The sequence below is a fragment of the Symphalangus syndactylus genome, chromosome 13, assembly GCF_028878055.3.
Source record: "Symphalangus syndactylus isolate Jambi chromosome 13, NHGRI_mSymSyn1-v2.1_pri, whole genome shotgun sequence".
Taxonomy (NCBI): Eukaryota; Metazoa; Chordata; class Mammalia; order Primates; family Hylobatidae; genus Symphalangus; species Symphalangus syndactylus.
The window spans coordinates 116,253,320-116,394,121 of NC_072435.2; the positions used below are offsets into that span (position 1 = coordinate 116,253,320).

The window sequence follows — 140,802 nt, forward strand, 5'->3', positions numbered from 1 at the left end:
CCCGCCACCACACCCGGCTAATTTTTTATATATTTTTTTTAGTAGAGATGGGGTTTCACCATGGTCTCTATCTCCTGACCTCGTGATCCACCCGCCTCGGCCTCCCAAAATGCTGGGATTACAAGTGTGAGCCACCGCGCCCAGCCAGAGTGCTAGGATTACAGGTGTGAACCACTGCACCTGACCCACATACATGATTGTCTTTTTTTTTTTTTTTTTTTTTTTTTTTGAGATGGAGTCTCCCTCTGTTGCCCAGGCTGGAATACAGTGGCGCAGTCTTGGCTCACTGCAACCTGTGCCTGCTGGGTTCAAGTGATTCTCCTGCCTCAGCCTCCTCAGTAGCTGGGATTACGGGCACGCACCACCACACCTGGCTAATGTTTTTGTATTTTTAGTAGAGACGGGGTTTCACTGTGTAGGTCAGGCTGGGCTCAAACTCCTGATCTGTTGATCCATCCAGCTCGGCCTCCCAAAGTGCTGGGGTTACAGGTGTGAGCCACTGTGCCCGGCCCCACATGCATGATTTTCTAAATCTCACTGTCTGTATCTGTAAAATGAGGAACTGCTTGTCTCATAGGTAAGAACATCACTTGTTAGCAATGTAATAATAGGCAAATTATCTGAACTTTTGGAGTCCATTTTCTCATCTTTAAATTTTATTTATTTAGGGACAGAGTCTTGTTGTGTTACCCAGGCTGGATTCATACTCTTGGGCTCAAGTGATCATCCCTCCTCAGCCTCCTGAGTAGCTGGGACTACAGGCCCACTTAGTCTAAAATTTAGTTATTGAGAAGATTAAATGTGACAATGTTAACTGCTGTTAAATACAATTTATAGGAGCCCATTGGTTTGCACTGAGCTTCAGCACAGTAGACCAAACCAAAACAGAGTTACTCAAGGTGAAGTTCTACCCAACCACGCCTAAACTAAGTTGTTTATCTGAACTTCTGAGAAATCATCAAATCCCCATACTGGTCAGTTTTACCCCACATAAGGAAGTCCATTCTGCTTAAACCTTTACAAGAAAAGTAATTTTGAAATGACTAATCTGCTTTTTGTTCTCTGTTTCTGCTTTTTAAAAAAAATTTTAGACAGGGTCTCCCTCTCTGTCACTCATACTGGAGTGCACTGGCATGATCGTATCTCACTGCAACCTCTAACTGCTGGGCTCAGGTGATCCTCCCACCTCAGTTTCCTGAGTAGCTACAACGACAGGTGTGCAGCCACAGCCACTGTGCTTGGCTAATTTTTCTTTCTTTCTTTCTTTTAAATTAAAGTTAGTTTTGGGCCGGGCGCGGTGGCTCACATCTGTAATCCCAGCACTTTGGGAGGCCGAGGCGGGCGGATCATGAGGTCAGGAGATTGAGACCATCCTGGCTAACACAGTGAAACCCCGTCTCTAATAAAAATACAAAAAAAATTAGCCGGGCATGGTGGCGGGCGCCTGTAGTCCCAGCTACTCAGGAGGCTGAGGCAGGAGAATGGCGTGAACCCGGGAGGCAGAGCTTGCAGTGAGCCGAGATCACGCTACTGCACTCCAGCCTGGGTGACAGGGCAAGACTCCGTCTCAAAAAAAAAAAAAAGTTAGTTTTATTCAAACTATTTTATTCAGAGCCCAGCTAATTTTTGTATTTTTAATAGGGTCGGGATTTTGCTATGTTGGCCAGGCTGGTCTTGAACTCCTGGCCTCAAGTGATCTGCCCCCCTCAGACTCCCAAAGGGCTGGAATTACAGGTGTGAGCCACCATGCCTGGCTGCCCAACTAATTTTTTAAAAAATATTTTTATTCTTTAGAGTCAGGGGTCTCGCTATATTCCCCAGGCTGGTCTGGAACTCCTGGCCTCCAAGGATCCTTCCACCTCTGCCTCCCAAAGTGTTGGGATTACACTTATGAACCACTGCCTGCGCCTGTTTCCACTTCAATCTCCTGAGTAATGGGGACCACAGGTGCGCACCGCCACGCCAGGCTAAAGAAATAAAGTGATGTACTGTATGAAGAAGTGCTGTAAAGTGATATTAAAAGTAAGGCATCGTCATTATTAACGCTATTATTATTATTATTCCTAATATGAGATAGAATAAGGGCCATAAATCAATTGGTATTAACGCTAGAATAAGAACCATAAATTGGCCGGGCGCGGTGGTTCACGCCTGTAATCCCAGCACTTTGGGAGGCCGAGGTGGGCGGACCACGAGGTCAGGAGATCGAGACCATCCTGGCTAACACGGTGAAACCGTGTCTCTACTAAAAATACAAAAAATTAGCCAGGCGTGGTGGCGGGCGCCTGTAGTCCCAGCTACTCAGGAGGCTGAGGCAGGAGAATGGCGTGAACCCGGGAGGCGGAGCTTGCAGTCAGCCGAGATCGCGCCACTGCACTCCAGCCTGGGCGACAGAGCGAGACTCCGTCTCAAAAAAGAAACATAAATCAAACGAGTCTATAAAGGAGTTCCACAGGTATTCCAACGTTTGGCTACATTATTATTAGTGTATGTTATCATCGTTACTGTATTTTTAGTGTACTAAATGAAAAACCTGGACTTGGAGCAACTGCAAGTCCCATTATTTTGAATGCCCTCACAGTGGGGTTGGGGCGGAGGTGGGGTAGGAAATAAAAAAAAAAAAATAAATAAAACCCACGAGACCCGGATGTAGGCAAAAACTACATTTCCCAGAATACCTCACCCCCTCTCCACTATATATATAGTCCATCCGGGTTTTTTGAGATGCTGTTTGGCGACTCGTCGCCATTCTCGGAGCAGGTCGGCCTCGGCCCAGGGGCGAGTATCCGTCGCTGTGTCGGAGACACTGGTCCCCGACACCAAGACAGCCAGCCCTCTCCCTTGCCTCGCGGCGGGAGAGCGTGTCCGGCTGGCCGGCCGGCGGGGCTCGCGCACCCTCCCTCGCCTCCCCTTCCCCCGCAGCCTCCGCCCCGCCAGGCCCGGCCCGGACTCCCAAGCCCCGGCCTCCTCGTCCTAGGTCGCCGCTGCTGCCGGGCTTAACAGCCCCGTCCGCCGCTTCTCTTCCTAGTTTGAGAAACCAAGGAAGGAAACAGGGAAAAATGTCGCCATGAAGGCCGAGAACCGCTGCCGCCGCCGACCCCCGCCGGCCCTGAACGCCATGAGCCTGGGTCCCCGCCGCGCCCGCTCCGCTCCGACCGCCGTCGCCGCCGAGGCCCCCGTTGATGCCGCTGAGCTCCCCCAACGCCGCCGCCACCGCCTCCGACATGGACAAGAACAGCGGCTCCAACAGCTCCTCCGCCTCTTCGGGCAGCAGCAAAGGGCAACAGCCGCCCCGCTCCGCGTCGGCGGGGCCGGCCGGCGAGTCTAAACCCAAGAGCGGTAAGGGCGGGCCTGCGGCAGTGGGCGGGGGCGACTGCCCCTGCTTCTTGGGAGAGTCGTTGCTCTCTTGTCGGCTGGGTTACTCGGGGACAGGCTCCACTTTCTTTTATAGCTTCTACCTGCCCTTTTCCATGGCTCTCATTATTTACAGTTATATTAATGAGCGCTGTGCTGCGTGGTTTACGTGGATCATTTACATTAATACGCAAAACTGCTCGATTAAGCAGGTGCTGTTCTTATCCGCATTTTACATGTGATGAGAAAGGGTAAGGTCACCCAGCTAGTATTTGGCTCATAGCAGGCCTTAAGACCTGGTTTGTGTGACTCATCAGTCCACACTCCTAAAACCAGTAAGTTGTTCTACCCTTTAATGTTGAATTAACATTGATTGGACAGTGTTCAAGTTTAGACGAGTGAGTGGGGCCCAAGGACGTTTCAAACTCATATCTCTTTATTTAGTAACCTGGTCCCAGATCCATTCCTCTGTTGAAGAGGAACTCATCCTTCAGTGGCTATTCATTGTGGGGTTAAGAGCGCAGAGTGTGAATTCAGTCTTTTTGGGTCTCAGTTTGCCAGACCTTGAGTGAATGCCCCGCGTTTACTTACTTGTAAAGGTAGGTGGAGGTAATATAATTAAATAAACTTAAAAAACAAATTAAAAACAAAACAAATGAACTAAAGTCTTAGGGTATCTGACGTCTGTTTTGCACCAAATACACATAATGTCTATTGTTGTGTGTTGGACTGTAGGATTGTCCTTTAGCAGGGAAGGTTTTATTTCTGTAATCGAGTCTCACAATATTATGACCATGATGATGATAATAGCTACCTTTAATTGAGGGCTTACCATGTGCCAAGTACTAGGTGAAGTTTTTACCTCTGTTTTCACTGTGCCAGTCACTGACTTGTCTACCAGAGTGAAATTGTTCATATTTAAAGAAGGAATAAAATGAGCAGGTAGGATGTTAGGAGTTGGCAGAGGCTAGAGTCCAGTGTTCTTCATTTTATTTCAAAGTTTGTACTAATCTCTGCTCTTTTGTATTTCAGTTACATTAGCAGTAATAGGAAGGTGTTTTCAGTGACAGTGGGGATGTTGTGGCAGAGAGGGAAATATTTGAAGTCCCTAAATGTGGAGGTCCAGTTTAAAACTTTTCAAGATTAAAAAAACTGTAAGAGTGAGACCGGGCGCGGTGGCTCATGCCTGTAATCCGAACACTTTGGGAGGCTGAGGTGGGAGGATAGCTTGAGCCCAGGAGTTTCACACCAGCTTGGGCAAGATAGTAAGACCCTTGTCTCCATAAGAAAAAAAAAATTAGCCGAGTGTGGTGGCACACACCTGTAACCCTACCTACTCGGAAGGGTAAGGGGGGAGGATCACTTAAGCTCAAGGAAGTTGAGGCTGCGGTGAGCTGTATCACGACACTGCATATCATCCAGCCTGAGTAACAGAGACCCCATCTCTAAAAAGTAAGAAAACTAAGGCTGACTTAAACCAAACAACAAAAAAAAATTGTGAGGTCTACTAACTCACTCAGAGTTCACCTGCTGGATATGGCAAACTTGTTTACCTGGTGTGAGACCATTAGGAATATGGGTTCTCGGGCCATGTCAGGAAATGGTATGTATGCAGACTGATTTTGCAGTTCTGCACATGCGTAGCTTTGCCATAGATCCCTCAAAAGATAGAAGGTAACCAGTCCTTTTGGTCAGTGTTGGAACTGGTTTAGAGTGGTCTGTTCAAAGCAATTGATAAATAAGTTTATTTTTGCATTCTATTCCCAGATGTGTGTTAAGGATTTGGTTCTCCAACTGTCTGAATTCTCAACTAATTTTTCTGGTGCTCCCCTTTAAGCCATTAACATACATTCATTAGTCAGTTGCAATAAATGCCTTATTTCTTAGCAGTAGGTGAAAGCTTGTGACAACTCAAAATAAAACAAACAGGTATTTAAGCAATTTTACTGCCATGTCCTTCACTTTGAATATATTGGTTAGTGGAATTAACCCTGATTACCCAACAAGATGATACAGAATTCTACAGTAGTTTGATCAAAGCAAATATTTGTCATTGTTAACATTTCAAATGGGCTGGGTGGCTATAATCCCAGCACTTCGGGAGGCTGAGGCAGGCCGATTGCTTGAGCCCAGGAGTTCGAGACCCTGTCCTACAAAAAAATAAATGAGCCGGGCGTGGTGGCACACACCTGTAGTCCCAGCTGTGAAGAGGCTGGGGCGGGGGAAGAGGAAGGGCACTTAAACCCAGAAGTTCAAGGTTGCAGTGAGCCATGATCACTCCACTGCATTCTAGCCTGGGTGGCAGAGCGAGACTCCGTCTCAAAACAAGAAAACTTCTGTAAAAACTCATGTAGGCTGGGTGCGGTGGCTCACGCCTGTAATCCCAGCACTTTGGGAGGCCGAGGCAGGTGGATCATCTGAGTTCAGGAGTTTGAGACCAGCCTGGCCAACATGGTGAAGCCCCGTCTCTACTAAAAATACAGAAAATTAGTACAGCGTGGTGGTGCGCACCTGTAATCCCAGCTACTCGGGGGGCTGGGGCAGGAGAATCCCTTGAAACCAGGAGGCGGAGGTTGCAGTGAGCCAAGATCACACCATTGCACTCCAGCCCGTCTAAAAAAACAAAACCTCATGTAAAGGACCTTTGTTAGATTTTACGAATACACATGTGTGCCTTGAGGCAGCGTTCGTTTTTTTTTAATGTGTGTGTTAGAAAGCTTGACCATGTTTGCTACTGCTGGTGTCTGCTTTTCTGGCTTCTGTTGTGCGTGTTCCCTTAGCAAGGAAGGATGGGCTTTGTAGCCAAATCCATGCTTCTTCACTAGCCATAATCCACTGCTTGTATTTAGGAATGAATTAAAAGGCAGAATATGTGGAGATTAAAAGATTAGGAAACTCTGGATATTGGCTGATTTTTAAAGTTGAAACTAAGCTGCCTTAGGAGCATAACAGCTAAGGCCAGTGCTACTACAACAGATACTCAGGAACTCTGATGCAGTAACTTCATGATGAGATGGTTGCTCTAACAAAAAGGTACACTCAAGCTCTGCATAATCCCATAAAAAGATTTCTGCAGTATCTCATAAGCTGAACACATCATATACTTGATTCTGCTGGGAATCATTGAAAGGACCTCTTGAATTACAGAGTACTGAGTTGAAGGGAAAGCAAGAAGCGTAAGGTGAAAAGATAGTTTGTCTATCTTTTGTCAAGGTGAAAAGAGCAAGAGTTTTCAGTATTCAAATATTTAAGTCACTTTTTTTCTCCCCCTTTTCTACCTCATGTGGAAGAAAGCCCTTTGGTTTCTACTCTGTAAACTGTCATTAATGGCCATTCGCTTCCTAGCTACATGATTAATTTTGAGATTTTGTTCCAGTGGCTGGCTTAAATTTGCCCTTCATTTGTGCACAGGAAATATGTAAATTTGGCTACCAGGATTTTCTTGATCTTTCCAGCTAGAGTCACATACCACAGTTTCTTTGCCTGGGCTAATTGCCCGAACATTTATGTAACATTCCTTTTCTTGATTATATTCCTACAGCTTCATTCCAGTAGTGTTAATAGGTATTTCTGAGAACATGCAGCAGTAAATATCCCTTGAATATAGCTCAGAGGAGAGAAGGTGGTTAGAAAGTGGGGAAAGTCATTTAGAGGGAGCAAAGAGAAGCAAGAGAGAAGGTAGGCCGTTTATGGGCAGATAGTGGACCCTGGCCAGGAACCAGGCTCTTGTCCCATCCCGCTGGGCGGACAGAACTGCCAGGGAGGTTAAGGGAAGGTCAGGTATTATGAGGCAGTTATTTTGAGGTTGGTGGTATGAAGCACTGCCCTGGCATTCTTCCTGTTATTCTGGTACCAGAAACCAGGTTACTAGTGGTAATCTGCCTTGAAGAATGCCTCTGACCTGTAAATGGACCTGGAGATTTTAATGGTTTTGAAAATAGAGGTGATTTGAAGCCTTCAGTAAAACCACTTAGAGAAATTAAAAGAATTTCAGGGCCCGTTGGCTGGATTCCTTGGTTTATATGGCTTCGTTGGAAGTCTAGTGGGTGCTCTTGACAGGAATGATTTGGATTTATTAATGATAGGCTTTCAAATCATAGTAAAACTATGTGTCAGCCACTATGGTAGGCATTTTACAGAAGTTTTCTTTCTTAATCCTCATGATGCTATGAGAAAGTATGGTAGAGTATTAGCCCTATTTCACAGATCAGAAAATAGAGGCTTAGTAGTGTTAAGAGTGATTCGTCCAAGTAAATTTTTATGAAGTCCTAGGCGGTATTTTTCCGTAAGCTTTGTATAATCACACTTAGCAAGCAGATAACTTACTGGCATGTGCATCATTCCTGATACCACCTCTCTCTTCCTTTCATTCAGAATTACTAATTTCAGCTGGATTCAGTTTGTTGTCAGTTGATTCTGTAGTAAGGCCATATGTTGCCCCTCTGGAGGTGCTTGTCAACTACTCTGGATGATGGGTAAGCAACTTGCTTGTGATTACAGCATGAATCAGCAGCAGAAACTTGCTGACTGGTATTCTGACCTCTAGGCTGAGCCACCAGTTAGAACTAGAGCTAGAAATGAGGATGCCAAGTAATTTAACTGTGAAAAACTTGTGGCCCTTAATTTGGTAATGGGGGGAGGCTGAGATATAACTACTGCTACTTGGTGGAGACCTTTCCATTAGGGAAATGTGGAACAACTGAGAAGCTGGGTTAAGTTTTTAAGTCATTTATTTGTTGACTCCGGATCCTGAGTTTAGTGGTCTTGTCCATTTTGGAATGTGTCTTGACAGTAGTTCTTGGCAGTTGTTCTCAGTGGTGGCTGTGCATCAGAATCTCCTCAGGAACTTTTTTTTTTTTTTTTCTCTCTCAAGACAGAGTCTTGCTCTGTCACCCAGGCTGGAGTTCAGTGGCGTGATCTCAGCTCACTTTAACCTCTGCCTTCTGGGTTTAAGCAATTCTTCTGCCTCAGCCTCCTGAGTAGCGGGATTACAGGTGTCCACCACCACACCGGCCTAATTTTTGTATTTTTAGTAGAGATGGGGTTTCACCATGTTGGCCAGGCTGGTCTCAAACTCCTGACCTCGTGAGAAACTTAAAAAAAAAAAAAACCAAAAACATTAGGGGTATGTGGGGCCCCTTCCTAGGAATTTTTTTTTTTTTTTTTTGGTAGAGATGGGGGTCTTACCATGTTGCCCAGGCTGGTCTCAAATTCCTGGCTTCAAGTGATCCTCCCACCTTAGCCTCCCAACGTGCTGGGGTTACAGGCATGAGCCACTGTGCATGGCCTTTTTCTGATTCTTTAAGCCTAGATTGGACCCGTGGGTCCTGGGCATTCATAATTTAAAAAGTCTGTGCAAGTGATTCTGGTGTGCAGCCAGGATTGAGAACCACCACTCTGAGATTTAAAACTTCACCCATAGTTCCTTCTCCCAGGAACTTGACATTTTTTCTGTTTTCCAAAATCTAAAGTGGATCATCTTATCACTCCTGTTCTACCCTCGAGTTTTTCCCATGTATATCCTGGCAAATTGTCCACAAAACATTTCAGAAATAATACTCTGAATTTTATCGCTGGGTCCCAGGCCTGATGGTACCTTCAACCTTTAGCTGCCTGTTGCCTGGGTCTAGAGATAAGAGCCAGTCTCTCACTTGACATGTCTGTCTTCATACCCTTAGGTAAGTGGAAGACAAGAGAAACGAGTTGATTTTGGCAACTAAAATCACTAATCATGATGTGGTCAGTTGTTATGTGTTTTGGAAATGAGCAGTTTACTGTCTATCAGAGAGCATTTCTGTAAGCATTATGAAACTGTTTCCTTGCCAGTGTGGTAATAAGTGAAGAAATGAAGACAGTCTTCTTGCTGAGTGCCAGTTTACTTTCTTTTTTTCTTTTTTTTTTTTTTTTTGAGACAGAGTTTTGCTCTTGTTGCCCGGGCTGGAGTGCAGTGGTGCAATCTCGGCCTCACCGCAACCTCCACCTCCCGGGTTTAAGCTATTCTCCTGCCTCAGTCCCCCAAGTAGCTGGGATTACAGGCATGTACCACCACACCCAGCTAATTTTTTGTATTTTTAGTAGAGACGGGGTTTCTCCATGTTGGTCAGGCTGGTCTTGAACTCCTGACCTCAGGTGATCCACCTGCCTCGGCCTCCCAAAGCATTGGGATTATAGGCATGAGCCACTGCGTCTGGCCAGTTTACTTTCTTAATAAGCCCTTGCCATGTAGAATCTGGCTTTACCGAAATCTGTGCAAACCATGAGGTGCATCTTGAAAGCAGCAGTTAGGGTCAAACAGGTAGGGTCCAGGATCATCTGAAACAGTCTTTGATAATGAGGTTGGGGGATATGTGTTTTCTTTATGTACCTATCCTCGTAGAATCTCCTTTGCTTGAGGTGATGAAATGGAGTTAAGGAAAGCAAAGCAAGAGAATGTGGCTAAGTTAGCTGGGGTTCTGCATGCCCTGAGTTTTCTTTCTTTTTTTTTTTTTTTTTGAGACAGAGTCTCACTCTGTTGCCCAGGCTGGAATGCAGTGGCGCGATCTCCGCTTACTGCAAGCCCCGCCTCCCGGGTTCACACCTTTCTCCTGCCTCAGCCTCCCGAGCAGCTGGGACTATAGGTGCCGCCACCATGCCCGGCGAATTTTTTGTATTTTTAGTAGAGACAGGGTTTCACCATGTTAGCCAGGATGGTCTCTATCTCCTGACTTCGTGATCCACCTGCTTTGGCCTCCCAAAGTGCTGAGATTACAGGCATGAGCCATCGTGCCTGGCTTTATTTTTTAATTTTTTAAATTTTTTTATTTTTATTTTATTTTTTATTTTTTTTATTTTTATTTATTTATTTATTTTTTTTGAGAAGGAGTCTCGCTCTTTCACCCAGGCTGGAGTGCAGTGGCGCGATCTCAGCTCACTGCAGGCTCCATCCCCCAGGGTTCACGCCATTCTCCTGCCTCAGCCTCCCGCGTAGCTGGGACTACAGGTGCCCGCCACCTCGCCCGGCTAATTTTTTTGTATTTTTTAGTAGAGACAGGGTTTCACCGTGTTAGCCAGGATGGTCTCGATCTCCTGACCTCGTGATCCGCCCGCCTCGGCCTCCCAAAGTGCTGGGATTACAGGCATGAGCCACCGCGCCCGGCCTTTATTTTTATTTATTTATTTTTTTTAGAGACAAGCTCTTGCTCTGTCACTTAGGCTGGCATGCAGTGGTGCAAACATAACTGACTGAAACCTTGAACTCCTTGGCTTAAGAGATCCTTGAACTCTTGAACCACTGTGCCTGGTTTATCTTTTTCTTTTTTTTTTTTTGAGACGGAGTCTCACTCTGTTGTCCAGGCTGGAGTGCAGTGGTGCAATCTTGGCTCACTGCAAGCTCCGCCTCCTGGGTTCACGCCATTCTCCTGCCTCAGCCTCCTGAGTAGCCGGGAATACAGGAGCCCACCACCACGCCTGGTTAATTTTTTGTATTTTTAGTAGAGACGGGGGTTTCACCATGTTAGCCAGGATGGTCTCGATCTCCTGACGTCGTGATCTACCCGCCTCAGCCTCCCAAAGTGCTGGGATTACAGGCGTGAGCCACCGTGCCTGGACTTTTTCTTTTTTTGAGACAGAGGCTCACTCTGTAGCCCAGGGTGGAGAGCAGTGGTGCCATCATAGCACACTACAGTCTCAACCTTGGCTTAAGCATTCCTCCCAACTCAGCCTCTCAGCTAGGACTGCAGGTGTGTGCCACCACATTGAGCTAATTTTTAAATTTTTTGTAGAGATGGGGTCTTACTATGTTGCCCAGGCTGGTCTCAAACTTGTGGACTCAGATGATCCTCTTGCTTTGGCTTCCCAAAGTGTTGAGATAACCGGCATGAGCCACCAAGTCCAGTGCCGAAACTTTGCTAATTGTTACTGTTAGTGCCATGTTTGACACTAACTGTTGCTAACTGAAGTAATAGATAAAAGTTTAGTTTTTAAGTTCTAACTCTGTTTTTTGAGACAGAGTCTCACTCTGCTGCCCAGGCTGGAGTGCAGTGGCATGATTTCAGCTCACTGCAACCTCTGCCTCCCGGGTTCAAATGATTCTCATGCCTTAGCCTCCCAAGTAGGTGGGATTACAGGTGTGTGGCACCACACCTGTCTAATTTTTGTATTTTTAGTAAAGATGGGGCTTCACCATGTTGGCCAGGCTGGTCTCGAACTTCTGGCCTCATGTGATCTGCCTGCCTTGGCCTCCCAAAGTGCTGGAATTACAGGCACGAGCCACCATGCCTGGCCTTAAATTGTAACTAAGGTAAGGGTCACTGTCCGTAAGCAGGATTTAAGGGTAACTGGTAGGAGTGAACCTAACCTGTTTCTGTGACTGTTCTGTTTACATTGCTGCCATTTCACATGGTTTAGATTGACTCCCAGGTTTTAGGGGTCAGGTTTGGAGAGAATGACATCTCATTTATTCAGTGCGGTTGACAGACTATGGGCGTGAAGTGGTTGCTTTCAAAATTTGGTCTCTGATTTATTACGTTTTCTTCTTTCTGAGGCATTGTTTAACCTTGAATTTATTTAGCCTGCTATAAAAAGCTGGTGATTATACTTATCAAGAAATATTTTTTTCTAAGTTTAAAAATTAGTCAGATAATATTACAGGTCTGCAGACAGGTACTTTTGTATACTTCTATCAGAATCTTAGAGGGTGAGGCCTGAGCATAGGAATTCCGTAGAAGCTCATCTGTGTGATTCCTATGAACTGGCACGATTGAGAATCATTGTAATAAGATAAAAGTGGGGCCAGACCCCATGGCTCATGCTTATAATCCCAGCACTTTGGGAGGCTGAAGTGGGAAGATCACCTGAGCCTGGAGGATCGCCTGAGCCCAGGAGCTTGAGACCAGCCTGGGCAACATAGTGAGACCCTGTCTGCACAAAAAAATTAACAAATTAGGCCAGGCTTGGTGGCTCACGCCTGTAATCCCAGCACCTTGGGAGGCTGAAGCTGGTGGATCACTTGAGCTCAGGAGTTTGAGACCAGTTTGGGCAACATGGCAAAACCCCATCTCTATCAAAAATATAAAAATAAGCCAAGAATGGTGTATATGCCTGGAGTCTCAGCTACTTGGGGGGCTGAGGCAGGAGGATTGCTTGAACCCAGGAGATTGAGGCTGCAGTAAGCCGAGATCATGCCACTGCACTCCAGCCTGGGTGACAAAAGTAAGACCCTGTCTCAAAATAAATTTAAAAATTAGCTGGGTGTGGTGGTGCACACCTGCAGTCCTAGCTGGGAGGCTGAGTTGGAAAGATGCTAAGCTGAGGTTGAGGCTGCAGTGTGCTATGATGGCACCACTGCTTTCTGCCCTGGGGGAAAAAACATGCTGGGTGTGGTGGCTCACACTTCTAATCCCAGTACTTTGGGAGGCCGAGGTGGGTGGATCACCTGAGGTCAGGAGGTCGAGACCAGCCTGGCCAATGTGGCGAAACCGTCTATTAAAAATACAGAATTAGCCAGGCGTGGTGGCTCATGCCTGTAATCCTAGCTTCTTGGGAGGCCAAGGCAGGAGAATTGCTGGAACCCGGGAGGTAGAGGTTGCAGTGAGCTGAGATTTCGCCACTGCACTCCAGCCTGAGCAATAGAGTGAGACTGTTTAAAACAAAAAAAAGATAAACCAGGCATGGTGGTTCATGCCTATAATCCTAACAGTTTGGAAGGCCGAGGCAGAATTGCTTGAGTCCAGGAGTTGGAAACCAATCAGGGTAACAAAGTGAGACCCCATCTCTACAAAAAAAAAAAAAAAAAAAAAAAATAGTCTGGGAGTGGTGGCTCATGCCTGTAATACCAGCACTTGGGAGGCCGAGGCAGGTGGATCACTTGAGTTCTGGAGTTTGAGACCAGCCTGGGCAACAAAGGCAAACCCCGTCTCTACAAAAAAACACAAAAATCAGCCAGACGTGGTGGTGAGTGCCTGTAGTCTCAGCTGCTCAGGAGGCAGAAGTGGGAGGGTGGCTTGAGCCTGGGAGGTGGAGGTTGTAGTGAGCCAAGATTGTGCCACTGCACTGTAGCCTGGGTAACAGAGCAAAACCTTGTCTCTAAATAAATAAATAAAGTGCATAAATAAGTATTATGTTGTTAGAGTATAAATAAATTGGTGTAATGGTTCTAGAAAGCAACCTAGGAATATATAAATGGCTTTAATGACCATATTTTATCTGTTAATTCCACTTTTTGAGAATTTGACATAATCACATAAGCCTTTGTATAAAGAGACTCCCAATGGTATTATATTAAACTAACAAAAAATTAGAAGCCACCTAAATATACAACAATGGGGGATTGGTTACATTATTCTGTAAGTATGTGATCAAGAAGGGTACAGCAATTAATCATGCTTTTGAAGACTAGGGATGCATAAAATGCTCACAGAGTAGTAAGCAGAAAACAATATATCTTCCGTGCTTGTCATTTTATGTAAGATTTGTGGCACGTATGTAAAATGGAGATTAAATGGAAAACAATGTTAATGGATTAGTGCTCTGTGGATACTGGCAACTTTAAATTATTCTACACTATTTTCAGAATTGAACATGTATTATAATTGAAGAGAAAAACAAGAAACGTTTTTATTTTTTATTTTTTGAGATGGAGTCTCGCTCTGTCGCCCAGGCTGGAGTGCAGTGGCGCGATCTCAGCTCACTGCAAGCTCCGCCTCCCGGGGTTCACGCCATTCTTCTTCCTCAGCCTCCTGAGTAGCTGGGACTACAGGCGCCCGCCACCACGCCCAGCTAATTTTTTTTTTTTTTTTTTTTTGTATTTTTAGTAGAGACGGGGTTTCACCGTGTTAGCCAGGATGGTCTCAATCTCCTGACCTCATGATCCGCCCACCTCAGCGTCCCAAAGTGCTGGGATTACAGGCATGAGCCACCGTGGCTGGCCATTTTTAAAAAGGATATAACTCAAGCTGATCCAATATGCTTTTATTTATTTAATAAATTTTTTTTTTTTTTTTTTTTTTTTTTTTTTTTTTGAGATAATCTTGCTCTTTGCCCAGGCTGGATGGAGTACAGTGGCACGATCTCGGCTCACTGCAACCTCTGCCTCCCGGGTTCAAGCAATTCTCCTGCCTCAGCCTCCCAAGTATCTGGGATTATAGGTGCCCGCCACCATGCCCCGCTAATTTTTTGTAGTTTTAATAGAGACAGGGTTTCACCATGTTGGCCGGGCTGGTCTCAAACTCCTGACCTCAGGTGATCCACCCGACTCGGCCTCCCAAAGTGCTGGGATTACAGGCGTGAGCCATTGCGCCCAGCCCCCAGTATGCTTTTAGAGCTCAACTTCTTTTGTTCTGTTAATTTAACAGCTTCTGAATTTGACCTCTAGAGTTTACGTAAACACGGTTTTGCTTTTATGCCTTTTGAATACATTTGCTAAGGCCTAGGACAACCCCTTGTAGTATAGAATCTGGTTATGTTATAGTAATTTAAAAAGGAATCTCTTCTGTCCTGCTACCAGGTAAAATACTTTTCCTTAATACAGAATGGCTGTTTCATTTCCTGTAACTTTATCTGACTGAACTTTTACAAGGGCAGTGGTTAAGTTGTGAAAAGTAGAGACATTATGGATTGAGAATCCATGTGGTTTGATCTACACTGTGTTTGTTTTGAGGGAGGGGACCTGTTAGGCTTTATTATTGCAAGAAAAAAACACTCTACTATGTGTTGTCTTACTCAAAGCACTCATGCTTTGGCCCAAACCCAGATTCCTGGAGGTGGTCAAAGGGCCTATTTACCTTTATTTAAACACAGTTTTGCTGGGAGGTGGAGGGCAGTTGGCTAAGTGTATCATTTCTTAAGTCGTTCTTTTGTGTTTCTTGCTTTCAGATGGAAAGAACTCCAGTGGATCCAAGCGTTATAATCGCAAACGTGAACTTTCCTACCCCAAAAATGAAAGTTTTAACAACCAGTCCCGTCGCTCCAGTTCACAGAAAAGCAAGACTTTTAACAAGATGCCTCCTCAAAGGGGCGGCGGCAGCAGCAAACTCTTTAGCTCTTCTTTTAATGGTGGAAGACGAGATGAGGTATGGAATTTGAGAATGTCCTTTCTAGAGCATAAGCATGAGATTTGATCCCATCGCCCGCCCCCCACTTTATCAGTAGTTGAGGAGGGGAACAAGAGGTAGAGGAATAGATAATCAAAGGAGTCTTGAGTAGTTGAGAGAGTTAACCAGGTTTGAAACCTTGCCTCCTTTTTTCCCCTGAAGGTTATGAAAATTTCTTTGGAGGAAGGAAAATTTCCTTTATGACAAATTTGGGGTTCCTTAATTTGTATGGTCTTTTTATTATCACTCTTGAATTAGAGGTACTTTTTGGAATATTTAGGTAATAAAATGACATTAATGACGTTTGCCTTTGTAATCCAGCAAAATGTAAAATGCATATATCTATAGTCTCAAATTCTTTTAGGAGTTTCTTAGCTATGCTTCTGTAAGTGCATAAAGACATTTATGTACAAGGGTATTCACTGCCTTGTTTGTAGTTGTGAAATTTGGGAAATAACCTAAATTACGTTTCATACTATGTAATTATGATATAATAAGACAGATCAAAAAAATGTAGACTGAGGGAAGTAAAGGGATAGAGAGTAACAAGGAAAACAGTTTTAGAATGTGCTTTAAGGACACCTTCTCTGAGGAGGTGGATTTTGAGAGAGACCTAAAAGAAGCAAGGGAGCACACTATATGGTTGTTTTGTTTTAAGATGGTCTTGCTCTGGAGTACATTGGCATGATCATGGCTCACTGCAGCCTTGACCTCCTGGGCTCAAGCGATCCTCCCACCTCAGCTTTGAGTAGCTGGAAATACAGGTGCATGCCACCATGCCTGGTTAATTTTTTCTTTTTCTTTTGTAGAGACTGGATCTCACTGTGTTGTCTAGGCTGTTCTTGAACTCCTGGCCTCAAGCGATCCTCTCATCTTGGCCTCCCAAAGTGCTGGGATTACAGGTGTGAGCCACCCACCACACCTGGTCATGTTATATGGTTTTGAGGAAGAGTGTCTTAGCCTGAAGGAATAGCACATGCAAGGGAGAGGAGGTGGTAGTGCTTTTATTGGTTTGAGGTAAAGCAAGTAGGCTACCATGAGTGGAGGAGGAGAAATAGGAAATGTACCCAAAGACTAGGAAAGGGATCAGATCATGTGGGGCTTTGAAAGACTTTGGCTTTTGTTCAGAGAGATGAGAAGCCATTGCAAGGTTTAAGGAGAAAAGTAAGGTAACCTGATTCGGAGTTTTAAAGGGGAAGAGTGTAGCCGGGCGCGGTGGCTCACGCTTGTAATCCCAGCACTTTGGGAGGCTGAGGCGGACGGATCACGAGGTCAGGAGATCGAGACCACGGTGAAACCCCGTCTCTACTAAAAATACAAAAAAATTAGCCGGGCGTGGTGGCAGCCTCCTGTAGTCCCAGCTACTCGGAGAGGCTGAGGCAGGAGAATGGCGTGAACCCGGGAGGTGGAGCTTGCAGTGAGCCGAGATCGCGCCGCTGCACTCCAGCCTGGGCAACAGAGCGAGACTCCGTCTCAAAAAAAAAAAAAAAAAAAAGGGGAAGAGTGGAAGCAGGAAGACTAAGAGACTACAAAGGTATTCTTGGTGAGAGTGACGGAAGCTTTGAAAGACGGTGAGTGATGGAGGTGGTGAGAGACGTTAAGATTTGAGGCATTATTTCCATATAGAGCCAAGACTTTTTGTTAGATGTGGGGTCTGAGCAGGGAAAAGGATGAGTAATGTTTTTGTCATAAGCCCAATTCAGGTACCTTTTGCTGGAATGGAGAACATTCAAGAAGAGCACAATGTTTTTTTGGGAGCGGGGAATAGGGTTGAGATAAAGAACTTCAGTTTGGAAATGTTATATGTACATTGAAATTCCTATTTGATAAATATAAGCAGAATATAAGTAGAGGTAGGTAGTTAACTGTGAATCAGCAGTCAAGGAAGAGACCCAGGTTAGAGAGCTGTCGGCATACAGTTGGTGCTTAAAGCTATGGAACTAAGTGAGATAGATTAAGGAGCGAGTGTTCCAAAAACGGATTAGGTTCAAGAACTGAACCTCTGAGTCTGGATAAGAAACCAGCAAAAGAGAGCACGGTCAGGGCAGGAGGAAGAGAGCTGAAAGGTGTTGCAGAAGGTGATCAGTTTTGTCAAGTGTTGCTGATAGGCTAAGAATAGGACTGAAAGTTGACCATTCGATTTGAAAATGGCATGTAGATTGGAGAGAATGGGAGGATGGGAAGAAGAAACAGCAGATTTACACAGTACTTTTCAGTGGCTTTGCTCTAAAGGGGATCAGAGATGTGAGGCGGTGCTTGAAGGGAATATGAGCTTGAGGGATTTTTTTTTTTCTTTTTTTTTTTTTTTTTGAGATGGAGTCTTGCTCTGTTCCCCAGGCTGGAGTGCAGTGGCACAATCTCGGCTCACTGCAACCTCCGCTGTTGGGTTCACGCCATTCTTCTGCCTCAGTCTCCCGAGTAGCTGGGACTACAGGCGCCCACCACCACGCCTGGCTAATTTTTTTTGTATTTTTAGTAGAGACAGGGTTTCACTGTGTTAGCCACGGCGGTCACTGACCTTGTGATCTGCCCGCCTCGGCCTCCCAAAGTGCTGGGATTACAGATGTGAGCCACCGCGCCTGGCTGAGGGATTTTAAGATTAGGGAAATGATAGCATGTCTGTGTTCATGGGATGGTTCTGGTGAGAGGCAAAGTGATGCAAGGAAAAGGAAGAGAATTGCTGAGCAATGTCCTTGAGTCCTTGAGATGTAGTGAGAAGTGGAGCAGTTGTCTTAGATACGAACTCTGCCAGTTCATCCCCAGTAAAAAAAGCAAGGCCTGGTGATGGAGGTGGGGTCGGAGGTAGTTGGAATTCTTTTCTGATTGTTCCAATTTATTTTCTCAGTGGAATACATAAGGTGAGCCAAGAGGAGGTTTGGAAGCCTGAGGAGTGAAGGAGTTGTCTGGGAAAGTGAGGGAATGAATGGACTGCAGAAGCGTACTAGGATTGCAGTACTTCCAGGCACATGAGGGTCTACTTCGGTGAGGCTAGTTGCTGTGGTTGTGTTTGTTAGCCCTGTCTGTCTGCTCCAGGGCTAATGTGGAATAGGAAAAGAGTTGAATTAATCAGGGGAAGGTTTTGCCAGGTGAATACAGCAGATATGTGAAGAAGTGGGTGATGGGGCCGGACGCAGTGGCTCACAGCTGTAATCCCAGCACTTTGGGAGGCCAAGGAGGGTGGATCTCCTGAGGCCAGGAGTTTGAGACCAGCCTGGCTAACATGGCAAAACTCCGTCTCTACTAAAATACAAAAATTAGCCGGGCGTGATGGCAGGCGCCTGTAATCCCAGTTACTTGGGAGGCTGAGGCAGGAGAATCGCTTGAACGCAGAAGGTGGAGGGTGCAGTGACCTGAGATCACACCACTGCACTCCAGTTTGGGCGACAGAGTGAGACTCCATCTCTAAATAAATAAATGAATAAATAAATAAAAATTTAAAAAAGGAAGTGGCCAGTGGACCACAGGATCTAAGCCAAATCTGAGGGGTTGGATCATTGATTTGGGGGTCCTAGTGGGGTTAAAGAATTGTTGGAGTCAGGACTAAACCTAGGGAAGGAGTGTATTCCTGTCTGGACAACAGAATGCTCAAAGTTAAGATAGTGGAAGAGGTTGTGGTTGTTGGTCTAGACTATAGAACACTCCTGTCTAATAGGAGATCAAGCCATGTGTGTAATCATACATTTTCTAGCTGCCTGCACTGGAGAAGTAAAAAGTCAATTTTAATACATTTAATATATTAAATTCAATATATCTAAAATCTAAAAGTTTGCCACGTGGTACAGCCACATTTCAAGTGCTTAGTAGCTACATCTAGCTACTGGCTGCTGTATTGGACATTACAGCTGTAGAAGGGAAACCTGTAGGTGTGGTTGGCTGAGATGGGAGGGGCAAGCTAATTGGAAGAGAGGAGGTCAAGGACCTGGAGTTCAGGGTATTGCGAGGATAATCAGGAAATATGAGTGGTGTCAGAGAAAGTGACAGTGGGCCAGCTGGGACAAGCTGAAGATGATAAAAGGTTAAGAATGTGGAGGATTTTGTTGACTGAGCACAAGCTCTTAGATCTAAGTTTGGGCATTAAGGGTGGAAGACTGTTTGATTAAAGAGATCAGAGCCGTGTGGAGATGAAAAATAAGGGATGACCTGGAAGTCTTGGGCTTCCTGTGTTGCACAAACAAACAGAATGTGGCGTTTTTTGTTTGTTTTTTGTTTGCTTTTTTTTTTTTTTTTTTTTTTGGGGACGAAGTCTCGCTCTGTCCAGGCTAGAGTGCAGTGGCGCGATCTTGCTTACTGCCAGCTCCGTCTCCCGGGTTCACGCCATTCTCCTGCCTCAGCCTCCCGAGTAGCTGGGACTACAGGTGCCCGCCACCATGCCTGGCTAATTTTTTGTATTTTTAGTAGAGATGGGGTTTCACCGTGTTAGCCAGGTTGGTCTCGATCTCCTGACCTTGTGATCTGCCCACCTCGGCCTCCCAAAGTGCTGGGATTACAGGCACCCGGCCCAGAATGTGGTGTTATCTTTAAGCTTGGCTGTTAATATAAAAAAGGAAGTTATCTGACTGGATGGTATACCACCAGTTGTATTTAATTATTTTTAATTTAATTATTTTTGAGACAGGGTCTTGCTGTGTCGCCCAGGCTGGAGTGCAGTGGCATGATCATGGCCCACTGCAGTCTTGACCTACTGGGCTCAAATCATCCTCCCACCTCAGCCTTCCAAGTAGGAGTCAGGACCACAGGCATGCATCACTAAGCCTGGCTAATTTTTAAATTTTTGTAGAGACATGGGATCCCTGTGTTGTCTAGGCTGGTCTCAAACTCCTGGCCTCAGATGATCCTCCCTCCTTGGCCTCCTAAAGCACTGGGATTATAGTTGTGAGCCACTGCGCCCATCCTAGTTTTTTTTTTTTGAAATGGAGTTTTGCTGTTGATGCCCAGGCTGGAGTGCAATGGTGTAATCTTGGCTCACTGCAGCCTCTGCCTCCCGGGTTCGAGTGATTATCCTGCCTCAGCCTCCCGAATAGCTGGTATTTCAGGCACCTGCCACTGCACCCGGCTAATTTTTTTTTATTTTCAGTAGAGGTGGGGGTTTCACCATATTGCCCAGGCTGGTCTCGAACTCCTGACCTCAGGTGATCCGCCTACCTCAGCCTCCCAAAGAGCTGGGATTACAGGCATGAGCCACTACTCCTGGTCACCCATACTCCTGGTCACCCATCCTGATTTTATTTTTAAATTTTAGATTTTATTTTTTAGACAAAGAGTCTCACCCTGTTGCCCAGGCTGGAGTGCAGTGGCTATTCACAGGTGTATCACAGTGCACTGCAACCTTGAATTCCTGGGCTAAAGTGCCCCTCTTTAGCCTCCTGAGAGGCTGAGAGTGCAGGTGTGCATTACCGTTGCCTAGCTTTGTGTTTATTTTTAAAGATTGTATTAGTCCATTGCTATTTTTTTTTTTTTTTTTTTTTTTTGAGACGGAGTCTCGCTCTGTCATCCAGGCTGGAGTGCAGTGGCGCAATCTCGGCTCACTGCAAGCTCCGCCTCCCGGGTTCACGCCATTCTCCTGCCTCAGCCTCTCCGAGTAGCTGGGACTACAGGCGCCCGCCACCACGCCCGGCTAATTTTTTTTTGTATTTTTAGTAGAGACGGGGTTTCACCATGGTCTCGATCTCCTGACCTCGTGATCCGCTCGCCTCGGCCTCCCAAAGTGCTGGGATTACAAGCGTGAGCCACTGCGCCCGGCCAGTCCATTGCTATTAAGAACTACCTGAGACTGGGTAATTTATGAAAAAGAGAGGCTTAATTGACTCACAGTTCTGCAGGCTGTACAGGAAACATGGCTGGGGAGGCCTCAGGAAACTTACGGCGGGAGAACAGGAAGTAGTCTTAGGAGGAAGACTGCATAAGAGGAAGTGCTACATACTTTTTTTTTTTTTTTTTTTTTTTTTGAGCCAAGATCGCGCCACTGCAATCCAGCCTGGGCAACAGAGCGAGACTGTCTCAAAAAAAAAAAAAAAAAAAAAAAATTCATTCCTCTTCCTGGCTGGGTGAGATGGCTCATGCCTGTAATCCCAGCACTTCAGGCGGCTGAGGTGAGTGGATCACCTGAGGTCAAGAGTTGGAGACCAGCCTGGTCAACATGGTGAAACCCCGTCTCTACTAAAAATACAAAAATTAGCTGGGTGTGGTTTAATCCCACACGCCTGTAATCCCAGCTACTCAGGAGGCTGAGGCAGGAGAGTCACTTGAACCTGGGAGGCAGAGGTTGCAGTGAGCCGAGATCGTGCCATTGCACTCCAGCCTGGATGACAGAGTAAGACTCCATCTCAAAGAAAAAAAAAAAAAAATTAAGCTGTGTAGAAGGAGGGTTTTTTTTGGGTTTCTGCAATAAATCAGTGTCATCCTAATCTGAAATACTGATTCATTCTCATTCTCTCTAGGTAGCAGAGGCTCAACGGGCAGAGTTTAGCCCTGCCCAGTTCTCTGGTCCTAAGAAGATCAACCTGAACCACTTGTTGAATTTCACTTTTGAACCCCGTGGCCAGACGGGTCACTTTGAAGGCAGTGGACATGGTAGCTGGGGAAAGAGGAACAAGTGGGGACATAAGCCTTTTAACAAGGAACTCTTTTTACAGGCCAAGTGAGTATTGCTACCCCTCAGAGGAAAGGGAAAGTAGGACTCTCCGGATAGCTGTCGTGCCGCTGTGAAGAGGCTTTTTTTAAGCTATTGTGGGAAAGAAGCAGAAAGGGAATTGGTCTCGTTCTTTTTCTGTTCACCACTGCCCCGCCCTTCCTTTCTTTTACCCACTTTCCAGGTAGATGTTTTCGGTACTTAATATAATCCTTAAATAACTGTGTTAGTATCATGATAAGGTAGAAAACATGTTTGGAATTAGACCTAGATTTGAATCTTGTTTCGGCCTTTGACCTTAAGTAACTTAACAGCTTTGAGATTCAGCCTTTCCTTTATAAAGAAGAGGAATTTTTTTTTTTTTTTTTTTTTTTTTTGAGATGTAGTCTTGCTCTGTCACCCAGGCTAGAGTGCAGTGGTGTGATCTTGGCTCACTGCAACCTCTGCCTCCCGGGTTTAAGCAGTTTTTTTGCCTCAGTCTCCCGAATAGCTGGGACTACAGGTGCGTACTACCACCCCCGTCTAATTTTTGTATTTTTTTTTTTTTTGATAGAGGCGGGGTTTCACCATATTGGCCAGGCTGGTCTTGAACTCCTGACCTCGTGATCCACCTGTCTCAGCCTCCCAAAGTGCTGGGATTACAAGCATGAGCCACCATGCCCGGCCAGGAAGAGGAATTTTTTTTTTTTTTTTTTTTTTTAAAGACAGAGTCTTGCTCTGTCTGTCTTGCTCTGTCGCCCAGGCTGGAGTGCAGTGGTGCAATCTCAGCTCACTGCAAGCTCCGCCTCCCAGAGCTTCACGCCATTCTCCTGCCTCAGCCTCCCAAGTAGCTGGGACTACAGGCGCTTGCCACCTGGCTAATTTTGTTTTTGTATTTTTAGTAGAGACGGTGTTGTACCATATTAGCCAGGATGGCGTTGATCTCCTGACCTCATGATCCACCCACCTTGGCCTCCCAAAGTGCTAGGATTACAGGCGTGAGCCACTCCACCCAACCAGGAAGAGAAAATTTCTTAAGGGAAAATTGAATGACAAGTTGAAGTGCTTGGCATACATTTGCTCAAATGTTATCCCCTTTTGTTTCTTTTTGTGTGGCCTTAGTCATAATTTAAGATTTGACCTTGGATCTAGACTGAAGTAACCATTTTGTACTTTATATGAACTGAGGAACTGGTTTCAAATAGTGATGACAGTCTTCTGTTTTTTTTTTTTTTTTGGTGACAGAGTCTCCCTCTGTCGCCCAGGCTGGAGTGTAGTGGTGTGATCTCGGCTCACTGCAGCCTCCGTCTCTCAGGTTCAAGTGATTCTCCTGCCTTAGCCTCCTAAGTAGCTGGGACTACAGGCGTGTGTTACCACGCCGAGCTAATTTTTTTTGTATTTTTAGTAGAGACGGGGTTTCACCATGTTAGCCAGGATGGTCTTGATCTCCTGACCTCGTGATTCGCCTGCCTCGGCCTCCCAGAGTGCTGGGATTACAGGCGTGAGCCACCATGCCTGGCCTAATTTTTCCATTTATAGTAGAGGTGGGGTTTCACCCTGTTGGCCAGGCTGGTCTCTAACTCCTGACCTCAAGTGATCCACCTGCCTTGGCCTCCCCAAGTGCTGGGTTTACAAGTGTGAGCCACTGTGCCTGGCCGAGAACAGTCTTTTCAACTGTCTTGAAGACTAGCCATTTTCTGGGGTTCTAAGGGGTGAGAGAGGAAATCTGGCTTATTGCTGTTTGATGGAGTCACAGTCTAGGTTAATTTTAGTTCAAGGGATGCCTTCAGGGAATTTGGCCGGACTTGGAAGCAGAAGAAAACAGTTCATGGATTTAGACTTCTGCCTGCTGAGTCTTTGGGTTCTTTCCAGAGCCGGAGCTCAGAACTGAGGCTGAGGTCCTAGTGCAGTGCCTCATGAACCAGGGCTGCTAATGGCCTGCATTTGATTTCTAAGTGAATAGATGACAGTTTCTGCTGAGGGTTTATTGGTAGATCCTGACAGTCTAGCTTTTTCCTGTCTTCTTTCCTATTTCTAGCTGCCAATTTGTGGTGTCTGAAGACCAAGACTACACAGCTCATTTTGCTGATCCTGATACATTAGTTAACTGGGACTTTGTGGAACAAGTGGTGAGTAGCTTAGCCAAGCCCATAAGCTATGAATGGGAGCACTAAATAAAGGCACTGTGGTGATGCAGCAGCTGTTGGCTGTGTTCACTGCTTGATACCCTTTTCTGCCTGGGCTTTCTATAGATGTTTCCCAGAGGTCAGTTCCTGGTTCTTCCTGGAGTCCATTTTGTGACTAATTGGCTCTGGCCTGTAGGGATGGTGTATGAAAGGCTGTGATCTGAAGATGTGTAAGCTAGGAAGTAGTAACCCCTTACCCTCCTGACCTGGGTTGGGCTCATTACAGGGCCACTGCTTCATTGGCAGCCATTCGTAGCAATCACTATCAAAGTAGGCCTCAGCCTTGTGGCAGGTAGGCACATGAATGAGCCACACAGTTGTACTTTTCTTTTTTGAGACAGAGTCTCACTCTTTTGCCCAGGCTGGAGTATAGTGGCGTGATCTTGGCTCACTGCAACCTCTGCCTGCAGGGTTCGAGCAATTCTCGTGCCTCAGCCTCCTAAGGAGCTGGGATTACAGGCGCCCGCCAGTATGCCCAGCTAATTTTTGTAGTTTTAGTAGAGACGGGGTTTCACCTTGTTGGCCAGGCTGGTTTTGAACTCCTGACTGCAAGTGATCCACCCATCTTGGCCTCCCAAAGTGTTGGGGTTACAGGCATGAGCCACTCCATCTGGCCCAGTTGTACTTTTTTTTTTTTTTTTTTGAGTTGGAGTTTCGCTCTTGTTGCCCAGGCTGGAGTACAGTGGTGCGATCTTGGCTCACTGCAACCTCTGCCTGCCAGGTTCAAGCGATTCTCCTGCCTCAGCCTCCCGAGTAACTGGGACTACAGGCATGTACCACCACTCCCAGCTAATCTTTTTTTTTTTTTTTTTTTTTTTAGTAGAGATGGGGTTTCTTCATGTTGGTCAGGCTGGTCTTGAATTCCTTACCTCAGGTGATCCTCCCGACTCGGCCTCCCAGAGCGGTGGGATTACAGGCATGAGCCATCGTGCCTGGCCTCTTTCTCTTTCTTTTTTTTTGAGACAGTCTTGCTCTAGCGCCGCAGCTGGAGTGCAGTGGCGCGATGTTGGCTCACTGTAACCTCCACCTCTTGGGTTCAAGCAATTCTCATGCCTCAGCCTCCTGAGTAGCTGGGATTACAGGCGTGCAACACTATGCCTGGCTCATTTTTGTATTTTCATTAGAGACGGGGTTCCACCGTGTTGTCCAGGCTTGTCTCAAACTCCCAGCTTCAAGTGATTGACCTGTCTTGGCCTCCCAAAGTATTGGGATTACAGGCGTGAGCCACCATGCCCAGCTTCAGTTGCACTTTCAAAGCCACTGATGTGTTTTGTATTGAAGTTATAAACTCTAGGTATCCCCTTGTTGGTCCTAGTAGGGTATCTGTTGAAGAAGAATAATTTCAAAATGTTGGGCACTTTTTCTTTATGAGCAGGGGCTTTTGACCTTAAAGCTTGAACTCCTGCCAGGGGTGGTGGCTCACGCCTGTAATCCCAGCACTTTGGGAGGCCGAGGTGGGCGGATCACGGGGTCAGGAGATCGAGACCATCCTGGCTAACATGGTGAAACCCCGTCTCTACTAAAAATAAAAAAATTAGCGGGGCACGGTGGCGGGCGCCTGTAGTCCCAGCTACTCGGGAGGCTGAGACAGGAGAATGGCGTGAACCCGGGAGATGGAGCTTGCAGTAAGCTGACATCGCGCCACTGCACTCCAGCCTAGGCGACAGAGTGAGACTCCGTCTCAAAAAAAAAAAAAAGCTTGAACTCTCACTACTGTGAAAATGTATAAAATCATCTGAGAATGACATTAGAAAAAAACTTAAGTTTTATTAAAAAAAAAATTAATCACTTAAAGTGAAGTCTTTAATGCGTTCTCTGTTGGAAATTACTGGTAGATTACTTATAGACCCTTTTTAGGCCTTTATGCATACATACCATACATACTAAGTTTTTTTTATAAATGGGAATATAGTGATTTGTCATTTTTTTCTATTTAATGTAGAACCCTCAAAATACCTGTTGTGTATTAGTTTTATTTAACAGTTATTATGGTTTCCTTAATGCTTTGCTTAAAGAGCTATCATACAAAGCTGGGCACGGTGGCTCATGCCTGTAATCCCAGCACTTTGGGAGGCCGAGGCGGGCAGATCACAAGGTCAGGAGATCGAGACCATCTTGGCTAACACGGTGAAACCCCGTCTCTACAAAAAATTAGAAAAAAATTAGCTGGGCATGGTGGCAGGCGCCTATAGTCCCAGCTACTGCAGAGGCTGAGGCAGGAGAATGGTGTGAACCAGGGAGATGGAGCGTCTCAAAAAAAAAGAAAAAACTATCATACATGTACCTACATTGTTAAACAATTTTAGGAAGATATGTTGAGTGTAAGGATGTACAGGGATAGAGATGAGAGAGATGGGGATGAGAGAGTAGAGAGGCCTATAACTTTAACAGTCCCTAATCAATTCTTCAAGCAGTGAACCTTCTGGTGGCATTTTGTTTCAGCGCATTTGTAGCCATGAAGTGCCATCTTGCCCAATATGCCTCTATCCACCTACTGCAGCCAAGATAACCCGTTGTGGACACATCTTCTGCTGGGCATGCATCCTGCACTATCTTTCACTGAGTGAGAAGACGTGGAGTAAATGTCCCATCTGTTACAGTTCTGTGCATAAGAAGGATCTCAAGAGGTGAGATTGAGACATTTACTCAGTTAGATCCCAGTCTGTTCACTCCTTGCCCTGCTACATATAAGTGTCCATGTTTCAGTGTTGTTGCCACAGAGTCACATCAGTATGTTGTTGGTGATACCATTACGATGCAGCTGATGAAGAGGGAGAAAGGGGTGTTGGTGGCTTTGCCCAAATCCAAATGGATGAATGTAGACCATCCCATTCATCTAGGAGGTGAGTTCTTTCAATTTTGGGGACAAATAATCCTGGGTACATCCTTTAGGGTGATTGAATATATCTAAGTATCAGAAAGTTAAGTCTTTGGGCAAGGCACATCTAGCATGTTCAGATTAGTCATAGCATTCCAGTAGGTTAGGGTGGAGTTTGTAGAGAGTAGATTAATTATTGGTTTCAAGTTTGTTTAATATATACATCCTAATTTTTCATTTTACAAAGTTTTATTGCATAGTGTCTTTCACTGTGCCCAGTTTTAGGGGTTCTGTAGTCAGCCAGTCTTGGTGCCTGTCATCAAGACACTCAGTAGTCCGATAGAAGAGACAGACTGGTAGACTGGCCATTAGGATAAAGAGTGTGATAAGTGCTCAACAATGAATGTCAGAGATGTGTTCCTTGTGTTTCATGCAGAAATGAACATTTGATTAAAATAGCATTTCAGTCTCTGGGGAAAAGATAGATTTCTCAATAAATGGTATTGAAACAATTGATTCTCCCTAAGGAAAAAATAAAATTAGATTCCTATTTCATACCATTCATGAAATTAATTCCAGATAGATTGAAGAAGTAAATGTAAAAAATCCAAAAGTTTTAACCCTTTTATTTAAAAGAAAATATAGGATAATTTCTTTATAAATCCTCAGATGTGCATCTATCTAAAGGATTGTGTGTTCTCATTTGGGTGGTAAATATGTGTGTGTAATATTTTTTCCTAGTGATTTTGACTGTTTAAATGTTTAACAACTTAAAACATTAAAAATGTGTATTAATTTAAAAAAATCCTCAGATATGGGTGGATTTTTGAACCAGGCTGAAATGATAGATGCTATAAAAGATTGATAAATTTTATTTTTTATATATATATATATATATATATATAATTTTTTTTTTTTTTTTTTTTTTTTTTTTTGAGGCAGAGTCTGGCTCTGTCACCCAGGCTGGAGTGCAGTGGCATGATCTTGGCTCACTGCAACCTCCGCCTCCCGGGTTCAAGTGATTCTCGTGCCTCAGCCTCCCGAGTAGCTGGGACTACAGGTGCCTGCCACCACGCCCGGCTGATTTTTTTTGTATTTTTAATAGAGATGGGGTTTCACCATGTTGGCAGGCTAGTCTCGAACTCCCGAGCTCAGGTGATCTGCCTGCCTTACCTCCCAAAGTGCTGGGATTACAGGCGTGAGCCGCTGTGCCCGACCAAGAAAACCACTTTTAGTGTTCACAGAATTTTCGTTAATGAACATACCATCATGTCATTAACCCTTTTTTTGAGATGGAGTCTCACTTTGTCGCCCGGGCTGGAGTGCAGTGGCAATAATTACTTTTAATTAATTTAATTCATTAAAATAATTAAAATTAATTACTTTAAATTAATTTAAATTTTAATTTAAAATTATATTTTTTAATTTAAAAAAATTAACTGGGCATGGTGGTATAGTTAATTTTTTATTTTTATTTTTAGCAGAGATGAGGTCTTGCTATGTTGATAGGCTGGTCTTGAACTACTCTTTTTTTTTTTTTTTTTTGAGACAGAGTCTCGCTCTGTTGCCCAGGCTGGAGTACAGTGGTGTGATCTCTGCTCACTGCAACCTCCACCTCCTGGGTTCAAACGATTTTCCTGCCTCAGCTTCCTGAGTAGCTGGGATTACAGGCACCTGCCACCATGCCCGGCTAGTTTTTGTTTTTGTTTTTTTTTTGTGTGTTTGCTTTTTTTGTTTTTATTTTTGTTTTGAGATGGAGTCTCACTCTGTTGCCAGGCTGGAGTGCAGTGGTGCAATCCCAGCTCACTGCAATCTCCGCCTCCCAGGTTCAAGAGATTTCCTGCCTCAGCCTCCTGAGTAGCTGAGATTACAGGCACGCGCCACTACGCCTGGCTAATTTTTGTATTTTTAGTAGAGACGGGGTTTCACAATGTTGGCCAGCATGGTCTCGATCTCTTGATCTTGTGATCCGCCCACCTCAGCCTCCCAGAGTGCTGGGATTACAGGCGTGAGCCACCACACCCAGCTGGCTTGGTCTTAAACTTCTAAACTCAAGCAGTCTTCCTGTCTTGGCCTCCCAAAGTACTGGGATTACAGGTGTGAGCCACTGCGCTGGTCCACCATTTCTTTATTCTTTATTGTTGGTTTTACTGGTTGGATTTGAGCTTTTTCTTTTTCTTTTTCTTTTTTTTTTTGAGACAGAGTTTCACTTTTGTCACCCAAGCTGGAATGCAGTGGCATGATCTTGGCTCACTGTGACCTCTGCCTCCTGGGTTCAAGTGATTCTCCTACCTCAGCCTCCCGAGCAACTGGGATTACAGGCATGCACCACCACGCCCAACTAATTTTTTTGTGTCTTTAGTAGAGATGGGGTTTCACCATGTTGGTCAGGCTGGTCTCGAACTCCTGATCTCAAGTGATCCACCCACCTCGACCTCCCAAAGCGCTGGGATTACAGGTGTGAGCCACGGTGCCTGGGTGGTTTGAGCTTTTGTGATATTACATACAATGCTGTAATAATAAACGTGTGACTAAAGTTCTGACTACATCTCTAGGTTTCTTAGATTTCTTATATCAAGAGCAGAGCTACAGATCTTATTTTAAGACCATTGTTAAATTATTTTCTAGGAAATCATGCTAAATTACCCCATTTTCACCCCAGAGAAAATGCTGTATTTGAAAATTCCTATTTAGCTACACCGTCATGAGCTTTGAGTGTTGGATTTCTTTGATCTTGCTGGCATTCTTATAGATGAACAGCACAGCCAGTACTCCAAGTTGCTGCTGGCCTCTAAGGAGCAGGTGCTGCACCGGGTAGTTCTGGAGGAGAAAGTAGCACTAGAGCAGCAGCTGGCAGAGGAGAAGCACACTCCCGAGTCCTGCTTTATTGAGGCAGCTATCCAAGAGCTCAAGGTGAGAGGATGCATTGGAGATGCTAAACCTTTTCACTCTCTTGGCGGTCTCTGGTGAAAACCAGAAATGCTAAACCTTTTCACTCTGTCAGGGGTGAGTTGATGGACGCTGGGGGTTAAGTTAGTTCTATTCCACATTTAAGACAATAAGCAGAGAATGGCTAAAAAAGCCAATTTGTTTTGGGCTTTGTTTGATGACAGTAGAGAAGGTTTAACCTAGGGCTTTTAAAGCTCTTTCTAGAGCTGAAAGGAGCAAGTCAAAATGATTTTATAACTAATTGTGACAGTGGAGTTTTTTAGATTAGCTATGTTCTTAAAGCAAGTTAGAGCTTTTTGTTTTCTGGGAAAATACTTAAGATTCTATTCTAGAGGTGTTTTGGGAGACATTGTAGAGAAAGTATTATGGCCTGCCCAGTATGCCTTAGGAGTACCTGAAATGGCAAGAATTACACAAGAATAGAATTCCCTGGGTCTTGTATCTTCCACAACAGGGATTCTGAAGCATCACAACCACCGGTGGTTAGGCCCCACCTTGAGATATTGATTGCAGAGGTTAAGCTCAGTAGGCTCAGTAATTTGCATGTAACAAGTTCTAGGGTGATTCTGATGGCTGTTCATCCCCAGACCACACTCCTGGAACCACTGATCTAGCTTAGAGCAATAAAAGCCCATATTTATTGAGTGATCAGCATTTGATAGGACCTGTGCTATACACATTGATCTCACTTAAGCTTCTAGTGTGGTAGATAGAACTATCCCTTTTCATGGATGAGGAAACGGAATCCTGGGTTGGGTAATTTGCTAGTAAGGGATGCAGCTGGTATTTGAATTCCCTTCTCCCTGACTGACTCCCAAGGGCTTCTTGGGTAGAGTCCTGTATATTTAACTTTTGCTTTCTTTTTGTAATACATTGCAGCCATATTTGTTCAAATGCCATTACAGACATAAGAAAGGCTACATAGAATTAGAGCTGTCCAGGCTGAGGTAGAGTTAGCTAAACCCTTCCTACTACTCTGGACCTCTGTCTGAGCATAGTTTTTAAAAACTAGGTTAGTTTCATGTTCTTAGGTTTCTGTTCTGGAAGTTTTTTGTATAGTGTTGTTAGTGTCAGATTCTCTTTTATTTATTTTTTTTAACTTTTAAGTTCCGGGGTACAAATGCAGGTTGTTACATAGGTAAACCTGTGTCATGGGGGTTTGTTATACAGATTTTCACCCAGGTATTAAGCTTAGTACCCATTAGTTATTTTTCCTGATCCCCTCCCTCCTCCCACTCTCCACCCTCTGATAGGCCTCAGTGTGTGTTCCCCTCTATGTGTCCATGTTTTCTCATCATTTAGCTCCCACTTAGAAGTGAGAACATGCGTGCGATATTTGGTTTTTCTTTTTTTTTTTTTTTTTGAGACAGAGTTTCGCTCTCGTTGCCCGGGCTGGAGTGCAGTGGCGTGATCTCGGCTCATCACAACCTCTGCCTCCCAGGTTCAAGTGATTCTCCTGCCTCAGCCTCCTGAGTAGCAGGAATTACAGGCATGCCCCACCGTGCCTGGGTTATTTTGTATTTTTAGTAGAGATGGGGTTTCTCCATGTTGGTCAGGGTGGTCTTGAACTCCCAACCTCAGGTTATCCGCCCACCTCAGCCTCCCAAAGTGCTGGGATTACAGGCATGAGCCATCACACCCGGCCGTATGTGTCTTTACAGTAGAATGATTTATATTCCTTTGGCTATATACCCAGTAATGGGATTGCTGGGTGAAATTGTATTTCTGTCTTTAGGTCTTTGAGGAATCACCACACTGTCTTCCACAATGGCTGAACTAATTTACACTCCCCAGTGTCAGATTCTAAGCAGATTGCAATCCTTAGTGGGTATTGCATGCGTTTTGCTTCCTGTTTCCCTCAAAGTTGAGATATTTAAGCACCTAACTCCTTCCCATTGGGTCTTATTGCCTTTTAACTTTTCGTCCTGTTGAGAGGCCATTCTAAGCCTTTGCCCTTCAAGCTAAGTGTGTTTCTGGAAACTTAACCTTCTCTGGTGTTCTCTCTGGTCGCGTTAGACTCGGGAAGAGGCTCTGTCGGGATTGGCTGGAAGCAGAGGGGAGGTCACTGGTGTTGTGGCTGCTCTGGAACAACTGGTGCTGATGGCTCCCTTGGCGAAGGACTCTGTTTTTCAACCCAGGAAGGTTAGTGTGTTCCTGTTACTAAGTGGCTGCCATTCCTCAAATGCTGCCATTGAGCTGGTCGGCATTACTGTGAGATCTTAACCTTCTCAAGAGAAGAGGGGACAAATGAGTATTTTCTGTATGCTTGTTATTAGTTCTTTCCCCAGGGGTGTTAAATCAGTGAACACGACAGCCAAGATAAACATCTAGGGAGCTTGGCTTTTAGGCCTACATTTGCCACATTGCTTTTGGAAAGCAGGAGATATACTTTCTGTTGACCTAGAGTTTGCTGCAACAGGGTGTGCTGGAGTATCTGTCTGCCTTCGATGAAGAAACCACGGAAGTTTGTTCTCTGGACACTCCTTCTAGACCTCTAGCTCTCCCTCTGGTAGAAGAGGAGGAAGCAGTGTCTGAACCAGAGGCTGAGGGGTTGCCAGAGGCCTGTGATGACTTGGAGTTAGCAGATGACAATCTTAAAGAGGGGACCATTTGCACTGAGTCCAGCCAGCGGGAACCCATCACCAAGTCAGGCTTCACACGCCTCAGCAGCTCTCCTTGTTACTACTTTTACCAAGGTGAGGGTGCCTGAAGAGAGGGCTGGGTTGCCACAGAGGTGTTTCAGAGGTGACCCAGTGCTCTAAGCAGAGGAGCGCCACTAGATCCTGTGGCTTGGGTGGCTTGAGCCCTTGGGCATGGGGAGGGGTGGGGAGCCTTCTGGGGACTGGCCAAGACTGGTGTGTGATAGAGCCCCTTGTCCTCAGCGGAAGATGGGCAGCACATGTTCCTGCACCCTGTGAATGTGCGCTGCCTCGTGCGGGAGTACGGCAGCCTGGAGAGGAGCCCCGAGAAGATCTCGGCAACTGTGGTGGAGATTGCTGGCTACTCCATGTCTGAGGTGAGGCCTTCCTGTAGAAATGGAGGGTCAGGCAGCAGTATTCACCTAATCTCTTTGAGGTAGGCCGAGCCATCCTAAGTTCACAAACCTTCAAGGCCTTTAGTTTTTGTATTTTTTAGTCTGTCAGTGATATTGCTGTGAATTCTTTGTAAGTGAAGTGTCCCCTCAGCATGCCAGGGTTCTGTTAAATCAGTTAGTGCTGTTCCCTGCTTCTCTGGCTCATTGATTGTAGTTTGGGGATGTAGATATTTCTTCGTTTTATTCAAGATGGAGTTTATTTGTGTTTCTTTTCCTCCTTATTGCTTGGAAGAAATGTCACAAATTTGTTGTAAGATTTAAAATTAGACTCTGAGTACTATAAATTTTTCATCAAACAATATGCAGAAAAAGAATAGAAATGAAAATAAATGGGCTGGATATGGTAGCTCACACCTGTAATCCCAGCACTTTTGGGAGGCCTACTCAGGCAGATTGCTTGAGGCTAGGAGTTTCAGACCAGCCAGGGCATTTCTACAAAAAATACAAAAAAAATTAGCTGGGTGCGATGATGTGCACCTGTAGTCCCAGCTCCTCAGGCGGCTGAGGCAGAAGGATCACCTGAGCCGGGGAGATCAAGTCTGCAGTGAGCCGGCCTGGGCGACGGAGCAAGACCATGTCTCAAAAAAAAAAAAAAAGAAAAAATTGGGCTTCATTTTTTACTATTTCAGGCCAAGTGTCTTTCAATAGGGAGATCTGCTTTATCTTCCTTCCCAGTTATTCTGTCAGTGGTTCCCAGGTTTTTTCTGTTCTGTTTTTCTGCCAACAAATAACTTTTTATCTTCTCTGTTCGTCCCCCTCAGCTGTGGGCCCTTGAAAAATCAGAAACAGTTGATGGGCTTTAGATTATTTGTTGCCAGACTCAGTTCACTCCTTTGCAGTACAAACCAAAAATAACTGGATTTGGTTGCTTATTCCACCTTGCTGTAGGTTGACAGTTTCTCTTTGGCTTGTCAAAATGAGGATAATTGAGCACTACTGTTTCCAGCCCCAGTGCTGGCTGTGTTATGTATATATTGTTGGATATTGGGGTTAGGACCCCCTGCTTTCAGTTAGGCTTTCTTTTGTTGAGTATTGGTCCTTTTTCCAATGTAGGATGTTCGACAGCGTCACAGATATCTCTCTCACTTGCCACTCACCTGTGAGTTCAGCATCTGTGAACTGGCTTTGCAACCTCCTGTGGTCTCTAAGGAAACCCTAGAGATGTTCTCAGGTGAGAATGCCCCTGCTCTGCTTCTCTTTATAGTAGGGTTCAGGGATTCTTGTGGCTAGAAACCCAGTGTGGGAGGAAACTTATGGAACTGTATCATGAGTCTTAGTACCTCCTAAACACTTCATCTGTTCATCTAGTCCAGCTGGGCCTACTGGTGTGGGCTTAGCTGCAAATACTGGGAGGAGGTAATGACCAGGTTGTCCTGGGTCTACCTCTTTACAACTTGACCAATCCGCAGATGACATTGAGAAGAGGAAACGTCAGCGCCAAAAGAAGGCTCGGGAGGAACGCCGCCGAGAGCGCAGGATTGAGATAGAGGAGAACAAGAAACAGGGCAAGTGTAAGTTCAGGAACTTTAATCTTTGACTAGTACTGCTGTACATCATTGTATGGAACTCTGTGTCTGGGACCCAGGACCAGACCTTAGCCACTTGTTTTCTTCAGCTTTTAATTGTGAATCATGAGAGCACCTCCTTAATAGGCTTGCTTGCAAATATAATGAGTTAATATGGGTCAAAGTGCCTAGCACATAGTAAGGATTAAGGTGAAATTCAGCCTTGGTAATAGTGGGTGATATAAACCTGTTCCAGAGATGGGAATTGGGGCTTCGCTAAGAATGCTGGGGGCCATCGTTCCCCATGCTCTCTGGATCACTGACCTGACCTCTGACTCTTTATGAAAGGGGACAGCTATACACAGCAAGTCTGCCAGGTGGGTCTGATAAGATGGAAACTTTGATAGACTAGGAAGTGCAGGAAGTTGGATTTAAGAGATCTTTCGTAGCAGTAAGCACAGCCTTTTGATCTGGTTCTCCAAAATAAGTTTCATTGAATCCAGGGTATTAGTGTAACATGAGGTCCCATTATCCACTAGAAACAAGGAATTGAGTCCTTGGTCCAGAAAAGGACTTTGGTGTTTTGACTCCATATGGCATGGAAACATATGTTTTATATCTCAAGTGGGGTAAGTGTATACTTGGGGTCCCAACACTGTGTAAGTGTTTGGCACATGTCCTGAACTTTGAGAAGACTGATATTTCGGGAATAGGATTTTTCGTTTTAACCTTTTTATTATGGAAATATCAAGACAAGTAGAACAGTGTAATTAACCCTCGTGTTTGTTACCCAGCCTCAATTATGAATAGTTAGAACAAGGTTAACTATATTAAACAAAGATATTATAGAAGGACAGTTATTGTAAATTTGGGTTTTAGCTTCTGTCTGCATTCTCTAGACCTTTGGGGGTACACATGTATGATGTCCTCAACTGTTGGAAACTATTTGAAAAATTCAGGCCAGGTGTGGTGGCTCACGTCTGTAATCCTAACACTTTGGGAGGCCAAGGTGGGCAGATCACTTGAGCTCAGGAGTTCAAGACCAGGCTGGGCAACATGGTGAAACCCCATCTCTTTAAAAATTCAAAAAATTAGCTGGGTGTGGTGGCACGTGCCTGTGGTCCCGGCTACTCAGGAGGCTGAGGTGGGAGGATTGCTTGAGCCTGGGAGGCAGAGGATGCAGTGAGCAGAGATCGTACCACTACACTCCAGCCTGGGTGACAGAGTGAGACCCCATCTCAAAAAAAAAAAAAAAAAAAAATTTGAAGAGTTCTGTGAATGGGTTTACAAGGGTTATCTTTCCTTTGCAGACCCAGAAGTCCACATTCCCCTCGAGAATCTACAGCAGTTTCCTGCCTTCAATTCTTATACCTGCTCCTCTGATTCTGCTTTGGGTCCCACCAGCACCGAGGGCCATGGGGCCCTCTCCCTTTCTCCTCTCAGCAGAAGTCCAGGTTCCCATGCAGGTAAACAGGTGAAATTTAATGAATTCACTCATCAGCTAGACCTTATGCAAAGCTTTGGTGTCTGAGTTTACAACCCCGGCCCACTCAGCATGGTGTGGACTTCAGGGGCATAACCTTACTTTGGTAGTCCTGAGGTACATCAAATTCTTAACATTTATTCATCCTTCTCACTTGCTATACTGACTGCTTTACCCTGTCAGCTTCTAAGCACCTCAAGGAGCTCTTTAGGCAGGATAGTTGCACCTGGATTCTGCCCTTTGGCCCACCTGTTTTTGTTTCTAGTTTTTTGTTTGAGATACTCCCCTGTATGCCTAAACATCTTTGTACATGTCTCTTTATTGTAGCATCGTTTTAATAGCTCAAAAAAAAAAACAAAACAGTTTAGAAAGCCTACCAATAAGAAAATGACTAAATTATAGTATTTATACTGTAAAATATTTCACACCAGAAGACTGGGTACGGTGGCTCATGCCTGTAATCCCAGCACTTTGGGAGGCCAAGGCGGGTGGATCATGAGGTCAGGAATTCAAGACCAGCCTGACCAACACGGTGAAACCCTGTCTCTACTGAAAATACAAAAATTAGCTGGGCATGGTGGCAGGCGCCTGTAGTCCCAGCTACTTGGGAGGCTGAGGCAACAGAATTGCTTGAACCTGGGAGGCGGAGGTCGCAGTGAGACGAGGTTGCGCCACTGGACTCCAGCCTGGGCAACAGAGTGAGACTTTGTCTCTCAAAAAAAAAAAAAAATTCACACCTGTTAAAGCAGGGAATATAGTTCTTCTATTCACATACTAGTGGGAAGATAAAACTAATTTGTAGAACAAAAATAAATGTTTGTGGGTTTAAAAAAACACCACCACCACCACAAAACTAAAGCATTTCATTATGGGTGTGTGTATATATATGTAAATGTATAGAAAAACTTCTGTTAGAAGGCAGGGGAGGAAATAAAAAAACTTTTTTTTTTTTTTTTTTTTTTGAGACAGAGTCTTGCTCTGTCACCCAGGCTGGAGTGCAGTGGCGCAATCTCGGCTCACTGCAAGCTCCATCTCCCGGGTTCACGCCATTCTCCTGCCTCAGCCTCTCTGAGTAGCTGGGACTACAGGCGCCCGCCACCACGCCCAGCTAATTTTTTTTGTATTTATAGTAGAGACGGGGTTTCACCATGGTCTCAATCTCCTGACCTCGTGATCCGCCCGCCTCGGCCTCCCAAAGTGCTGGGATTACAAGCGTGAGCCACTGCGCCCGGCCTAAAAAAATTATATGTATAGAAAAGAATTGAAGGCCAGGACAGTGGCTCACACCTGTAATCTCAGCACTTTGGGAGGCCAAGGTGGGCAAGATCCCCTTGAGCTCAGGAGTTCAAGACCGACCAAATTTTGTCTCTACAAAACATACGAAATTTAGCCGGGTGTGGTAGTGTGCACCTGTAGTCCCAGCTACTTGGGAGGCTGAGGTTGGGGGATGGCTTGAGCCTAGGAGGCAAAGGTTGCAGTGAGCCCAGATTGGGCCACTGCACTCTAGCCTGGGCAACACAGCCAGACCCTCTCAAAAAAAAAAATACTGAGACAGATGTGTTCCAAATTGGTAGTAGTGTTACATTCTAAGGAATGAGACTGGATTGAAATGTTCAAATGGGCCTTTAGCCTTAAAAAAGTTTGTCTTATATATAAAGAATGTTTAAAGTGTTATGAAATTAAACACTTATTAAAGAGTTACTATAATTTCAGAGAACTATCTTTTGTGATCTTCATTCTGCCTGGCACATGGTTTATTAATTTCTTTTTTTTTTTTTGAGATGGAGTCTAGCTCTGTCACCCAGGCTGGAATGCACTGGTGCAATCTCAGCTAACTGCAACCTCTGCCTCCCGGGTTCAAGCGATTCTCCTGCCTCAGCCTCATGAGTAGCTGGGATTACAGGTGTGCGTCACCATGCCTGGCTAATTTTTATATTTTTAGTAGAGATAGCGTCTCTCCATGTTGGCCAGGCTGATCTCGAACTCCTGGCCTCAAGTGTTCTGCCTGCCTCAACCTCCCAAAGTGCTGGGATTGCAGGTGGGAGCTGCTGTGCCCAGCCTGTTTGTTTTTAAGAGATAGGGTCTTGCTCAGTGCTGTGGTGCAATCGTAGCTCACTGTAGTCTTGAACTCCTGGGCTCAAGTGATCTCCTGCCTGAGCCTCCCAGAGTGCTGGGATTACAGGTGTGAACCACTGCACCTGGCCAAGAGAGATACTTTTTGATGCTTACGACTGATTTCTCAGGCATTCTTGTTTTGTTTTGTTTCGTTTCAGACAGAGTTTCGCTCTTGTTGCCCAGGCTGGAGTGCAATGGTGCAATCTTGGCTTACTGCAACCTCCGCCTCCTGGGTTCAAGCGATTCTCCTGCCTCAGCCTCCAAGTAGCTGGGATTACAGGCATGCGCCACCACGCCTGGCTAATTTTGTATTTTTAGTAGAGACAGGGTTTCTCCATGTTGGTCAGGCTAGTCTCTAACTCCCGACCTCAGGTGATCCGCCAGCAGACCTCAGGTGATCGCCGACCTCAGGTAATCCACCTGCCTTGGCCTCCCAAAGTCCTGGGATTACAGGCGTGAACCACCGTGCCTGGCCTCTGTCGGGCATTCTTAAAGTGTCCATCATTGGAATATTTAAAACTTTGGTGACCATTTTGTTCATATGCATACCATTTTGCAGATTAGGAACCTGTGGCTGAGGCAGGTACTTAGTGGCAAGAACTGGGATTAGAACCTGGTTCTTGAGGACTGCACTACTGTGACACTCTTCTGTTTAACTGAAAAAGGAGCACACGAAGGACTATGGCAGATCATTAAATACATTATTTGTGATACGCTTTTTTTTTTTTTTTTTTTTTTGAGACAGGGTCTCACTCTGTCGCCCAAGCTGGAGTACAGTGACACAATCTCGGCTCACTGCAACCTCTGCATCCCAGGTTGAAGCAATTCTTGTGCCTCAGCCTCCCGAGTAGCTGGGATTACAGGCATGCACCACCATACCCTGTTAATTTTTGTATTTTTAGTAGAGATGGGGTTTCGCCATGTTGGCCAGGTTGGTTTCAAACTCATGGCCTCAAGTGATCTGCCTGCCTCGGCCTCCCAATGTGCTGGGATTACAGGCCTGAGCCACTGTGCCCAGCCTATCTGTGATACCAAGATTGTGTTTTCACATAGTGTCTTTTCTTTTTTTTTTTTTTTTTTTGAGATGGAATCTTGCTCTTTTGCCCAGGCTGGAGTGCAGTGGCGCAATCTCGGCTCACTGCAAGCTCCGCTTCCCGGGTTCACGCCATTCTCCTGCCTCAGCCTCTCCGAGTAGCTGGGACTACAGGCGCCTGCCACCACGCCCGGCTAATTTTTTGTATTTTTTAGTAGAGACGGGGTTTCACCGTGGTCTCGATCTCCTGACCTTGTGATCCGCCCGCCTCGGCCTCCCAAAGTGCTGGGATTACAAGCGTGAGCCACCGCGCCCGGCCCACATAGTGTCTTTTCTGAAAGCTGCTTTTTGTTTTGTTTTGTTTTGGACGGAGTCTCACTCTGTCGCCCAGGCTGGAGTGCAGTGGTGCAATTTTGGCTCACTGCAACCTCCCCCTCGAGGGTTCAAGCGATTCTCCTGCCCCAGCCTCCCGAGTAGCTGGGACTACAGTGCGTGCCACCATGCCTGGCTAATTTTTTGTATTTTTAGTAGAGATGGGGTTTCACCCTGTTAGCCAGGATGGTCTCGATCTCCTGACCTCGTGATCTGCCTGCCTTGGCCTCCCAAAGTGCTGGGATTACAGGCGTGAGCCACACCCAGCCTTTTTTTTTTTTTTTAAGATAGAGTTTTGCTCTATCACCCAGGCTGGAGCACAGTGGCATGATCTCGGTTCACTGCAGCCTCCACTCCCCAGGTTCAAGTGATTCTCCTGCCTCAGCCTCCCAAGTAGCTGAGATTACAGGTGCCCGCCACCATGCCCAGCAAATTTTGTAATTTTAGTAGGGATGGGGTTTTGCCATGTTGGTCAGCCTGGTCTCGAACTCCTGACCTCAGGTGATCCACCCACCTCAGCCTCCCAAAGTGCTGGGATTACAGCGTGACCACTGCACCCGGCTTTTCTGAAAGTTTAAGCTTTTAATGTATTTAAGCAAGAGCAATTGGTTAGTCCTAGTAATAAGAGTGCTGACCGTGTGAGGGCCTGCTGCTGGGGGAGAGAATAGGGTCCCTCTCGTCCAACACTGTTCAGGGCAGTGGATAGACTGATCTGTGGGAAGTGTTCAGCTCTAATCAGAAAGGATAGAGAAGTGTATTACCTAGGGAGTATCGGGGAAAAGTTTGCATCCTCGTGCTGGATCTTGTTGTGTCTTGGATTCTAATTGGATACTCCCAGGTCATAGTGTCTACTATCGGGAATGTAAAGGCTGAGCTGATTAAATTTTATCTTTTTCTTGGAGCTATTTCATCCTTGTAAAACCAGTCCCTGACAGTACCTATCCTTGAGAGCCAGCCTTTGTGGAAAGTGTAGCATTTCAAAAGCAAATACTTTTTCTTACAGTAGGAGTAGATTCTACCATGACTTCTAGAGTTACTGTAACCATGAAGCTTTTCCCTCTTCCTATACCGGTCACTGATTTCACTGGTGATATTGTTGGCTTTTTAAGAACATGGGAGAGTTGAAAGTTGGATCAATGTTTGCTTTTTTTTTTTTTGAGGGGATGATTTGTAATTTTCCAGACCTGACTCAGGGCTCACTCATCTCTCTTGTTAAGGACATTCCTTGGAACGTGACGAATATAATCAGGTCTCTGGTTCCCTTTCAGACTTTCTGCTGACCCCTCTGTCACCCACTGCCAGTCAGGGCAGTCCCTCATTCTGCGTTGGGAGTCTGGAAGAAGACTCTCCCTTCCCTTCCTTTGCCCAGGTAAATCCTTTGCTTGTGAAGCAGTCCAGGGATATTTAACATGAACTCTGCTGCTCATTATTATGGGAACCTCCTCCAGGGATTGTTACCTTTCATTCTAATACGGCTGGACAAATTGAGTCATCTGATGGGTAGGAGGGAAGTTAACTGCCTGTCTGAGCTTTATGCAGCATGGAGTTGGCAGAGGGCAGATTATGTCATAGACGTCCCCTCTGTTGGAAAAGGAGAGACTTAACAGGCTAATGTTGCACTGACTCTAATAATCATGGGACCCATTCTTAAGAGGAGAAAGCTCGTGGATTTAGTTCTCAGATGTTACTGTAGACGTACCCAGGAAAGAGGCCAAGAATAGCTGAGGGAGAATCAGAGTTTAGAATATTTTAAAAATCATTTGATACTTGTGTACTGGATACTATTGTAGGGGCTGGGGATACAGCATCAATTTTAACTGGTCTCTGGTTCTAGGACCTCTGATTCAGGTGGTATTTGTCTGTTACATAAAATAAGCCATTTCTCTTCACTTTGAGAGGGGAAGATTGCCTTGGTTATACTGTACCTAGCCAAAGCAGCTTCCTTGGAGCTGGGTGGGGGAACGATAGGCTAGTGAGGCTTGCTGTGAAACCACTTTGTTAATCTCTAAGATAACAAGCTAATACTCAGCATTCCTGCATTCAGATAAGTGAGGAAGATGGATGGACAGCTTGACATGTGCCCTTGTAAGAAGTCCGTATAAACTTCTTTGAGGCTAGTGTAGAATCATTATCTTGACAGTTCTTTTTTTTATTTTTATTTTTATTTTTTTTGAGATGGAGTCTTGCTCTGTCCCCTAGGCTGGAGTTCTGTGGCACGATCTCGGCTTACTGCAAGCTCTGCCTCCCAGGTTCACGCCATTCTCCTGCCTCAGCCTCCCGAGTGGCTGGGATTACAGGCGTCTGCCACCACACCCGGCTAATTTTCTGTATTTTTAGTAGAGACAGGGTTTCACCATGTTAGCTAGTATGGTCTCAATCTCCTGACCTTGTGATCTGCCCGCCTCGGCCTCCCAAAGAGCTGGGATTACAGGTGTGAGCCACCACGCCCGGCCATTGACAGTTCTTTAGAGCAGTTGATATGGATCTTTCTTATGTAATTATAGTAGTTTGCACTGAGAAATAAGCAAGAATTGAGCTTTGGTAAGGAGGGTTCCGAAGTCAAGGAACATGAAATAATTGTGGGGTTGAGGTGAGAAGAGAGGGGGATCCTGAAAATTAACTGCTGGACTTCAGAGGTGATTAACAAGTGGCTCCCAGGAGTTATGCCAAATACTTAAGTTTTTTTTTTTTCTGAGATGAAGTCTTGCTTCTGTCCCTGAGGCTGGAGTGCAATGGCGTGATCTTGGCTCACTGCAACCTCCGCCTCCCGGCTTCAAGCGATTCTCCTGCCTCAGCCTCCCGAGTAGCTGGGGTTGGGTTACAGGCGCCTGTCACCATGCCTGGCTAATTTTTTTTTTTTTTTGAGACGGAGTCTCGCTCTGTCGCCCAGGCTGGAGTGCAGTGGCGCAATCTCAGCTCACTGCAAGCTCCGCCTCCCAGGTTCACGCCATTCTCCTGCCTCAGCCTCTCTGAGTAGCTGGGACTACAGGCGCCCGCCACCATGCCCGGCTAATTTTTTGTATTTTTAGTAGAGATGGGGTTTCACCGTGGTCTCGATCTCCTGACCTCGTGATCCACCCGCCTCAGCCTCCCAAAGTGCTGGGATTACAAGCGTGAGCCACCGCGCCCGGCCTCCCGGCTAATTTTTGTATTTTTAGTAGAGACAGGGTTTTACCATGTTGGCCAGGCTGGTCTAGAACTCCTGACCTCAGGTGATCCACCTGCCTTGGCCTCCCAAAGTACTGGGATTACAGGCATGAACCACTGCGCCCAGCCTTTTTTTTTTTTTTTTTTTTTTAACTAGGCTTTATTGCTATTGCTTTTTTCCTTCCAACTTTATTTTGAAAAACAGAGTTGAAAGAATAGTATTATGAACACTTGCACTTTTGACCTAGATTCACTAATTGTTATTATTTTGCTGTTATATATTTGCTTTCTCTTTTTTCTGTGTTGAAAAGAAGTTGCAGATATCATGAATGATACTTTACCACTAAGTGCTTAGGAGATACATGCCAAAGAAAGTGGGATATTCGCCTATAGAACCACAATGATCACATTAGAGAAATTCCACTGCCACAATAATACCTAATATGGTGCATATTTATATCTCCCCATTTGTCTCAGTGTCCTTTATTTTCAACTCAGGGCAGAATCCCGTACTCCCTGCATTTAGTTGTCAAGTCTCTTTAGTGTCCTTTGATCTATAACCGTTCCTTTGCCCATATCCCCCCTTTTTTCTTTTCCCTTCCCTGGCCAGTTGTTTTATAGAATATCCTACAGTTTGGACTTGTATGATTTCTAATGAATGGATTCAGGTTAAACATTTAAACATTTTGGTAAGAATAAAACATAGGTGACATTTTGATTACCTTTTAAGAGTAAAACAATTCACATGTCAAACTATTTGGATACTGTCTCAGTCCATTTGTGTGACTATAAAAGATTACCCGAGGCCGAGTCATTTATCAAAAAAAAAAAAAAAAAAGTTTATTTGGCTCATGACTGTGCTGGCTGGAGGACTGGGCATCTGGTGAGTGCCTCAGGCTGCTTCCACTCATGGTACACGAAGTGAAGGGGTCCCTGCTTGTGAAGAGATCACATGGCAAGAGAGGAAGCAAGGAGGGGAGGAGGTGCCAGGCTGTCTTAAACAACTGTGTTCCTGTGCCCAGTTTCAAAATAGCCTTCAGCCAAGCTATTGAAGCAGCCTTTGTGAAACTGGACACACCAGCTACTTCAGATCCCTTCTGTGGTAAGGGCAGAGGTTGGAGTGCCCAGGGCTGTCAAACACACATGTACTGCCATTCCCACTTGGATCCAGTGGCAGACATCACTCATCAGCTCTTTCAGGAATGAATGCGAGAATAGGTCTTCCATCCCCCAGGGAGGGCATTAATCTGTTCATGAGGGGTCCACCCCCATGACCCAAACACCTCCCATTAGGTCCCCACTTCCAACACTGGGGATCAGATTTTAACATGAGGCTTGGGAGGGTCAAACGTCTAAACCATAAGAGACCCAAACTCCTAGAGACAAAGGGAGAAGTTCACCAAAGTGGAACATAATGAAGAAAGGTTATTTAATGAAATCGGCATCTGCCAACACAAACTCATCTTGAGTAATAGGCATTCCTCACTTTGGAATATATGATTTAAGGACAAGGCATCCCTGCTTGAACCCCATGGGGTTTGTCTGTTGATATTTTTCCAGGAATAAAGTGTTCCCTGCCTTTTAAGTGGCATATTTGCAGTTGGGGCTCATAGTGGCCTTCAGCAGTTACAAAGCTGGCCTTGGCCAAGTAGAATGAAAATTCCTCAGGGGCATGAGGATTGTTCTGATTTTATTGTCCTTGCAGGAATTTTACTGGCCTGTGGTTGGATCTGAAAGTTAATGATTAAGGAGTTATTGGAAAAGCAGACTAAAAGGTAGTCAGGGGCTGTTGAAGCAGTGTCAGGAGAGAGTTTAATTAGTTTTCATGGCTTTAGGTAACTGAAGTTTAGTAGCCATGTGGTTTAAAACTGGAGGGTACTTGGCTGGGCACGGTGTCTCATGCCTGTAATCCCAGCACTTTGGGAGGCCAAGACCTGAGGTCAGGAGTTCGAGACCAGCCTGACCAACATGGAGAGACCCCGTCTTTACTAAAAATACAAAAATTAGCCGGGCATGGTGGTGCATGCCTATAATCCCAGCTACTGAGGAGGATGAGGCAGGAGAATCAATTGAAGCTGGGAGGCAGAGGTTGCGGTAAGCCAAGATTTGTGCCATTGCACTCTGCCTGGGCAACAAGAGCGAAACTCCATCTCAAACAAAACAAAAAAAACTGGAGGGTACTAGGCCGGGCACAGTGGCTCACGCCTATAATCCCAGCACTTTGGGAGGCCAAGGTGAGTGGATTAACTGAGGTCAGGAGTTCAGGATCAGCCTGGCCAACATGGTGAAACCCTGTCTCTACTAAAAGAAAATCCAAAAATGAGCCAGGCGGGTGCCTGTAATCCCAGCTACTTGGGAGGCTGAGACAGAATTGCTTGAACCCGGGAGGCACAGGTCGCAGTGAGCCAATATTGTGCCATTGCACGCCAGCCTGGGCAACAAGAGCGAAACTGTCTAAAAAAAACTGGAGGGTACTACCCACTGCTTTCTCAGACAGACTGATGTTTTTAGGGGTCCCAAGAAGGGCAGAAAAACTTACCAGAAAGTCAGAATTCCCAATTTGAGGGTCTCAGTAAGAATCTCTTATGCCTTCTTTGCAGTGTTCTTTATACCATTTCCTAAGGAACAAACAGCTTATGGTTTACCAGCTTGTGGGTTTCATTGCCATTTCCATTAGCCAGGATATAGAGGACATGACTAGAACAGTGTGTTAAGGAGAGAAGTACCTGGAAAATATTTTCAAAGGTGATAGTTGGTTCTGTGCCTCTCCAGTCAGTCAAGGTAGGTCTGAAAAAGAAGTGGGACCAGCTACTTAAATTCTCTCCCCCACTTCTTTCCCACTTTGGCAGATGCTGAGGGTTGGAAAAGCAAAAGCAGATGTGTGGCCCAAAACTGCTCCAAAGAAAGGTGAGGATGGTCCACTGGTGAAGGGGGAGTTTGGCTCCTTTCCATAAAAGGCTGTTTCTAGAAAAAGAGTTGTTTCTATAGTTTTAACACTAGTATTTTTTAGATGAGAACAGCTTAGTTCCTCCTGCCCCTGTGGACAGCGATGGGGAGAGTGATAATTCAGACCGTGTTCCTGTGCCCAGTTTTCAAAATTCCTTCAGCCAAGCTATTGAAGCAGCCTTCATGAAACTGGACACACCAGCTACTTCAGATCCCCTCTCTGGTAAGGGCAGAGGCTGGAGTGCCCAGGGTTGTCAAACATACTACACATGTACTGCCATTCCCGCCTGGATTCAGTGGCAGACATCACTAATTAGGCTCTTTCCCTTCTGAACCCTTCAGCACACTCTAGTGTCATTTAAATAATACTCCATTTGGTATGTCAGATAGGACCTATTTGCCACCCCAGAGTAATTGATGATGCCTGAAAGTGAAATTCTGAGGAACTCTTCCAAGATACAGTGGGGTGTACAACCTGTATCCTTTAGAATCTTGAGTTGGTACACAGTGGCTAATTAGATGGAGAAATCAGTCTCAAAGCCTGTTGCACTCCGTTCGTGACTAGACAAGAATCACATACGTATGGTGTGCTATGTGCCTAGCACTGTGCTAATTTTATTCTCCCAACAACCACATTAAATGGGTGTACCTCACGTTACAGATGGGGAAACTGAGATCCAGGGGGGTAAAAGTGACTTGCCCAAAGACACCCACTTGGTGTATACCAAGACTGGTATTGGCATCTAGGGCAGTCTAATTCCAGAGCCTCCAATCTTAGTTCCTACTCTGTGACTCTCAGTAATGAAAACTGGCCAGGGGACAAGGGATGGCATTTTAAGTTAAGCTCTCTTTCTGTGTCTCCCTTTAGAAGAGAAAGGAGGAAAGAAAAGAAAAAAACAGAAACAGAAGCTCCTGTTCAGCACCTCAGTCGTCCACACCAAGTGACACTACTGGCCCAGGCTACCTTTTCCATCTGTTTTTTTTGTTTTTGTTTTTTTCCCCCATGCTTTTGTTTGGCTGCTGTAATTTTTAAGTATTTGAGTTTGAACAGATTAGCTCTGGGGGGAGGGGGTTTCCACAATGAGGGGGAACCAAGAAAATTTTAAATACAGTGTATTTTCCAGCTTCCTTTCTTTACACCAAAATAAAGTATTGACACTCACAAGAGATCTCTTCCTACCAAGGTTTTTAGTTCATTGCCAGTTTAGTCTTTTTGACCCATGTGTAATCAATTTTTCTCAACCCAAAATAAGATTGAGTCCCTTTCAGATGCATTAGAGCAGTCCAGCCCAGAATGGCACACACTGCTCTGCTGTAGCATCATGTCAGGGCTTCCTGGGCTCAGCACACCTCTCAGTTTATCTTTTAAAAAAAACAGCTGAATCTTTACTACCTATTTAGTTCTCCTTGTTAAAGAAATGAGTGGGAATAAAATGGATTTAGGACACCCAGTTTGAATTGCAGTTTATTTTTTTTCTGACACATGGCCAGGCTGTGGTGCCAGCTTAATGGAGTAGGCTGTCCTTGGCACTTGCATGTGTGAAAGGAGGGTTTTGCCTCTTCTTGAGCATGGCTTGAGTTGGTAAGGAAAGCTGTAACTCACGAAGCCCTGAGACCTGCTACCCCTAAGATAGAGCTTGTTTTCAGTGACTGGCTTGAGTCATAGGAAGAGGAGTCTTGATACAGCTGCAGGAGAGCAGGGCCATCTGAAGCGGTAGCATTGCCACCATCTCCCTCTCATCTAGAGCAGTTTCCTTATGCCTTGGTTTGAGCTGAATTTGATGTGAATTCTTTTGCTGCTTAATAAAGTGACCTCTAGGTGCATTAGAATGCGAAGGCAAATAGTTGCAATAAATCACCTGCACAAGCAATGTAAGCTTTTTGTTTTGTTAAGTTCATTACAGGTAAGCTAGACAAGTTATTTCTTGAATAGGTTAACGTGACAGCTACTATGATATTGTGGGCTGTCTTTTTTGGTGTCAGGTTTAAATGGTTCTAGAGCTGGGCTTAGCTTTAACCTGCCATTTTAAAAGAAATCCTATCAGAAAATTTCTTGGATGGATGAGGGTGTTCTGGCCTCCAGATGAAGCGGGCATGTTGAAGCCAGAATCACCAGTATTTCTGTTAAATGTATATGGTACTTTCAGTCTCATCCATTGTATTATGGAGAAAACAGATCCCAGAAATGTCAGTAGGTAGCAGATCAAACCTGGATCACAAGTCTCCTGCCGTTCCTACTTCCTGTGAGTATGGCAGTCTGACTTGTCTTCAGGGTAAGGCGCAATAAGGAAGAGCGGAACTACAAAAACTACCTTAAGTTCCTTAAGTGGGCAGCTGCTACATGACCATGCAGTAATGATGTCAGATGAGGCCAGCACCCCCACCCCCAACCCAACTGCAAAAGTTGCATTTTTTGTTTGAGACAGAGTCTCGCTGTAGCCCAGGCTGGAGTGCAGTGGTGCGATCTCGGCTCACTGCAAACTCCGCCTCCCGGGTTCACGCCATTCTCCTGCCTCAGCCTCCTTAGCAGCTGAGATTACAGGCACCCGCCACCATGCCCGGCTAATTTTTTGTATTTTTAGTGGAGACAGGGTTTCACCGTGTTAGGCAGGATGGTCTTGATCTCTTGACCTCGTGATCCGCCCGCCTCAGCCTCCCAAAGTGCTGGGATTACAGGTGTGAGCCACTGCGCCCAGCCCAAAGTTGTATTTTTTAAGTTACTTGATTATTGGCAAGGAATCTGGTATCTGTAAGACTCTGTGGTTCAGTACTGAGATGGGCTAGAGATCTCTGCCAGTTCAGTTGCTGTGTCCCAACTAATATTTCTATTCCAAATGACTTGGCTTGCTTAGGGCCCATCTTGGGGCCGGGGGTACAAAGCTAGTATTGAAAATTTACACCAGGCACAGTGGCTCACCCTTTAATCCCAGCACTTTGGGAGGCCGAGGCAGGCCGATCACTTGAGGCCGGGAGTTCAACAGCAGCCTAGCCAACATGGCAAAACCCCGTCTCTACTAAAAATACAAAAATTAGCCAGACGTGGTGGTGCATGTCTGTAATCCCAGCTACTTGGAAGGCTGAGGTGGGAGAACTGCTTGAACCCAGGAGGCGGAGGTTGCAGTGAGCCGATACTGGGCCACTACACTCCAGCCTGGGTGATAAGAGTGAGACTGTCTCAAAAAAAAAAAAAAAAAGTTTAGTACCACATAGGGAGTCAGTCTTCCCACCAAGGCTAGGGATAGAGAACAGAGACTTGGCCAAGCATGGACTCCATAAGACCTTTTTGTAATATAAGTATGCTAAATGCCACGGAAACCAGATACATTTATTAAATCTACTCTTAGCCAAGCAATAAAGATGTCTACAGAATTCACAACCTGCAGCACTTCACCAGGGAATGCTAGGTAAAGGCAACTTCAGTTTAACTGAGTACTCCATTTCAAGTGGGTAATGTTCACTGGTTGGCAGCTATCCAGTTTGGAAAACGAAGATGCTGTTGCTACCCAGATTGTTCTGTTCAACAAGTGGGCCTGAAGCCTGAGCAGTGTAGTCAGCTGTGTGAGGAGCAGAGGTTCACTCCATTGCTTCTGCAGCCTCCTCACCTGACTCCTCCTCCTCCTCTAGTAAGCAGCTTCTTGTCACAGACTTCTGGATAGCTTCCCGCTCTCCTGGAGAAGGCAGATAACAGGGATGAAAGATGTCTTTGGGAGTGATTTCTTCAGCTTAAGGTCAGTCACTGCTCAGTGGGCACTGGGCTAGTGTTGCTTACCTTCATCAGTGCAGTTCTGCAACAAGATCAACAGCTGTCTTCTGTTGTACTGAATTAGGAACTTCTGACATGTTCTTATTGTACCTGGCATATGAGTTACTATGGTCAACAGCTTGTGAAAGGTCTCGACCTTACAGACTTTCAGAGGTAGGGGGAAGTGTCTTGTTAGCGGGACAGCAGGAAGACCCACCCACCAGTCTAGACTGAACTGTGAACGTGTCACCAGTTGAAAATCAGCCATACCACGTCACTCCTACCTCCCACATGTAACGTGTTGAAAAAGCATGGGTAACGGTGTCCTTTGTTCTCCAAGTACGTGATGAAGGGAAGAGCTGACCACACAAGCTGATAGAATTCTTTTCTGCATCGAAGTAGCACTATTCCAGTATAGGCATTGAGGTATCGAACTACAACAGGAAAAAAAAACATTTTGGAAAACTTTTGCTGTGTGTGGTGGCTCACGCCTGTAATCCCAGCACTTTGGGAGGCTGAGGCAGGCAGATCACTTTAAGTCAGGAGTTCGAGTCCAGCCTGGCCAACATGATGAAACCCCATCTCTACTAAAAATACAAAATTAGCCAGGTGTGGTGGTGCACGCCTGTAATTCCAGCCACTCAGGAGGCTGAGGCATGAGAATCGCCTGAACCCAGGAGGCAGAGGCAGCAATGACCCCTGATCTTGCTGCTGCACTCCAGCAGCCTGGGCAACAGCGAGACTTCCTCGAAAAAAGGAAAACTTTGAAAACTGGAGTAACAGCCTACTATGTGCCAAAAGTATGTTGTAGGCAAGTGGCACGTAGGATCTATCAGCGAGTAAAAGAGAAAAGCCAAAACACCCACTGTGTTGCATACCACTCAGAACTGGTGAATGAATTTAGAATTTAAAATGCTTTCTAATTCACTAGTTAATTCAATAAATAGGAGCAGGTAGGAGGCGATCCATTTTAATTTAGGAAAAACCCCCACAAAACCCTTGCCTGAAAAACAGGCTGTTTTACTGCATTTGGGCTCTGTAATTCTTGTAGCAGTCAGCTCTGAGTCTCACCTGACTTAGGAGAGTTAAGCCTATCTGCATTTAACTCTCCAGAAGTCAATCTCAAGCAAGGTAAAAGACGGAATTAATTTTAAGTGACGTGAAGGGCCCCTCTGTCCCAGCTCATCCTGTATTTACATATATTGACAATCATGTGTTGTGTACTTTACCAACTATTTAAGGGCTTTCCCGGGGGTACTTCTGACAATTTTTTTTCCATGTGATGTTAATGTAATCGGTCATACACAGCTTCCCTCATTTAATTCTCTATCCTATCAAATTCAATCACAACCAATTACAGAAATTACCTGTCAAGAAGGTAAAAAGAGGCCTCTAGCTCAAAGCCCCACTGCCTTCGGGCCCCTCCTCTTAGCGCTCTGCTAATTTCGGACTCTCGCTTGGGGTCCCAGCCGCTTAAAGAGATACCTTACAAAAAACGGTGCACGGGCTTGGCCACTCGTGCCCCTTCTTTCTTCCTCCGGCGCCTGCCCCCTCCACATCCCGCCATCCTCCCGGGTTCCCCTCGTCCCCCAGCGCCCTTGCACCCGCGAAGCCGATGGAGCAGGCGGCTGCGCCGAAAGTTCCGTGCACCCTGGCGATCGTGTCCCGTACGAGGCTGCTCAGAACTCGGTCATCGAGGCTTAGGCGGCAGCGGGGGTCGTCAGACACCAGTTCGCAGAGCAGGTACCTGCGGCAGGCGAGAGGAAGGTGGACACTAGCGGGGCCGCGAGGACCCAGCACGGCAATGGTTGGGTCCGGAAAGGAATGCTTACCTGTGCTTGAACCGCACCATGGCTGCCTCCGCGCTCTCCTGGCCGTCGTGCAAACCGGATGTGAGTTCCCTCCGCGGCCAATGGGGAGCTTGCTTCCGCAGCCTTTCAGCCGTTCAGAGAAGGAGACAGGATATTAGGGCGGAGCTAGAAAGTTGAGAGGCTGAAGTCTGTCAGCTTCCTCAAGCCCCGCCCAGCTGCGTTTGTAAGCGCGCATGCGTCCTGCGGAGGGTCACTGACTAGTTTGAGGGATGAACCCCGAGATGGAGCGGCTTGCAGCTGTAATGGGTGGTTCTGCTGCACACCGAAGTTTACAATACTGTGTAGGATGCAGCCGCTGCCCCTGGGGCCCTGGGAACCTTGCAGCACAGTTATGTATGCGAGTATATTCTCTCCCCAAGGTGAACGGTGGAGATTTTGAGGGCAAGACCCTGCACCTCACAGCCCAGGGATTGACAAACGGGAAATCGGACCTTTATTTTCAGATTTGAGCTCAGTTTAATTCTTCCATACAGCTAAATATGCTATTGCTGTTTGGGCCTTTCAACAATCTTAGGGAGGCGAGTGTGCCGTCTCGTTTTTTGCTCGCAGAAACAATACGTGGTCATTGTGTTTTCCATTTCCGTTTACCTTTTTTCTTTTTTTTAACAGAAAAGCACAAAGAAGCAAATAAATTATAATCCCAGCACTGAGAGAGAATAACTGTTGTCGTGTAGTGTGTTTTCTTCTGTCATTTTCCCCCTGGGCCAGCGGTTCTCAAAGTGTCTTCTGGGGACCCCTGAGATTTTCTAAACTCACTCGATTTAGGAGTCCCCGAAGTCAAAATTACTTTCATAATAATACTAAGATGTTACTTGTCTTTTTCATTCTCTCAGAGTGAACAGTGAAGTTTTCCAGAGGCTGCTTGACGTGATGACATCACGGCTCTAGGAATTGTGTATTGTTTTTTAAATATTTCTCAACTTTAATATCCATAGTAAATATAACCCACAAAACTAAAAGCTCTTGGGCATCTTCAGTAACGTATGTAAAGGGGTCCTGAGACAGAGAAAACAGTTTGAGAACTATGCCCTCTGTTAAATTATGTTTTTTCTTTTATTTTCTTTTTAAGTATTTTTTTAAAATGTCTTATGGGGTATTACATAAGGTATATATTCTTAAGTGTACATCTCAATGAACTTTTACATATGGATAGACTTCTATAACCACCTCCAAAATTAAAATAAAGAGCATTTCCAGTATCCCAGAAGGTTCCCTGAGCCCTCTTCCAGTCAAATTCCTTACTGCTATCACTATTACCACTTCTACCCTGCTAGATTAATTTTGCCTGCTCTTAAACTTGATATAAATGTTCTCCAGCATGTTTTCTTTTGTGTCTGGCTTCTTTTGCTCAACATGATTGTAAGATTGATTCCTGTTGTTTGGCTATATTTTCTTTTTTCTTTTTTTATTTTTAAGACAGAGTGTTGCTCTTGTTGCCCAGGCCGGAGTGAAATGGCACAATTTTGGCTGGCTGCAACCTCTGCCTCCTGAGTTCAAGCGATTCTCCCGCCTCAGCCTCCCGAGTAGCTGGGATTACAGGCACCTGCCACCACGACCAGCTCATTTTTGTATTTATTTATTTATTTTTTGAGACGGAGTCTCACTCTGTTGCCCAAGCTGGAGCACGGTCTCAGCTCACTGCAACCTCTGCCTCCTGGATTGAGGCGATTCTCCTGCCTCAGCCTCCGGAGTAGCTGGGACTACAGGTATGTGCCACCACAACTGGCTAATTTTTGTATTTTTAGTAGGAACAGGGTTTCACCATGTTGGCCAGGCTGGTCTCGAACTCCTGACCTCAGGTGATCCACCCACCTTGGCCTCCCAAAGTGCTGGGATTACAGGCGTGAGCTACCACACCTGGCCGTTTGGCTATATTTTCATGTCAACTGTTCAGCTACAATACTGTTTTTTCAGCTGTGCAGTATTGCATTGTTTGGACGTACCACTGTGAAGTTGGTCAGTATCCCCTTGGTAGATGTTTACATTATTTCTAGGTTTTCTTGTTATACCCAATACTTTGATGTATGGCTTTGTAGCTTAGTCTTTATGCCCATCCCTGATTATTTGTAGAAGTGTCTTGGCCTTGGCTGGTCCTGTGAGGTCCGTAATGGAGGCAGCTTTCACAACTGATTTTTGCAAGATCTGGAATGAGTTCTGAATTTTCCCATCTCCTACTCTTCTTGGCCACCTTAAAGGAGGGATGTGGGGGAAGGTAGGCAAGAGAAGAATAGGAAGAGGGAACGCCGTGGCCCTAACGAGGGACCAGTGACAGTGACGGCACTCCCCACCCAAGAACAACCTTTCTCCAGAAAGTGTCTGCGACATCCTCCTTTGGCCAACAGGGGGCGCCAGAGGCCCGCAGTGCGCGGAGAGAGCAAGGCACCCCCAACCCCTGAGCGCTCCACCCCTCACACAAATTTCACTCCTAACACTTCCCAGCCTTCATTTCAACGGCAATGCTACGCCCATTTTATAGATGCAGTTGGGGCTCAGACCAAAGCCTCGTATCCTGTTAGGAGCAGGATCAGAATTTGAACCCAAAGCCAGCTGACTCCTTGTTCTGGTCAACACGGCTGGTGCTCTCCTGTGCAGGGTTTCACTCGTCCATTTAGTGTAATAAGACGGAGAGACGACAGATGGAAGTTCGATTCCCCACTCCGTCATTTACCGGCCCCGCCAGGTGCTGTCGGGAGGGTTAATTCATGTCTCAGATCTTAGTTTCCTCATCTGTGCAATGGGATAACAATGGTTCCTCCCTCGTGGGTGGATATGAAGTTTAAGCGGGGTCGCGTGGACAAAATGCCTGGCACAGCGTGCATAGTAAGCCCTTTTTTTGTTTTTGTTTTGTTTGTTTTTTGAGACTGAGTCTTACTCTGTCGCCCAGGCTGGAGTGCAGTGACGCGATCTCAGCTCACTGCAGTCTCTGCCTCCCGGGTTCAAGCAATTCTCCTGCCTCAGCCTCCTGAGTAGCTGGGATTACAGGCGCCTGCCACGACGCCTGGCTAATTTTGTATTTTTAGTAGAGATTTCACCATGTTGGCCAGGCTGATCTCAAACTCCTGACTTCAAGTGATCCGCCCGCCTCGGCCTCCCAAAGTGTTGGGATTACAGGCGTGTGCCACGGCCCCCGGCAAGTAAACGCTGTTCTGAACAAATGATTTACTTCTCCCTCACAGGCACAGCCCCGGGAGGAAGCACATTGGCAAGGCCCGCGGCCTCCCAGTCTTGAACCAGGCCCGGCCCCTTCTGGCCCCGGAGGGTGCAGACGCCGGCGGTGGCCGGGCGGGCGGGCTGGCGCGTTGGCGGCGCGGCGGGCTCCCCGCGGTAATTAGCCCGCGCCGGCTCGGGCTGCGCCAGCCGCTAATTACAAGTCTCCTAATGAGGCCGGCGGCTGTTTGCAATCACCCGGGTCCCCGCTGCGCGGCGCGGGAGGCCGCGGGGGAATCCGCCCGCGGAGGCCTGGAGGAGGAGCGGCCGCCTCCCCCGGGGCCCGGAGATCCGCTGGACGGCGACAGGGGTGTGCCCCGGCCGTGCCCGCCCCCGGAATGCCGGCCGCGAAAGGGCAGCGGCGGGGGCTCACACCCCAACCCCTCCTCGGTTCTCTCTCCAGCCGGGCCGCAGAGCCATTATCCTCCCCGTCTCACAGGTGAGGAAGCCGATGAGGCTCTGAGAGGTGAGCTCACCCAGGTGCGACATCACAACTCACCCAGGTGCACAATAGAGCCCAATCCACGTCTGTCTGACCCCAGACTGTGCCCTTAGCCGAGTCAGGTATGCCCTGAATCAATGGGGTGGTCGCTGTTGTCATTACTGTTAGCATTATTACAGTCGTCCTGGGACTTCTCAGATTCTTCTTTTTTTTTTTTTTTTTTTTTTGAGATGGAGTCTCGCTCTGTTGCCCAGGCTGGAGTGCAGTGGCGCGATCTCGGCTCACTGCAACCTCTGCCTCCCGGGTTCAAGCGATTCTCCTAGCTCAAACTCCCCAGTAGCTGGGACTACGGGCACGTGCCACCTCGCCTGGCTAATTTTTTGTATTTTTAGTAGAGACAGGGTTTCTTTTTTTTTTTTTTTTTTTTTTTTGAGACGGAGTCTTGCTCTGTCACCCAGGCTGGAGTGCAGTGGCGCGATCTCGGCTCACTGCAAGCTCCGCCTCCCGGGTTCACGCCATTCTCCCGCCTCAGCCTCTCCGAGTAGCTGGGACTACAGGCGCCCGCCACCACGCCCGGCTAATTTCTTTTTTTTATTTTTTAGTAGAGACGGGGTTTCACCGTGGTCTCGATCTCCTGACCTCGTGATCCGCCCGCCTCGGCCTCCCAAAGTGCTGGGATTACAAGCGTGAGCCACCGCGCCCGGCCTAGAGACAGGGTTTCACCGTGTTGGCCAGGATGCTCTCCATCTCCTGACCTCGTGATCCACCCACCTCGGCCTCCCAAAGTGCTGGGATTACAGGCGTGAGCCACGGCGACCGGTCTTTTTTTTTTTTTTTTTTTTTGGAGACAGGATCTCACTGTGTCCCACAGGCTTGAGGGCAGTAGCTCCATCTTGGCTCACCGCAACCTCTGCCTCCTGGGTTCAAGCGATTCTCCTGCCTCAGCCTCCTGAGTAGCTGGGACTACAGGTGCCCACCACTACACCTGGCTACTTTTTGTATTTTTAGTAGAGACGGGGTTTTGCCATGTTGGCCGGGCTGGTCTCGAACTCCTGGCCTCATGTGATCTGCCTGTCTCGGCCTCCCAAAGTGCTGGGATTACAGGTGTGAGCCACCGCGTCCAGCCAGGGTCACTGTCTTTATTCTTCATTCGTGTCTGCTGGGTGATCATTAATTGGGCTCTCCCAGTGTGCTGGCCACTGTCCTTTCTGGGTTTGATTGGTTGAGTCCTCGCATCAGCCTCGTGAAGGCAGGGCCCATTATCCTCTGAGACACAGGGAGGAAAATGGCTTGCCCAAGTTGACACAGTAAATTTGGGTGGACATCTGTCTTACCCTAAAACCCGTGCTCTTAACCCCTTGCTCTCTACTCTGTATTCTGGGACCTAGAAGGATGCTGAGGAAAGAGAGCCCAACTGAGGTACCATTCTGAGGTGACTTTGGCATCCGAGGGGTTTCTGTCAGAGCCCAGACGCTGCCGTTGTGGGTGGTGGCAAAGGGAAACTGTATCTGCTCCGGCATTTTATTAAGCAGCCACTGCTCATAAGAGGCTCCTACTCCTCGAATCTTAACCTTGATTTTCTGTAAAACCCTTATGAGGACAATCTAGATGAAACTAAACCCTCCATCTGCTTAGTCAGGGGCTTGGGGAGCCGCCGCATCCTCCAGGTTGCCGGGACAGATGCAGCCCTCCCTGGACTTCAGACAAAACATTGCAGCTTGCTCCTCCTTTGTCCTCGCTGCCCCGTGAACCTCTTTCCCTGTCCCTGCCTGTTGTGAGAATTTGCTCATCCAAAAATTAATTGAAATTACAAGGGCTCTACTGTTTGACCCAGCAATTTCTCCACCAGCAATTTCTCCCACAGAGATTCTTGCACTTGTGCCAAATGACAGGTGAACGAGGATGTGTCTTGCTTGCAGCATCGTTGGTTATAGCAAAAGGCCACCTCAGTGTTTACCAGAAGGGGTCCACTGTATGTGTGTATTTATCGGACAACTATGGGCCAGGGAATGTTCATTCTAAACGCTGCCTAGGCTGGGTGCGGTGGCTTATGTCTGCAATCTCAGCACTTTGGGAGGCCGAGGCGGGCAGATCGGGAGTTCGAGACCAGCCTGGCCAATATGGTGAAACCCCATCTCTACTAAAAATACAGAAAACTAGCTGGGCACGGTGGCAGTTGCCTGTAAATCCCAGCTACTCGGGAGGCTGAGGCAGGAGGATCGCTTGAACCCAGGAGGCAGAGGTTGCAGTGAGCTGAGACTGTGCCACTGCACTCCAGCCTGGACAACAGAGCAAAAAACTGTCTCAAAATAAATAAATAAATAAATACTGCCTAGACTGACTCATTTAATCCTCACAACTACCCTATAAAGTAGGTACTTGGTTTTATTAACCCCATTTTACAGATGAGAAAACCGAGGCTCAGGAAGAACAAACTGTTGGCCTAAGCTTCACGTAGCTTGTCCACAGCAGGGCCAGAATTTGGATCAGGCAGTCCATGTTCTTAACCACTGTTCTATATGGCTTCTCTGCCTTTATTTGCATGGAAAATTTCCAAAGGGTGACCCAAGAAGCTGTTGATGGTGGTTACTTCTGGGGAGAGGAATTCAGGTGTAAAGTGGGAGGGCCTTAGTTTCTACCATGTCCTCTTTTATTCCATTTTATTTTGCCATATGTTTGTGTGCTGAATGTTTATGTTCCCTCAAATTCATATGCTGAAATCCTAACCTTTAAGATGATGGTATTAGGAGATGGGGCCTTTGGGAGATGATTAGGTCATAAGAGTTGAGCCCTCATGAATGGTATTAGTGCCCTTATAAAAGGGACCCCAGGCTGGGGACTGTGGTCCATGCCTGTAATCCCAGCACTTTCGGAGGCCGAGGTGGGTGGATCACTTGATTCTAGGAGTTTAAGACCAGCCTGGGCAACATGGTGAAACCCCGTCTCTCCTAAAAATACAAAAATTAGCCGGGCGTGGTGGTGCATGCCTGTAATCCCAGCTACTCAGGATGCTGAGGCGGGAGAATCACTTGAGCTTGAGCCTGGGAGGCAGAGGTTGCAGTGAGCTGAGATGACACCACTGCACTCCAGCCTGGGTGACAAGGCAAGGTCCTGTCTCCAAAAAAAAAAAAAAAAAAGAGGGACCCCAGAGAGTGCTCTCTCCCTCTCCTGCCACATGAGGACACAGAATCTCCTGGCACCTTAATCTTGGACTTCCCAGCCTCCGGAACTGTGAGCAATAAAAGCAATAAATATTTGTTGTTTAAGCCAACCAGTCTGTGGTATTTTTGTTGTAGCATCCTGAAAAGACAAATGGAGATGTGCATATGTTAGTTTCATAATTTAAAGAAGTTACTGGCCACGCGCGGTAGCTCATGCCTATAATCCCAGCACTTTGAGAGGCTGAGGCAGGAGGATTGCTTGAGCCAGGAGTTCAAGACCAGCCCGGGCAACAAAGTGAGACCCCATCTCTATAAAAAAGTAAAAATTAGCCAGGCATGGTGGCACGTGGCTGTAGTCCCAGCTACTTGGGAGTGTGAGGTGGGAGGATTGCTTGAGCCTAGGAGGTTGAGGCTGCAGTGAGCCACGAGTGCACCACTGCACTCCAGCCTGGGCGACAGAGCGAGGCTTTGTCTCAGAAAAAAAAAAGTAAAAGTTACTGAGCCCCAGTCCCCAAGGTATGTTAACACCAGTCCTTACCTTAGCTCTGGAAGTGGATACTATCATTATTCCCATCTCATAGATGAGAGAGCTGAACTCACAGGGGTAGTCTGCCTGGCCCAATTACAAAGAGGGGCGGACTCTTCAAGCTAGTGGTCTTTCTCCTAATTCATATTAGCCCCTGGGCTTGGAGGGTTCAGAGGGGAGAAAAGTGATTAAAAGCATGAACTGGAGCCAGCTGACCTGGGTTCAAGTCTTGATTCAGCCATTACTGGCTGTGTGACCTTGGGCAAGTCACTCTCCCTCTCTGAACCTGTTTCTCTTCTGTGAGGATTAAAGAGTTTACCTTCATGTCACATGCTTAGAACAAGGCCTGTTTAATCGTGAGCACTCAAGAAATGTCAGGTATTTTTAAAAAATATACATTAAAATGTAATAGAGACAGGGTCTCGCTATGTTGCCCAGGCTGGTCTCGAAGGCCTGGGCTCAAGCAATCCTCCCACCTTGGCTTCCCAAAGTGCTGGGATTACAGGCATGAGCCACTGCGCCTGGCCAGGTATTTTTATAGTACTGTTCTCAATGTTGTCCCCAATTTCAAGCTCAGAGTGGTTCCTTCTCCCAGCTAGTGGGTCCAGTCCTCCCCCCAGGGGCAAAGCCCAGTCACCCTGTGCTCCCATCTCCAGCAGAAGCCCCTTGCAATCAGTTCTCCTGGGTTATCCCAGGGCGGTGGCTGTGATCAGAGCTGATCACATTGCCAGAGCTGATCTTAGGAGAAGAGGCAGAGCCACAGGACTGGTGTGGCCCGGATCCAAGGCAAGGCTGTGGCGGGCGGGCGGCCTCCCAGTTCGGGATGTTCCCAGCGCGTTCCCACCGCTCACACTTGGAGGGAGAAGGACCTCAAAATAGCTGCTGCTTCCCCAGCACGGCGCTAGGCCAGGGACAGGAATAGACATCTGGGGGTGGCCGCTGCAGCCTCCCTCAAGGACCCTGGGGGGCTGGAAATAGGCAGAGGCCAGAACCCCACCAATGTGGAGGGGATAGTACAGCTGTCGATGTGCGGTGACCCGCCTGTGACAGCCCAGCCCATGGAGTGTGTTGCCCCAGCTGGGGCTAGCTGGTCAGTGGGTCACCAGCTCCAGCCAGACGCTGGCCATGGCCTGGATTGTTAAACCAAAAGAGAGTGTCCTTCAGCACTGGCTCCTGTGATCCTCTCTGGGAAGGTGGGAAAACTAAGGCCCAGAGAGAGGTTCACATGCCTGAGATCATGCAGCTGATCTGTTTGGTGAGCAGCAGCCAGACTTACAGGAAAGGTAGGCCTTGGGGCTTTGAGAGCAGTGTAGGGTGGTGTTTAAAGGGTTGGAGGACTCAGACTGGGAGGACTCAGACTGCCTGGTTTAAATCCAGCCTCGGCTACCTATGTCCTGCATGCCCTCAGGCCTCAATTTCATCATCTATAAAATGGGCACAAGGAGAGTACCCACCTCTTTTAATGGTTGTAAAGACTGAGTGAATTATTCTTTATGTACTATTATGATTGTTTTTGTGTTTTCCCCAGATTCCTTTTTTTGTTGAGACAGGGTCTTGCTCTGTCTTGCAGGCTTTGGTGCAGTGGCATGATCATAGCTCACTGCAACCTTGAACTCCTGGGGCTCAAGCGATCCTCCCATCTTGGCCTCCCACGTAGCTGGGACTATAGGTGCATGCCACCATGCCTGGCTAATTTTTATTTCTACTTTTAGTAGAGATGAGGTCTCACTGTGTTGCCCAGGCTGGTCTGGAACTCCTGGCCTCAAGTGATCTTCCCGCCTCGGCCTCCCAAAGTGCTGGGATTACAGGTGTGAGCCACTGTGCCCGGCCGTATTGTGTTCAGTTTTTACAGATGAGCAGAGCGAACATCAGAGAGGTGAAGTCGCTCCTCCAGGGTCACATAACTGGGAGGTAACAGAGCTAGGATTTGAAACCCAGTCTGCCTGCCTGCATAGCCCATGGAAGTAACCACTGCATGACATTCTTTATCAGGACACTTTTTTAGACGGAGTCTCGCACTGTCGCCCAGGCTGGAGTGGAGTGAGGCGATCCCTGCTCACTGCAACCTCCGCCTCCCGTGTTCAAGAGATTCTCCTGCCTCCGCCTCTTGAGTAGCTGGGATTATAGGCACCTGCCACCACACCTGGCTAATTTTTTTGTATTTTTAGTAGAGATGGCATTTCACCATGTTGGTCAGGCTGGTCTCGAACTCCTGACCTCATGATCTGACCACCTTGGACCTCCCAAAGTGTTGGGATTACAGGTGTCAGCCACCGCGCCTGGCTGGGATATCTTTTTTTTTTTTTTTTGAGTCAGAATCTCACTCTGTCACCCAGGCTGGAGTGCAATGGTGCAATCATGGCTCACTGCAGCCTTCACTTCCCTGGGCTCAGGTGATCCTCCCACCTCAGCCTCCCAAGTAGCTGGGACTACAGACATGCACCACCATGCCTGGCTAATTTTTTTGTATTATTATTTTGTGTAGAGATGGGGTTTTTCCATGTTTCCCAGGCTGATTTCAAACTTCTGAGCTTGGGTGATCTACCTCCTCAGCCTCCCAAAGTGCTGGAATTACAGGCATGAGCCACTGTGCCTGGCCTGGGACATTCTTCACTGGGGAGACAGACATGTCGTTCACTTGTTACTGCCCAGGTGTTTGGCACTTGGAGGAGGACTCCACTCCCTCGGCCTGGACATTTATGACCTCAGCCCCCAGTGGTCCCTCCCTGACCTCTGCTCCAGGCATCTTCAAGTGGCCAGGGCCTTCTTGGGAGAAGGGAGGCTCAGGGAAGCCCACAGCGCAACCTCACTCATGTACCAGTCTCATGTGAGATGTGAGGTCCCCAGCCTGCATTACAGAATCCCTACCTCCCTTCCACTGAGTTTCCCTGAGTACCTACTGTGCCAGGCCTGCACTAGGCTCTGAGAACACAAGAGGACTTTGTCCCTGCCCTGATATTGCTCACTAGATGGTGAGACAGATTGTTAAAAAGGTAGGCTGGGCGCAGTGGCTCATGCCTGTAATCCCAACACTTTGGGAGGCAAAAGTGGGTGGATCACCTGAGGTCAGGAGTTCAAGACCAGACCGACCAACATGGTGAAACCCTGTCTCTACTAAATGCGAAAAATCAGTCAGGCATGGTGGCGTGCACCTGTAATCCCAGCTACTCAGGAGGCTGAGGCAGGAGAATCGCTGGAACCCAGGAGGCAGAGGTTGCAGTGAGCTGAGATCGCGCCACTGCACTCCAGCCTGGGCAACAAGAGTGAAACTCAGTCTCAAAAAAAAAAAAAAAAAAAAAAGGCCAGAGCAGCTACCGCTCTTGTCAGAATGGGGGTGAACAGGTGCCTGGAGGAGGCACTTAACTCAGCCCAGGTGGTCAGGGAACGCTTCCTGGAGCCGGTGGTGTCTGAGCTGAGGCCTGAAGGAGAAAAAGAGCCAGGGGAAGAGAGAGGAGGTAGGAAAGATTGTTGTAGGAAGAGGGAACTGCTTGTGCTAAGGAAGCGACGTGCTGAGTTCCAGGAACTGTGAGTTGTAGGGGATAGAGGGATGGGTGAGGGGGGACTGGGACTGCAGAGATGGGCAGGGACAGGTCCCTCAGGGCCTTGTTGGGCACACTGAATGCTTGGATACTGAGTGGAGGGCTGAGAAAATGAGATCGGGAGCTGGAAGTTTCCCTTTGGCTGCAGGGAAGGATAGACCTCAGGCGGCTGGACTGGAGGTAGGGACCCTGGGGAGGAAGCTGCTGCCTGGAGAGAGAAAAGGGACTTGGATGAGGGTGGTGAGGATAGAGAGAAACGGGTGGCTTTGTAAAGTGTTTACAGGTAGAACTGGTTACCTCTTGCTGCAAGATAAATCACCCCAAAACTGCGTGCCTTAAAACAACAACACTATTATTTCTCACGATTCTGTAGGGCGAGAGGGCAGTTCTGCATCACGTGGGGTTGCTGGGATGGCAGGAAGGTCCCAAGTGGCCTCACCCACGTGGCTGGCAGTCGTTGTTGGCTGCCGGCTGGGTGCTCAGTTAGGGCTGTTGGTTGGGGGGAGCCTCAGCTTAGTGCATTCACAATGTTGAGCAACCACCACCTCTTCCTAGTTTCACACTTTCCTGTCACTCCATACCCATATGGCAATCTCTCCCCATCCTCCCTCCCCGCAGCCGCTGACAACCATGAATCTGCTTTCTGTCTCTATGGGTTTACCTATTCCAGACATTTCAGATACATGGAATCATACAATATGTGACCTCTGGTGTCTGGCTTCTTTCAGTTAGCATGATGTTTTCAGGGTTCACCCATGTTGTAGCATGCGCCAGCACTTCATTCCTTTTTATGGCTGAATAATATTCCATTGTATGGCTAGACCACAATTTGTTTATCCATTAATCTGTTGATGGACATTTGGCTTGTTTCCACCTTTTGGCTCTTGGGAATAATGCTGCTATGAGCACTGGTGAACAAGGATCTGTTTGAGTCTCTGCTTTCAGTTCTTTAGGAATGGAATTTCTGTGTCATATGGTAACTCTATGTTTAACTTTTTGAGGAACTGCCAAACTGTTTCCCACAGCAGCTGCACCATTTTCCACTCCCAGCCGCAATGGATGAGTGCAATGGACTGAATGTTCATGTCCTCCCCAAAATCATATGTTGAGATCCTCACCCATGAAGTGATGGCATTAGGAGGTGGGGCCTTCGGGAAGTAAACAGGCTATGCGAGTGGAGCCCTCATCAGTGGGATGAATGTGCTTAGAAAAGGGACCCCGGAGAACACTCTTGCCTTCTCTCCACCATGTGAGGGGATGATGAGAAGTTCACAGTCTTCAACCCAGAGGAAGGCCCTGACCAGAACCCGGCCATGCTGGCCACCATGACCTCACACTTCCAGGGTCCAAAACTACGAGAAATACATTTCTGGTTTTTGTTGTTGTTGTTTCTTTTTGAAGCAGGGTCTCACTCTATCGCCCAGGCTGGAGTGCAGTGGCAGAGTCTCTGCTTACTGCAACCTCTGTCTCCTGGGTTCAAGCGATTCTCCTTCCTCAGTCTTCTGAGGAGCTGGGATTACAGGCCCCTGCCACCACGCCCAGCTAATTTTTGTATTTTTAGTAGAGATGGGGTTTTCCCATGTTGGCTAGGCTGGTATCAAACTCCTGTCCTCAAAAGATCCACCCTCCTCAGCCTCCCAAAGTGCTGGGATTACAGACATTAGCCCCCCGCGCCTGGCTGAATTTCTGTTGTTTATGAGCCATCCAGTCTATAGTACTTTGTTATAGCATACTGGATGGACTAACACAACAAAAATGTCTATTTTTCCACATCCTTACCAACACTCGTTATTTCTTTTTGTTTGTTTGTTTGAGATGGAGTCTTGCTCTGTTGCCCAGGCTGGAGTGCAATGGCACGATCTTGGTTCACTGCAACCTTCACCTCCCAGGTTCAAGCGATTCTCCAGCCTCAGCCTCCCCAGTAGCTGGGACTACAGGCGTGCGCCACTATGCCTGGCTAATTTTTGTGTTTTTAGTAGAGACAGGGTTTCACCATGTTGGCCAGGCTGGTCTCGAACTCCTGACCTTAGGTGATCAGCCTGCCTTGGCCTCCCAAGGTGCTGGATTACAGGCACGAGCCACTGCACCCAGCCAGCACTTGTTATTTCTCTCCCCACTTCTTATTTTATTTTATTTTACATTTCCCTGAAAACTTTTTATTGGCTTTTTGGATAGAAACGGGTATCTGCGAGGAAGCATCATCCCATCACCCTTCTGCTGGAACCAGCACATGGCCTCCTCTTTGCTGATTCTGTGTTTGGCCCCAGTGCAGCCTGTCCTGCGCTGCTTGTCTGTGATGCTGAAACCCGGCCTACTCAGCACCACATAGAAGTCCAGGCCGTAGAGACCCACACTTGGGTCATATTTGATACCCAGATTGATGTGTTCCTGGATCCCAAAATCAAAGTTTCCAGTATCTGAGAAGTTATTTTTTCTCAGCTTATACTCCTGTACCTCTAGACCCTTCTGCAGGATTTCTTCTGCTTTGGCCTCTTGAACTATGCAGCGGACAGCATTTTCGGCTTTTCATTTTTCTGGATGTCAAATAATATGACAGTGTATCTGGCTTTGGAAAACACAGGGTCTGGGCTGCAAGCCACTCCAACGCTTTGGCTGCAGGGATCAGTCTCTACTCTCCCCAACACAGATGTTGAGGCAGAGCTTGTGAATGCAAAGTTCCCACGTGGGGTTCTCCTTTTCACCTTCATCCTGTGCCATGATAGATAACAGGAAGAGCTCTGCCCCCTTTTTAAAAATTAAGGCCATCCTAGTGGGCGATATCTTATTGTGGTTTTGATTTACATTTACTTAATGGCCAATGATGTTGAACATCTTTTTCATACGCTTTCTGGCCATTTGTTTATCTTCTTTGGAGAAATGTCTGTTCGCTTACTTGGCTCATTTTTTTTTTTTTTTTTTGAGACAGAGTCTTGTCCTCGTTGTCCAGGCTGGAGTGCAGTGGCATGATCTTAGCTCACTGCAGCCTCTGCCTCCCGGGTTCAAGCGATTCTCCTGCCTCAGTCTCCTGAGTAGCTGGGACTACAGGCACCCCCCACCACCCCTGGCTAATTTTTGTATTTTTAGTAGAGACAGGGTTTCGCCATGTTGGCCAGGCTGGTCTCAGACACCTGACCTCGTGATCTGCCCACCTCGGCCTCCCAAAGTGCTGGGGTTACAGGCGTGAGCCACCGCGCCTGGCCCACTTGGACCATTGTTTAGAAGGTTGTTTGTCTTTTTGTTGTTGAGTTCTTTATATATTCTGGATGCTAAATTCTTATCAGATATACGATGTGCAAATATTGCCTCCCATTCTGCAGGTTGCCTGTTTACTTTCTTGATAATGTTCTTTGATGCAGAAAAGTTTTTACTTTTCATGAAATCCAATTTGTCTTTTTTCTTTTGTTTCTTGTGATTTCAGTGTCAAATTGAAGAATCTCTTGCTAAATCCTAGATCATGAAGATTTATCCCTGTGGTTTATTTTATTTTATTTATTTTATTTTTTCTGAGATGGAGTTTCACTCTTATTGCCCAAGCTGAAGTGCAATAGCACGATCTCGGCTCACGGCAACCTCTACCTCCCAGGTTCAAGTGATTCTCCTGCCTCAGCCTCCCGAGTAGCTGGGATTATAGGCATGAGCCACCACACCTGGCCTTATGGTTTCTTTCAATTGTTCTATGGTATTAGCTCCTACCTTTATGCCATTGATCTATTTTTTGTTGTTGTGTGTTTGTTTTTGAGACAGGGTCTCACTCTATCGCCCAGGCTGGAACACAGTGGCGCCATCTCGGCTCACTGCAACCTCCGCCTCCCAGGCTCAAGCCATCTTCTCTCAGCCTCCAAAGTAGCTGGGATTAGAGGCACAAGCCGCTTCACCCAGCTTAAGCTCTACCTCTTTTTTTTTTTTTTTTTGTAGATATGGGTTCTCGCTATGTCTCCCAGGCTGGAACTCCTGGCCTCAAGCACTTCTCCCGCTTCAGCCTCCCAAAGTGCTGGGATTACAGGCGTGAGCCACCGTGCCCAGCCTCAATCTCTACCTCTTGATGGGAGGTCAGCATGCCCTTATAGGGTGGTGGGGGAATGGTTGGGGGCTGTCTTTGGAGAGAATCTACTACATGAAGTCTTGGTAATACGTTGGCTGTAAGGGGCTGGAGAGAAGAGCAGAAAAAGGCAGGCAGGGTGTCATCCACATTTCTGTGTTGAGCCACTGGGCAGTTAGAGAAGCCTCGGGAAGAGCAAGAATGAGGTGAAGGAAATCATTCAGTCATGGACATACTGAGTTTGAGCTGCCTTAGGCATCCAGGCCCCAAGAGCCCTGGGAATCAAATAAATGATAAACAAAACATGGAAGGGTACTTACAAGGGCTTATTTAACAAATATATTCAATAAATATTTATGGAACACTTTATGCTAATACTACCTAACATTTATGTGGTGCTAGCCATGGGTCAGGCACTTTGTATTTAAAAAAAATTGAGTTATAACATACATACAGTAAAATGCAGAAATCTATGGTGGTGGTGGTGTTATTTTTGAAATGGAATCTCAAGAATGAGATTCCAACAGAGTTGCCCAGGCTGGAGTGCAGTGGCATGATCGCGGCTCACTGCAACCTCTGCCTCCCAGGCTCAAGTGATTCTCCTGCCTCAGCCTCCCGAGTAGCTGGGATTACAGGCACCTGCCACCACGCCTGGCTAATTTTTGTATTTTTAGTAGAGGTGGGGTTTTGCCATGTTGGCCAGGCTGGTCTCAAACTCCTGAGCTCAAGTGATCCACCCACCTCGGCCTCCCAAAGTGCTGGGATTAGAGGCATGAGCCCGCCCTACAATGTACATTTCATTGAATTTTATATATCACCTCGCAGGTAAAGATACAGAACATTTCCAGCCCCAGAAAGCCCCCTCTCAGCCATGTTATACTTAATTTTCACAGTGACCCTATGAGGTAGGTAATGTGATTATTCCCATTTTTCAGATGATGAAACTGAGACTTAGGTGAAGCCACTTTCCCAAAACCACATGGGGGTAGAGTCTGGACTCTAATTTAGGTCTATATGACTAGGGATGTGGATCCCACTCCAGCCCCCCAAGATTTCTCCCTAAGGCCAGACTCTTGACTCTCAGACTCTCTGAGACCAAGCTGGGGAACACCCCATTCCCTCACTGAGCTGGGACTGGACTCAGGCCTCTGGGGGGCACCCCGAGGGCAGGAGCTAGGTGGTCCAGCCTCCACTGGAGAATGGGAGCCCCTCATTTGTGGCTCTGTGGGAGGTACAGGGCCAGGGAGGATGTGGATTTAGGGTGAAGAGGGAAGAATGAGACGGGCCCTTCCATGTCCCCATCAGTCAGGGAGGTGGCCACCTGTGGATGGTGCTGGCCGAGGATACACAGCAGGTTCCAGCTGCACTCATTTCCCAGCAATGGGCCCCGGGGAAGATCAGCTTTGCCAGCGCCTCGTCGGCCTGATAGGGGAGAGGAAGGGAGCCACACCTGCCAGAACGACTTTAGGCCCCACTTCCCAAAGATCCCTCAGACCTGCCGGGAGGCTCCTGGGAACGTCCCCTGGGCCTCATTGAGGAGGACAGAGGAGGCTCCTCCCCAACCCCATGTGTCTGCCCTATGCACTGCTCTGACCTCTTCTATCCTCTCCTCAAGCTAGAACTGACCTCCTTGCTCTTCTCCCAACCTGTGAAGCCCCTACTTGCCTCAGGGCCTTTGCACTCAATGTTCCCTCCATCTGGAACCTTCTGCCTCCTGGATTTTGCATGGTGGATGTCTTCTCATGTGTCCTGGCTCAAATGTCACCTCTTTAGAGGGCTCTTCTCTGGACAAGTTGCCCTATTTAGTGCTCTGCTCACCAGCCAGCACAGTGGTGCCAGATGGCCTGGATTTGAATCACAGCTCCACCTGCTCCAATGCTGTGTGGCATTGGGCAGGTTACTTAACTTCTCTGTTAAGCCACAATTTCCTCAGCTGTAAAGTGGGGGTGGTGATTACAGCCTCATCGTGTGGTAGCAAGGATCAAATTAGTTAACATCTGTTGGCAATGCCTGACCCACAGCAGATGCTTTATACATATTAGCTTTTATTCACATAAATGCTTATCCCATGCTGAAATGATCCTGGGTATTGATTTGTTTACTTGGTTTTTCCATCTGCCCCAATTAAAATGAGCCCCATGAGGCTGAGTGGGGTGGCTCATACCTGTAATCCAAGTACTTTGGGAGGCCAAGGTGGGTGGATCACTTGAGGTCAGAAGTTTGAGACCAGCCTGGTCAACACGGTGAAACCCTGTCTCTACTAAAAATAGAAAAAATTATCCGGGCATAGTGGCAGGCACCTGAATCCCAGCTACTCAGGAGGCTGAGGCAGGAGAATCACTTGAACCCAGGAGGTGGAAGCTGCAGTGAGCCGAGATCGCACCATTGCACTCCAGCCTGGGCGACAGAGCAAGATCCCATCTCAGAAAAAAAAAAAAAGAAAAAAGAATGAGCCCTGTGAAGATGGTGGTTTTGTCTCTTTTGTTCACCGCTGTATCCCCAGTACTCCAACACTGCCTGGCACACAGTGATAAATGCTGGTTGAATAATCAAATGAGTAAACCCGGTTACTAAACGTTGATTAAATAATTGAATAAATGAATAAACTGGGTGACTGTATTCTTCTACCTGCAGCTCCCCAAACGTGCCATGTTTGCTCTCATTTCCCGACCTTTGCTTTTGCTGTTTTCTCTGCCTGGAATTATTCACCAGGGGAAGGGAGGGAAGCGACAAGGGGGAGACCGCCTGGCAGCGGCCCAGGTCCCTCTTTTGTCCTCTTTTCACTGCTGCCCACACCGGACACTCACCAGAGAACCAGGGAACAAGAATCTAGACTCTCCAGGACTCAAGTCACCTGTTACCACCCCTTGTTCTGCAACTGGGGAAACTGAGGCCCAGAGAGAGGAAAGAACTCAGCCAAGTTTCCACACTCAACGGCAGCGCTCTTCCCTCTCCACTGCACGTGTCTCACCCAGGCTGTTTCCCACGTGCATGCTGTATCTGCTCCCTGCATGGGGCCCAGAGAGAGGCGGCGGGTGAGGGGCTGTGCCCTGCCTGTGGGCCACTGCCCGCCTCCCTGCCCACTGAGGAGCGAGCAGGGTGGCCCGGGCTAGTGAATACACATGCTTCTTAGACTCACATGGGTCACCATCCTGACACTTTCACTTACTAGCCATGTGACCTTGGGCTCTCTGAGCCTTGGTTCACTACCCTGTAGAATGAGGAGACAAAACCTAACCCTCTTCCCCCAGCATTGCTGGAAATATTTGTTTTGTTTTGTTTTGTTTCTTGAGACAGAGTCTCTCTCTGTTACCCAGGCTGGAGTCACAGTGAATCTCAGCTCGCTGCAACCTCTGTCTCCTGGGTTCAAGCAATTTTCCTGTCTCAGCCTCCCAAGTAGCTGGGACTACCGGCACCTGCCACGACGCCTGGCTAATTTTTTTTTTTTTTTTTTTGAGACAGAGTTTCACTCTTGTTGCCCAGGCTGGAGTGCAATGGCGCTATCTCGGCTCACCGCAACCTCCGCCTCCCGGGTTCAAGTGATTCTCCTGCCTCAGCCTCCCTAGTAGCTAGGATTACAGGCGTGTGCCACCACGCCCGGCTAATTTTGCATTTTTAGTAGAGACGGGGTTTCTCCATGTTGGTCAGGTTGGTCTCGAACTCCCGATCTCAGGTGATCCGCCTGCCTTGGCCTCCCAAAGTGCTAGGATTACAGGCATGAGCCACCACACCCGGCCTAATTTTTGTATTTTTAGTAGAGATAGGGTTTTGCCATGTTGGCCAGGCTGGTCTCCAACTCCTGACCTCAGGTGATCCATTCACCTCGGCCTCCCAAAGTGCTGGGATTACAGGTGTGAGCCACTGCACCCGGCCCCTGGAAAGATTTCTATTATAATAAAAGTTGACATGCATCGAACATTTATTCTCAACTACCCTATGGGGCAGGTATGAATTTTATCCCCATTTTCCAGATAAGGAAACTGAGGCTCAGAATGGAGAAATAACTCTTCAGAGGTCACACAGCTAGCAGGAATTCCAATCCAGGCAGGCTGACTTCAGAGCTCATGTGCTTAGCTATATGCGACAGCATCAGGCATGCAATAATAGGCGCTCAATAGATATTAGCTACTGGTGACTCTCTGACCAAGGCCCTAGGAAGCCCTTGCTTTCAATGTTGGCACCGTTTTCCAGGACAAACCCCATCTTTTGTTTATTTTCTTCCCCTCTAATCCCTGCTTGGAGACACAAGGCCTCTTAGCAGCCCCTTTCTGAGGGATTTTCGGATTATTCCCACCTTGATTAGTTCCAGTTTCTCCTGCAGAAGCAGGAGTTATTTTGGGGCCTTGATGGCTCCCTCTGGCTGCCTGCGACCTCCACCCTGTTGCAGATACCTCTCCCTTCACCTGCACGGCTAGCTCATTAGCCGCATTCTGCTGCTCGGCTTCTGCTTTCCATGCCTTGCAGTTCCCAGCCCTACCTCGAGGGCCAGCACCTGCTCCCCTGCTCCCCTCCTCCCGGACCCCACAGCCACCCACTCCTGCCACCCCGCTATTTTGCAGGGATAGAGGCTGTTACCTGTTTCTTTTTTTAATTACCGTTTTAATTTTTTTATTTTTTGAGACAGAGTCTCGCTCTGTTGCTCAGGCTGGAGTGCAGTGGTGCAATCTCTGCTCACTGCAACTGCCACCCCCCAGGTTCAAGCAATTCTCCTGCCTCAGCCTCCCGAGTAGCTGGGACTATAGGCATGCACCACCATGCACCGCTAATGTTAGTTTTGTCACCTGTGTCCTAATCCTCAGACCCCGACTTTGCCTCAGAGCAATGACCCTCCCTCCAATTCCAGGATTTTCCCAGACTTGAGCAAAAGCTCACACACCATTTGGATGCAAATGTGTTTGGCTGATGTTCCCACTCCCTGTTCCTGTGGGAACCCAGTCCTCAATGTCATTCAGCCTGGGGCAAGAGCAGTAAAAACTCCCAAGGATGCATTTTATGTGATGTATATTTTACCACAATTAAAATAAAATTCCCAAGGGGTCACAGGACGCCTCCCCGCCTCTGCCACCATGTTATGTCGCCGTGCGTGGGGCCCACGTCACAGGCGTGGGGCGTGGGTTCTGTGGTAGCTGTCTGTTCTCTCTCTGCTCCTGGCTCTTCTTTCCAGCTCTGCGTTCTGCCTCTGCCAGGGCCGCCTGCAGGCCTTGCTTGCTTTTCAAAAATAACTCTTGAGTCTCTCACTGAGCTTGGGGGCTGCTTCCTGGGTGTCCCGGGCTGTGTGTTAATCCTTCCAATGCAAAACTTTCTGAAGCTTAAGACTCTGGGCTGGGCGAGGGAACTGGTCACCAGTGTCGGGCTGAAGTAGTTCAGATACTGACCTGCTGTTCCAGCACCTATGGTAAGGGCAGGTGGGTCCTTCCCAGTGACACCAAGTCATTCGTTCACTCATTAATTCAGATATTTATCAAGCATCCCCTAGTGCCTATTGGCTGCTGAGCACACCCCCAGGTGGCCCCTGTTGGTTTCCCATTTGCTCCTCTTTGAATTTCCATTTCCTTCTCTAAAGTAGGGGTTCTCCTTTTTTTTTTTTTTGTTAGCTCACTGCAGCCTCTACCTCCTGGGCTCCATGAATCCTCCTACTTCAGCCTCCAGAGTAGATGAGATTACAGGCAGTTGCCACCACGCCCAACTAATTTCGTTTATGTTTTGTAGAGATGAGGTCTCGAGGCCGGGCATGGTGGCTCATGCCTATAATCCCAGCACTTTGGGAGGCCGAGGCAGGCGGATCACCTGAGGTCGGGCGTTTGAGACCAGCCTGACCAACATGGAGAAACCCCATCTCTACTAAAAAATACAAAATTAGCCGGGCGTGGTGGCGCATGCCTATAATCCCAGCTACGCGAGAGGCTGAAGCAGGAGAATCACTTGAACCCGGGAGGCGGAGGTTGCTGTGAGCTGAGATCATGCCGTTGCATTCCAGCCTGGGCAACAAGAACGAAACTGTCTCAAAAAAAAAAAAAAAAAAAAGAGATGAGGTCTCGCTCTATTGCCCAGGCTGGTCTCAAACCCCTGGGCTCAAGGGATCCTCCTGCTTCAGCCTCTCAAAGTGCCAGGATTACAGGCATGAGCCACCGCGCCTGGCCAAATAGGGGTTCCTAAATTGGGGCGGCCATCAGTCCCAGTGGGAAACAGATGGCATGCTCAAATTGGGTGACTTAAGGAAGGCTGACTAACGGGATCATTTAGATGTGGACAGGGTGTACAGAAATCTCAGGAGACAGTGCAGTGCCGAGACTGGTTACAATGGGAGGGCTGTCACCTCCTTAGGCATGGCAGAAGCAGTTCCCACTAGCCAGAAAGTTATGTGGAGAGGGTCACTTTAAGAGAAGCTTTTGGCCAGACGAGGTGGCTCATGCCTGTAATCCCAGCACTCTGGGAGGCCAAGGTAGGCGGATCACTCGACATCAGGAGTTCGAGACCAGCCTGGCCAACGTGGTGATACCCTGTCTCTACTGAAAATACAAAATTAACCAGGCGTGGTAGCATGCGCCTGTATTCCCAGCTATTCAGGAGGCTGAGACAGGAGAATCGCTTGAACCTAGGAGGTGGAGGTTGCAATGAGCCAAGGTTGCACCACTGCACTCCAGCCTGGGTGACAGAGGAAGACTCTGTCTAAAAAAAAAAAAAAAGAAAAAGAAAAAGAGAAAAAAAGATAAGCTGTGACTTTCTGTTAAGGGACACAGCCAACCTGAGGTGCCCTTCAGGAGGAAGCAGATGCATAAATATCCTGAGTCACTCCCCCTTCTCCCTTCAGTCTCCTCCCGGGGGCTCCTCCTTGGCCAAACCAGATTAGAAGCCAGGGGATATGGAAGGCTGTTGAGTCTGAACAGCTGAGTCTCCTTGGGTACACGGCAGGCTGGGGAAGTGCCCCAGATGGGCAAATGGAGGATATCGGACCTCCTCCCTGCTAGTAGTAATGGGGGTAGGAATAGTAAGTGATAGAATATATACTTAATAAATATTAGCTATTATACTGGTAGTGTTCATATTAGTTTATTGACTCCTGTGTAACAAATTACCCCAAAACTTAATGGCTTTAAATAATAATATTTATTACCCTACATGGTTTCTGTGGGCCAGGAATTGGGAGCAGCTTAACTGAGCCGTTCTGGCTCATGAAGTTGTGGTCGTGGGTACAAAAAAAAAAAAAAAGCTAGAAAGAAAGAATAACAGCCTGGGCAACATGGCAAAATCTCGTCTCTACCCCCCACCACACACAAAAATTAGCCAGGATTAGCCAGGTATGGTGGCGCATGTCTGTAGTCCCAGCTACTTGGGAGGGTGAAGTGGGAGGATGGCTTGAGCCTGGAGATCAAGGCTGCAGTGAGCTGAGATTGTGCCACTGCACTCCAGCCCAGGTGACAGAGTGAGACCCTGTCTCAAAAAAAAATAGTGAATGAATGAATGAATGAATGAATAAGACCTAGTATTTGATGGCACAACAGGGTGTGACTATGGTCAATTTTATGTATTTTATATATATATATATATATATATATATATATATATATATATATAAAATTGTTGTTGCATTTCAGCTTTTTTATTTTTTAAATTTAATTTAATTTAATTTTTTTTTGAGTTGGAATCTTGCTATGTCACCCAGGCTGGAGAGCAGTGGTGCGATCTCACCTGCAACCTCCACCTCCCGGGTTCAAGCGATGTTCCTGCCTCAGCCTCCCGAGTAGCTGGGACTACAGGCACCCACCACCACGCCTGGCTAATTTTTTTGTATTTTTAGTAGAGACGGGGTTTCACCATTTTGGCTAGGCTGGTCTCAAACTCCTGACCTCAGATGATTGGCCCGGCTCAGCCTCCCAAAGTGCTGGGATTACAGGCGTGAGCCACCGCGCCTGGCCTAATAATTTAATTGTACATTTTAAAATAACTCAGGGAGTGTAATTGGATTGTTTGCAACACAAAGGATAAATGCTTGAAGGGATGGGTACTCCATTTTCCACGATGGGATTATTTCACATTGCATGCCTGCATCCAGACATCTCACGTACCCCATATATGTACATACTATGTGTCCACAAAAATAAAAAAATTAAATAAAATACTTAGGTTATAAAAAAATGTCAGCCAATCACCCAAAGGCTTGCCTGGGATTGAAGGACGTACCCGGCTCACCCACATGGCTGGCAGGCTGGTGCTGGCTTCTGGCAGGAGGATTTAGTTCCTTGCCATCCAGACCTTTCCATAGGGCTGCCTGAGTGTCCTCATGACATGGTGGTCGGCTTCCCCATGAAAGAGTGATCAGGCCAGGCGCAGTGGCTCACGCCTGTCATCCCAACACTTTGGGAGGCTGAGGCCAGAGGATCACTTGAGGTCAGGAGTTTCAGACCAGCCTGGCCAAAATGATGAGACCCCGTCTCTACTAAAAATACAAAAATTATCCGGGTGCAGTGGCGGGCGCCTGTAATCCCAGCTACTCAGGAAGTTGAGGCTGGAGCATCTCTTGAACCTGGGAGGAAGAGGTTGCATTGAGTCAACATCATGCCACTGCACTCCAGGCTGGGCGACAGAGCAAGACTCTGTCTAAAAAAAAAAAAAAAAAAAAAAAGGCCAGGCGTGGTGGCTCACACTTGTAATCCCAGCACTTTGGGAGGTCGAGGCAGGCAGATCACGAGGTCAAGAGATTGAGACCATCCTGGCCAACATGGTGAAACCCCATCTCTACTAAAAATACAAAAATTAGCTGGGCGTGGTGGCACGTGCCTGTAATCCCAGCTACTCGGGAGGCTGAGGAAGAATTACTTGAACCTGGAAGGCGGAGTGGCCCAATCTCAGTTCACTGCACTCCAGCCTGGTGACAGAGTGAGACTCTGTCTCAAAAAAAAAAAAAAAAAAAGTGGTCAATGTGTTTTATGGCCTCCCTCATCTCAAAAACCACAGGCTGTCATTTCCGCAATCTCCTATTGGTGACAGTGGTCAGCCCTATTTAACGTGGAGGTGCTTGAATCCCGGGAAGCAGAAACCACTGGAGGCCTTCGTGGAGGTTGGCTGCCATGGTTCTCAATAAATTAGCTAATTTAAATTCCATTTAAGCTGGGCACAGTGGCTCACGCCTATAATCCCAGCACTTTGGGAGGCTGAGGTGGGAGGATCACTTGAGGTCAGGAGTTCAAGACCAGTCTGGCAAACATGATGAAACCCCATCTCTACTAAAAATACAAAAATTAGCTGGGTGTGGTGGCAGGCACCTGTAATCCCAGCTACTCGGGAGGCCGAGGCAGGAGAATCACTTGAACCCGGGAGGCAGAGGTTGCAGTGAACCGAGATTACACCACTGCGCTGCAGCCTGGGCGACAGAGTGAGACTCTATCTCAAAACAAAACAAAAAAATTCCATTTAAGTCTCAAAAACCCTATGGGGCTATCTAAAAAAACAAAAACAAAGATCCTATAAGAGAATGATTATTATTATTACTTTACCATGAAAGAAAGTATTATTCTCACTTTTCAGATGAGAAAATAGAGTCACAGAAAAGTGAAATAGCTTGCCCAAGATTGTAAACTAGGAGGTGGCAGAGCCAAGAATTGAACTCAGGTGAAGTTTTTTCTTTCTCTTTCTCTTTCTTTCTTTCTTTCTTTCTTTCTTTCTTTCTTTCTTTCTTTCTTTCTTTCTTTCTTTCTTTCTCTTTTTTTTTTTTGGAGACAGAGTCTCACTCTGTCACCAGGCTGGAGTGCAGTGGCGTGATCTCGGCTCACTGCAACCTCTTTCTCCCTGGTTCAAGTGATTCTCCTGCCTCAGCCTCCCGAGTAGCTGGGATTACAGGCATGCGCCACCACACCCAGCAATTTTTGTATTTTCAGTAGAGACGGGGTTTCACCATGTTGGTCAGGATGGTCTTGATCTCGATCTCGATCTCGTGATCTGCCCGCCTCGGCCTCCCAAACTGCTGAGATTACAGGCGTGAGCTACCGTGCCTGGCCGTGAAGTTTTTTTTTTTGAGATAGAGTCTTATTCTGTTGCCCAGGCTGGAGCGCAGTGGCACGATCTCAGCTCTCTGTAACCTCCAACTCCCAGGTTCAGGCAATTCTCTGGCCTCATCCTCCCAAGTAGGTGGGATTACAGGCATGCGCCACCACCCCCAACTAATTTTTGTATTTTTAGTAGAGACAGGGTTTTCACCATGTTGGCCAGGCTGGTCTTGAACTCTTGGCCTCAGGTGATCCACCCACCTCGGCCTCCCAAAGTGCTGGGATTACAGGTGTCTTTGCAGTCCATCCTCCTGGCCCTGTTCTAGGTAATCACCCATCTGCTATCTGTCACTACATTCAACTGATAAGAACAGATACTGCCAGCACGGTGGCTCACACCTGTAATCTCAGCACTTTGGGAGGCTGAGGCGGGCAGATAACCTGAGGTCAGGAGTTTGAGACCAGCCTTGTTCAAACGATCCTCTTGCCTTAGCCTTCTGAGTAGCTGAGACTACAGGTGCATACCACTGTGCCCAGCTAATTTCCTTTTCCTTTTTTTTTTTTGTAGAGGTGGGGGTCTCACTATGTTCCCCAGGCTGGCCTCAAACTCCTGGCCTCAAGCGATCCTCCCGTCTTGGCCTCCCAAAGTGCTGGGATTACAGGTGTGAGCCACCGTGCCTGGCCTGATAATTACTTATTTTTTATTGCTCAATACTATTCCACCATATCAATATAACACAAGTCATTTATTCAGTTCTCTTGTTGAGCAACGTTTGGGTTGTCCCAAGTTTGGGGCTCTTCTGAATAAAGCTGCTGTGAAGTTCATGTATGCCTTTTGTGTGGACAGATATTTTCATTTGTCTCAGGCAAATAGCTAGAAGAATTACTAGATCATATGGGAAGTGTATATTTAACTTTATAAGAAACTGCCAAACTTTTCCAGTGTAATTGTGCCATTTTACACTCCCACCAGCAGCTTATGAGAGCTCCAGTTGCTCCATGTCCTCACCAACACTTTGTATCATCAGTCTTGTTAATTTTAGCCATTCTAATCTGTGTGTAGTGGTGACTTATTATGGTTTTAATTTGTACTCCCCTGCCAACTGAAGATATTGAGCATCTTTTCATCATGCTTATTTGCCATTTGTATGTCTTCTTCTGTAAAGTATTTGTTCAATTATTTAGCCTATTTTTTTTTTTTACTGGGCGTGATGGTTAGTATTGAGTGTCGACTTCATTGGATTGAAGGATGTAAATTATTGTTCCTGGGTGTGTCTGTGAGGGTGTTGCTGAAGGAGATTAACATTTGAGTCAGTGGACTGCGAGAGGCAGACCCATCCTCAATCCGGGTGGGCATTATCTAATCAGATGCCAGTGCAGCTAGGATAAAGTAGGCAGAAGAAAGTAGAATGAGCAGACTCCCTGAGTCTTCTGACTTTCATCTTTCTCCCATGCTGGATGCTTCCTGCCCTCGAACATCAGACTCCAAGTTCTTCAGCTTTTGGACTCTTGGACTTACACCAGTGATTTGCCAGGGGCTCTGGGGCCTTTGGCCACAGACTGAAGGCTGCCACTGGGAGCTTCCCTACTTTTGAGGTTTTGGGACTCAGACTGGCTTCCTTGCTCCTCAACTTGCAGACGGCCTATTGTGGGACTTCACTTTGTGATCGTGTGAGTCAAAACTCCTTAGTAAACTCCCCTTCATATATGCATCTATCCTATTAGTTCTGTCCCTCTAGAGAACCCTGACTAATACAGATTTTGGTACCGAAAATGGGGTGGTTCTAGAGGAACAGAATTTCTTTTCTTTTTTTTTTGAGACAGAGTTTTGCTCTTGTTGCCCAGGCTGAAGTACAATGGCACAATCTTAGCTCACCGCAACCTCCATCTCCTGGGTTCAAGTGATTCTCCTGCCTCAGCCTCCCGAGTAGCTGGGAATATAGGCTTCTGTCACCATGCCCGGCTATTTTTTTTTTTTTTTTGGTATTTTTAGTAGAGATGGGGTTTCACCATGTTGGCCAGGCTGATCTCGAACTCCTGACCCCAGGTGATCCATGCACCTCAGCCTCCCAAAGTGCTGGGATTACATGCATGAGCCACTGTGCCCAGACAAGGAACAGAATTTTAAGGATGGATTTCTTTAATTGGTTTTGGGGTTTCTGGAGTCGGCTGCTTAATCTGATTAGACCCAAAAATGCTAAGGACTCTACTTCTAATAGAATGAAGAAGACTGATAGTCCTTGGCATGAACTATTTAGAAAGTTATGCAAAATAGGGCCGGGCATGGTGGCTCATGCCTGTAATCCCAGCACTTTGGGAGGCCGAGGCGGGCGGATCACGAGGTTAGGAGATCGAGACCACGGTGAAACCCCGTCTCTACTAATAAAAATACAAAAAATTAGCCGGGCGTGGTCGCGGGTGCCTGTAGTCCCAGCTACTCGGAGAGGCTGAGGCAGGAGAATGGCGTGAACCCGGGAGGCGGAGCTTGCAGTGAGCTGAGATTGCGCCACTGCACTCCAGCCTGGGTGACAGAGCGAGACTCCGTCTCAAAAAAAAAAAAAAAAAAAAAAGAAACTTATGCAAAATAAATGCTTTTGATACTCCTGATCTACCACTTCTGAGAGGCGAGAAGCAAGGAGTTTAGTGACTCTATGCATAATACCTTTGGCCATTTGTGGAGAACCAAGGAACATAATGAAATTGGTTGATTGCTCCTAAGTTTGCTGGACAAAGTGACTAAAGAAAAGGATGAGCTCAGGGGTTCTAACTCCCGGCTCCAGAAGCACATACTGAGCCTCAAGTCTTCTAAGACTGCCCTGAGTGAGAGTCTTACCTCCTGTAGACAAAGGGCTGAAATTGTGGAAAATCAGACACACGCCCTTATCATGAGAGTGGCTGACCTGCAAGGAAAGGTGCATGCTCAGTCTCAACAGGTATCTACTGTTAAAGTTAGGGCATTGATTGGAAAGGAATGGGGTCTGCAACTTTTAATGGGGATGTTTGGGAGGAATCTAATGAAGCCAGGGACACTGAGCATGTACACTCTGATGAGCCTTTTTTGCCAGAGGAAACAGCCTCCCCACCCTTAGTGGTGACAACATCCCCTCCCCACCCATGCTGCCATCAGCCTTTCCACATTTGTCTGAGGAGATTAACCTTGCACTGCCTGAGGCAAGAGTGATGGCCTCCCCTGAGGCAGTTGACAGGCAAGACAATGCTGATTCTCCTCAGGACCCACCACCAACACCCCTGTTTGCTTCTAGACCTGTAACTAGACTCAGGTCCCGGCAGGCCCCTAGAAGTGAGGTTCAGAGTGTGACCCTCAAGGAGATGTGCTACACTGCAAAAGAACTGCTTGAGTTTTCTAACTTATATAAGCAAAAATCTGGAGAACAGGCATGGGAATGGATATTAAGGGTGTGGGATAATGGTGGAAGGAACATAAAGTTGGATCAGGCTGAATTTATTGATATGGGCCCACTAAGCAGGGATCCTGCATTTAATGTTGCAGCTTGGGGAGTTAAAAAAATGTTCTGTTTCTTTGCTTGGTTAGCTGAAATAGGGATCAAAAGATGGCCCACTGTGAGCGAGCTGGAAATGCCTGATCTCTCTTGGTTTAATATAGAGGAAGGGGTCCAAAGGCTTAGGGAGATTCGGATGCTGGATTGGATTGGTCACTTTAGACCTACTCATTCCAGCTTGGAGGGTCCGGAAGACATATCCTCCACCAATACTTTGTGAAATAGATTTGAGAGGGGAGCACCTGCATCCTTGAGGAGCTCTGTGATTGCTCTTCTCTGTATGCCAGATCTTACAGTGGGAATTGCAGTCACTCAATTAGAAAATTTAAATGCAACAGGAATAATTGGATCCCGAGGTGTCAGGAGCCAAGTGGCGGCACTCAACTGTCAGAGGCAAGGTGGGCATAGTTACCATAATGGACAGCAGAGGCAAAGCAGCAATCAGAATAGTCTGACTTATGTAGAGCTCTGGCATTGGCTAACAAATCACGGTATTCCTAGAAATGAAATTGATAGGAAGCCTACTGCATTCTTACTTAATTTGTATAAGCAGAAAACTTCCAGGTCAAGTGGACAAAAGACTAATTTGAATTATAAAAACAGAGAACCATGGCCCCTCATCAATTTCCAGACTTGAACCAGTTTAGAGACCCAGAACCCCTTGAATAAAGGGGAGGCCAAGTCCCTTTGAGGAAGAACCCCACTACCTTTCTGACAATTTATACCATTAATCTTTCTTCCATCCTTCCCCAGGCAGACCTCCCCACGGTAACTGTGCACTGGGGAAAGGGGAATGATCAGACTTTTTGGGGACTACGGGACACTGGCTCTGAGCTGACATTGATTCCAGGGAACTCAAAACATTGTGGTCTTCCAGTTAAAGTAGGGGCTTATGAGCCAGGCGCGGTGGCTCACGCTTGTAATCCCAGCACTTTGGGAGGCCGAGGCGGGCAGATCACGAGGTCAGGAGATCGAGACCACGGTGAAACCCCGTCTCTACTAAAAATACAAAAAATTAGCCGGGCGTGGTGGCGGGTGCCTGTAGTCCCAGCTACTCGGAGAGGCTGAGGCAGGAGAATGGCGTGAACCTGGGAGGCGGAGCTTGCAGTGAGCCAAGATTGCGCCACTGCACTCCAGCCTGGGCGACAGAGCGAGACTCCGTCTCAAAAAAAAAAAAAAAAAAAGTAGGGGCTTATGGAGGTCAGGTAATTTATGGAGTTTTAGCTCAGGTCTGATATACAGTGGGTCCAGTGGGTCTCCGGACTCATCCTGTGGTCATTTCCCCAACCAGAATGCATGATTGGCACAGACATACTTAGCAGCGGGCAGAACCCCCACATTGGCTCCCTGACTGGTAGGATGAGGACTATTATAGTGGGAAAGGCCAAATGGAAGTCATTAGAGCTGCCTCCACCTAGAAAAATGGTAAATCAAATACAACATTGCATCCCTGGAGGGATTGCAGAGATTAGTGCCACCAACAAGGACTTGAAAGATGCAGGGGTGGTGATTCCCACCACACCCCCATTCAACTCTCCTATTTGGCCTATGCAGAAGACAGATGGATCTTGGAGAATGACAGTGGATTACTGTAAGCTTAACTAGGTGACGTACCAGATGTGGTTCCATTGCTTGAACAAATTAACACATCTCCTGGTACCTGGTATGCAGCCATTGATTTGGCAAGTACCTTTGTCTCCATTCCTGTCCATAAGGCCCGTGAGAAGCAATTTGCCTTCAGCTGGCAAGACCAGCAATATACCTTCACTGTCCTACCTCAGGGGTATATCAACTGTCTGGCTTTGTGTCATTATTTTGTTGGCAGAGATCTTGATCATTTTTCCCTTCCACAAGATATCATACTGGTCCGTTACATTGATGACATTATGCTGACTGGATCCAGTGAGCAAGAAATAGCAAACACACTCAACTTATTGATGAGACATTTGCTTGCCAAGGGATGGGAAATAAATCTGACTAAAACTCAGGGAACTTCTACCTCAGTAAAATTTCTAGGGGTCCAGTGGTGTGGGGCCCATTGAGATATCCCTTCTAAGGTGAAGGATAAGTTTCTGCATTTGGCTCCTCCTACAACCAACAAAGAGGCACAATGCCTAGTGGCTATTTGGATTTTGGAGGCAACACATTCCTCATTCGGGTTTGTTATTCTGGCCCATTTATTGAGTGACCCGAAAGGCTGCCAGTTTTGAGTGGGGTTCAGAACAGGAGAAGGCTCTGCAACAGGTCCAGGCTTCTGTGCAAGCTGCTCTGCCACTTGGGCCATACGACCCAGCAGATCCCGTGGCACTTGAGGTGTCAGTGGCAGACAGGGATGCTGTTTGGAGCCTTTGGCAGGCTCCCATAGGTGAATCACAGCGGAGGCCGCCAGGATTTTGGAGCAAAGTCCTGACATGTTCTGCAGTTAACTACTCTCCTTTTGAGAGACAGCTCTTGACCTGTTACTGGGCTTTGGTAGAAACTGAACGTTTGACAATGGGTCATCAAGTCACCAAGTGACCTGAACTGCCTGTCAAGAACTGGGTGCTCTCTGACCCATCTAGCCATAAAGTTGGGCATGCACAGCAGCATTCCATCATCAAATGGAAGTAGTATGTACATGATGGGGCTCGAGCAGGTCCTGAAGCACAAGTAAGTGACATGAGGAAGTGGCTCAAATGCCCATGATCTCCACTCCTGTCACGCTGCCTTCCCTTCCCCAGCCTGCACCGATGGCCTCATGGGGAGCTCCCTATGATCAGTTGACAGAGGAAGAGAACACTAGGGCCTGGTTCACGGATGGTTCTGCACGATACGCAGGCACCACCTGAAAGTGCACAGCTGCAGCTACAGCCCCTTTCAAGGACATCCCTGAAGGACAGTGGTGAAGGGAAATCTTCCCAGTGGGCAGAACTTCGAGCAGCGCACCTGGTTGTGCACTTTGCCTGGAAGGAGAAATGGCCAGATGTGTGATTATATACTGATTCATGGGCTGTGGCCAATGGTTTGGCTGGATGGTCAGGGACTTGGAAAAAGCATGATTCAAAAATTGGTGATAAAGAAATTTGGTGAAGAGGTATGTGGATGGACCTCTCTGAGTGGTCAAAAACTGTGAAGATATTTGTATCCCAGGTGAATGCTCACCAAAGGGTGACCTCAGCAGAGTAGGACTTTAATAATCAAGTAGATAGGATGACTCATTTTGTGGACACCACTCAGCCTCTTTGGCCAGCTATGCTGTCATCACCTAATGGGCCCATGAAAAAAGTGGCCATGGTGGCAGGAATGGAGGTTATGCATGGGCTCAGCAACATGGACTTCCACTCACCAAGGCTGACCTGGCTACAGCTACCACTGAGTGCCCAGTGTGCCAGCAGCAGAGGCCAACACTGAGCCCTTGATATGGCACCATTCCTCGGGGTGATCAGCCAGCTCCCTGGTGGCAGGTTGACTTATTGAACCTCTTCTATCATGGAAAGGGCAGTGGTTTGTCCTCACCGGAATAGACACTCTGGATTCGGTTTTGCCTATCCTGCATGCAATGCTTCTACCAAGACTACCATCCATGGACTCACAGTGTGCCTTATCCACCATCATGGTATTCCACACAGCATTGCCTCTGACCAAGGCACTCACTTTACAGCTAAAGAAGTGTGGTAGTGGGCTCATACTCACGGAATTCACTGGTCTTACCATGTTCCTCATTATCCCGAAGCAGCTGGATTGATAGAACAGTGGAATGGCCTTTTGAAGTCACAATTACAGTGCTAACTAGGTGACAATACTTTGCAGGGCTGGGGCAAAGTTCTCCAGAAGACCATGTATGCTCTGAATCAGCGTCCAATATATGGTACTGTTTCCCCCATAGCCAGGATTAATGGGTCCAGGGGTGGAAGTGGAAGTGGCACCACTCACCGACACCCCTAGTGACCCACTAGCAAAATTTTTGCTTCCTGTTCCTGCAACATTATGTTCTGCTGGCCTAGAGGCCTTAGTTCCAGAGGGAGGAACACTGCCACCAGGAGACACAACAATGATTCCATTAAAGTGGAAGTTAAGATTGTCACCTGGACACTTTGGGCTCCTCCTGCCTCTAAGTCAACAGGCTAAGAAGAAAGTTACAGTATTGGCTGGGGCGACTGACCCAGACTATCAAGATGAAATCAGTCTACTACTCCACAATGGAGGCAAGGAAGAGTATGGCTGAAATACAGGAGATCCCATAGGGCATCTCTTAGTATTCCTGTGCCCGATGATTAAGATCAATGGGAAGCTACAACAGCCCAATCCAGGCAGGACTGCAAATGGCCCAGAGCCTACAGGAATGAAGGTTTGGGTCACTCCACCAGGTAAAAAAACCCACAACCCACTGAGGTGTTTGCTGAAGGCGAACGGAATACAGTTTGGGTAGCAGAAGAAGGTAGTCATAATACATCTATGACCATGTGACTGGTGGCAGAAACAAGGACTGTAATTGCATTGAATATTGAATATCCTTCTTATTTTGTTAAGAATATATTTGTGCCTGTATACACTTGTACTAAGAAAATATCTTCATTTTATGTCCTTTCTTTTTCCTTTATCATGTGACATAAGATTTACTGACTTCATATCAGCATTTAAGTGTTGTTAACTTTATGTAATAGCATTTAGGTTAAGGATTAGCGTGCTTCCAGTTGTACAAAGGATAGCCATATTATGTTGGGTGTAATTATGACCTTATTGTTGTCTTTATTTGAAGATTATGTATGATTTCAGGAGATGTGTATGGGTTCAAGTTGACAAGGAGTGGACTTGTGTTGGTTAATATTGAGTGTCAACTTGATTGGATTGAACAATGCAACGTTTTGTTCCTGGGTGTGTCTGAGAGTTTGTTGCCAAAGGAGATTAACATTTGAGTCAGTGGACTGCGAGAGGCAGACCCACCCTCAATCTGGGTGGTTGCCATCTAATCAGCTGCCAGTCTGGCTAGAATAAAGCAGGCAGAAGGTGGAAGGAGCCCACTTGCTGAGTCTTCCAGCCTTCATCTTTCTCCCATGCTGGATGCTTCCTGCCCTCGAACATCAGACTCCAAATTCTTCAGCTTTTGGACTCTTGGACTTAGACCAGTGATTTGCCAGGAGCTCTTGGGCCTTTGGCCACAGACTGAAGGCTGAACTGTGGGCTTCCCTACTTTTGAAGATTTGGGACTCGGACTGGCTTCCTTGCTCCTCGGCTTGCAGACGGCCTATGAATCAATACTCCTTAATAAACTCCCCTTCATATATACATCTATCCTATTAGTCCTCTCCCTCTAGAGAACCCCGACTAAAACACTGGATTATCTGTCTTCTCCTTATTTAGTTGTAAGAATTATTTATATATTCTGGATACCGAGTATTTATATATTCAGTCTTTTGTCATATTTATATAATGCATATTTTCTTTCGATCCGTGGCTTACGGTTTCATTTTTAAAGCAATGTCTTTGGAAGAAGAAATTAAGATTTTAATGAAGTGTTGTCTGGCAATTGTTTTTATTATTTGTGCTTTTTTTGTGTCCTAAGAAATCTCTGCCTACCCCTAGGCCACCAAGGCTTTTTCTTGCTTTCTTCTAGAAGTTTGTTTGTTTTAGAGATAGAGTCTCACTTTGTCACCTAGGCTGGAGTACGGTGGTGTGACCGTAACTCACTGCAGTCTTGAACTCCTGGGCTCAAGCAATCTTCCCACTTTAGTCTCCTAAGTAACTGGGACTATAGGTGCACACCACCACATCTGGCTAATTAAATTCTTTTTTTTTTGGTAGAGACAAGGTTTCACTATGTTGCTCAGGCTGGTCTTGAACACTTGGGCTCAAGTGATCCTCCTGCCTCAGCCTCCCAAAGCATTGGAATTACAGGCATGAGCCACTGAGCCTGGCCTTTTAGAGTTTTGTAGGTTTAGTTTTTCCATTTAGGTCTCTGATTCATTTTAAGTTAAATTTTTGCTTATGATGTGAGGTAGGGGTCATGATTCATTTGTTCCTTCCATACAGATATGTTTCAGTCCCAGCTTCCTTTCCTCATTGAATCACCCTGGCACCTTTGTCAAAAATTAATTGATGGTATGTATGTGGATCTATTTCTGAGCTCTCTATTCTGTTTCATGATATACAGCATCATTATGCTACTTCCCACACTGTCTTGATTAATGCAGATTTACAATTCTTCTTGAAATGAAGTCGCTCCAACTTTGTTCTGTTTTTCAGAATTGTTTTGGCTACTCTATAATACCTACAGCTAATATATTTAATGCTGAAAGTCTAAACACTTAAACACTTTTCTCCCTAAGGTTGGGAACAAGGCAAGAATATCTGCTCTCACTACTTCTATATATTAATAACGTTGTACTGGAGGTCCTAGCCAGGACAATAAGGCAAGAAAAATAGTGGGAAAAGGCAAAGTTAAATTGTCTTTATTTGCAAATGACATGATTATGCATGTAGAAAATCCTAAGGAATTTACAATACAGCAAAACTATTAGAACCAATAATTTTATTTAGCAAGGTCAAAGGATACAAGGTCAATATATAAAAATGTATTTCTCTACACTAACAATGAACAATTGGGAAATTAAATGTATAGAAACGTTTATGATAGCATCAAAAAATGTGAAATACTTAGGGATGCGACCAGGTACAGTGGCTCACACCTGTAATCCCAACACTTTGGGAGGCTGAGGTGGGAGAATCGCTTGAGCCCAGGGGTTCAAGACCAGCTTGGGCAGCATAGTGAGACCCCATCTCTAAAATAAAAAAAAATACCAACAGGCTTTTTTTGTAGAAATTATCAAACAGATTCTAAATTGTATATGAAAATGCAAACAAACTATTAATATTTTGAAGCAGCCTTTAACAAGTTGAGGAAGTTTCCTTCTATTCTAAACTCTACATTGTCAGAGTTTGTTTTTGTTTTTAATCCACGAATAGGTGTTAATTTTAATTTTTTTTTTTGTTTTGAGATAGACTCCCGCTCTGCCACCCAGGCTGGAGCGCAATGGCGCGATCTCAGCTTACTGCAACCTCCGCCTCTTGGGTTCAAGCGATTCTCCTGCGTCAGCCTCCTGAGTAGCTGAGATTACAGATGCGCACCACCACACCCAGCTAATTTTGTATTTTTAGTAGAGATGGGGTTTCACCATATCGGCCAGGCTGGTCTCGAACTCCTGACCTCGTGATCCACCTGCCTCGGCCTCCCAAAGTGCTAGGATTACAGGTGTGAGCCACTACGCCCGGTGAGAAGGTGTTAATTTTATGAAGTGTTTTGTCTCATTAATTGACGTGACCATGGAGTGAGCCCAGATATATAGTCTTTTTTTTTTTCTGTGCCTATGTTTACTCAGTTAACCCAGATGTATTCTTTTTTTAAAAAAGAAACCTGAGATAAGATTCACATAACATACAAGTATTTAAAAGTGAACAGCAAGGCGTGGTGGCTCACGCCTGTAATCTAATCCCAGCACTTTGGGAGGCCGAGGCAGGCAGAACACTTGAGGTCAGGAGTTTGAGACCAGTCTGGCCAACATGGTGAAACCGCATCTCCACTAAAAACACAAAAATTAGCCAAGAGTGGTGGTGTGCACCTGTAGTCCCAGCTACTCAGGAAGCTGAGGCAGGAAGATTGCTGGAACCTGGGAGGTGGAGGTTGCAGTGAGCTGAGACTGCACCACTGTACTCCAGTCTGGGCAATAGAGAGAGACTCCATTTCTAAATAAATAAATATATAAATAAAATAAAAGTGAACTATTCAGCAACCACCACCTCTACCTAGTTCGAAAACATCTTTATCACCCCAAAGGAAACCCCACACACATTAAACAGTCACTCCCCATTTCCCTCTCCTCCCAGCCTCTGGCAACCTCTAATCTGCCTTCTGTCTCTATGGATTTGCCTATTCTGGACTCCTCATATAAATGGAATAATTTCATATGTGGTCTTTCGTGTCTGGCTTCTTTCATTTAGCATCATGTTTTTGAGGTTCATCTGTGTTGTAGCATGTGTCAATACTTAGTTCATTTTCTTTCTTTTGTTTTGGAGATAGAGTCTTACTCTGGCACCCATGCTGGAGTGCAGTGGTGCGATCTCAGCTCACTGCAACCTCTGCCTCCTGGGTTCAAGAGATTCTCCTGCCTCAGCCTCCTGAGTAGCTGGGATTACAGGTATGTGTCACCATGCCTGGCTAATTTTTGTATTTTTAGTAGAAACAGGATTTCACCATGTTGGCTAGGCTGGTCTTGAACTCCTGACCTCAGGTGATCTGCCCACCTTGGCCTCCCAAAGTGCTGGGATTATAGGTGTGAGCCACTGTGCCTGGGCTACTTAGTTCATTTTCATGGCTGAATACTATTCCATCACTGTAGGGGTATACCAGGCGATATGGTTTGGCTGTGTCCCCACCCAAATCTCATCTCGAAGTGTAATCCCCACATGTAGAGGGAGGGTCCTGGCGGGAGGTGATTGGATCATGGGGATGGTTCCCCCCATGCTGTTCTCATGATAGTAGGTGAATTCTCATGTGATCTGTTTTATTTTATTTTATTTTAATTTTTGAGGCAGGGTCTCACTTTGTCATCCAGGCTGGAGGAAAGTGGTGTGATCTCAGCTCACTGCAGCCTCAACCTGCTGGGCTCAAGCAATTCTCCTGCGTCAGCCTCACAAGTAGCTGGGATTACAGGCACACACCACCATGCCCGGTAATTTTTTTGTATTTTTTGAAGAGACAGGGTCTTCCCATGTTGCCCAGGCTGGTCTTAAACTCCTGGGCTCAAGAAATCCTCTCGCCCTGCCCTCAGCCTCCCAAAGTGCTGGGATTACAGGCACGAGCCACCATGCCTGGCGGAGATCTGGTTGTTTGATAAGTGTCTGGCGCTTCCCTCTTCTTGCCCTCTCTAGCCTGCCACCGTGTAAGACATGCCTTGCTTCCACTTCATCTCCCGCCATGATTGTAAGTTTCCTGAGGTCTCCCCAGCCATAGTGGAACTGTGAGTCAACTAAACCTCTTTTCTTTATAAACTACCTAATCCCAGGTAGTATCTTTATAGCAGTGCAAGAACAGATTAATACACCAGGCTAGAGTGCAGTGGCATGGACACAGTTCACTGCAGCCTTGACCTCCTGGGCTCAAGTGATCCTCCTGCCTCAGCCTCCTGAGTAGCTGGGACTACAAGCAAATGCCACCACGCCCAGCTAATTTGTTTTAAATTTTTTGTACAGATGGTGTCTCACTATGTTGCCTAGGTTGGTCTTGAACTTCCAGGCTCAAATGATCCTCTTGCCTCAGCCTCTCAAAGTATTGGGATTACAGGCGTGAGCCCCCTTGCTCAGCCCTAGGTATATTCTTTTTTTTTTTTTTTTTTCTGAGACAGAGTTTCGTTCTTGTTGCCCAGGCTGGAGTGCAATGGCACAATCTCGGCTCACTGCAGCCTCCGCCTTCCAGGTTCAAGCGATTCTCCTGCCTCAGCCTCCCGAGTAGCTGAGTTTACAGGCATGCACCACCACGCCCAGCTAATTTTTGTATTTTTAGTAGAGACGGGTTTTCTCCATGTTGGTCAGGCTGGTCTCGAACTCCAGACCTCAGGTGATCCGCCCGCCTCAGCCTCCCAAAGTGCTGGGATTACAGGTGTAAGCCACCGCGCCCGGCCTAGCCCTAGGTATATTCTTAACCACTATTCTGTGCTGTCTCCCTATATGCCAGGTGCTGTGTTTAGTTCTGCACATACAGTGGAGAAGAACAGAGAACTGGTTTTGCTCAAACTGAACCCAAGTCTCTTCTGGAACTTAGTACTCTCTGTGGCGATTATGTATGTCCATCTCAGATCACACAGGGTCTTGTGAGGTCCTGCTCATTCATCTCCATAGCTCCAGTGTCTAGCCCAGTGCTGTTAGCTGAATAGATGAGTTTAATCTGAGAAGGCTTCATGGAGGAAGCAGCTTTGAGTAGCACCTCAGAGCTAGAGGAGTTGAGCAGTTTCCTTCAGCCCACAGTGATTACTAACAACAGCCACCGTATATCAGGCACCTTCCTGTGCCACACAGTACGATGAGCATGTTAACCTCCCAGGGGCGTCCAGCCAGTGAGGGGCAGAGGACAACTTGAATTTGAATCCAGATCCACAGCCCTAATGACTACCTTATACTGCCCCTCCAGGCCTGGTTCCAAATTAGGGGTTGGGTCTCGCTACTCTGTATTCTTAATCCCCCGTTTCTCTTTTGCTAGGGACATTTGGATGGGACTAGAGAGTGACAAAATGATGGTCAATGTAGCAAAGCCCGGACTTGGGACACCTTGATGTCTTGGGAAAGACTTTCCACTGCCTCCCCTGCCAGGTCCCTCAGACTCTGGGGGACAGTGCCTTCCGCCCTGTCCTTCGAATCCTCCTTTCCTCCTTCAGCCCCTTCTCCCTCTCCTCCTTCCTTAGCCCCTCTAGTTCATCGGGCTGTGCCGGAATCTGTGGGGAAAGGAGCAGGATTTCAGCTAAATATAAACCAGGCTGTTCCAGTTTCCAAATAGAACAAAGGAGCAGGGTGTTAAGTTGATTTTTATAAATAAAGAGAGAGGGAGTGAGAGAATATTTTTTCGAGATGTTTAATAAAATCGCCTTGGGAGAGGCAGGAAAATCACTGGGCTGCGGTGGGAGGGTTTGCAGGAGGAAGAGGAGGGGGAGGAGGGAGAGTGGGGGATGCTTCCTTCTTTCTGCAGGGATTCTTTTCCTTGGACCAAGGAGAGAAGGTGGTGCAGAGAGGGGTGGAGGAGAATGGGGAGGGGCATGAGTGTCCCTGGGAGGAAGAGGAGGAGGACAGGGAAGGCTTGTCATCATAATAGTTACTGCGCATTATAGAATAGTTCCTGCATATTGAGCACTTACTGTATGCCAAGTTTTATGCCAGATTACTGCATCATCTCACCAAATGCAGTCAGGATTCTCGTCACTTGGAGCTCTGTGATCTAGCACCTGCCTACCTCTCTGACCTCATCTCCTCCCTCTTTCTCCCTAGCTCACTCCACTCCCACCACTGAGGCTCCACACACCAAACTCATCCCTTCCTCAAGGTCTGTGTACCCCCTAGGTCTCACAGCCAGCTCTTTGTCATCATTCAGGTCTCAGAATAAATGTCACTTCCTTCCTGACCACCTTATGGAAAAGAGAGCCCACACCCAGGCCAGTCAGGATTACATTCCCTTGTTTCATTTTCTTCATTAAGATATCATTTCCAAAACTATTCGCTTGCTTTGTTATGTCTCCCCGCTTCCCCCGCCAAAATGAAAGCCCTATGAAAGCAGAGACTTTGGCTGGATATGGCGGCTCATGTCTGTAGTCCCAGCTGCTTAGGATCGCTTGAGCCCAGGAGGTTGAGGCTGCAGTGAGCTGTGATCACAACACTGTACTCCAGCCTGGGTGACAGAGCAAGACGCTGTCTCAAAAAACAAACAAACAAACCCAGATACTTTTTCTCTCTCCTTCACTGTGGTAAGGCCAGGACCTAGACCAGTATCTGGCACATGGTAGACATTGCTTAGTATGTATTTGCTAGATGAATGGATGAGTGAATGAAGCTCAGAGAGGTGAAGGGACTTGCCTAAGGTCACACAACTAGGAAATGACAGAATTCAGGAGGAAGCCCAAATTTGTCTGATCTCCAAATGCATGCCCCTTTTTTTTTTTTTTCTATTTTGTAAGGCTTCCAGCATGATGGAGGAGAGGATTGAAGGGGATCACTATGGAACCTTGGAATTTTGGGGGATGATCAGGCACAACCCCCGTGGTGGGTCAGTGAGGCCAAATGTTACCATCACCCTCATCCTTAAGCAATGTGTGTATCATATAAAAATGGTTCCACAGACAGATCTCCTTTGTGGGGGCTATTCCATAGTGAGAGTTTTACCCAGTGCTACCCAAGGGAGAGCTAGTCTAGGTTTTGGGGAGGTGGCAGAGGGCTTCTCACCTTAGGAACTGGAAGGGATGGCTGGAGGAAGCACATATTGTACACCTCCACCTGCCCCGCCTTGCCACTCCTTGAATCTTTACTCTTTTACCTCTGCACACAGTGGTGAGTCAGGAGTGGGTTGGGCTAAGTGGCTGCACAGGTCTCTGGGGCACCCAGTGATGTGATTATGTTTTCCTGCTGACACCAGGTCCTGCCTCACCAGGGATATCCAAGGTATAACCTTGGACAAGTCATGTGGCTCCCTTGGTGTCTCATTGTCTTCCTGTGTAAGACAGGGCTGTTGAAGCTTGCTTGGCTATGAAGAGTAGAAATCCTGTATTAGCCCAGGCACGGTGGCTCACACCTGTAATCCCAGCACTTTGGGAGGATTACTCAAGGCCAGAGGTTTGAGACCCAGTCTGGGTATCACAGTGAGACCCTGTCTCTACAAAAAAATTTTAAAAATTAGCCACACATGGTGGTGCGTGCCTGTAGTCCCACCTACTTGGGAGGCTGGGGCAGGAGGATCGCTTGAGCCCAGGGGTTTGAGGCTGCAGTGAGTTATGATTGCGCCATTGCATTCCAGCCTGGGTGATGGAGTGAGGCTTAGCCTCAAAAAAAAAATAAAATAAAATAAAATAATCGGGAGCTCAAAAAAACTTCCAAGCACATGACACGATAGATGCTCAGCAGAACAGATGAAAACTGTCCTTCTCTTACTTATTATCACCTCTCTTTGGATTATAATCTAATTGAGCACAGGGACCATCACTCCATTAATTGAGCAGCTACTGTACGCCAAGCTCTAGGCTATGTATTTTACGTGAGTTATCTCATTGAATCCTCATACTAATTCCATGAAGTAGGTACTATTATTATTGTTATCCCCATTTTATGAATGAGGAAAATTGAGCTCTCAGGGGTGAAGTGTCTGGCCCAGGGTCACACAGCCAAGAAGCAACAGAACTGGGCCTGAAATCCAGGCAAACCCAACTGCAGATCCTGGGCTTTCAAATATTATCCAATCCTGGCTGGGTGCAGTGGCTCATGCCTGTAATCCCAGCACTTTGGGAGGCCGAGGTGGACGGATCACTTGAGGTCAGGAGTTCCAGACCAGCCTGGCCAACACGGCAAAACCCCGTCTCTACCAAAAATACAAAAAAGTTAGCCAGGCATGGTGGCACATGCCTGTAGTCCCAGCTACTTGGGAGACTGAGGCAGGAGAATCGCTTGAACTCAGGAGACAGAGACTGCAGTGAGCTGAGATCACGCCACTGCACTCCAGCCTGGGTGACAGAGCGAGACTCCATCTTGAAATATATATATATAATCCAATCCTGTGTCTCAGAACTAAGGAAGTAGTGGGGCTGTCTGGTGCTCCAGGAGTTAGAGCCTGGCATAAGCGGGGAATAAAGAGGTCAGAAAGGGTCATGGTGAGAAGAGAAGCAGAGGCCTGGCCTTGATGAAGAGGACAAAGAGGGAGCCCAAGGTGGGGTGGGGGAAGGATGCTGCAATTCGGGGGGCTGTGGCTCTGCGCCTCTGACTCATTCGGACAGAGCAGCTTGATTCCCTGCGGCAGGAGATGCTATTTATAACCTGCAGGTTCTAGCATCCTGTTGAGCACAGAGCCCTGCAGCTACCTGGGGCCCTTCTTCCTGGACTGTAGGGCGAGGGGAGTAAGGAGCAGGATGTCGGGGTGGAGGGTGTCTGGCGGCCAAGGAGAAGGCCGTGGCTGACCCTCCCTTCTCTTTGCTGTGGACTCTCCAGTGAGCACAAAATGCACATCAAGGGCCCTGTGGGTCATTCTGGGGCTGTCTAGCTTGTCATCAGCAGAGTGTCTGTCACCTAAGAGGAATGAATGAATGAATGAATGAATGAATGCATAGAAGTAGCTTTATCTGGTCAGATCATGTCATGTCTCTGCCCCAAGCTCTTCAATGCTTCCCCATCTCCCCATCTCATTTGGAGTAAAAGTCAAAGCTCTTACAGTGACCTACAAGGCTCCTATATGACCTGGTTCCTGTTGCTCCTTTTTTTGTGTGTGTGAGACAGAGTTTTACTCTATCACCGAGGCTGGAGTGCAGTGGCACGATCTCGGCTCACTGCAATCCTCAATTCCCAGGTTCAAGTGATTCTCCTGCCTCAGAATCCCGAGAAGTTGGCATTATAGGCGTGTGCCACCACACTGGCTAATTTTTGTATTTTTAGTAGAGACAGGGTTTCACCATGTTGGCCAGGCTGGTCTCGAACTCCTGACCTCAGGTGATCTGCCCACCTCGGCCTCCTAAAGTGCTTGGGATAACAGGCGTGAGCCACTGTGCCTGGTACCTGCCCCTTTCTTCGTCCTATCTTCCTGCTCACCCATTTCACTCCCGCAGTCTCCTTGCTGCCCTGGGAATGCACTGGGTCCATTCCTGCCTTGTGGCTCTGCTCTGCTTTCTTCTCCTGGGACACTCTTCCCCCAGATACTGGCATGTTTTCGTCCCTCACCTCCTTCAGGTCTTTGCTCAAATGCTAACTTCTCAGGGAGGCCTTCCCTGACCACCCTACTTAAAATCACACCCATGCAATATACAATCCTTATTCCCTTTCCCAGATTCATTTTTCTCCATCGCATTTACTGTCATCCAGCATACTACGTATCTTACTAACTCATCTTTTTATTGTCTGGCTCCTTCTACCAGAATGTGAGCTCCAAGAAGACAGGAGTTTTTGTCTGTTTTGACTCTGCTCTCTCCGTAAGGGCTAGAATAGTGCCTGGTGCATAGCTGGCACTCAAAAAAATATGTGTTGGCTCCATGAATTCGCTAGGATTTTCACGGCCTTGCTGTGTGGCCCTGGTTAGTGAATCTCACCTCTCTGGGCCTCAGTCTGTTGAACTCACTGGCCTTCCAGTTTAGACATCCTGGGGCTCTGTCCCTTCATCCTGGCACTCAAGGGGTTTTTATTTATTTGTTTTGTTTTGTTTTGTTTCTCCCCACAATATCTGCTAAAAGGAGAATTGGCTTGATATTTTTCTCCTAGGCTAGACTTTGAGCCAGGCACATGCCAGCACTCTTGTATCTGAGTAAGGGGCTTTGACGAGATGCATTTGTGTGAACGAACTTCTATATGTGTTTGAGAACCTGGGCGAGATGGGACATTCCAGCAAAATGTCAGCATAGGCCCAAATTCTGTCTTTCTGTTTCTTTTTGTTTGCAGTGGAGCAAAGAGTAGAAATCTCCAAGGGTACCGCAGACCCTTCTCTAATGAATCAATAGAAACGCCCACTGCTCTGGAGATGTAAGGGATGAGCCTGCTGGCTGTGATTCCCCATACCTGTAACAGGCTGTTTCCACTTCCTCAGGAGCCAGCTGTGAGAAACCCACAGCAGAACTGCCCACCTTCCAACAAGGGAAACCTGCAGGAGAACTTCAGGCTTCAATGGGGATGCCAAGCCCATTTTTAGATCTCATCTGTTCTTAATGAGAAATGGGTCCAACCTTGCCCAGGTTTCTAGAACAATCCCTGACAGGGCTTTGGAGTTTATTAGCATGTTCACATGCTATCTGGCTTAATTGCCAGATGATCTCTTGTTTTCTCTTCTTTTTATGGTGCACTCCCCGGGACTAGCACACTACCTGGCATCGGGTAGGGATCACTAGATTTTTGTTGGAAGAGTTAGTTTGCATAAGTCATGAGAGACAGGCAATATTGCCATCATGTTTTTTTTCTTTTGAGACAGAGTCTCGCTCTGTCGCCAGGCTACAGTGCAGTGGCGCGATCTTGGCTCACTGCAAGCTCCGCCTCCTGGGTTCAAGCGATTCTCCTGCCTCAGCCTCCCGAGTAGCTGGGACCACAGGCGCATGCAACCATGCCCAGCTAATTTTTGTATTTTTAGTAGAGATGGGGTTTCACCATGTTGGCCAGGATGGTTTCGATCTCCTGACCTTGTGATCCACCCGCCTCGGCCTCCCAAAGTGCTGGGATTACAGGCATGAGCCACCGTGCCCGGCCCATTTTTTTTTTAGAGGTGGGGCCTCACTCTGTCGCTCAGGCTGGAGTGCTGTGGTGTGATCATAGCTCACGGCAGCCTTGAATTCCTGGGGTCAAGAGATCTCCCACCTCAGCCTTCCAAGTAGCTGGGACTACAGGCATATGCCACAGTGCTTGACCATGTCATCAATTTTTTTTTTTTTTTTTGAGACGGAGTCTTGTTCTGTTGTCCAGGCTGGAGTGCAGTGGCGTGATCTTGGCTCACTGCAACCTCCGCCTCCCTGGTTCAAGCGATTCTCCTGCCTCAGCCTCCTGAGTAGCTGGGACTACAGGCCCGTGCCGCCACGCCTGGCTAAATTTTTGTATTTTTTAGTAGAGACGGAGTTTCACCGTGTTAGCCAGGATGGTCTTGATCTCCTAACCTCGTGATCTGCCAGCCTAGGCCTCCCAGAGTGCTGGGATTACAGGCGTGAGCCACCGCGCCAGGCTTACATCATCATTTTATAGATGATGAAACTCAGGATCAGTGATGATATGACTTGGCCCAAGGTCACACAGCCAGGACATAAATCCATGCAGGCAGCTGGCTTGGGGTTACCAGAAAGGAAGACAAGGAACTCCCTCCCAGTGATGACTACAATTTGGGAAAACAAACTTTACTTGTGAATATGGGAGGACTTAAGAGAGCCTGGGCCTTTGGAATCCCAGTACTGCACTTGTGCACTTGGACAAGTTCTAAAGACAACAGGGGCTGGGCGCAGTGGCTCATGCCTGTAAACCCAACACTTTGGGAGGACAAGGCGGGTGGATCACCTGAGGTCAGGAGTTTAAGACCAGCCTGGCCAACATGGTGAAACACCATCTGTACTAAAAATACACAAAAATTAGCTGGGCGTGGTAGCGCATGCCTATAATTCCAGCTACTTGGGAGGCTGAGGCAGGAGAATAGCTTGAAACTGGGAGGCGGAAGTTGCAGTGACCCGAGATTGCGCCATTGCACTCCACCTGGGCGATAAGAGCGAAACTCTGTCTCAAACAAACAAACAAAAAAGACAATGGTGCCTCAGTTTTTCTGTCTGTAAAATGTACACACCAATGTGTGTGTCCCTCTTACACAGAGCCTGTGGGAGTATACAGTGAGAGAATGCAGTTCAATGCCTGCCACCGGGTGGTGCTCAATACACTCCAACCCCACCCTGACCTTTCAGGTGATCTCTGGAACCGCCCCAGCCCCACTACTGCACCGTTGCCTGCCCTCCCAACTTCGGGGCGGGGCTGGAGAGAACCTGCTGAATAATCGCCCTGCGCATGCGCAGCCGCCATGAGTCACGTGGCCCGGTACCACCCAAGTTCTCAAGGGCGAGGCCTCAGGAACTTTCTGTCGTCAGTGGGGACCCTTGGGACAGCTTTGTTCTCACCTCGGCTGGAGCTCGGGGTACTGGAGCACCCGAGTGTGCACTTGAGGGGCTGAGAGAGAAGGCAAAGACCTTCTAGAACCTCAAATGAGGGTTCTTTGGACCTTCCTATGTTTTCTGTTTTGAGACAGGGTCTAGCTCTGTTGCCCAGGCTGGAGTGCAGTGGTGCGATCACAGTTCACTGCAACCTCTGCCTCCCAGGTCAAGCGATCCTCTTGCTTCAGCCTCCTGAGTAGCTGGGACCACAGGTTCGCACAATCACCCAAGCTATTTTTTTTTTTTCTGAGACCTAGTCTCATTTTGTCTCCCAGGCTGGAGTGCAGTGACGCGATCCTATCTCACTGCAACCTCCACCTTCCGGGTTTAAGCGATTCTCTTGCCTCAGCCTCCCTAGTAGCTGGGATTACAGGCGGCTGCCGCCACGCCTGGCTAATTTTTGTATTTTGGTAGAGACAGGGTTTCACCGTGTTGCCCAGGCTGGTCTAGGGAACTCCTGAGCTCGGGCAAGCCGCCTGCCTCGGCCTCCCAAAGTGCTGGGATTACAGGCATGAGCCACCGCGCCCGGCCCACCCATGCTATTTTTAAAATTTTTTTGTAGAGAGGGGGGGTCTCACTTTGTTGCCCAAGCTGGTCTGGAACTCCTGGCTTCAAGCGACGTGCCCGCTTTGGCCGCCCAAAGTGTTGGGATTACAGGAGGTGCTCCCAGCCACCCTTTCCATGTTTGAGGGAGGCTCTGCCAGGCCCCTGGGACCGAAGGAAACCAACCAGGGAAATGACTGGCCTGAGGCAGGGCAGCCCTTCCTCATCCGTTCACTCAGGTAACAAATGAGCCCTTCCCTGGTGTTCAGCGCTAAAGATACAGTGACAAGGGCCCAGCTGGGGAGACAGACTTTCCCTGGGACGTGGAAAGTGAGTGGAAACTGAAGGGATGCATCCGAGTTAATCTGGGGGAGCTGAGAGAGGAAGAGGTTGCAGACGGACCAGGGACATTGAGGAGGGTAAAAGCTTTCAAGGGGGAATGAGCCTGGATGGTCTCGAGAACTGATGGGCGTGGGAACAGTGGCCCTGGGAAGAATTTTGGACTTGATCCTAAGAGCAGCAGGAAGCCACTGAAGTTGGGGGATCATGTAATCTTTAGAGTCCTGTACTGAATATTTTGCTTTTCTTTCTCATTCAGAAAAATGGATTTTGAATTCCACACCTGCCATACTAATTTTTAAAACTTTATTTTCAGAAATAGAAAATAAGAGAACGATGGACTATGTATTTCTTCTCAGGGTTAAATATGTTAAAAGGTGCAAATTGCTTAGCATTCTGTATGTGGTCTATAAATGGTAATTCCCTATCTTTCCTCTTAATTCCATTCCACAATTTCCTTCATTCCAGGAGCATCGAAGGAGATCAATCCTCCCTACAGACTAAAGATAAATTTCATCTGAAGTACCTGGATGGATGAAAAATTTGACTGGTTCAAAAGATTAAAGGGTAATTATTTTACAAATTATTATTCAAATAGTATGCTCCCCATGAGCATACAACATATTATTTGATTTATGGAATTGCAATTTACGTTCAACTTTTTAGGAGCACATTTATTTATTTACTTAAAAAATCGTTTTGCGACAGAGTCTTGCTCTTTCATCCAGGCTGGAGTGTAGTGACGTGATCATAGCTCACGCAGCTTCGATCTCCCAGGCTCAAGCAATCCTCCCACTTCAGCCTCCCTAGTAGCTGGGACCATAGGCATGCGCTACCATGCCTGGATGATTTTTTATTTTTAGTAGAGATGAGGTCTCATTATGTTGCCTGAGCTGATCTCAAACTCCTGGGTCTGAGCAATCCTCCCACCTCAGCACCCCCAAAGTGCTAGGATTATAGGTGTGAGCCACCGAGCCTGGCCTAGAAGCATATTTATTTTAGCAAACAAGACTAAGTTTCAAAAAGGCAGGAGCCACGTCCATGTTTTTCCCACACTGTAAGATCACCACCTTGCTGGACATGTAGTAGACTTTCAAATATCTGTTAGATAGATTTAAATACTGAAATATATTTTCTGCTACATTGAAAGTCAGGGGCCTCAATTCTAGGGTTTTCTCTTTATAGTTGTTAACATGAATTTTGATGGCATGAAAATGCTTGTTCTGGCCGGGCGTGGTGGCTCACGCCTGTAATCCCAGCACTTTGGGAGGCAGAGGCGGGGAGATCACGAGGTCAGGAGATCAAAACCATCCTGGCTAACATGGTGAAACCCCGTCTCTACTAAAACCACAAAAAAATTAGCCGGGCGTGGTGGCGGGTGCCTGTAGTCCCAGCTACTCGGGAGGCTGAGGCAGGAGAATGGCGTGAACCCGGGAGGCGGAGCTTGCAGTGAGCCGAGATTGCGCCACTGCACTCCAGCCTGCGGGACACAGCAAGACTCCGTCTCAAAAAAAAAAAAAAAAAAAAAAAAGAAAATGCTTGTTCTTTGAATTATATTTAGCTCATACAAACTCTACTGCACAATTATGTTGTAAAAGGGAATTAAGTTTTATCTTTAAGTTGTTATTATAGCCTTGGGAAAAGGTGAACATTGAGAATAACTACATGAAGTGGTAGCATATTATATTGTTAATTTTGCTACTTTTCTTTTTCTTTTTCTTTTTTTTTTTTTTTTTTGAGATGGAGACTCGCCCTGTTGCCCAGGCTGGAGTACAATAGCGCAATCTTGGCTCACTGCAACCTCCACCTCCTGGGTTCAAACAATTCTCTTGCCTCAGCCTCCTTAGTAGCTGGGATTACAGGCGCCTGCCACCACGCCCAGCTAATTTTTGTATTTTTAGTAGAGACGGGGCTTCACGATGTTGGCCAGGCTGGTCTTGAGCTCCTGACCTCATGATCTGCCTGCCTCGGCCTCCCAAAGTGCTGGGATTACGGGCGTAAGCCACTGTACCCAGCCCTACTTTTTCTTTTTAATGTGGTGTAGGGCCTAGAATAGACTGCCACGTGTGAAAGGTATGTCAGGCAGGGTCTGTATAAGAAACAGATGGCACATTCAAATTAGATCATTAGAAGAATATTTAATAAATGGACTATTTACAAGGTTTAAGCAGCGAGTGGGGAAGCTATAAGGGATAGTGCAGTACCCATGGGGCCTTTACCACTCCTAGATCTGAAGGTTGAGGGGAGGGAGAAATGACAGAACCCAGAAAGAGAGAGTTGTGCGGAGCAGGCTGCCTTGAGAAAGAGGGGTGACCTTTTATCAAAAGGCACAACCAACCTAAGGCCATCTGGCAGGAGGGAAGTGGGGAAAGAAACACTTCACCCATGCTGTCCTCCTGCCCTCCCATCTCTTGCTGCCCTCCCATTGGCTGTACCCGCCTGGAAGCTAGAGGGCAGGAGAGTGAGCTGCTGCAGTCCATGTAGGTCAGCCCGCCAGGGCCAAGGGCAGCACGGAGAAGGGTGGAAGAGCGGATCTGGAGGGCAAATGGAAACTATCTGGTACAGGAAGCTTCATTTGCATGCTGGATAAAGACTTGATATTTCAATCCTGGTATCTTAGGGAGGCTGTGAAACCTTAAGGGATGGAACTATGGCAGCAGGTTCAGGGTTCTCATTTGTTCATTCCTCAGATCTCCTGAGGATACTAGAAAAAGTATTGTGCTGGGTATTTGAGAGAAGCCCAACAATGGCAAAGCACTCTGAAAAATTCAGTGCATTTTCATTCCTGATGCATATATATATATATATATATATATTTTCTGATGCATGTATTATTTTTTGAGACGGAGTCTTGCTCTGTCACCCAGGCTGGAGTGCAGTGGCACAATCTCGGCTCACTGCAAGCTCCGCCTCCCGGGTTCACGCCATTCTCCTGCCTCAGCCTCCCACGTAGCTGGGACTACAGGCGTCCGCCACCGCGCCCGGCTAATTTTTTGTATTTTTAGTAGAGGTGGGGTTTCACCATGTTAGCCAGGATGGTCTCGATCTCCTGACCTCGTGATCCACCCGCCTCGGCCTCCCAAAGTGCTGGGATTACAGGCATGAGCCACCGCGCCCGGCCTGATGCATGTATTTTTAAGAACACATCCCTCCTCTATCAAGAGCACTTGTTTAGAGCTCTGAATAGTAAATACAATCCCACTGGTCTCAGAACGAGACACTGCTTCCCCAGAAGCAAGAAAGTTCAGGCAAAGCACACAGGTGCTGATTTTTTATTTTTATTTTGTTTGAGACAGCATCTCACTCTGTCGCCCAGGCTGGAGTGCAGTGGTGTGATCTTGGCTCACTGCAACCTCTGCCTCTTGGGCTCAAGTGATTCTCGTGCACCAGCCTCCTGAGTAGCTGGGGTTACAGGTGTGTGCCACCACGCCCAGGTCATTTTTGTATTTTTAGTAGAGACGGGGTTTCATCATGTTGGCCAGGCTGGTCTTGAACTTCTGACCTCACATGATCCACCCACCTTGGCCTCCCAAAGTGCTAGGATTACAGGCGTGAGCCATGACGCCTGGCCTCTGGCTGTGAATCTTATGGCTAGCAACTGACAATTATGTCCCTCACCAGGTCAGTACCCTTTAGGTTGTAGCTGGATAGACATTTTTTCAGGCCCGGGGACCAGAATAGAATGTGTGAGTGCGACTCTGGAAAGTGGACTTGCTCCTATGAATGGAGTGGATTGTGGTCTCACATTTTCTGAATCTGTGAAATCATTCCACTCTTTAATGAGGTCCTCTTAGAATGGGAGGGAATAGATCTCCTTTAGTGACATGACTTTGACAAGCAAATCAATTCGTTCCATTTGTTTCCTCTTTGAAAACAGCAATCCTCGAGCGTTACATAATCTAATCTTCATGCCTCACTGGTTTGTTCTGTCCTCCTGAGGAATTGGCAGATGGTGCCAATGCGGAGACCCGTGCACACGCCTCGCAAGCCTCATGGTAACAGGAGAGTTGCTCACAGTGTCTGTCTCTTTGCTGTGGGGTCCCTTGCTGGCATTTGTTTCCCTGGATCGGTTGTCTCTTTACCATCCCTCAGGCACCGCTGGCTTCTTGCCCTCGGCTCTCATTCCAAGATTAATTGGAAATGCTGAAAGCAGATAAAAAGAGAACAGAAAGTGAAGTTGAAAGGGCAGAGAATTTGCTGGATTTTTTTTTCTAAAAGCCCTCCTCCGTTAAAGGCCGAGTATCTTTGGAGATTTTTAGCTTCAGAATGGTGACTCCCTCCTTCAGCCTGGTCCCTGTGTACATCTTTGTTGCTGGGTTACACACAGCACAGGGACAGGGCTGGTTGTATCAGAGCTGGGAGAGTAGAGATCTGCTTGATAAGATCTCTGAATTTCCCCAACAGCGAGTCACATATCTGCAGAAATGATTGTTCCCCAGATAGGGCAGTTACCTGGAGCCCACCTTCAGGTCGGTGATGTCACTTACGAAGGGAAAATTATCTCAGAACTCTGTAAGGTGAGGAGCCTCCTGGCAAGGCCCTGTCAGCCAGAACCACAATGCTGAGATGTCCTAGTAAAGGCATTGCCTATACATCTTGTTTAAAAATTTGGAAGTGGCAGCTGCCAAAGGAAACGAGTGGTGGGCAGAGTTCTAATATTTAGGACTGGAAAGTGGCTGATGTGCTCTGGTATTGCTTTTCAATTGTTAAAATATTGAAATACTTCCATACTACTGGGTAAAGAGTTGGATCTTTGAATTCCCCATGCTCCCATCCCTCTGCTAATACGTAAGTCTGTTGAGAGGGTCTTATTTTATTCAATTTCATGAGGAGCTCTACCTGTCCATGCAGCAATGGGAGCTTCCTTTGCTGAACCCACTTTGCTTTCACCGTGCAGTACCAGTAGGTCTTCTTGGTGCATGGCCAGGCACCACTCCAAGTGCCACTCCAAGTGCTACATGTAACTGCCCTGCTCACAGGCTGCCCTGTTGGCTGACTGCTTTTGTTTGTTTTTTTTTTTTTTTTTTTTTTTTTGAGACAGAGTCTTGCTCTGTCCCCCAGGGTGGAGTGCAGTGGCGCGATCTCGGCTCACTGCAAGCTCCACCTCCCGGGTTCACGCCATTCTCCTGCCTCAGCCTCCCGAGTAGCTGGGACTACAGGCGCCCACCAACACGCCCGGCTAATTTTTTGTATTTTTAGTAGAGACGGGGTTTCACCGTGTTAGCCTGGATGGTCTCGATCTCCTGACCTCGTGATCCGCCCGCCTCGGCCTCCCAAAGTGCTGGGATTACAGGCTTGAGCCACCGCGCCCGGCCGGCTGACTGCTTTTGGATGGAACCTCCAGGCAATTAAAACATAGAACTCTCCTGCCTGTGGCGAAAACATGCCTCGTCCTTAAAGGTCACATACACCTTTATGCTTGCTGTCACTCACGATCCAGGTTGTATTTGCACGCAACAGAAATGAGCTGTCTGAAGGAGAACAACAGCCCCTGCAGCATCTTCTTTTATGGCCACCCTCCCCCATCCACTGAGTCTAGGCATAGAGGACTCATTTCTATAAAAGCAATAATGGGCCGGTGCGGTGGCTCACACCTTTAATCCCAGCACTTTGGGAGGCCTAGGTGGGTGGATCACCCGAGGTCAGGAGTTCGAGACCAGCCTGGTCAACATGGCAAAACCCCATCTCTACTAAACATATAAAAATTAGCCAGGTGTGGTGGTGCATGCCTGTAATCCCAGCTCCTTGGGAGGCTGATGCAGGAGAATCGTTTGAACCTGGGAGGCAGAGGTTGCAGTGAGCCGAGATTGCACCACTGCACTCTAGCCTGGGCGACAGAGCAAGACTCCATCTCAAAAAAAAAAAAAGCAATAATGGTTTTCTTTTTAAAAATTTGTTATTCACTAAATAATATTGTGTGAGCACCTATTATGCTATTATGTTTTGGTCACTGTGCTAAATGCAGGATGTATATAAATCAGAGCTTGTCTCTGCTTTCATGGAACATATAGTTTAGTGGGATGTGGGAAGACAGATCATAAAGGAGGCCACGGTGGCTGGAATGTGGTGGGGTCATCTGAACATGGGTTGCATTTCGTCTCATGGAAACTGCGTAGATGTCATGGGTGGCTTCTGGTGGGTGGTCAACTTATCGAATGTACCTACCCTGTTAGAGCACTGGGGTGCATGGCAGTAGTATTAAAGGTGCAAAGCATAGGGGGTGACCACTTCCTGCATCCAGTGAGGATCTCAGAGAGGTTGGGAACTGCTCTGGATTAGGCAAAGAAAGGGGGAATATTCTGAATGAGGAGTGATGGAGACGATAGGTTCTAACATATGGAGGTCGGGCATGCTATTTATTTATGTATTTATGTGTGTATTTATTTATTTATGACAGAGTCTCGCTCTGTCGCCCAGGCTGGAGTACAGTGACAGGATATTGGCTCACTGCAACCTCTGCCTCCCAGGTTCAAGCGATTTTTGTGCCTCAGCCTTCTGAGTAGCTGGGATTACAGGCTCCCGCCACCACATGTGGCAAAATTTTGTATTTTTAGTAGACATGGGTTTTACCATGTTGGCCAGGCTGGTCTCAAACTCCTGACCTCAAGTGATCCACCCACGTGGCCTCCCAAAGTGCTGGGATTACAGGCATGAACCACTGTGCCTGGCCAAGTGTGCTGCTGGAGTGCAATGACGCGATCTTGGCTCTTCGCAACCTCCGCCTCCTGGGTTCAAACAATTCTCCTCCCTCAGCCTCCTGAGTAGCTGGGATTACAGGCATGTGCCACCATGCCCGGCTAATTTTGTAATTTTAGTAGAGATGGGGTTTCTCCATGTTGGTCAGGCTGGTCCTGAACTCCTGACCTCAGGTGATCTGCCTGCCTTAGCCTCCCAAAGTGCTGGGATTACAGGTGTGAGCCTCCATGCCTGGCCCCAAGTGTACTGTTTTTAAAAGATGGTAACTTCGGACCCATCAGTCATCTGTAAGGGATAGGATTTCCTTCATCAATGCTTATTCCTTCCTTTGCCTCAGTAACCAAGTGAGTTCAGTCACCAAAATCATAATTCATGCCCCTAAAATGGTCCAGTCGACCGTTGTACTTGTCAGTATTAATTATTTTTGCTCTATCTGTCCTGATGGTTTGATTTTTCTTTTTATTGAGTTATTATTTATATGCAGTGGAGATGTACAGCCTTGAGTGTATAGTTCAGTTTTGACCCATGCATATATTCTTGCAACCCATACCCCTTTTCATTTTTATGTTAAAAATGGAGGCCGGGTACAGTGGCTCATGCCTGTAATCCCTGCACTTTGGGAGGCCGAGGTAGGAGGATTTTTTAAGCTAAGGAGTTTGAGACCAGCCTGGGCAACTGAGCAAGACCTCATCTCTACCACAAATAAAAAAAAAATTAGGCTGGGCACGGTGGCTCACGCCTGTAATCCCAGCACTTTGGGAGGCCAAGACGGGCAGATAATGAAGTCCAGAGATCCAGACTATCCTGGCCAACATGGTGAAATCCTGTCTCTACTAAAAATACAAAAATTAGGGGGCATGGTGGCACGTACCTGTAGTCCCAGCTACTTGGGAGGCCGAGGCAGGAGAATCGCTTGAACCCAGGAGGCAGAGGTTGCAGTGAGCCGAGATTGAGCCACTGCACTCCAGCCTGGCAACAGAGTGAGACTCTGTCTCAAAAAAAAAAATTAGGTCCAGTCAACCGTTGTACTTGTCAGTATTAATTATTTTTTGTTCTATCTGTCCTGATGGTTTGATTTTTCTTTTTATTGAATTATTATTTATACACAGTGAGATGTACAGTCTTAAGTGTATAGTTCAGTTTTGATCCAGGCTTTTTTTTTTTTTTTTGAGACTGAGTCTTCCTGCATCACCCAGGCTGGAGTGCAATGGCACAATCTCCACTCACTGCAACCTCTGCCTCCTGGGTTCAAGTGATTCTCCGGACTCAGCCTCCCAAGTAGCTGGGACTATAGGCATGTGCCACCACACCCAGCTAATTTTTGTATTTTTAGTATAGCCAGGATTTCACCATGTTGGCCAGGCTGATCTCGAACTCCTGACTCAAGTGACCCACCCGTCTTGGCCTCCCAAAGTGCTGGGATTACAGGCATGGGCTGCTGCGCCCAGTCCCAGGTATAAATTCTTATAACCCATAAAAACCCTTTTCATTTTTATTTTAAAAATCTTGGAGGCCGGACGTGGTAGCTCACACCTGTAATTCCAGCACTTTGGGAGGCCGAGGTGGGAGGACTGCTTGAGCTCAGGAGTTTGAGACCAACTTGGGCAACTGAGTGAGACTTCATCTCTACTACAAATTAAAAAATTAGGTGGGCATGGTGGCACGTACCTGTAGTCCGAGCTGCTTGGGAGGCTGAGGTGGGAGGAATGCTTGAGCCTGGGAGGTCAAGTCTCCAGTGAGCTATGATGGCACCACTGCACTCCAGCCTGGGCAACTGAGTGAGACTTTGTCTTGAAAAAAAAAAAAGAAATCTTGACATCCTCTCAAGTGATGAACATTTGGGTCCAAGGGCAGATTATTGGAAAAGAATCCTCTATGTAGTCCACTGACTATTACCCCCACCCTCTAAAATCTCATCCAATCCTTTCCTGAGTTTCCCAATCACACAGAGGACTTAAAACCGTAAGAACATTTTGTAATCCCAGCTTTCTGAAACCTAACAGAGATATCGTCATCTGAAAACAAGGGGAGATTAAGTGCAAAATTTGATTCTGACAATAGCAGAAAGGAACAAGTTAGACAAAGTACATCACAGAGAATGAATTCAAGCACCACCGTGTAAATGCTCCACAACCTTTTTCAAGACTCTAAACGTGACATACAGTCTTGGTGAGGAAACAACAATTTTAAAAGGAGTTTGCTACAGGGACATGGCATCATTGAACTGCGATCTGTTAAATGAGAGATCCAGGTACATTTTAGGAGTTTTGCTCTTAACCCTGCCTTACTCTTTCTGGATAGATTCTCTTAGAAATGAGGCATAAAGACAGCTAAACACACTGTTCTCTCTACACTGATGCAGTCCTCCCAAACCCACCTTTTCTATTTCACTGCGCTTGTATGCTGAGATGCCTTTCCACTGCTGCAAAACAGCTCCTTTTCTGCCTAGTTTTCACCAATGATTATACAGTCAAATAATATAACAACAGGTAATTATTTAATAATTACAATTTGTGTAACACCTAAAGGCAAATGAGAGGCTTTATGTGAAAGTGCTTTTTTTTTTGAGATGGAGTTTCACACTGTCACCCTGGCTGGAGTGTAATGGCACGATCTCGGCTCACTGCAAACTCCGCCTCCCAGGTTCAAGCGATTTTCCTACCTCAGCCTCCTGAGTAGCTGAGATTATAGGCACCCGCCACCACACCAGCTAATTTTTGTAGTTTTAGTAGAGATGGGATTTCACCATGTTTGCCAGGCTGGTCCCGAACTCCTGACCTCAGGTGATCCTCCCGCCTTGGCATCCCAAAGTGCTGGGATTACAGGCTTGAGCCACCGTGCCTGGCCGTGAAAGTGCTTTTAAAGCTGTAAAGGTATATACAATCCAAAAAGATTCTTTTAAAATCGTTTTTACATGGCAGGATACTTTGAAGCAACTGGATTTGCATTGCATCTCACAATCAGTGAGGCAAGCCATTCTCATTTTCCACATTCAGGATTTTCCATGTCTTAATGATGGTATTTCTGGAATATTCCTGGATCTGACCAGCCTCTGAAATTAGTCCTCATGTCCTCCCCACCAGACTTAAAATCCATGAAGAAAGGTATGATATTCACTTATTTACTATTCTATTCCCAAGGCCTAGCCCTTGGTGGGCACTCAGTAATTTCTGTTAAGCGAATGAACCTCATTGGTCTTGCCTTCAGTCTCCTTCCAGCCCACCTGACAATGTATTTTTTGCATTGCATTTTTGAAGCATCATTTCAAAAACACAGTTCTGGGCCGGGCGCAGTGGCTCACACCTGTCATCCCAGCACTTTGGGAGGCCAAGGTGGGCGGATCACTTGAGGTCAGGAGTTTGAGACCAGCCTGGCCAACCTGGTGAAACACTGTCTCTACTAAAAATACAAAAGAAAATTAGCTGGGCATGGTGGCAGGCACCTGTAATCCCAGATACTCGAGAGGCTGAGGCAGGAGAATCGCTTGAACCTGGGAGGCGGAGGTTGCAGTAAGCCGAGATTGGACCACTTCACTCCAGCCTAGGTGACAGAGCGAGACTCCATCTCAAAAACAAAAAGCAAAAAGCAAAAAAACCCACAGTTCTGCTTGCATTTTGCATTGCATTTTGAAGCATCATTTCAAAAACACAGTTCTGCTTGCATCCTACACAAACTCACAAAACCTTCAAGGCTTCTCCATTGCCAATAAAATAAAGTACAAACTGCTGAATGTCACACTCAAGATCTTTCATGGTCTAGTTCCAAACCACCTTTCTAGGCCCATTTCCCAGCCCTCATTTTCCCTCCCCCTTCAATTGCCAAATGATTCCCAAGCATGCCATGCAGGTTCACACTCCCAACCCTGACTTACTCTATGCCCCCTGCCTGGCATGACCTTCCTTTGGCCTTCTTTATTCATCTGATGGCATTTCACTTATTCTTCAAAAAGCAGCTCAAATGTGACCTCCTCTAATGCTTTCTCTAGCTCCCCTTAGGGTTCTCCCATGTAACTTAGCTCATAATCCCCTTATTACACATTTCCCATTATAGTTTAGTTGGTTTTCTCCCCTGACCCTCTGCCTTTTTTTTTTTTTTGAGGCAGGGTTTGGCTCTTTTGCCCAGGCTGGAGTGCAGTGGTGGGATCTTGGCTCACTGCAATCTCTGACTCCCAGGCCCAAGCCATCTTCCCATCTCAGACTCCCAAGTAGCTGGGACTATAAGTTCATGCCAGCAAGCCCGGCTAATTTTTGTATATATTTCTTTGGTAGAGATGACATTGCACTATGTTGCCTAGGCTAGTCTTGAACTCTTAACATCAGGCAATTCCTCCTGCCTTGGCCTCCCAAAGTGCTGGGGTTACAGGCATAAGCCATTGTGCCTGGCCCCAGTGGTGCTTTAATAATGTCAACTATCATATGCCACCCACTGCTGCAAACCCACCAGTGGCTTCCCTTCACACTTAGAGGAAACCCAAAGCCTTGACTTTTCTGGCCCCTGCTTTCCTCTCCAGTTTCATCTCTCTCCTACTTTCCCCCTCACTCACTCCAGCCTCCTTTATCTCCGCTTCTCCTGGAACATGCCAAGCTATTCCCTCCTCAGGGCTTTTGAACAGCCTCCCTCTGCCAGGGAAGCTCTTCTCCCAGATATATACATGACTTGCTCCTTTACTTCATTTGAGTTTCTATTCAGATATTTCCTCTGCAGAGAGGCCTTCCTTAATCACTCTCTGAAAGACCACCCTCAGTCGGGCACAGTGGCTCATGCCTGTAATCCCAGCATTTTAGAAGGCCGAGGCGGGAAGATTGCTTGATGTCAGGAGTTTAAGACCAACCTGGCCAACATAGCGAGACCCTGTCTCTATGTAAAAATATTAAATAAATAAATAAAATAGCACCCCCCGTTAAGCCCTACTCTCTTACCTGCGTTATTTCTCCCCATGGCATGAAACATCACCAGTTTGTCACCATTACTTTTCCATGCATTTATGTATTTGTTTATTTATTGCTGAGGATAGAGACCATTTTGTTTGCTATCATATCCCTGGTACCTACAACACTGCCTGGCAGATAACAGGCACTCCATTATTTGTTGAATGAGTGGATCAATCTTTGTATCCAAGATGACTACTGCAGTGCCTGGTTGTATACCTATTTGTCAAATAAGTGACCAAATTAATACATTTTACAAATGAAATGGAATCGTGGCATACATCCAGGATTATCTGGGATATGAGTGAAGGTGTTTCATCCATTTGCTTCATGGACATAATTTTTATTTATTTAGTAATCATAGGTAACATAATCAGATTCTTCAGTTTTTCAGAAACTAGTTGGTGACCGAGGTCTTGCCCAAAAATATTTAGGGCATTTCAGAAAGGTTATCAACAGTGGCACAGCAGGGATTTAGAATACCCAGCAGTCCTCTGCCTCTCATTGGCTTCTGAGGGTTTCTGATAAGGTTCTTTATCTCCTGTGATTTATATTGAATGTGCCTTTGTTTTTAATCCTGCCAAACACTGATTATTCTGAGGGCTGGAACAGGTAAGACATTGACTGACCTTGAACTCAAAGGGGGGACTCATTACACCCTGCATATCCCAGCGGACCCTGCAATGAGCCTTCAGGGCTGCAACTTCCCAGGCTGCTTCAGGATTTGGGCTTTAGGAACCTGAGTGGCTTTGATATGGCAATTCAGTCCCTTAAGGGTAGCTGATCTGGGGAACAATTTTCCACACTTTCCTAGTTTACTTTAGCCTCTGGGCAGTTGCTTTCCCAGCCCATCCATTTTCCTTAATTCCTTGCCTATGGGTAAGTAAAAGAGGCACACAGCGCCCAGCGCGGTGGCTCACGCCTGTAATCCCAGCATTTTGGGAAGCCGAGGCGGGCAGATCATGAGGTCAGGAGATCGAGACCATCCTGGCTAACATGGTGAGACCCCATCTCTACTAAAAATACAAAAAATTAGCTGGGCATGGTGGCGGGCGCCTGTAATCCCAGCTACTCGGGAGGCTGAGGCAGGAGAATCGCTTGAACCCGGGGGGGCAGAGGTTGCAGTGAGCCGAGATCGTGCCACTGCCCTCCAGCCTGGCGACAGAGTGAGACTCTGTAAAGAAGCAGACAGTGCAGAGAAGGATGAACTCTTGGCATGAGTGAAGTGTAATATCAGCAATCTGTTTGTGTATCCTTCTTTTTTTTTTTTTTTTGAAACAGGGTCTCACTCTGTTGCCCAGGCTGGAGTGTAGTGACCCAATCTCGGCTCACTGCAACTTTCACTTCCCGGGTTCAAGTGATTCTCCTGCCTACAAGTGGCTGGGATTACAGGCGCCCACCACCATGCCTGGCTAATTTTTGTATTTTTAGTAGAGACAGGGTTTCACCATGTTGGCCAGGCTGGTCGCGAACTCCTGACCTCAAGTGATCCGCCGGTCTTGGCCTCCCAAAGTGCTGGGATTACAGGTGCGAGCCACGGTGCCCGGCCTCGTGTATCCTTTTAATGAGGCCGAGCAGTGACCAGACTGTGGATGGCATTGGGGCCAGGGACCAGAACGGGGAGAGCCTGGGAGGAACCCCTCCAGTCCCCCGCAAAGCTCAAGCACCGGATACTAAAGAAGAAGGTAGATGGGGCCTCATGATGTGCAGGGGGAAGGGAACTGGCTTAACTAGATGGTCGCCTGTCCAAGCACTGGCCTAGGCCTTTTGTGTGCATAGTATCGTCTGCTGTTACCAAGAAATTAGTTATGCTTATCATCTGCATTTTACAGAAGAGGAGAACAAGGCTCAGAGAGGTTGATGACACCTGCCCAAGTTACCCAGATGGTAGGTGGCAGAGCTGGGATTTGAGATTCAGATCAGGCCTGGGAGGCTCCCTGCTGCCCACCAAGAGCAGGAATTTCTCTAGCATCTAGAAAGGCATGAAGGTGAAAGAGGGGACAAGAGCTGGAGGGGCAGCAAATGGGTCCTACCTGAGACTTACCATCATCAGGTGCTGCCAGACCTGGCTTCTCTTCTATTCTGAGAACTGATATCCTGTGGCTGAGTTACCAGGGTCGTCCTAGTCCCCGCTCACGGTACTGGGAGTGGAGGCAGCCCCACACGGAGGCGCTGGGAGCCCTTCCTCCCAGCAGTGTCCTGTCACTGCATTCCAGCCCCTGCGTTTGTAGGCAGTGGTGTCATAGAGTGCCTTCACGCTCCTCGGGTCTCCGGTTCTCCTCGGACCTCTGTAGTCCTCATTGCCAAAGTTGTACCCCCTGGGGAGTGCACTCTGCCTGCATTTCTGGAGGTTCGGGCGGTTCCGGGGCTCTGCAGGAGCCTCCAGGCGTGCTAAAGAGCGCTGCCGGCACTCCCGGGGTCTCGGCCTCTTTGCGGCCCGTTGCCAAGCCCCTTCCCTCCTCGTGCTCCCGCTCCGCGTTGCAGCGTCCCCTTCGCCGCCAGGGGCCGCCCGGAAGCGGGGCTCCCCCAGGGCGGGGCGGGGCAAGGGGCGGGGCGCGGCGGTACCTGGGCCGCCAGGGAGCCGGGGGTGGGCTCTCCGGGGACAGCCGGCAGCGCCCCCAGATCTGCACCGCCAGCCGCCGGGAGCTCCGGGCTCCGGGCGTAGAGGCTGCGCTGTCACATGGGCGGCGGCGACGGGGCCGCATTTAAGCGGCCGGGGGACGGCGCCCGCCTCCAGCGCGTCCTCGGGCTTGGCTCCCGCCGGGCGCCCCGTTCTCTGCCCGCCAGGGGCCCCGCGCCACGCCGCACCGCGCCGCCCCCGCCGGGCCATGCGAGCGCGGGCCCCGCCGCGATGAGCTCGCACATCGCCAAAAGCGAGTCCAAGACGTCGCTGCTGAAGGCGGCGGCGGCGAGCGGGGGCAGCCGGGCTCCCCGCCACGGCCCTGCCCGGGACCCGGGGCTGCCCAGCCGCCGGCTACCCGGCTCCTGCCCGGCGACGCCGCAGTCGTCCGGGGACCCCAGTTCGCGGAGGCCCCTGTGCCGGCCGGCGCCGCGAGAGGAGGGCGCGCGGGGGAGCCAGCGTGGGCTCCCCCAGGCGCACTGCAGGCCCCGGGAGGCGCTGCCGGCCGCGGCGTCCCGACCTTCGCCGTCGTCGCCGCTGCCACCGGCCCGCGGGCGGGATGGGGAGGAACGGGGACTGTCCCCGGCGCTCGGCCTCCGGGGCTCTCTGCGAGCCCCGGGCCGCGGGGACTCCGTTCCAGCCGCCGCGTCCGAGGCGGACCCGTTCCTCCACCGGCTGCGCCCCATGCTCAGCTCCGCCTTCGGCCAGGTAAGGGCCGCGCCTCCCGTCAGCGCTCCCTGGAAAGGCGCTCGGGACCCTGCCGGCCGCGGCTGCGCGTCCACAGCCTCCTCCCGCGGCCCGTGGCCCCCCACGGGTCACGCCTCGGCTCACCTCGTCCTCCCCGGGCCGGCGCCCTTGCCGGCACTCCTCCTCCCAGTGCCTGGTTCAGCACCCCGTGCGCTGTCCACGCTCCGGGCCTCTTGGGGCAAGGCCCTCTCCGCTAGCCTCCCTCGTAGCCGCCGGAACCCGCCAGTCCTGGAAGAGAGCGACCTCTACGACCCTCCTGGAGATTTGCGGGGGTCGAGGAGGGGCGCTCCGAGCAGGTGGCGCCAAACCCACTCCTCTGGCCTCTGGCCAGTACGGCCAGGGAGCGACTCAGGAGAGCAAGCGGTTTGGAGTCTGGGGGTCAAGAGAGGGGACCTCAGAGAACACAGAATTACTTGAGGGCAAGGGACACTAGCCACTGCCTATCATGTCCCCGAAGGCCTGAGAAAAGTTAGGAGATCCAAAAATATGAGGAAAGAGAAGAGGTGTCTGGGTAGGCATGGAGGGGCATGCAGAGCTGTGGGTCAAACTAGAACTTTGGAGTGGTTTAAGGAGGCTGTCACTCCAGGGATGCCATTGGAAGGGTCAGAAAGGCCACGAAGAGGTCATCAGTGGTTCCCCCGGGCCTTTCCCTCAAGAGTCCCAGGCACCTGGGAGCCTGCCCTTTAAAAGCAGCTTCGTAGTCACAATCCAGGTCTACAGTTTGAGGCTGTGCTGCTGGGGAAACAGGCTCAGTAGAAGGAAACCTCTGAACTCCTGAGCAAAAAAGCCAGGGTTTCCCCTAGTTCGGAGTCTGTAATCAAGTCAAACTCATTGGCACAGCTTTGAGACAGTTCTGTGGCAGCCTCCGAGAGGTGTCATGCAGAGGTCTGATGAGAGCGTTTGCGTGGTTTGTAGGGAAACAGGGGGGCCTGTGCCTTTCTGTGCTAAGATCTAGCATAAAGAAGCTGTTTCAAGCTCCTGGCTTGCCACGCCGGATCAGAATTCCAAGGAGGCCCTGTGTGTTTTGCTTCAGATCTGCACATTTCTTTTCAAAATACTACTCGGCAGTGGCTGATGCTGGTGGAGGTCTGACATGAAGGCAGCCGCACATGGATTTGGGTTGCGTGGGGCTGCTGTGGTGGGGCCATAGGGCAGTGGTGTGTGGCTTTGTTCCTGCAGGGAGCCCTCGTTAGCCGAGTTAGCTGGAAACAGTTCTCTGGAGTAGAGATTGGATGCAGAGCCGTGAGAGTTAGTGAGGTGATGTATCAGGGGAGTTCACTGCAGTGGTTTGTGTTAATGAGGAGGTGTAGGCTGTCAGGGCACGAGTGGTCTTTGGATTGGGGCTGGGTTGCAGCAGGAATGCTGGGTTGTTGAATGGGTGATACCAATTCATTCGTTTATCAATTATTTCTTGAGCATTTATTAAGGAAACCTTCAGGGGTTTCCTTAGTTCCTGTGATTTGTTTGTTCAGACATTTGCTAGACACCAGGAAGACAACAGTGAACCAGATAGCCAGGGCCCTGGCTGTACCTAGCAGTTTGGAAGGGTAGGTCATTGGCCTAGAATCATACACTTTCTGGTTACTCAGTTTGCTACTGATCTGACTCAGCTCCTGAAAAAAAAAAAAAAAGAGTCCTCTCTTTCCTGTCTTGCAGAATTTGCCTACATGAGCCCTTTCTGAGCTCCGAGTGTTGTAGCGACGTGCTTTTGTTTCTCCTTCTAATTTCTCAGTCATTAAATGAATTTTCCGGCCCAATGTTCTGAAATGTCACCAGGGTCACCTGAGTCAGGAGGAGCTGGAAGTTCCCATCAAATATTTACTACCTCGCTGTGGAAGCTCTTGCCTCTCAGAGCTGCAGGCTTTTACTTTAAAGCCCAGCACACTCAGTTTGGGCTTCCATCTGACACCTCCAAGTCATCTACGTGAGCAACAACAGCAAACCCAGGCTGGGACTTTTGTGTCAGAGCCTCCAGTCTCCTGTGACAGAGAGGAATTAATCTTTTCTTCCCTTTTCTTCGTATTGAGATTTCTGTCCTTAGAGGCAGGGTCAGAACCAAGAGAAGGCAGATGGGGTTCTGAATACAGAAACTTTTAGTTAAGATCTGCTTAGGACAAAATACAGCCCTGGGGAAGTATATTTTTCATGTCTCCCCAAGTTTCATTTGTTTTTAACTTAACTGAATTGCCTAACCTCATTAAGTCTATTTCTTTTTTAAAAAATATATTTTATAATAGAGACAGGGTCTCACTATGTTGCCCGGGCAGTCTGAAAATCCTGGGCTCAAGTGATCCACCTGTTTCAGCCTCCCAAAGTGCTGGGATGACAGGCATGAGCCACTGTGCCTGGCCAAGTCTATTTCTTTACCTGCAACATAGGGATCATCAGGGTGCTTGGGAGATTAAATGGGATATGGAGAGATAGAGCTGGGCCCAGGCCTGGCACGGAGCCCTTGCTAACTCTATCAGTGTTAGTTATTCTTCTTTGTTGTTATTGTTGATTAACTACCAAGGCCTTCTTCCTTTTCATTTGTAATAGTCTCAGAGAGCCAGGGTTCAGAATGACACTGAAGGCACCAAGATGAATTCCTACCTTAAAGGAAACAGGGGTGAAAACTCTCCCGGTGACCTCATAGAGCATCCTTATTGCATATGCAGGGAGACAGCATGGTTTTGAGGCTAAGGTGTGGAATGGTGGCTTGGGAGATAGCAGAGATGCAAGTTCTAATCCTGGCTCTGTCACTTTCAATCTCTGTGACCTTGGGCATGTTATTTTCTCTCTCTGGTCTTGGTTTCTTCATCCAGGAATGAGATTGACAAAAACTGCTTTGCAGTTATTAGGAGGCTTACACAAGATTAAGGATATCAAATGCCTGGCTCATAGTGGGTGCTGGATAAAGGGCAGCCTTCATTAATGTTATTGCTGTTATTAATAGGGTAATTGAATGAGGGCCTGGGTAAGGTACTTTGAAAGCTGATTCTGAGCCAGGTGAGGATGGCTATTAAGGGAAGGAGCTGAATGTCAAAGGATCTTCCGTACTCCTTCTTTGTGGCCAGCTAAGGACATGCCACCCAGCTGCCTAGAGAAGATGTGATGTCAGAAATTAACTCGGCAGAGGCATGATGACATGGGGCTTTGGGTCTTGGAAGACTATTTTAAGAAACAGGCTTTCTGCTCCTTACCCTGAGCTTGAGAAGAAACATGCCTTATGGAGGAGGCAAATGTGGATAAAACCCACAGCTCTGTCCCATCCTTCTCATTTTTCCAGCTGTAGAAACATGTCTCCTAATACAGATAGGCTATCCCTGTTCCCATACTGCTTTGCACATAGCAGGATCACAGTATTTAGTGAATGAATGAATGAGTGAATGAATGGTATCACCAGCCTCCGGACTTAGTTCCTGTGGTTTGTTTGTTTATTTTGAGACACAGTGTCACTCTGTCACCCAGGCTAGAGTGCAGTGGTATGATCTTGGCTTACTGCAACCTCTGCCTCCAAGATTCAAGCCATTCACGTGCTTCAGCCTCTCTAATAGCTGGAATTACAGGTGCCTGCCACCACACCTGGCTAATTTTTGTATTTTTAGTAGAGATGGGGTTTCACCATGTTGGCCAGGCTGGTCTCGAACTCCTGACCTCAAGTGATCCACCTTCCTCAACCTCCCAAAGTGCTGGGATTACAGGTGTGAGCCACCACGCCCGGCCAGTTCCTGTGGTTTAGATGGGGAGAGATGCCATGGTGGTTTGGGTCATGGATTTAATTGCACTAAGCCTTTGTTCCTAAGATAGGGCTGTGTCTATTCCTCACTCCTGCTCCAGTCATGTGTCTCCCTCCTTCTCTCTGAGAGGGCTTGGAGCCCCTATAGGTTTTCTCTGGGGCCTGGGGAGAGGGAAAGTGAGGGTCAGCTTGTGGTTAACATCAGCCACAGGTGATAGGAGTGGCTTGGAGTCAGTTCAGTGAGAGTCCTCCAGGAGGTCGGCCTTTGCCTCCAGCTGTTTTTGAGAGGCAACAATGGCACTTGGGCCTCAGTCTAGAGCCCACTGCACAGTGGACAGAGTATCTTCTTATCTTCACAGCTACCTGTGAAGGTTAGCATCAACCCCCCCACCCCCACCACAACAATTTTAGAAATGATGAAGGCTTGGCCAGGCACGGTGGCTCACACATGTAATCCCAGCACTTTGGGAGGCCGAGGCGGGTGGATCACTTGAGGTCAGGAGTTTGAGACCAGCCTGGCCAACACAGACCCGTCTCTACTAAAAATACAAAAATTAGCTGGGTGTGGTGGTGGGCGCCTGTAACCCCAGCTACTTGGGAGGCTGAGGCATGAGAATTGCTTGAACCCAGGAGGTGGAGGTTGCAGTGAGCTGAGATTGTGCCTCTGCACTCCAGCCTGGGTGACAGAGGAAGACTGGAAAAAAAATAAAGAAATGAGGAAGGCTCAAGAGAGAGGAAGTGACTTGTCCAAATGTCATATAGTAAGTACAAGGCAGGGCCAGGTGTAGTGGTTCACATCTGTAATTGCAGCACTTTGGAAAGCCAAGTCAGGAGGACTGCTTGAGCCCAAGAGTTTGAGGCTGCAGTGAGCTATGATTGCACCACTCTACTCTAGCCACAGTGACAGAGTGAGACCCTGTCTCTAAAAATAAGTAAATAAGTAGGTGGCAGGACTGTGCTGAGAATTGTAGTCTGCATGTCTCTGAAAATACCTGCATGTTCTGTATGTGCCATGCTGCTTTGGTGGGAAGTCACATAAGTGTGTTCCCTGTTTGTCAGAAGCATCTGCAAAGCACCTCTCACGTTACAGTCCAGCTTTCCCTGAGTGTCTTAGTACTGGGCTGTCATCCAAGTTCAAAGGCTGGTGATAGTTCAAATGCTGGTGATAGAACTGACCAGGGCCAAAGGCCAGCCTCCCTTCTAATCAGGAATAATCAGCAATGAGTTTATCCTTCTTATCCCTCTGATCCTGTTATTCCATTCCAGCACTCAAAGTAGGGCTTCCGGAGGCCCAAGGGCTGCTGCCACAGTGAATAGAGATGGGAGGTGGGGGCATACAACATGCTTCACTCCTTATAGGAAGCCCCCACCGTTCAGCCTTTTTTGTTTTTTGTTTTGTTTTGTTTTGAAGAGACAAGGTCTTGCTCTGTCACCCAGGCTGGAGTACAGGGTACAATCATAGCTCACTGCAGCCTCAAACTCCTGGGCTCAAGTGATCCTCCTGCCCCAGCCTCCTGAGTATCTATGACCAGGGGCACAGCCGCCATGCCTGGCTAATTTAAACATTTTTAATGGAGATGGGGTCTTGCTATGTTGCCCAGGCTGGTCTTGAACTCCTGGCCTCAACTGATCCTCCCACCTCAGCCTTTTGAAGTGCTGGGATTACAGGCATAAGCCGCCATACCCAGCTGTTCAGCCCTTTTAAAATTTCCTACTGAAGTCTGAGCCATCTGTCCCTCCTGCCTACCTGCCCAGCTCAAGTAAGCTTTAAGTAAGCTTTAAAGCACATCAAAATCCCTGGATCCCTTGCTATCCTCAAACCTCAAGCTAGTATCAGCTCCTGCACCTGCCCCCAAAGCAGGATGGGATTTCTTCAAAGTGTGTGATTTTTCCATAGAGGCCTGGTTTTGCCGGCTCCTGTCTCCTGTTTCCAAGGACAGAGGCATATCCCAAGGTCGACAAGTGGGTGCTATGCCCGGACTCGCCTGCAGGGGGCAGGAACCACCAGATTTGACTGAGTTGATGCCCTGCTGAACAAATGGATGCCACGCTTGGCCCTTTAATACCAATGCTGGGCAGGGGAAGACGGCGCTTTCTAGATGCTTGGCACAGTGCCAAGCCCTTTGCATGTATTATCTCATTAGCTCCTCACAAGAGCCCTGTGGGAGGTGCTATTAGAATCCCTATTTTATAAATGAAGAAACTGAAGCTGAGAAAGATCAACATGTCCTCTAGGCCACATGGTTACTAAGCAGCAGACAAGATTTTTTTTTTTTTAATAGAGACGAGGTCTCACTATGTTGTCCAGGCTGGTCTCGAACTCCTGGGCTCAATGATCCTCCTGCCTTGGCCTCCAAGGATTACAGGTGTGAGCCACCATGCCCGGCCCAGGACATGATTTGAATCCAAGTCAGTGTGACTCCGCAGTCCAAGCCTTTTTTTTTTTTGAGACGAAGTCTCGCTCTGTTGCTTAGGCTGGAGTGCAATGACGCAATCTCAGCTCACTGCAGTCTCCACCTCCCGGGTTCAAGGGATTCTCTTGCCTCAGCCTCTCGAACAGCGGAGACTGCAGGCACCTGCCACCACGCCCAGCTAACTTTTGTATTTTTTTTTTTTTTTTTTTTTAGTAGAGACGGGATTTCACCATGTTCACCAGGCTGGCCTCAAACTCCTGACCTCAGGTGATCCACCTGCCTATGCCTCCCAAAGTGCTGGGATTACAGGCGTGAGCCGCCATGCCCTGCCCCAAGCTCTTAGCCTCTACATCAGTGCTTCCCAACACCGGCTGCAGGTTAGAATTACCTGGGAGTACTGAGCAATACCAATGCCCGGTGCCCATCGGAGACAGAATTAAGTCAGAATTTCTGGGGAAGCTCCCCAGTTATACCGGTCTACAGCCAGCATTGAGAATCTCTGCTTTACGCTGTGCTGTTTTGGCCTTTACATATATCCACCCATTCATACCTGGACCTTAACCTGAGCTTCCCTCTGGGGTCCCTAGTGAGCACTATTGTTTCAAAGGAGCCTACATATGGTCTATTTTCTAGATTTTGCCTGCAAGTCTTTCCTGATCCCCTAGACTCAGACAGAGTCCCTCATTCACATTCTCAGAGTTTTTGTGTTTTCCCTTCATAGCATTTATCTGAAATGTAATCAGATAACTGTGTCCCAGCTCTAATATCTCCTGCCCACCTGCTAGAATGTAAGCACCCTGAAATCAGGGACTGTGTTTCTCTTATCCCCCAACAACGCTCCCAGAGCCAAGCACAGTGCCTGACATTTCTCCACTGGACAAGTGATACTTCTTTCTTCCATTTAAATAATTACCGATCCAGTAGCTATTCGGTGTCTCACACTTTCTCATGTATGCTATATAAGCAAGCTAGGGAAAGCCCCATTTTCCAGTGGGGGAAACTGAAGTTCAGGAATGGGAGGCAGCCACCCAGTCAGAAGCTGGCAGCGCTGGGCATGGTGGCTCATGTCTGTAATCCCAGCACTTTGGGAGGCCAAGGCAGGTGGATCACCTGAGGTCAGGAGTTCAAGAGTAGCCTGTTCAACGTGGTGAAACCCCATCTCTACTAAAAATACAAAAGTTAGCCAGGCATGAAGGTGTGCGTCTGTAATCCCAGCTACTTGGGAGGCTGAGCCAGGAGAATCGCTTCAACCCAGGAGGCAGAGGTTGCAGTGAGCTGAGATTGCGGCACTGCGCTCCAGCCTGGGCAACAGAGCAAGACATTGTCTTAGAAAAAAAAGCAGCTGGCATTGCTAGACTCAACTCCCCGTCCTTCCCATTCATCGGAGTCCACTGACCCCTGCCTGGGCCTGCTTCCTTCATGCTGTTTCCAAGAGACACGCATCATCACCCTCTTTTCTGTTCTTTAGTCATCAATACCCGCCCCCCAGTCTCCTCCTCCTCCATCTCCCCCTCCAGAGGTTTGGCCCAAACAAGGCTGCTGAGTAACTCCCCTGATTAAACCATTGCGTGGTTGTCAGCAGCAGCACCGGGGAGGTCAAGGAGTTATCCAGGGACCTTCTTCCCAGCTCCCTAGGAGTGAGCGCCCTCTGTGCAGCGCCCCCACCCATCTTCCTAACAGGAGTTCTGAGCAGTCACCCCACACGGGACAAAAGTTCCTGGGAAAGGAGGCTCTCCGGGCTGAAAACTGAGCTAGCGGGCAAGAATCGGCTGCATCGGGGGCCTGGGAGGAGTTCTGCTTCCAGTCTATCTCTGGTGCCCCCTGCTGGAAAAAGCTGGGTGCAGGAAACAGGGACACTTGCACGCGGGGAATCTGGCTGGGGCTGTAGGTCTCAAACGGGACATCTGAGGCGTGAGATGAATTCATATCAAAGCCGACCCTGGAAGGACGAGGAAGAGCCAGTCACCTAAAAAGCTCCAGCTGTGGGACCTCGAAGAGCGCTTCGTAAAGGGCTTCTTCTCTGCTCGGCACCCCAAGGAAGCTGAGGAGAGGTCTTTGCTCTGGATGAGGCAGGGGGCGAGGAGGAGGAGGTTCTGAGACCTTTTGCTCATGCCCTCTCTGCCTGCGCTGCCTCCGTCATGCTCCTGTTGGGGCCATCTCCTGTTTTCCTTTGAGTCGGAGATATTGCACACAGAGCAGAAGGATCTGATCTGACTGTTGGCTCATCTGCACTGCCGGCCCCCGAGCCTCGTCCCATTTCAGTGACAAGGCAAGTGTGAAAAATGGAGCATGATGGAGGCGTCACCAGACCTCCCAGGCTCTCGACTGGAGCCGTAGCTCTCAATGCAGCTGGAATTGCCAGGGGCAGTGAGTGCTTGTCCAGCTCACTGCTCTTTGGAAGGGGCATTCATCTCCCTGAGTGCTTGTGTGTGCATGCATGTGTGTGTGTGTTTGTGCGTGTGTGTGTGTGCGCGCATGCACGTGTGTGTGTGTGCGTGTGCGCGCGCACATAAGGCTGGGAGCTGTGCGGCAGGCACCCTGGCTTCGGGAACCCAAACTAGCCAGCTTCCCTTTCTGGGCCTGCTGGCCTAATTCCCAGCCGCAGCTGCCATTCTGGGCCCCCCTCCCTGAGGCCATCTCCCTGCAGATTTGGCAGCGGGGAAAGGAGGGGCCGAGAGAAGGGGAGAGAACCAGAGAGAGGACTGAGCGCTAATCTGATGTAGATGATTCGGCAGCCTTCTCCAGCTTGGTTCCCCTCTGCCATCAGCTCTCGAGGTGATTTTCCCTGTGCCCTGCACTCTCCCCTTCTGCTTTCATCTCCTTAAGAAAGTGCCCAGAAAGTGAAACCCACACACAAACACACACAAAATCCACCCCAAAAAAAAAAAAAAAATCGGAGAGCAGGAGCAGGCAGACGAGTAAGAGAGCACGCGCGCAAGAGAGGGCTCACATCCGTCCTGGAGGAAGAACGGCACAGACGGAGGGAGGCTGGGGTTGGCAGAGACTGGGACGGAAGTCCCTCAGTCCCCCAGGAGCCTCCTTCATGGACCCGGGGATCCCAAGAGGGGCTGCCTCAACTTAGGATGGGCAACTGTGTCAAGTCTCCACTGAGAAATCTCTCAAGGAAGGTATGTTTTTGGAGTTTCCAAGATCTGGGGCTGGGGATTAGGGGTATCTCACCATCTGTCTCAGAGGTTGGGCACAGAAAGGGTGGCTGGAGCTTGCTACCCTTCCCAGGGGTTCTGTCCGGGGCTGCCTCCCTGCTTCTACCCCAAACACCCTCCTATTGCCGTTTTCTGTGTCCCAGGCTTTGGGCATGGGGGTCGGGGTGAAACTGTGTTTGGGAATTTGCACAAGGCTTAGGAAAGAAACTGTGTAGCTTTGGGGTTTCTGGGATGTAAAATGAAAAGGGTGGATCCTTAAGATGTCAGTGAACTTGACTGGCACCTCAGTCATTCAAGGGACTGGCCAAGTCCCTTAAAACCGGCAGAATCTGAAGACCCTTCCCAGCAGCAAGGCCAGGAACTCATTCATATCCTTTGAGGGTCTGTGAGCCTCTCTGATGGCCTCTAAGCCTTCAGAACTGTGGATTTTGAAGTAGATCCCATTGCTACTGAAAGGAACCAAACAATAATTCTTCCCCAATAATTCTTGAGTTAAGTCAGAGTATCTCAAATAGGACCCGAGTGGTTTTAGGGCCCAGGAGTTTTCCATTAAGAAGTAGGCTGCCCGGGTGATGTGTTGAGCAGGGGGTTGCATGTAAGTCACTTTCTGTGGTGGCTTTATTGCCATACACTTGGATTTTTTTTTTTTTTTTTTGCAAAAATTCCTTTTGGAAAGAAAATGATCATCTCTAAAGCATCTTTCATGCAAGGCTGGGTTTGCACCTATAGAGTTTTGGGTTAGGTGGGCTCTGCCTATTTTTCTAGCCCTCTGTAGCCAGGCCATAGAAGAGACTCAGATATTATTTAAAGGAAGAGGGAATGATGGGGTTGTTTTCCTCCAATTCTTCCATTTTCCAGACAAGGAACTTGATTGACATTCAGAGGGAGGGGTTAAGTGACTTACCTATGGCCTTGGGTGAGCTATTGGCGTCTCTATCCCCAACCCCATCCTATCTCGGTCAGTTTAACAGCCTCTCAATTTAGGACATTTTGGGCTTTTCTGCTTGTCGTCTTCCTCATTTGGCTAAGCTGCTCACATCAAATTCCTTCTAATCTTTGCTGTTCCTTGGATCCTTCCAAGGGCTTGTTGTTTCTTCCATGCACACCTCCCCCATAATCTGGTATCTTCTTAGGGGAGTCTTCTGCATCGGAAGTGGCCTCCGCGCTGTTCCAGAGAAGCAGAAAGTGATCTGAATTAGCCCTTGTAATAGGTTCCATCCAGAGCTTGAGGAAGTGAACTTAAGAACAAGGATTATCCTTCTTTCCCACCCATCTTCCCTTACACAACAGCGTGCTTAAGAGTCAGACTACAAAGGCCTCCTCTTTCTGGCCATGTGACCTTAGACAAATTACTTAACCTCTCTGTTCCTTGATTCCCTTGTCCATCCATCAATTGGGCATACTAATATCCACCTCTTAAGGTGATTCTGAGAATGAAATAAAGTGCTGCGCACAGTGCCTGGCCTATAGTAGTCAATAAATGTTAGTATTCTTGTCATCATAACTATAATTGTTCTGCTCTGGGTTTTAGAGAAGTGGGATGGAGGAGAAACAGGAAATAGGAGAGATTTTCAGCCCATAGAGTAAAAGATAAAAAAAACTGACTGCATTCAATTTCATGTTTCTATCATAGTATTAATAATTGCTTTTTTTTTTTCTAAATATCTACAACATACCTAATGTCTGTTATCTCGTTTTCTCTTTTCCACTACGTAGTTCTTTTGGCTATTTTATAGAGAAAGAAGCTGGACTCAGAGATAGAGCCTTCCTAAGGTTACACAGTCGATAGGAAGCAGAGCTGGGATTTAAACCCTGGTCTGTGTAAAATCAGAGCTGGCATTTTATTTTTATTTTTTCCTCTATGAGAGGCTGCCTCTCTCTTTCCCCTGCTGTCAGAAATGTTATTCATAGATTTCCGGATCTGACCTTAGAAGTCGTCTGGTCCAAATTCCCGCTCAGCGCATCAGTCCCCTCCCCGCTCACCAGGCACTCCCTCATTCGGCTTCTCCTTGAAGACCTTCATTCAGCGTCATTCAGCGAGAGGGAGCTTTGACGTGCATACTCTTGGCCAGCTTGTGTTATTAGAAAGCTGTTAGGTCATGAGGCACGCTTGCCCCTCCTGTTGCCATGCCACACTTAGGAGACGTCGCCTTGGTGCCAGAAGAAATTGTCGGTCCATAGGCTGCTGCCCACTTGGCTTCCTGAGCGGTATCTGGGGAACTGGAAATGGTGAGAGTCAGTCTGCACCAGGCTCAGAGCTGGGCAGGACAAGGCTGTCAGGTGCCATCATTGGCCAGAGAAGAATTGCAGCCTCTGGGGCAACTTGGTGCCAGGCAGTATTATGATCAAGAGATGCAGTGGAAATTCCCCAGCTACCACTGCTCCATTCTTCATGGGAGCAAATTCCTCTCCATCCTTCTCATTTCTTTTCTGATTGGCAGATGCTCCCCCACTTCTTCTGCAGCCAGAAGTAAATGCCTTCTGGCACCCAGCATCTCTTAAATTACATCACTGCCACCACCATCATCATCGCCATCGTTGCCATCACTATGGCAACTCTATTTATTCACCTCCTCTTGCCATGCCCTAGCCACCATGCAGAGCACTTTATGTGTATAACTCATTACTTGTCGCAGGAATCCTGTGACTAGTCATGATCATCTCCCACAGTATGGAGAAGGAAACTGGAGCACAGAGAGGTGAAATGACCTGCCCAAGGTCACACAGCAAGCAAGTGGCAGAGCCAGAATTTGTCCCTAAGACTGTTTGAGCCCAAAGCCAGCAGGCTAAACTGCCTTTTAAAGTTTTTGTTTTGTTTTGTTTTGTTGTTTGTTTTTTTGTGTGTGTTTTTGAGATGGAGTCTCGCTCTGTTACCCAAGCTGGAGTGCAGTGGCGCATCTCGGCTCACTGAAGCCTCTGCCTCCTGGGTTCAGTGATTCTCCTGCCTCAGCTTCCCAAGTAGCTGGGATTACAGGTGCCCGCCACCACACCCAGCTAATTTTTGTATTTTTAGTAGAGATGGGATTTCGCCATGTTGGCAGGCTGGTCTTGAACTCCCAACTTCAGGTGATCCACCCGCCTTGGCCTCCCAAAGTGCTGGGATGACAGGCGTGAGCCACCACGTCCGGCTCACCTCTTGGAGTTCTGTGCCACCTGCTACCTCCCCGCCTTCCTGGGTTATGCTATCTCTGAGCCAAGTGCAGAAGATTCAGCCAGAAACAAAAACGCTGACTCTCTGCAGACATCACCTGAGACTGGTTCCTGGGGTTCGGCCAGTCACTGTCATCTCAGGCATGCTTTGATCCACTCTCCCAGATGGGAAGGTCTCTCTTGTTCTGCCTCGCTCTAGTCTTGCCTCGCTCTAGTCTAGGTCCCAGAAGTCTGAGGGAGTGAAGCCGAGGCTCTGAATCACAAGTCTTTGGGATATCAAACCAGGAGGGGCTGTTGACCTGTCTGATATCCCTCAAGTTCTGGGATCACCTAAAACAGACATTTATTGCACTCATTGAACTTGACCCTGGGACTGAGTTCCTTCACCTCCAGCCTGAGTAGCTGTTTCCCCTTTGAGGAACCAGAACACTGCACCACCATCTCTAGGCCTGGAAGGGGCTTAGGAAGTTAGAAGGGAGTCTCCGTCTGTAGCCCCACAGGGCTTTGGCTCCCCAAAGGAGAGGACACGGTGGGCAGGAGGTTGTTCTGCATCTCAACCTGGAAGGACAGGCTGCCCCTGGGTCTTGGGATGTTCTCCTAAGCAAGGCCTTCTTTGCCCTGGAGGAATCTGACTGCAAGTAGAATGCAGTAGGATGGAAGGATAGGGTGTGCAGACCTGCAGTTCTCAGACAAAGACAGCCCTCAGGGTTTCAGCTCCTGTCGCTCCTTGGGAAGGTCCTACTCTAGCCAAATCCCCCCACATTGACGGAAGATATGTAAACTCCAGGCCGAAGGCAGAGTGCAGGAGCTGGATTCTGGAGAGGCACTGGGCATCCCGGGAGGCCAGGGAGAACTGAATGTTGCGTCTGGATGCTGCTGTTGTCCTAAGGGGAAGGTCTGTAGGCAGTGCTGACTTTTTATAGCTGCATGGGAACCTTCAGGGCGGAGGATCGGCTGGTCAGGGCCTGGGAGCACAGCTATATTAGGTAAGCAGAGAAGGCCCCTGCCTTAGCCTCTAGAGGTCCGGCACTCTGGGCCAGGCAGGGAGCCAGAGAAGGCGGGAGGGAGGAAAAGGAGAACTGGCGGATGGCAGAGTGTCTAGTCTTGAAATCACAAACTGGGTGGAATCCTACCTACAGATGTGCCTTGTGTGGCCCACCTGGTGCTTTAAATCAGATCTGGTTACACTGGGCTGGAGTTAAGTAGTGCCGCCTCTTCAGAGAGGGCACCATCTCAGGCTAGGTGCGGTGGCTCACGCCTGTAATCCCAGCACTTCGGGAGGCTGAGGCAGGAGGATCACCTGAGATCAGGAGTTTGAGACCAGCCTGGTCAACATGGTGAAACCCCATCTCTGCTGAAAATACGGAAAAAAAAATTAGCTGGTGTGGTGGCGGGTGCCTGTAAACCGAGCTACTCGGGAGGCTGAGGCAGGAGAATCACTTGAATCTGGGAGTCAGAGGTTGCAGTGAGCCGAGATCACGCCACTGCACTCCAGCCTGGGCGACAGAGTGCACTAGCCACACAAAAAAGGAGGGGGCATGTTTCCACTTTGCCCCAGTCCCCACCTCTCACACCCTGCCTGCTTCGTTTATGTCAGCAATGGCACCTGCATGTGCAACCTCCAGTCTGGCAGACCAGCCAAGCCTGGTCTCCATGCTGCCAGCTCCGATTGCCCTCACAGCCTTCCAGCGGGGATCTGGCTGGGGTAGGACAAGTCCGCTTGGGAGCTGGGAGGAATGACTTAGCCCTGGAGATTGATTGAACTGGGAGGTTGGGAGCATTTTGGGAAAGGATGTTGTTTCATTAGGCTCTGAGTGAACACTTCCCATTGGTGAGAATAGAAGCCCCCCGCAGCTCCTGTCTCTTCATGCACATGGGTGTGTGATTCTGTGCATACGAATGTGCCAGTGCGTGTGTGTGTGTATGCAGGTGTGCATGTGCCACACAGAGGGCATCACATTCAGCTCTCCCCGGAACCACCATTTCCGTCAAGGATTGGATACTCCGTCTGTTGGACCGATTTGATGCCTGTGCACGCTCAGGGCTCTCTGAATCCCGCTCCTTGACTCTCAGGGTCCCCTCTTGTGGAAAGCCCCTCCCGGGACCAGGAGCCAGGCTGGGCAGGGAGGTGACACCCTGCCTCTCTTTTGCATTTGCTTGGTGCTGGCTGAAGATGTGCCAGGAGGAACAGACCAGCTACATGGTGGTGCAGACGAGCGAGGAGGGGCTGGCGGCCGACGCCGAGCTCCCGGGACCGCTCCTGATGCTGGCCCAGAACTGTGCAGTCATGCACAATCTGCTGGGCCCTGCCTGCATTTTCCTGCGCAAGGGCTTCGCTGAGAACAGGCAGCCTGTACGTAAGTTGGCCCAGTGTAGCCCGCTGAACTCGGCTTCACAGGGTGTGAGGAGGTGCTGGGATGAAGAAGGGGTCTATACAGAGCTCACACCCCCAACTTATGAATCTGATCCCCAGAGTTTTCCACTCATGGCTACAAAGTGCTGGTGAGTCCATATCCACCAGCAAAATAATAATAATAATAATAATAATAATAATAATAATAATAATAATAATAATAATATCGGATACATTGTTTTGAGCCCTTACTAGGTGAGCACTGTGCCTAGTGTGTTGGCGGATTGCCTCATTTAAGCCTCAGAGCAACTCTAAGAGGTAGGTGCTTTTATCATCCCCATTTTACAGATGAGAAAACTGACTTGGGCTGGGCGCAGTGGCTCATGCCTGAAATCTCAGCACTTTGGGAGACCGAGGTGGGTGGATCACTTGAGGTCAGGAGTTTGAGACCAGCCTGGCCAACATAGTGAAACCCCATCTCTACTAAAATACAAAAATTAGCTGGGCGTGGTGGCGGGTGCCTGTAATCCCAGCTACTTGAGAGGCTGAGGCAGGAGAATCGCTGGAACCCAGGAGGCAGAGGTTGCAGTGAGCCAAGGTCGTGCCATGGCACTCCAGCCTGGGCGACACAGTGAGACTCCAATAAGAAAGAAAGAAAGAGAGAGAGAGAGAGAGAAAGAGAGGAGAGAGAGAGAGAGAGAGAGAAAGAGAGAGAAAGAAAGAAAGAAAAGGAAGGAAGGAAGGAAGGAAGGAAGGAAACTGGTGTGCAGAGGTCACATGCTCGAGGTAACAGCTTGTTGGTTGTAGAGGTAGGATTCACACTTGGATAGTCTGACTCAAAAGCCTCTTGTGCTCCTAATGACAACTCTGTATATGTGGCACTATCTGGTAGAACTTTCTACAATGATGGAAATATTCTAAATTCCGTGCTGTCCCATACAGTAGCCACTAGCCACATGTGGCTACTGACCACTTGAAATGTGGCTAGTGAACTAAGGAACTGAATTATGGATTTTATGTTATTCTTACTCAAATTTACATAGCCACATGTGGCTAGAGGCTACTGAATTGGCCAGCTTTCTACAAGTAGCTAAATAGTTCAAAGAGAGGAGAGGACTAATGAGGATGTTGTAGAGGTAAACATTTGTAGGTTGCGTTTATTGAATGCCACATGCTAAACACTTTAATAGCTTGTCTCACTGAATGCACACTAAGGCCCTTTGAGGTGGGTACTGGTATTAATTCATTTTACAGATGAGGAGACTGTGGCTCAAACAACAGAGTGACCTGCCTGAGGAAGTAGATCTGAGCTTCATACTCAGGTCTGTCTGCCTCTAGGGCCCAAGTGCGTCTCCCCAACCACATGAATTGGGGAGAAAGGCGTGTTCCTGCACCCCATTCCACCTGACCCTGAGTTGCTGCACGTGATCTTCCTGGCACATTAATGGGCATCCCTGGCTCTACTCCAGGGCAGAGAACACACATAGCTATTGTTGTGCACGGGGAGTGTGATCCAAGGACCAGCCATCAGTGCTCAGCAGACCAGCTCTGGTGGCGGGCACACCCCGTGAAGGGGCACCTGGCTTTGCTGTCCCTGGGGCTCTGGACATACAGGAGGAATGGAAGGGGCTGCCATGGGGTCAGCAATGCTTGTTCCTCCCAAGTCCTGCAGAACTGGGCCCTGGAGAAATGGGAGGCTGCTTACGGCCTGATGCATGGGAAAGGATTTATTGGGTCTCAGTAGCTGGTCCTAGGGAGTATGCTCTGCATGTATGTGTACACACGTGTGCTTACTCACTTTCACAGACTGCTGGTATGACCCATTGCACAAAACATCCTTTTTGGTCACCCAAAAACGTCTAGGAACATATGGATTTGTGTTGGAGTGGCTGTGACCTACCCTTGAGCCAGGGACCATCATCAGGTTTTTTTTTTTTTTTTGAGACACAGTCTCACTCTCTTGTCCAGGCTGAAGTGCAGTGGTGCAATCTTGGCTCACTGCAATCTCTGCCTCCCAGGCTCAAGTGAGTCTCCTGCCTCAGCCTTCCGAGTAGCTGGGACTACAGGCGTGCACCACCATGCTTGGCTAACTAAAACAAGGTTTTTTTTTTTGTAGAGACGAGGTCTCACTATATCGCCCAGGCTGGTCTTGAACTCCTGGCTTCAAGTGATCCCCTTGCCTTGGCCTCGTAAAGTGCCAGGATTACAGGCGTGGGCCACCGTGCCTGGCCCATGGCGAGCTTTTTAGGTGAACGTCCATGCAGTCATCTCAGAGACACGCCTCCCTTCGGGTTACTCCTACCCCAAGCCTGGCGGAGCTGGGAGCTTGCAGCCTGCTCCCTCCGAGCTCACACACACTCTCAACATTGTCCTGCCACACAGAGCCACCTCTGAGCTCTTGGTCCTATGCACCTGGTTGTCCCACGAGATGTGACTCAGCAGCCCTTCCCTTTCTAGATGATCTGCAGATTTTCTGGTGTTGTCGTCTTTTGTTCTGGGGCCAGTTTGGAGTGGCTGTCTCTACCCACCCTGGCCCCGCTGGCTGGAACGGCCTGCGTGCACAGTGGAGGTGCAGCACGCTCCCTGTGGCATGCCTGCGTGTCTGTGTTCATGAGAGGTGTGCCCATACCTGTGTGAGCCTCTTCAGGATGGGCACACCTGCCTGGTGTTCTCCCTGACCAAAGGCAAAGAGCTGCAACACGCGGGAGGCTGGACGCTGAAGGCCAGTTTTGGAGTCTACTAACCAGGTCCAGCTGGGCACCTGTATCCATTTCATGCCAGTCTGTCTCCCTCCTGGGCAGGCCCGGGACAACTGGCACCTCACCAACCTGAGCTTCCTCCAGGCCTGCTCCTTGGAGACGTCTCTGCCATCTGTTCTGACGCCTAGATTCAGGGTTGCCTTGATTGTCCAGGAGACCTGGGCACTGCTTGAGACTGGAGACATGTGCTTTTTGGACCCTGGCTGCAGCCAGAAGCACTGGTGGCCCCCGGGGCCCTATGTGGTGTCCTGTGACAGGGGAATGTATAGGGATGGGGGTTAAATTGGAGAAGGTGGGGCAGTTCCTGGGAAGCAGGCACAGCCCCATTCTGCTGCCACGTCTCCCCCTGACTCCTCCCTGTCCTCCTACCCCCACTTCAGGATGGCCCTGCCTTCTCTCCCCTCCTGCGCGTCTTCTGTTGTCTTGCAGGCTCTGTCGCCCTGCTCTTCCTGTTTCATTGGGTGGTGCTCTCTTCTCCCTATTGTGACCTCCCTGGACCCTGTTTTATTTGCAGGTTTTTGTCACCAGACAAGCTCTGTTCCCTGACTCATTCTTTTTTTTTTTTTTTTTTTTTTTCCTGAGACAGGGTCTCACTCTTTGCCCAGGGTGACAGAGTGCAATGGCACCATCATAGCGCACTACAGCCTCAAACTCCCGCTGACCCATTCTTGTATCTGGAACAAGGGCTGGAGGCACAGAGGTTCTGTGCCCAGGCTGGTGGGGCTGGTGGCTCCTTGGGCATCTCCTGTTAGGGGCCCAGGAGCTTCTATGTCTAAGGGAGATGTGGGGCTTTCTTTTCCCCTCAAGGACCTGATCCAGGCACACCTGTGCTGCATCCTCATCACCTCCTACCCAGTGCCTGCTGCCACTTGGATGGCCCCCAGGTTAGATATTTTGTGGCTTCCCGGTCTCTTGTCATGGCTAACAGGACATGTTCTTTTGTTTCAGGATAGATCACTGCGACCAGAGGAAATTGAAGGTAAAACTTGGGGGAAAGGACTGCCTAGCCCTCTAGGAAGGTGTGGGAAGGGAGGTTGATGGGAAGAGAGGCCCCTGGGAATGGGGCCTGGTGCAACGTGGGGTATCTTCTGTGAAACCAGCTGCTGAAGGTGTGCACAGGAGGCAAGAGAAGTGCCCCAGCATCCTGGGAAGCTCCTGGGCCTCTCTTTCCATGCCGGTGGGCCTTTGGGCTGCCTTTGCCCACAGAGGCTCTGCGGGTCCTACCCCCGACCACATCCACCTTTGCTCACTTCCCCAGAGCTCCGAGAGGCCTTCAGAGAATTCGACAAGGACAAGGATGGCTACATCAACTGCCGGGACCTGGGCAACTGCATGCGCACCATGGGCTACATGCCCACCGAGATGGAGCTCATCGAACTGTCCCAGCAGATCAACATGAACCGTGAGTCCCTCTACCAGGCACCTGCATCCCTTCCGGTCCTCACCCTTGCCGTCCTCTGCAGTCAGACAGGACTGGCTTCAAATTCTGCATCCACCTCTTTCCAGCTCTGTGATCTGGGGCCAACCACTTACCCTCTCTGAGCCTCGGTTTCCTCACCTGTAAAATGAGGGTTGAATTGGAGGAGTGGAGCCCAGAAAGTAGATTAGGGAATATGTGTAAAACAGCCCAATAACTGGCTCACAGGAAGAAATGAACAGAGGGCTCTTGTTATTATTGAGTTTGTCTCTGTCTGATGAGCAGGTCAAGGAGGGGTTGCCCATTCTGTCAGTTGTCTAGTTGAAGACAGGGAATGGGTATATTGGGGATGACCTATCCCTTTCCTCTTTTTCCAGTGGGTGGCCATGTAGATTTTGATGACTTCGTGGAGCTAATGGGGCCTAAACTCCTGGCAGAGACAGCAGATATGATTGGTGTAAAGGAACTGCGAGATGCTTTCCGAGAGGTAATGGACAGAGGCAGGCAGGCATGGGGCGGCTATTGGAATCCTATCTGTGGTATAAATACTTCAAAAGAAGCCTGAGCCCCAAGTCCCAGATCAGGGGAGGGAGCTTGGACAGAGAAAGGTCTCTGGTAAAGGGGGGCAATGACACTGGAGAAGGAGCTCAACTTTGGGATCTGCTGCTGCCAATCGCCATGTTGGGGCGACCCTCCTCCCTTCCTGCCTTCTCTAGTTTGACACCAACGGTGATGGGGAAATAAGCACCAGTGAGCTGCGAGAGGCTATGAGGAAGCTCCTGGGTCATCAGGTGGGACACCGAGACATAGAGGAAATTATCCGAGATGTGGACCTCAATGGGGATGGACGAGTGGACTTTGAAGGTAGGTGGGGCTTGAAAGTGGGAGAGAAGCAAGCCAGCAGTGGCCATCCATGGAGCCCTCCAATTGTGTATCCATCATGCAACCATCAATCCGCCCTAACTTTCCAACCCCCAGCCCTTTCATCCTCCTATCCCTCCATCCATGCCCCCGTCTAATCCACCTCCCATCCCTTCCCCATGCATCTATTCATGCATCTGTCCATCCATCCATCTATCCATCCTCTACCTTTCCATTCATCTGTCCATTTATCCATCCATTCATCTACCTATCTATCCATCTGTCCATCATCCATCCATCCATCCATCCATTTATCTACCCATCTATCCATCAATCCATCCTCTACCTATCCATCCATCTGTCCATTTATCCATTCATCCATTCATCTACCTATCTGTCTGTCCATCATCCATCCATCCATTTATCCGTCCATCCATCCATCCATCCATCCATCCATCCATCCATCCATCTATCCATCCATCCATCCATTCGTCTACATATCTATCCATCCATCCATCCATCCATCCATCCATCCATCCATCCACCCACCCACCTATCCATCTATCTGTCCATCTTTCCATATCTATCTCTCCATCTTTTCATCTGTTTATCTCCTTATCTGTCCATATGCCTATTTATCCATTCCTCCATCTCTAAACAATCATTCCTATAGCAATTTATCCATGCACTTATCTGTCCATTCATGCATCTATTCATTCTTCTCTACATTCACCCATGAATCTATCTACATAGTCATCTACTTATATAGATCTCTCTATGTGTTCATACTTCTATACTTCCATTCATACATTCATGTCTCTTTGTCTGCATATACTTCTACCCGTACTTGCATTGATCTATCCATCTATCTGTTCAGTCATTTCCCCATCTATATTCATCTACTCATCCATTCACCCATCCCTGTGTCCATCTGCACCCATCCTTCTCTATCCATTTATCTGTCTACCCACGCATGCATCCATCCACGGTAGGTGTTTTCTGAACATTACATTCCTCAGCTTGACACTCAGGCTCCCTAAGATCTGTCCACAGCTCACCTCCCCAGCCACAACTCACAGTCCTTCATTCACACTCCACCAAAATACTTGTGATCAGTGAAGCTGCTAGGGTCCCTCTTGAATACACTGATCTTTTTGCCAGGAGGGCTTTTTTGTTGTTGTTTGTTCATTTGTTTGCTTGTTTGAGACAGAGTCTCACTCTGTTGCCCAGGCTGGAGTGTGGTGGCAGGATCTTGGCTCACTGCAAACTGTGCCTCCCGGATTCAAGCGATTCTCCTGCCTCAGCTTCCCAAGTAGCTGGGATTACAGGCGGCCACCACCATGCCTGGCTAATTTTTGTATTTTTAGTTGAGATGGGTTTCACCATGTTGACCAGGCTAGTCTTGAACTCCTAACCTCAAGTGATCCACCCGCCTCGGCCTCCCAAAGTGCTGGGATTACAGGCGTGAGCCACTGCGCCTGGCCACCAGGAGGGCTTTCATCCTGTTCTTTTCTTTTTTTTTGAGACAAAGTCTCGCTCTTGTACCCCGGCTGGAGTACAATGGCACGATCTCAGCTCACTGCAACCTCTGCCTCCTGGGTTCAAGCGATTCTCCTGCTTCAGCCTCCTGAATAGCTGGGATTACAGGCGCCTACCACCACGTCCAGCTAATTTTTGTATATTTAGTAGAGATGGGGTTTCACCATGTTGGCCAGGCTGGTCTCGAACTCCTGAACTCAGGTGATCCTCCCGCCTCGGCCTCCCAAAGTGCTGGGATTACAGGTGTGAGCCACTGCACCTGGCCTATCCTGTTTTTTACTTGGGCTAAGTTCTGTTAGCCCAAGGGACATTCTTCGTGACTCGACGGTGGGACTCCTTCTAGCACCCTTCCCTGGTTCCTCAAACTGAACTTCCTCTTTTCTGGGTTTTCACAGCATGTCAGACTCACCTGTTCTTCACACTGTCCCCTAACTGCTGGTTAGAGTTGTCTTCCCAATAGACTCTGAACTTTGAAAGAAGAACCCTATTTTCTTAATCTCTGCATTTCCTGCATAACACAGCTAGTGCTCAGTGAAAGGTTATTTATTTATTTATTTATTTATTTATTTATTTATTTTAAGACAGGGTCTTGCTCTGTCGCCCAGGCTGGAGTGCAGTGGCATAATCTCGGCTCACTGCAACCTCCACCTCCCGGGTTCAAGTGATTCTTGTGCCTCAGCCTCCCGAGTAGCTGGGACTATAGGGGTGCACCACCATGCCTGGCTAATTTTTTGTATTTTTAGTAGAGACAGGGTTTCACCATGTTGGCCAGGCTGGTCTTGAACTCCTGGCCTCAAGTGATCCACCCGCCTTGGCCTCCCAAAGTGCTGGGATTACAGTCGTGAGCCACCGCGCCCAGCCTCAAAGACTTTCTTTTTAAAGAATCAATAATAATCATAATAGTTATAATTTACTGTACACTTATGTGCAGTCACTGTACTAAGTAGCTTTACACATATTATTACATTTAATTCTCACAATGACTCTATGGATTGCATTATTATAACCTCATGTTACAGATGAGGAAACTGAGGCTCAGAGAAGTAATATAACTAGCTCAAGATTGCCTGCCTACTAAGAGGCAGAGCTGGGGCACAGCCCCAGGCCTGAAATGACAGCAAAATGCAGTCTTGTGCATGACACCATGTGAGGCACTACGGGATACAGGAAAAGGGTAAAATGTTGACTCTGTGCACCGGGAACTTGCATTCTGAGCAGAAAGACAAGATAAGCATGTGCCAGAGACCGTGAGTGTCCAGAACACAAAGGCTGGGAGGTTTTCTCTCAGGAGCAGTTGGGCTTCAAGGCCGGGGAGCGTGAATAGTTGGAGAGAAGGCTTTGTTATCACCAGATCTGAAAATCTCAGGTCTCCCTGTATCCAGGTAGTGCCCACCACAGATGACAGCCTTGCTCTCGAAAGCCTGGCATCCCCCATTCACCCTACGAGGATGCATTGTACATCTGCTGTGTCCTAAGATCTGGTCTCTGCCTGGAAGAGCCCAAGACCAGCAAGAAAACCAGAGAAAACAATAGCATAATCCATGTGTGCTGGGGGAAGCACAGGGGGCTGCGATAGAGGGGGCGCCTGTGCCAAGCTGCAGGGAGGGATTAGGGAAGACTTCCTGGAGGAGGTTATAAATAATTAGAGCCCCCCCAAAGTGAGAAGAGCCACCAGGTGAGAGGGAAGGGCAGGTATTTACCCAAATGAGTTGAAAACCTATGTCCACACAAATCTGTACATAGATGCTTATAGCAGCTTTATTCATAATTGTCCAAACTTGGAAACAACCAAGGTGTCCTTTCAGTAAGTGATGGATAAATAAACGGTGGCACATCCAGACAACGGGATATTGCTCAGTGCTAAAAAGAGATGAGCTAGGCCGGGCTCTGTGGCTCATGCCTGTAATCCCAGCACTATGGGAGGCCGAGGTGGGCAGATCACTTGATGCCAGGAGTTTGAGACCAGCCTGATCAACATGGTGAAACCCCGTCTCTATTAAAAATACAAAAAAAATTAGCCGGGTGTGGTGGCATGCACCTGTAATCCCAGCTACTTGGGAGGCTGAGACACAGAATCGCTTGAACCTGGGAGGCAGAGGTTGTAGTGAGCTGAGATGGTACTGCTGCACTCCAGCCTGGGCAACAGAGCAAGACTCTGTCTCAAAAAGAAAAAAAAAAAAAGAGAGAGAGAGAGATGAGCTATCTAGTCATGAGAAGACATGGTGAAGAGAGGACACAAATGCATATTACTAAGTGAAAAGCCAGTCTGAAAACACTGCATACCATATGATTTCGTCTATATGACATTCTGGAAAAGGCAAAACTATGGAGACAGTAAAAAGATCAGTGGTTGCAAGGGGTTGGGGGGAGGGAGGGATGAATAGGCAGAGCAGAGAAGATTTTTAGGGCAGTGAAACTATTCTGTATGAGGCCGGGTACAGTGGCTCATGCCTGTAATCCTAGCATTTTGGGAGGCTGAGGCAGGAGGATCACTTGAGGTCAGGAGTTCGAGACCAGCCTGGGCAACATGGCGAAACCCCGTCTCTACTAAAAATACCAAAAAAATTAGCCAGGCATGGTGGCGGATGCCTGTAGTCCCAGCTACCTGGATTGCTGAGGTGGGAGGATCACTTGAACCCGGGAGGTCGAGGCTGCAGTGAGCCGAGATTATGCCATTGTACTCCAGCCTGGGTGACAAAGTGAGACCCTGTCTTGAAAAAATAAATAAATAAATAAAAATAAAAAGAAACGGTTCTGTATGATACAACAGCAGAGAATGCATGTCATTGCACATTTGTCCGAACCCATAGAATGTACATTGCCAACAATGAACCCTGATGTAAACTGTGGTCTCCAGGTGATAACAATGTGTCAGTGTAGGTTTCTCAGTTATAACAAATGCCTCACTCTGTGTGGAATGTGGTCGGTGTGGGAGGCTATGCATATGTGGGGACAGGGGTTGCAGAAAAAAATCTCCATACTTTCTAATCCATTTTGCTGTAAACCTAAAATCCCCCTTAAAAAAGGAGAGAGAGAGAGGCCCGGCGCAGTGGCTCACGCCTGTAATCCCACCACTTTGGGAAGCCGAGGCGGGCGGATCACGAGGTCAGGAGATCGAGACCATCCTGGCTAACACGGTGAAACCCCGTCTCTGTAAAAATACAAAAAATTAGCCGGACGTGGTGGCGGGTGCCTGGTCCCAGCTACTCGGGAGGCCTAGGCAGGAGAACGGCGTGAACCCGGGAGGTGGAGCTTGCAGTAAGCCAAGAGCATGCCACTGCACTCCGGCCTGCGCGACAGAGCGAGACTCCGTCTCAAAAAAAAAAAAAGAAAAGGAAAGAAAAGAAAAAAGAGGGGGGTGCTGGGCACGGTGGCCACACCTGTAATCCCAGCACTTTGGGAGGCCAAGGCAGGAGGATTGCTAGAGCCCAGGAGTTTGACATTACAGTGAGCTATAATCATGCCACTGCACTCTAGCCTGGGCGAGAGAGCGAGACTCTGTCTCTACATTAAAAAAAAAAAAAAAAAAAAAAAGAGGAAGAAGAAGAAGAAGAGAGGGGGTACAGGTTGCTTTCAGAAAAGCTGAGAGGAGACCAGCCTGGCCAACATGGTGAAACCCTGTCTCTACTAAAAGTACAAAAATTAGCCGTGCGTGGTAGTGCACACCTGTAATCCCAGCTACTCGGGAGGCTGAGGCAGGAGAATCACTTGAACCCAGGAGGTGGAGGCTTCAGTAAGCTGAGATCGCATCACTGCACTCCAGCCTGGGTGACAGAGCAAGACTCCATTTCAAAAAAAAAAAAAAAAAAAAAATGCTGAGAGGTGAGAGAGAGAGTGCGCCAGCTGCACTTGAGGGGCTGAAAAGAAGATGTGTGTAGTTGGAGCACAGAGGTTGGGAGTTAGCCCGAGAGGTATGGCTGGAGATGTCAGCTGGGGCCAGATCAGGGAGGGCCATGAGGCTGTGTCAGGATATTGGAGATTTTCCAGTGGAGAGCCGGGGGAGGTTTACGCGGGGGTCAGATCCGCAGATTAGAACACTCTCACTGGCTGCTGTGACGATGGATTGGAGGGGGCGGAATGGATGGGGGACCAGCACAGAGTTGGGGCAGTGGCAATGGGGTGGGGTCTGAAGGCAGCACCGTGGGGAGGCCTCTGGCTGCTGCTTGCTCCCCAGCTGCTCCTCTACCCTTCTAGAGTTTGTCCGGATGATGTCCCGCTGAGGCCGCGAGGGCCCCTCCAGAACTGCCAAGCTCCCAAAGGCGGGGCGAAGAGGAGCCAGAGCTTGCCTCACCCGCTGTAGCCGCCGAGAGCCCAGGATGTACTGGCAGATGGGGCCTGCCTGCACCCCGGGGAGGCGCCCACCCCGGACCCCCACCCCTCTGCACTGTGAAAGACTAACTCCTGCAACTGGAAAGCGGGGGTACCCGCTGACGAGGAGGCCACCGTGCCAAGCCGGCAGAGGTCATGCCAGGCGCCAAGGGCCATGTGCCCAGCTGCTGCTGGCTGGGTGGGCCAGGGAGCCCGCCAGCAGACCCCACACAGCATGTCCGCCCCAGGGCAAAGCCTCCCACCTTCGCTCTGCGCCCGTCCCAGCTCGCCTCAGCCCTGTTATCTCAGAACCAATAAAAATATTTCCAGGAGCAAGACAGCCGTGATGGTCTTTCCTCCTTGGGCCTGGTTAGATGACCCTCACATTTCCTGAGTACCAGCTGCATGCCCAGAACCAGCTGATCATTTTTGCATTCAGCATTTTTTGTTTATTTATTTATTTTGAGATGAAGTCAAATGAGGGTTCTTTTGAACTTCCTATGTTTTCTGTTTTGAGACAGGGTCTAGCTCTGTCACCCAGGCTGGAGTGCAGTGGCGTGATCTCAGCTCACTGTAACCTCTGCTTCCCAGGGTCAAGCGATTATCCTGCCTCAGCCTCCCAAGTAGCTGGGATTACATGCACCCGCCACCACGCCTGGCTAATTTTTGTATTTTTAGTAGAGATGAGGTTTCACCATGTTGGACAGGCTGGTCTCAAACTCCTGACCTCAAGTGATCTGCCTGCCTTGGTCTCCCAAAGTGCTGGGATTCCAGGCATGAGTCTCCATGCCTGGCCAACGTGCATTTATTGAGTACCTATTATGTACTTAGTGACTTCCATTCTCATCTGTGGGCCAGAACCTGGGACTGCTAAGGGAGACTGAAGAATGTAGTTAGTTATTTAGCTGGGTACTCAGCTTCCCCAAACAAAATCAGGTTCTATAAGAAGAGAAGCATCCAGCAGGGTCTGTATCACTTCTGACTTCCTGGAACTTTCATACTGGTTGGAGAGACAGGCATGAGAGAAACACATCATATAGGATTACAAATTGTGATACTGCTATGAAGGAAAAATATAGGGACCTTTGGCAGGATATAATAAGGAGGCCTGGCCTCCTGTAGGGAGGTCAGAAAAGGCTTGCCCAATGAAGTGATGAGAAGGGTTTTGCCCTGGAGGAAATCCCAGTGTGTGTGGACAGACAGATATAGACACAGCTGCCACTGGCTGGGCGCCGTGGCTCACGCCTGTAATCCCAGCACTTTGGGAGGCCGAGGCGGGAGGATCACCCGAATTCAGGAGTTCAAGACCAACCTGGCCAACATGGCAAAACCCTGTCTCTACAAAAATAGAAAAATTAGCCGGGCGTGGTGGCACGCGCCTAGAGTCCCAGCTACTTGGGAGCCTGAGTCAGGAGAATCACTTGAACCCAGGAGGTGGAGGCTGCAGTGAGCCGAGATCACGCCACTGGGTGACGGAGCGAGACTCCGTCTAAAAAAAGAAAGAAATAGCTGCCATCCTCTCTGCTGAGTGGGAAAAAGATGTGTAGCCGATAGGCCCAGGGTTTGCTTGCTGTGTGACTTAGGGCCAGTCGCGTCCCCTTTTGGAAGCTCAGTTTCCTTATGTGTAATGTGGGGATGATAAAGGATGGGGTCAGTGCATAGCAAGTGCCCTCAGGGCATTGCATGGCACTGCACACCCCAGGAACTGCTATTCAGACTGCAGTGGAATCATGCAATTGAAAAGACCCATTGTAATTCGTTTCTATAAGTGAAGTCTTAAAGGAGCCCAAAGGAGAAATTTGTGGGTAGAAGTTGTCGTCTTAGACAGGCTTGGAGCGTACTTGGGCAGGTGTGTGGGGTGGCCGGTGCACCTCAAGCCATTGGTTCCCAAACCTTAGCATACAGCAGAATTGCCTGGAGCATTTGTGAAGCCCAGATCTGGGCCACCCTCGCAGTGATTCTGATCCCATGTCTGGGGTGCGGTCCATGAATTTGCATCTCTTACAAGTTCCCGGAGGGTGCTGATGCTGCCAGTCCGTGGACAACAACCTGAATAGCACTGCTGTAAATCCCAGACACAAGGGAGGCTGGTGTGCCTCCAGGCAGCCAGGGGAGGCTGCGGGGCTGATGGCTGGGGGTGGGAGGTGGGCAGAGCATCCGTTGCCCGCTGTGCTG

At 48.0% G+C, this 140,802-nt stretch overlaps 3 protein-coding genes, 2 long non-coding RNA genes and 1 pseudogene across 20 annotated transcripts; 2 read left to right on the top strand and 4 right to left on the bottom strand.

Annotated features, from left to right (window-relative positions):
• Positions 1-2,697: 2,697 nt before the first annotated feature.
• Positions 2,698-47,128, top strand: RNF10 (ring finger protein 10). 11 transcript variants are annotated; one of them, XM_063614663.1, is made up of 18 exons: positions 2,698-3,339; positions 15,205-15,401; positions 16,232-16,324; positions 21,860-22,059; positions 24,068-24,158; positions 26,658-26,842; positions 26,922-27,058; positions 29,786-29,946; positions 31,999-32,124; positions 32,402-32,678; positions 32,865-32,998; positions 34,130-34,247; positions 34,486-34,587; positions 35,892-36,047; positions 40,853-40,953; positions 45,581-45,638; positions 45,742-45,900; positions 46,546-47,128. In XM_063614663.1, the coding sequence occupies exons 1-18, from the start codon at positions 3,183-3,185 to the stop codon at positions 46,620-46,622; spliced, it is 2,529 nt and encodes an 842-aa protein (XP_063470733.1). In that variant the 5' UTR covers positions 2,698-3,182; the 3' UTR covers positions 46,623-47,128. The 11 variants fall into 11 exon arrangements, with proteins under 11 accessions (XP_063470733.1, XP_055093724.1, XP_063470739.1 ...); XM_063614662.1 differs by having other exon boundaries at positions 2,727-3,339; positions 32,387-32,678; XM_063614664.1 differs by lacking the exon at positions 2,698-3,339 and adding an exon at positions 7,724-7,829 and having other exon boundaries at positions 32,387-32,678.
• On the bottom strand, positions 43,554-45,522 carry LOC134732061 (uncharacterized). Its single transcript, XR_010114980.1, has 2 exons — positions 45,458-45,522; positions 43,554-45,349 (listed from the first exon to the last, which is right to left on the bottom strand). It is a non-coding gene; the product is annotated as an uncharacterized lncRNA (long non-coding RNA).
• Positions 47,129-48,981: 1,853 nt separating the features above from the next.
• POP5 (POP5 homolog, ribonuclease P/MRP subunit) lies at positions 48,982-51,471 on the bottom strand. Of its 2 annotated transcripts, XM_055237813.2 has the most exons (5): positions 51,252-51,395; positions 51,024-51,166; positions 49,704-49,853; positions 49,447-49,530; positions 48,982-49,345 (listed from the first exon to the last, which is right to left on the bottom strand). In XM_055237813.2, the coding sequence occupies exons 1-5, from the start codon at positions 51,269-51,271 to the stop codon at positions 49,251-49,253; spliced, it is 492 nt and encodes a 163-aa protein (XP_055093788.1). In that variant the 5' UTR covers positions 51,272-51,395; the 3' UTR covers positions 48,982-49,250. The 2 variants fall into 2 exon arrangements, with proteins under 2 accessions (XP_055093788.1, XP_055093789.1); XM_055237814.2 differs by lacking the exon at positions 49,704-49,853 and having other exon boundaries at positions 51,252-51,471.
• An 8,246-nt stretch (positions 51,472-59,717) lies between these two features.
• On the bottom strand, positions 59,718-64,889 carry LOC129460264 (large ribosomal subunit protein uL5-like; annotated as a pseudogene).
• Positions 64,890-101,215: 36,326 nt separating this feature from the next.
• On the bottom strand, positions 101,216-112,081 carry LOC129460156 (uncharacterized). Of its 2 annotated transcripts, XR_010114988.1 has the most exons (3): positions 111,622-112,081; positions 106,318-106,439; positions 101,216-102,096 (listed from the first exon to the last, which is right to left on the bottom strand). It is a non-coding gene; the product is annotated as an uncharacterized lncRNA (long non-coding RNA). The 2 variants fall into 2 exon arrangements; XR_008650179.2 differs by lacking the exon at positions 106,318-106,439.
• A 59-nt stretch (positions 112,082-112,140) lies between these two features.
• On the top strand, positions 112,141-138,963 carry CABP1 (calcium binding protein 1). 4 transcript variants are annotated; one of them, XM_063614716.1, is made up of 7 exons: positions 120,185-121,345; positions 127,564-127,743; positions 131,451-131,481; positions 131,761-131,904; positions 132,297-132,406; positions 132,636-132,783; positions 138,514-138,963. In XM_063614716.1, exons 2-7 carry the CDS (start codon positions 127,564-127,566, stop codon positions 138,537-138,539), a joined length of 639 nt encoding a protein of 212 aa, XP_063470786.1. In that variant the 5' UTR covers positions 120,185-121,345; the 3' UTR covers positions 138,540-138,963. The 4 variants fall into 4 exon arrangements, with proteins under 4 accessions (XP_055093765.1, XP_063470786.1, XP_055093766.1 ...); XM_055237791.2 differs by lacking the exon at positions 120,185-121,345 and adding an exon at positions 121,600-122,204; XM_055237790.2 differs by lacking the exons at positions 120,185-121,345; positions 127,564-127,743 and adding an exon at positions 112,141-112,905.
• The last annotated feature ends 1,839 nt before the right edge of the window (positions 138,964-140,802 follow it).

Bases quoted from the DNA above. Each gene is read 5' to 3' on its own strand.
- CABP1 (XM_055237790.2), top strand. From the start codon at position 112,258: ATGGGCGGCGGCGACGGGGCCGCATTTAAGCGGCCGGGGGACGGCGCC. The intron at 112,906-131,450 runs GTAAGGGCCGCG...CTTTTGTTTCAG, and splicing joins TCAGCTCCGCCTTCGGCCAG to GATAGATCACTGCGACCAGA. The intron at 131,482-131,760 runs GTAAAACTTGGG...TCACTTCCCCAG, and splicing joins GCGACCAGAGGAAATTGAAG to AGCTCCGAGAGGCCTTCAGA.
- RNF10 (XM_063614662.1), top strand. From the start codon at position 3,183: ATGCCGCTGAGCTCCCCCAACGCCGCCGCCACCGCCTCCGACATGGAC. The intron at 29,947-31,998 runs GTGAGAGGATGC...TGGTCGCGTTAG, and splicing joins CAGCTATCCAAGAGCTCAAG to ACTCGGGAAGAGGCTCTGTC. The intron at 45,639-45,741 runs GTGAGGATGGTC...AGTATTTTTTAG, and splicing joins CAAAACTGCTCCAAAGAAAG to ATGAGAACAGCTTAGTTCCT.
- POP5 (XM_055237813.2), bottom strand. From the start codon at position 51,271: ATGGTGCGGTTCAAGCACAG. The intron at 51,167-51,251 runs GTAAGCATTCCT...CGCCTGCCGCAG, and splicing joins ATGGTGCGGTTCAAGCACAG to GTACCTGCTCTGCGAACTGG. The intron at 49,531-49,703 runs GTAGGAGTGACG...CTCATATGCCAG, and splicing joins CAACACGTTACATGTGGGAG to GTACAATAAGAACATGTCAG.